Source organism: Ammodytes marinus (genome assembly GCF_949987685.1).
Source record: "Ammodytes marinus genome assembly, chromosome: 4".
In the NCBI taxonomy this organism is placed as follows: Eukaryota; Metazoa; Chordata; class Actinopteri; order Uranoscopiformes; family Ammodytidae; genus Ammodytes; species Ammodytes marinus.
The window spans coordinates 15703356-15817994 of NC_137233.1; the positions used below are offsets into that span (position 1 = coordinate 15703356).

Below are 114639 nucleotides of genomic sequence, written 5' to 3' on the forward strand. Positions count from 1 at the left end.
TCATGATGCTATCTTTATGTTGAACTTGTTACCCTATTCACCTGATTTGCATGAGGATACAAGTCAAAAAATTAAATAGAAATTAAAACATTGCATTGGAGTGTTGGAAAGTCAGGTTCTCTTTTGCTATCACCAGATCCACTGCAGGTTGTTATGCAAAATAAATGTGATGGTATGACTGAAGTTCAGGCCCTTTGGAAGAGTGTTGGTTTCCTGCCAGTAGCAACAAGACACTCACATTAAACTTGAATTATCTTGACTCTCACAGCTGGGTTTGAACAGAAGCATTTCTTTAAAAGCTTTTCTTTGAAATTATTATGATGGTGAATTTAGGTTTTCAATCGTACTATCAATCTCTTATGAAACTGCTCCAAATCCTTAAAAGCGCAGAGATATTTCAAATTGATAACTTTCCCTCTCCCATCTCATCTTCTTGCATGTATGTAGAATATATATCTGTTACTTCTTGATGTGCCTTAATGTCTTTCTAAGCTGAATAAACCATTAACTGGGTTCTCTTAAAAAAATGCATGGCCAAAAAGCTGGAAACAGGTGTGTTTTCTTTTTTTCTTAGCTTTTGAAGAGTTGACATTTTTCAACAAGGCAGCTATGAGGAGCTCACTATTTACTAGTTTAGTATGTCTATTAGGCCTTCAGTGGGAATGTGAAATGAATATAAATTATTTCACCATGCATGAAGTGTTTTTCATGACTTTTGAATGCTTTGTTAATTACAACATGTTGCAAACTCACAGATAACTTTGTATAGGGAGGGAGGCCCCTATTCCAACAGACCCTTTCAGATCAGGGATACAGTGCATGCATTCTTGGCTTTAATGTGTTTATTTTCCCAATTTTGACTACAGACTTAGACAGGAAGAAGGCCAATTTAAGATATGTCTATCTCTGAATGAACAGCACTTGAAAGGTTAGGGAGCACTTCTGCTCCCCTGCTCTTGTACCCTTTAATGACAAACTCAAAATATATGAGTGCTAAATCTGAACAAACTATGCAGTTAAATGGAATTTAGATAAACCACCAGTGGGAACAGAGATAGTAAAAACTCTTTGATGTTCTGGTCCATTTAGAGTCTCTCTGAACTGATAACTACTGTACATGTCACTCCCATTCATCTGTGTTCACTCTGGGGGAAGTCCAAAGTTAAACACCATTGTGTTGCTTTGGAAGTGAAGTGCTCTGCTTATGCATTCCCAGAGATATTCTGTGAGGTGGAAGAATGACCTTTAGAAGTATAATTAGTAGACAATTGGTGTTGAAATATTGTGCCAGAAAAACTGATTTCAAACATGACAGGGTTAATGGGCAAATAAATCTTGGACAAAGATGATGCTCTACTCGTTGTGTTACTGAGCACTTGGCACACTATAAATTATTATATATTATAAATTAACCAACGACCCAATGTACTGCTTGTGGGGAATGCACGAGAGAATTAAAGCAGGATTATGATTGATACTGAAATAATAATGAAATAAAATAAACACGAAGTGTGTCTTTACTTTCACGTGGTGCAGCAGGATCCCATGCAGACCACATCTGGACAAAGAAGAAGGGAGACCAGCACACAATGTAGGCAAGGACCACCACAAATGTCATCTTCACGGTTCGGATCTTTGCTTTAGAAATGAGCCTCACGCTGCTCACGCGAGAGAGGGGATGAGCATTTTTGGAGTGCTTTTGAGATAGCACCAGGAACTGCTCCCTCCTGGTTTTTAAATTGTAATTCTGCCATATTTTAAAACATATCAAGCCATAGCAGATGCTTAAAATCGCCACTGGGAATATGTAAATGCTGAGAGTCATCCACGTGATGTACGCTTTGGCCCCCCACGGCTGTACAAAGTCGCCCCAACAGTCATACACACCGTTCCCGACTTCCTTCAAGGAAAATATGTACACTTGAGGAGCGCTGAATATCATACTGAGTATCCAAGAGGCGATCACACAGAAGCGATCCTTTTTCTTGCGCACGGAGCGAAGTGGCGTGCAGATCGCTAGGCACCTGTCGACGGACATCAGGACGAGCATGTAGGTAGACGCAAACATACCCACGACCTGGAGGTATTTGACCAGTCGGCACAGCAAATCCGGCCCGTAGAAGCGAAACGTGATATCCCAAATGAGTTGCGGTAAGACCTGGAAGATTGCAACGACGAGGTCTGCGATGCTCAGGTGCTTCATGAAGTAAAGCATGCGAGACTGGCTGTGCTTGGTGGAGTGGATCGCCCACAGGACGCACAGGTTGCCGGTGAGAGCGAGCAACAGCACCAGGACCAGGACGGCGACTTCCACTTTGGCAACTTCTTCGTTTCGTTTCAGAGGATTCACCGTGGTGTTTCCCAAGTGGCTGTCATTTCCACGACTTGAGTTGCTCCAGGAGAAGTTGTGCGCCCAGCTGATCTGCTCGCGAAACGGGTCCTCCATCGTGCGTAAAAGCGGCGCCACTATGGCGCAGCCACCGGTCACATCACAAACCAGATCCAGGACTGCTGTCCGCTGTGTGCCAGCCCACCCCGTTGAAGTTGTTTTTTGTTTTTTGTGAGTAGTTGGTCTCAGGTTAAATTACAGTTTGTTCCAAATGTCTGCGCTCTCATCTGCAGAGAAACGAAATGTAGCACTTTTATTGAAAACTGAACAAAATCAAATTAATGAAAAGTAAGACAAAATAACCATATTAAGTGATTTATTTCTGCTGAAGCTTACCTTTAAAGTGTTCCTCCGTGCAATTATTCTGGGACCTCGGAGCACCTCATTCCTCATTACTCTCTGCGCCCAGTTCCAATCTCTCTGTCTACCCAATGTAAGTAGCCCCCTCCCTTCCTCTTAGTTTTCCTCTGAAGGGAAACTGTTGTGGTGAGTATGAGCAGCCTTCACAGTGTTAACTCTTTCTCCCCCTCTCTCCTTGCCTGTTCCTGTACATTGCATTTAGACTTCTGACTTTGTTAGGGTGCTTTCTAAAATCAAGTTAGCCAAATGTCTATTAACAACATTGTGTAATGCAGTGAGTCAATGCTTTTAGCATCTACATGATGTGAATGTATCCCTTATTATACCCAGGAGGAAAATTACACTAAAATCGTACAGAGAGTAAGAGTGTCACTTGTTTTCCAAAGTCACCAAATATGGAGAAATGCGTTATCTGGAGCTGGAACACAGTGCTTTGTTTAAATATAGCTACATCTAAGACCATTACGCTGTGCTTTAAGAAAAAAAAAGTGTGCCAAGTCAGTGAGTGAGTTAGTCAATGTAGTTACAAATCAAACAAGCAAAATGTGGACGTACTGTATGTGAGTGATTGCAAATCTTGTTTGTGTCCAAGCAGAAGCAAATCAACCAATGTAAATAGAAACTAAATCCCCCATGCCTTATAAATTCCCTAAACTGCTCCCTGAAGGTGATGACCGAAGTATTTCTACAGTTAACTGAATGCAAACGCTAAATGGCCTCCCATTGGACGTGGGATTGGACAAGGACAGCAGGGAATATTACTGGAGCACAGAGAGATTGAGTTTGGAGATAGAGTCAACACTGAAGACGTCAACAGAGCTGTCAGAAGACTATCACAGGAAAAAGATAAGAACTATAGGCCTACAAAATACAGTTTACCAATGTACATGAATTGCAGTATGTAGGATTTTGTGAAATGTTAAAAGTGAAAGTTTATCTTAAGTGAGAACATATTTTTCATCACCTATACCGAATTGAAGCAAAATATAATGAAATTGACCAAAACCCATATCTTGTTGAAGGAAAGCCTTTATTTATTAATTTATTTCCAGATTAAAGGAACCATTTGATTTTATTACGTTTGGAAAATGTACCATTACTTGACCTTAAATGCCTTCAAAACATGAAAAACAAAACATGAAATTGCATGTTTCTGTTTCTGAAAGGGACATATGTTTTACTAAAATTAATAGTCTGTAATGAGGAACTGTCAGCCTATCATCCATCATTTTGGCTGAAAAACTTGTGTTTTTCAGCCAAAAAGGGGCAGGTCACTTTGGCTTTTGCTTGGGAAAATTTATTTTGGATCTGAACCATAACATGAACATGTGAAAGTCACATGTACAGTTTGAAAACATTTGTTCCGTTTGATTTGTTTGACAGACCCGATTGAACTCTTGCAGGTGCTGTATTGTCAGGCATAGCCCTCATAAGAGATGGATTGTTGTATACAGTCTAGATACAATCTGAACAGAAATGTTGGCAGATAAGTGGGTCTCTCTTTATTTCCAAAATATCCGGTCATATGACACATAGTACAAGTCTGTGTTTTTGAGCACGGAAAATGATTAATCACAAGTTGTCCTACACAATAAAGTGTTGCAAAAAAAAATAAAAAATGTAAGTTGAATAGAAGAGTTGTGCTGCTTAAATCAATCAATCCATCATAGACCAACCAGCTGTATTGTCAGTCATGGCTTTCAACTGTATACATAGCGATTATATGCTTTTGCAACACTTATTTTGTGAACATGTGAAAATAATATAAACTACTAAAAAAAACAAAAAACAGACGTGGCATGTTGTAAAAGGTTGTTCACTAGAAATGATATCTAGTTCCTTCTAGGATCATTACCTGGGTGGAGAATATACTGTATATGCAAATTTGGCTACATCTAACTAATTCTGTGTACATTTGGATCTCTTTAAAAACCAAAAATCTAGATGTTGGATAAAACCAGAGTTAAAATCTTTATTTAAATTGTACAATATATTAGTGTCCAAACTTTTAACAGAACATCTTTTTGGTACAGCCTTTTTTCATTTTATGAATAAAAAATGCATTTTCATAATGTTTCAAAATGTTCATAACAGGAAAAATGTCTCAACATGTGAACAAATCCTTCCGTATGAACTTCGGAACATTGCTAAGAATGATTATTGAAAGTTAAGTTTGTGTTAGTGCTTCACAAGTTGAGATTTCTATCTATCCACTATAAATCTATCAACTATCAAACCAACATTACCTTTTACAACATTCCATGCCTGTACAATCACTTTGCCCCCTGCGTATTAAAATGAAATTGCACATGATTTTTTAATATATTCCCTCAAAATTGTTAATTTATTTAGTCAAGTGTCAGGGGCAATTGCTGTTTCCAAAGTTACCCGCTGTGGTCAAGGTGGCGCTCCTCTGCTCCAAGAGGAACATGTTGCGATGGCTTGGCCGCTGATGCAGAAGCCTTCCAGGTGATTCAAGAGGGAGGAGATTGTGGAACAAACCCAGGACATGTGACACAAAAGATTCAACAAGTGATCAACAAGTGTATTAAGGGGATGTAATAGTCTCACACAGTCCTCTTTTCAGTAAATAGAGGAGAAAGAAGATCATTGTTATGACATGTTGGGGCAAAGTCCAGGACGGGCTCATCCCTACATTCCCAAAACCTGATGGTCCCACAGCCCTATGTTCCTGAAATTGTCGATTAGGTTCAGGCATCATAGCTGGGTGGTTAGGATGAGGGTAAGGGGACAGGGAGAGGTTAGAATAGGAGTGACACTGACACACGCAAGGTTAGGGTAAGGCTTAGGGCAAACAGACATACACATATTCTCTATTATATACCGTTATTAGGACAACAACATGCACCCGTCAAGGACATACAGTATGCCATTCGGTTGACATGGATTATTTCCCGGCATCGATATAATGGATGTGAACTGCTTGACCTGTCATATGCAAATTTTAATTGACAAAAAAGTTTCAACATTTCAGAAAAACATATTAGTCAGTTGATCAATTATACTGTATAACATTGAAAAGCCACCATCAAAGCATGAGTGTGTGTGTGTGGGTATTTGATACGATTTGATTGACAGTAACCTGTCGCCACATTCTGATTCAAATAGTGCAACATCTTGATTGGTGTATGTGCATACGGTGGCATAGACCTTTCTCCTAAATTAACTCGGATAAAGACACAAAACAGAAATCTCTCATGTGAACTAACCAGAAAGGATCTAACTGACACTAAACTTGTCAATGACCCTGAGGTCAATCATCGATGTATTCAGAGAACTAATAGTGAAAGTAATCCTGCCTAGGAGTGAGCGACTTTGTGAAATATCTACAAAAGCTGCAAGAAAAGTGATAATTCAGGTAGAAGCCAACCCAAACATAACATCTAGGAATTTTCAGCGCTCTCTTGCTGTATCTGGGCCACATGTGCATTCTTTCACAATATGAAGAAAACTCAATAAACATGGCTTTCATGGGAGGGTTGCTAGAAAGAGGCATCTGGTCTCAAAACAGAACAAAGCTGCCCATCTCAACTTTGCCAGAGAGCATCTGCAGAACCCTGAAGCTTCCTGGTAGTCCACTCCTTGACCCGTCCAAAACTGAACTTTGGTTTGGTCACAATCAAAACTGTTACGTCTGGTCAAAAGTCAACACTGCATACGACCAAAGACACTTACTTTTAACGCTAAGCATTGCAGTAGGAATGGTTAGATCTCGGCTTGCTTTTTGTCTAGAGAATCATGAATTCTGAAGAATAATGTAAAATCCTGGCAAATAACCCCAAGCCCCCACTAGTTAAGTAAAAGCTTGGCTGGAAATGGATCATTCAAACGGTAATGATCCGACACATTCCAGCAAAACAACCAAAGAATGACAGAGTTAAAAGATTTGTATTTGGATCGGCCCCGGTCAAAGTCCCGACCTAGTCCAATGGAAATGCTGTGGCGGGACCTGAAGCACTGAGTTCACGCTAGACGCCCGTCAAACCTCACATGACCTGGCTGCGTTGTGCAAGGAGTGGGCAAAAATCCCCCAGAGCAGATGTGAGAGACTGATTAGTCACTAAATAAACTGTTTGGTTGAGGTTATTGCTGCTTAAGCTGGTGAAATTAACGGAAGGGGTTCACATATTTTTGCACTCGTCAGATCAGCGTTTTTCTTCAATTTACCTCTCTAGTTAAATACAAATGACATGAGTTCATTACTTGAATAGCAATTGGGGTATAGATGAACATTTCATATATTCTAGTTATTTTGGTATTTTCAGTATTTCTTTTTTCAAAAAAACTGAAAAGCCATGGCCCCAAGCAGCAACTTAGTTTGTTTATGCCCAAGGCTAGCTCTGCATGTATCGACCCAAAAGGCCCAGCAAAGGTTTTATCATTCACTCAAACGTGTCTGAAAACATCACTGAATGTATCATGGCTGTTAAACATACATATAGTACAATACAATATTAGGTGAAATAAATAAATGGATTAGTAAATAGTATCCTAATAAGCCCTCTCTTAAAAATGTAACCGTCCTCAACATGATATGGCCAGTCATTTGTGTTCGAGAATCAGTCATTTTTATTTGGGAAATACTGTAATGCTTCTTAAAACACTGGCAGAAACAGGTGATAGTAATAATCAAGATTTGTCAGACATAATTTCGAATTTGCAATCAATCTGTTATTTAAGGACAATGTATTCCTCAATGTTTTCCCATGAAACAACTGAATAGCTAAGTAATTGAAAGTATTTTTTTAACATCGTTGTGACTCGTGACTAATTTGTTTTGCATCTTAGGGATAGGGATTGCCATAGAAATTGAATTATCGGCAAGCAATCTTTACAGATATCTTTATATTATAAACCAATTAATTCTCCCTAAAGTCTACAAATTTTTGGGCAAAGACATAAGAGACTAGTGACTCCTACTGGTTGGATGAGGACTCTGTTCATAGGCTGTGAGTGTAATGATAACAATCTGAGAGGAGACAAACACTCTCCTGAGGGCAACAGAGGGGTTTCTTCCAACAGGGACTTAACTGAATATATTGAGACAGAAATAACCCAAAGTCGATCTGTTATAATAGTTTAAATGTTATACTCAAAGCATGAACAGAATAACACACAGGAAAAAAACATGACTAGATACATTTGGTTGGTTATGAAATTCTTTCCCACATGGTTATTTGAAAAAGAACCAAACCGGAGCGTGACGCAATGGACGCAACACAAAAAGAGACCCTGAAGCTTTGTCACGACCCCCATCAGAAAGAAGAACTCCACTCCAGAAACCCATTGAAGTTTATTGAAGATAATCCGATGGGCAACAATGGTGGATGTTGTTTAATACTGCACAATAACAAAATATCTGTAACATACACATTCTTTAAAAACCTGCCAGAGCTCCATTACTAAAATGATGTAGGCTATATACAACCTAACCTCTGACGTAAATCTATATATACTCAGATATCTGATTTCAATAGCATTTATTACCAAACACCACATGAACTGGTTAGTGGAAAGCCTTACGACATCAGCTTGCAATGTATTTAGAGTACTTTTTTGTTACAATGCCATCCTATAGCAGCATAGATACATTACATAAGCTCAAAAGCACAAATACAGTACGATGTAGAAAACCATATGGTGAAAATATTTCCCTCACATACCTTGACATAAAACAGATGAGTGTCACAATGAAGGGGCTCCAGCACGGAGACTGGCATGTAAACAGACAAAGAAAGGATCCAGTGTTACAATCACACAATCATAACCACACACACAAAATACTTGTCTGACACTGATTCACGCACACATCTACATTCCTAATCAGTTCATCAGTTTTATTTAAAAATCAAGTTGGCATGTCGTGACAGTGGTGATGTAAGTGGAGGCATCCTGCTGTGGGAATGCATGAGCACACAAGGGTCACCACAATACAAGGATAACAAGCCAGCGTGTTGGTGCAGCTGCCCTGTGGTTTCTGTGCACTCACACAGGTATAAACCAGCAGTCACTCTCTGGTTGCTAACCTGAAGCATGTGTGCGCTAGTTGAAGGGGTCATAAAATCACATGCAGAACTAAATCATGTTAGCGTGACTAACACAAGGTTTTCGTGAACACTGCCGACAAAACAAACGCCATCTCTTTTTCCACTTAAATGTGCCAGTTGTGTGTATGACATGTTTAAAAAGGGTTTTACAGTAGTTAGCATTTTCTCTGAAATGTGTTTTGTGAATAATAATGTGCCAGTGATGGAAATATATATATTTGTTCGTCATGCACAAACAAAAAAAGTATTTAAAAACAACATGATATAATAAGCGTTCAAAATATATATTTCCTATGATTTACACCTGTACTTACTGGTTGCAATAGCAACACCTTTTGATAAGCACAGGTGTTGATCGTTTTGTTAATAGGAACACCAGGGAACAATCAAGTGTCTTATCTTATTAGTGACATCATTGAACTTGAATGGCATTAAAAGTTTTCCAGCTCAGAGATTCTTCATAAAACTTTTCATACATTTTTTTGGTAACACTTTACAATAAGGGTACATTAATTAATGGTTAGTTAATGCGTAATAAGGGTTAACTAACCATTAGTTAACTGTTAGCTAATGTGTCTAGTAAGCATTTACTAATGGTGTTCATGTTAACTAAGGTATTAATTAATACATTATTTAATGTTTATAAATATCCTATATTAACCTTAGTTAATACATTAATTAAGCATGAACCAAACGTTTATTGATATAATATAACATGAACACCATTAGTAAATGCTTACTACACACAATAATTAACAGTTAACTAATGGTTAGTTAACCCCTATTAAGCATTAACTAACCATTAATTAATGTACCCTTATTGTAAAGTGTTACAGTTATTTTTTTTATTATGTTGGCGGTCAAAAAAGTGGAAGGGGACCAAACTCTAAATGCCAAACTAAATTTCATCAATAAACATTGAAACAAATTAAATTACACTAAACCAATTTGAGTTAAATTGAATCCATTACATGACATTGGGTCACATTAAACATTATATTAAATTGCATATGTGTAACAGTAAACTATATTATGTCCCATCATATTAGATTACATTACTTCAATAACATTGAAGGAAATAAATGTTTTAAATAATATATAGCTTAGTAGTAATAGTAATAGCAAATTGAATTAAACATTTTAAAACAAATTTAATTAGAAGAAATTATTGGCTCAAATATCAGTTAAGCAAAACAACAACAAAAACAAAAAAATTAAAAATGTAATTAAAATTAATATGTGAAATAAAAAATAAAAAATAAAAAATAAATAAGAATTACATTAAATCCAATCCATTACTGCTAAATCCGCATCCACACTATAAGCTATAAATGCTGCTTAGAAAAAGCATGTCAAACATTTCATATTTCACAAATGTTCTAACAAGAAATATTTTTTTTTAGCAAATTGGATTCGCTGTAATTCCAGAGCAAGGTTTCATCCTGTACTGTTTATCTCTTTGAATTCTGCAGTGATTCTGTAGAGGTGGTAATCTGTCAAAGTGATCTTTGATAAAAAAAAATTCCATTTGTTTTTATGGAATCTTTGAAACTTTGAGTTTGAAATTGCATTCAGTGTGACTATTCTTGCAGAGCTATTAACAAAGTGTATTTAAAAAAATCAATCATCAAAATTGTGCATTAATTATTCAGAAAGAGAAAAATAATAAACTCTTTGTTTCAGACCCAACAGATTCAACAACTACTCCAGCATTTGGACAACATTTAAAGTAACAGCAATAAAAGCCAAGTCCACGCAGATGCAGACTGCAGTGTGCATCATTGGCTTTGGGCACTATATTCTTAAAGGATAACATACTGCTTGCATCATCTGTTACATCTGTAAACAGTCAATCATTGACTGCAGATGATTTGCATGCTACCGTTTGGGGATGTGCATTTTCTAAACGTGTGCCTTGTCTGTTAGCTCTAAAGTCTGTGGGAAAAATGACAGGCCCAATGATTCCTTTACAAGGTAAATTCAATGGAATGAGGCTTTGAGACCTGCAGGCATTCCTCAAATGTTTGGATGGTTTACAAAAAAAACTTTAGTTTTCTGTGTCATTTAACCATAACCAAGATGTAGCCCCAAATCATGTCATTTGTTCATTACGGTTGAATTTGACTTGACATAGGTTTATACCCGGCCTGAGGTCATTCGTTTCAAGCTTGTGTCTTGTCAAACTGAGTTGGAGGGAGACTGAATTGGCCACTGTTTAATTAAATGTAAAGCATCTGTGTGAAATAGATATCAAACACTGTGATTTTGATCAAATTTGAGTTTTTTTAATGAATTTACAACATTTGTTTAGTAACAGAAATAGAACAGTACCTGTGCTTAGGTCCCTTACCTAAAATGGCAATGACTTTCTTCCCATTGACACACACACACACTCTTCATTCCGACCAAAGTACTGCAGAAAAAAAACAAAAAAAAACAGCCCTCTCATATGTGGCCAGTCCAGCCAAAAATCACAGGGGCCAATTCAACTTTTGCCACTATGCAACATGATTTTGGATTCTTTTCACACTCATTTCACAGTTGAGAAAGTTTTGCCTTCTGTCACAAGTTCATACTTTTGTATAAAAAAAATAAGATGTATAAACTTGGGCTTTGCTCAAGGCCCATACGTCTATATTATTAATTGCTATTACTGTAATTAGAACTAGAGACATCGCTTCAAAAAGAAATTGACTCGAACGAATATATGTCAAAATGAAATGAATTGATATACGATAGACATTGAGTCTACAGAGTTTACTTCATGCCCATAACATTATACCAGATGGGAATGAGAAAGGAGGGGAGGGGAGGCAGAGCAACACTCCACCATGAAATATGGTATCCTATTAAACCAATGCGGTATAGGGTTTTACATTGCATGCAACATGGTTTAGGGCAGCCAATACTATCAACTGCACGAGTGAGTCTGTCATTTGGTTACTCTTCTAAATAAAACTCAAGCAGATTGAATGGAACGAAGGAATAACACATTTTTGATTTACTACCACAAATAAAAGTGTTTATTTCTGAAGTGTTTTACTTGCTTATGATTATTATGGCTTCTCATTGAGTGCATTTGATTACCGGTATGTACAGTAATAATTGAAATATGACTTATTTAGTTTTGCGACAGCATACTTTGTCACATTGAGCAGTGTACTGTATATTGCTTGGCTGCTTATTTAGTTTCAGTCGTATTCGTGTATTGTACCAATGAAAGAAGATATTGCATTTACAGATCAAACACGAAGCATGCAAAACTAAAACAAGATGGAGACCTTTTCTGAACTCTTAACGAAACCCACAAGCAAGAAGTGATTAGACAAGGAGGATTTTCCTTTTTTAATGGAGCTCTTAGAGCTATCAACTGAGCTGAAAGGAATTTGAAGGAGTCAGCAAGCTTGGTCGACAAAATAGACCTGCAATGCACGTTATTCTTCCCAATTTACAGGGTAATTGTTTGTACTACAATTTATCTGCACCAAAACAAACCAAAAGGTCTCAGTAAGGGAATAAGTCTGGGAAGTGGGAAGAATTTATTCCATAACTTTGCATCTTTTTCCCTTGTACCAGCTGCTATGCATTGTAATGGACGGATTATAATATATATATATATATCAAAAAAAGTTACACTGTTAAATGGCAAATACTGTCTGATAAATGTTTTATCAGTCTAATTTCACCTGGTCCTATTATATCCCCAAATGTTTTCCTTGGACTCAGACCATGAATAGAATGAAAACAGAGGCTGTTGGTTGACCCAGGCCAAGACAAGAGTATATGAAAACACTTAAAATAAATCAATGGCATATGTCATATGATGTGATGACAGCACATGTACTGTGGTGGGTTGATAAGCAAACCTGCAAGCAGTGAAAGTGTCTGTAATCGGAACATTTATGTTTTCTTAACCTTTTCGAAGCCTTATTTTCCCCTTTAAATATTCCATGTATAGCTTTTAGCAATACAAAAAAAACACATTTTCCATATCTGACAACATTACATATTTTGTATCTGCCTGTTCCAACTATTCAATGAGTAAACTATTTAAAGCCAAGACACAGTGTTCTTGTATTACTGCACCATTACTTTAAATGGAAATAAGCCTTTAACTCTTCCCATGTATTATTAAATGTTGGGATGCTGACTGTGATTTAAAATGATTCACCAAGACACAGATTCACCAATATGTGTTCTGCTTCTAGTACATCAGTGAGATATTTATCAGATCGTGAGCCTGATATAAAATCCTGGTGGATCTATGGCAACCTCTTCAACATTCTGGGCTGATTACATTTTAAGAGGAAAATTAAATTTACAGCTCATATTTTGGGAGCAAGTGGTTCATCTTCAGTCAAATCTCAAAGCCTGTGCCATATGGTGTACATTACTTGCTCATTTTTATCCTCTCTCTATGAGAGGCTGTTTCAAATAGGCCTAAGGCTTATCATCCGTCTTAGTTAGCAATCATCATTCACTCTTTCAATTCAAGCAAGGTGAAATGTTAGGCTGTAAGGTGGTAAATATGCAAAAAGTTAGAATTTTCAAGCGTTAAGTGATAAGATTGAAACCAATATTCTTATCCGTATGCTAAATATAAAGAACCACCAGATGAGTAGCTATCTTAGCAGAAACTCGTTGGCCCACCTAAGAAGTTGTTCCATGGCATTACTTCCCATGAAATCGCAAGTTTCCTCTTTACACAGATCAAACAAATGAGATACGACGAGTTAATTGTAGGCGGATTAGGTTATCTTCTCACAAGCAAGGGCAAATGTTAAAGGCAGGTAGGAAAGGCATTTGTCGTCGCCCTTATGTTTTTGTCAGCAGAACATTGACAAGCAATGCAAAAGCTGGGATTTCATTCAATTTTGATTATAAGTTTTCTCATCAGCTCTTGTTTTGATTCACTGCCTCTAACTTATCACTACATCACTCATGACTGGAGGAAATGAGAGTTAGTCACAGGCTGTTGTAATGTTTATAGTAAAAAATAAAAACAAAGATAGCAGCACACACAGAGGAAATTACAGTTCATGTATTGACTGCAAAGGCCACAGTTTATTTGAATAGTCTTCTAAGTGACTCTCTTTTTTCTGGTTCATTTAAATGTGTGTTCCCTATTCAGTGACAGCGGTAAATGCATTTTGATAAATTTCCTATTTAATAACACATATTTTGACAGTTATGTTTAGGGTTCAAATGATCATATAACAACAATAAATCAAAGACACATTACCACCAGGCCCGTGCCTTCTCACATGTCAACACAAATGCTAAGAAAAACAAAACATCCACTTACCAGCTGGCTTGCGATGAAAGGTGGGTGACAGCTGATGTGTGCTTGTGTTTCTCTTACCCGCAAAAGTTATATCAGAGTAGGATGTTTTGTTTAGATAGGGTTTTATTCGCCAATAATGGACATTTTCACCAATGACATCTAGACAAATTTATTTAGAAATGATTTGCCAATGTGAAGAAAATATCCTTTTTTTGGGGCGTAGAAAAGTCAAGCAAAGCACAACTCATAGATGAATGACTCTGGCCCGCCGCAGCACAGCGCTCCATCAGCAGCACGTCTTGAGAGAGAGTTGAAACCTTCATATCTGCCAAGCTTAGGGAGAGAGCCATGTTTTCTTAACATTGATTTACAACTCATTTTTTACAAGACTTTTAAACCACAAGAAAATCCCCGATGTAGTAGGCCTACCAACTTGATTGATGCAATAAAACACGATGAAGATATTAAGTCATTTATTCCTGCTTTGCCTGAGGTCAACAATACCACACAGGGGTAAAGCATCTGTGATGAGTTCTGCTAAACAGTCATTTAGTCACAGAATGGACTTAAAAAGTGTCTGTGAAATTTTTCCAGGTATGCCATGACTGCACTATAACAAAAACTGATGTTAGTGCGAAATGTGTCCAAACTTTAGAGACTTTGCAACAAAGAGAGCACACATTGAAACATGTTTTCTTCTTGTATGTCAAACAGACTTCATAGTGGCTCTGCCCCATTAGGTGGCTTCTAAGAGAGATTTAAACATACTGAACTTACTTACTGTTTCCAATTCGACGTGCTTTTCAGAACACCTTTTTTAAATGTGAACATGTTTCATACATAACGGTTTAGCCTTATTGTTTGCAAGTACAAACCATTCGATCCAACAATTTGCCCCTGATCTAACTTCATTACTCTGATCAAAGCAAAAGCCTTCTTTGAGTTACATAACCGCCTTTTGTTAACATGCAATCCCTCCACCAAAAAAGAAAATCACAAGATATTTTTAGTTCCTGTGTCGTGTATATCATAGTCCCTTCCCAGCAGATCCCTGCAGACTGGTGGTGATTTCAAGTAAACAAAATATAATCAGCTTTTCCAGTTCTGCCTCTTTGGATCCGAACAAATTTGGCCACTAAACAGCATCCCGAAGCTCTTGCTTTGGCTAATCACAACCACACTACAGATCAAAGAGCTCTGTATATTTCAATGTTGGTATGAAAAGTGCCAAATAGAAAAATGAATCCTGCCATGTATCATTATTTTCATCATTAAACATGGTTTTCAGAGGGCTTAGGTGCTGCCTGGGTTCTTCACTGGGGGCTAGTGGTGGTGGTGGTTATAAATTGAGAAGATAACTGAGGATTTTGAGTCTTCAGGTATTGCCAGCCTTTAAAGCCTTTTTGTAAATACTTTATAAGGTGTATATAGTCCTCACTTTAGATAAGGTAATACACAAATACTTTACTGATAATTAGTAACTACCTGAGTTAATCATGAATGTCAGTATTAATGCGTGTTTATAAAACATCTATTAACACACTCACTAACTAGTGTGCATGTCAAAATCAGTGTATGAATGCATAATGTATAAACAATAAAATGGTTTCTGTGTGAGAAGGAGACAGGTTGTACATCCTGTAAAAAATATAGGTGTCCAAGTCATGACAATATGTTGAAGTTGATTCGCTGTATCACATGCCAAAACATCTCCAAACAACATAACAGGAGCTTTAGTTGTTACATAAGACGAGTCAAATGATATGTTCAGAACATTTCGGGGGATAATCTGGAACGTGTTTGTAGTTTATTCTGTTTCTGTTGGAGAAGTTTATATTGTTGGATTTGTACGAAGGAGCAGAGGAAAAAAGAGAAACTCTTTTAACATTTTTCAGCATTTCGACAGATTCCAAATATTTACATACTGGATTGGACAAACAGTTTATCAAGGATTACAGCCGTATGGTTATTAAACTGTAACTGATGCTTCAGATTTAGAAATTTCTGATCCGTCAATTGGATGGTTGTCCGTTTCCTTTTTATCGATGTGGTCTGACATAACCTGTATCCACCATCATGTCCAGCAATTCCTAAAGAAAAGCATCTTAATGTCTTTTTTGGGGGGGGGGGGGGGGGGTGCAGAGGTCATCACTGTATATATGATGAAAACATTAACTGGACCACTTGAGGTGCTTTAGTGCAGCTTTAGAAAACTAAACATGAAAGAAGACTTATGTGCATTTTATGTTTCAATGATGACATTTAATCATGGGAAGGACAAACAAACAGTTGCAAAATCTATCAATATGTCAGCTGTAAAAAGGTGAAAAACACTTTCCAAATGGTTTAATGAGAAAAACACAGAATTGTGTGTATATATATATCTATATATAGATATATATATATATATATATATATATATATATATATATATATATATATATATATATATATATATATATATATATGTATGTTCCTTTTTGAGTTTGTTCAAACAGATTCACTAGGGTTTCACAGTCTTAGGCCTATTATTGTGAACTTTTCCAACATAGAGAGATCTATATTTTCATCTGATATCCAGAGATCCAAATGAAAACACCATTAAGCAATTTTGAGTCTACTAAATGCTAACTTTAACACACTAACATGCTGGCAGTAACCACCCGACCCTGACATGGTGATGTTTGTAAGGTGTAAAGTTTAACGTCTTCATAGTTTAGTGTTAGCACCCACATATGCATAGCACTTACACTTGCTAATTAGCACTAAACACAAAGTAGCCAACGGGTTAATGAGGTATTTGGTCATGAACGGCTAATCTAAACATGAACATGATGGTGGTGGCACTGGAAAAAAGGTTGAACCCCGAAGTCATTGGAATTCATCATCAGGCAAATATCATGGCAATCAATCCAAAAGTTGAGACAGGTGAGTGGCCAAGTGTGAGGGCAACTTCTGTGAACAACCAATTGAAGTGTCTTACATCATGCATATCATTGTTTTCAACATGTAAGCTATCAAACTTTAAGTATGAAGGAAAACAACATATTACACATCTGAGAAATTCAAATTAAATTGTTTCATGGAGTTATTTTCTTTGAGCAAAGGCCTACTCAAGCAAAGTCAAGAGTGGTGAGTGCACAGTGGTTGCGTGTGTGCATGTCGTAACTCAGATTTAGTACTTCATCCCTCAGTGCTTTTTGTTATACCCATGAGACTTTGTCAGTTTGATGCCACTGTCACTGTGACTGCCTACTTCTTGTCCACAGGAAGAGCAAAGGCCAAGCAAACAAACAATCCCCTGCTACAGTATTTCATGTGTAACACACAGCATCGCAAATGTGGGAAAGAAACCTTACATCTGTATCTCATATTGAACAGAGACAGATGATACCCATGAAATCGATACTGGGGAGCTCTCTGCAGTGTAATGTATTAACTATTGGCTTCAAGCTATTCATGGGATTTAGGAAACTCTAGCCATATCAAATCTTAATCTGTGAGGCTCCTGGCCATTTACATAATAGACCCACTTGAGGGACATACATTCCAGTTATGTCTAACAGATGGAGGTGAGTGAGTTCTCATGCAGTGAGATAATCCCAGTTTCAAAATGTGTCAAAACACTGTCTATGCTAAGAGCGAAGATAATTGAATGTGTTGACAGGTTAAGTCCGATTTCTACTGACTGCATGCACGCTTATGTGATAACGGTGTGTCTGTGAAGAGTTCAAAAGGGAAGTATCACTTTAACACCATTAAAACACTTCTGATCTCTACCCCACACCTCAACAGTGGCAGAACAAGTAGGCTATCCAAGCCAAGTGAAAGTGAACCAAAACAGTAAAGATGTTGGCTCTATCAGCAAAACAATGGGACTGAAAGACCCCCAAAGTGTTATTCTTCTTTGGGTTCAACATGATGATTCCCTAAGGAGTTGGTGTGGACCAACTAGAGTGGAGATTTGCCAGGTGGCCAACTTCAAATGAATGATAGAGCTGCTCCGTAACTGCTGGATGTGTAAATGACTCTTAATAGTGGCTAACTGCAGGACAATAACGTATTAATGAACCTTTGAACCACCTGTGCCCTGTACATGTGAACACACAGAGAATCAGTTCTCAGTTTCTCATGCAAAAGCCAATGTTAAAAAAAAAATCTTCAAAAGTTTACATTTTACTTTGAGAATTTTATTTGTATCCAAACCTATCTCCCTCTCACAGATTACCTGCATTTTTCCAAAAGCGCATTAGTTCCGCCAGTGATGGATCCTGAGTCGTACTGAATGAGAAATGAATCGCTGTGACCTTGCCAGGAGAAGTTTGGCATTTTGATGCCTGCCTCCGGTCATCAGTTATTTATCTAACTGTTTTCAATCTTACAGGCCAAAATTCTTGTCTTCTGAGAGACTTAGTTGATCAGACCCCTACAGCCCCTACAGTTACCTCAGCACCTGTCAGTAATACCTAGCAGAGCCACGGGGCAGAGGGGGTCCAGGGGTTAGTCCCCCCCAACATGTCCATCTGATTAGAAACAGGCACATGAATGTTTGCATCTCTCCAACAGTAGAGGAGCCATAGGCTGCTTGGTAGGGCTCGTCACATTCAGATTTATTTTCCAATGTGTCCTTGGCACGAATTTCAAACACCAGCAGCATTCTACAACTACTCAATATTTTACCACTCACAACTTGACGTCTGGCAGTTGTAATTTGCTTTTGAGATTCGTTCAAATTCTTTTCTTGCTGGTAGTTCAGTAATAGTACTCAAAAAAGGAAACTGATTTTGTTGTATGTGCCTTGGTCCCTCTGAGCACCCAGCTGCCCTCATAATGTCCCTCTTTTTTTATTCAATTAGATGAAAGAAGGCCAGGGTTTTACCACCATTACCCTCGCGCTGCTCTCTCCCATTTGACAAGTCCTCAGCTATGAGGACAAGTTCTGTCCTCATAGCTGTTTGGACAAGTCTCAGTGTTCAGAACACAATGTCTTCTTCTCTGTACCTTTCTGCTGCAGCTAATTTAAAATCAAAGCATCACTTAGAAATTTGACTGAGGTGGTTGTGTTATGAAAGCAGAACAAAGGCAATCATCTACCACGTGTCACAAAAGCTCTGTTTGAATGTAAATGACTGTGGTGGGATATATACATTGGTTAAATGGATTTTTGATGTATTTGCTGCTGCATGTCTTTTATTTGTTTTAGCATTTGTACCATACTCACTTAATGTAAGCACATACAGTAGTAATAAAGGGACCCCCCCCACACACACACACACACACACACACACATAGCTCAATAACACATTTCTGTTTAAAGTGTACACAAACAGTAATGTAAAAACAACAATTCATGTTTTTTAGGGCTGATACTGTATGTTATTACTTGCCAGTTTCCTGCGGCCTCTAGTTTTTATGCTAGACCCATCTTATGAACAAGGAACAAGGCATATTCATTTTATTACAAAATGTTTTAAAGTACATCAAAGCCAAATTTGATCATGTTGAACTGAAGGCCTTTTGTTTTAATACTCCGTGAAACGAAAAGAGATTTGATTACATTGAAATGTTTCAACATGACACATCTGCATCCTAATAAATATTTTTCCCTAACCAATTGCTTCAGGCTGAAACTTTTGTCTGTCCTTATGCTTTTATTCCTAATTTTTTTTTTTTTTTTAAATCTTATTTTTCCATCTTGTCTCGGCCTGGTTTTAATTCATTTTCATGCTTCAAGGCTGTTTAATTAAATCACTTCCGCTCAGAGTCTTGACTTTTTCCCATCCATCATTGTACCACAACACAGTTTATTTTGCTGGCATGCCTGATTGAATTAAAATGAAACAAACAGACAAACAACAGATGAAGACTGTCAGCACCAACAGCAGCTTTGTGTAAAAGTGGACCAAGTCAGCCAGTTAACAGAGATGAAAGGAAGCATACAGAACTCAGGCATGTTCCTGCAGGGAGTGTATACCTGGAGAGCACAAAGACAAGGTAACAAGGCAAATGTTGGCAGCTGTTCCTGACTATGAATATCATGCCGTGTGAATGTGTAACTCTGACCACCCATACATTATGAAATACAGCCTTGACAAGGGAATAAAGCGTTATATATACTCCATAAAAAGCCTGCATTCCACTTTCAGGTCACCCCAACCTTTATTCAGAATAAATAAAAAATATAAGATGTGATACTCACAGAGGTTAGCCAGTACACACTAAATCTTAATTAAAGTAAATGAAAGGGGTCATCAAGGTAAATTAATGCTGAAGTTCTTTTTTCTTTCTTTTTTTGTGAATTATCTTTTACACAAAGATTGCGGCATATTGACGGAATAACATCACTCCAATATGCCGGCTTTGCTTGCTTCTGTGTTATTCACACAGAATCAAGCAACGCCGGCCTGCTGGCACATCAGTAGCCCCTTTTACACAGCGTTCCGGAATGAAAGAGGTGCTTGTAAACAGCGTCAGGTGTGACGTAAACATTTAGCGCCGCGCCGGTCAGCTGCTTTACAACAACAACACTGGCCGGTGAATTGAGAGGAGAAGTGCTGAAGCTTGCAGTAAGTGGGCCGTATTTTACTTTCCCCACGATGTGCCGGTTGATCTCGCGACGCGCTGAGTCCAACATCTCTAGGACTGTTAACCAAACTGACAAAAATCACTCCGCTGCTCACTGCTTCACCTCTGTGTCTGTGTCTGTGTGTGTGTGTGTGTTTGTGTGACAGGTTGGCTGTGAGCGAATCTCTTTGTAAGGGCAGCGATCTGCCAATCAGACATACACATTCACATACACACAGTGTGTGAAGTCACGTTACTGTAGACAGAAATAAAGTGTGGATATACGCTCAGACTTAGGATAATAATAGCGGTGGCGATTCCGTCGCAGCCTAGCTTAGCCTAGCCTAGCTTTCCCATTGTACAACTTCCCCTGGGCAGAAATAGACTCATACACTCTGCAAAATGAAGCGTGGGGGTTTGGATTGAGCAGCGGACTTTATGACCAGCTAGATTATACACCGTTCCTTTTATTTGGTGATTTTTACGGGACATCAGGCCGCCGTGGTTAATGTTAAACACACGTCCTTCAACTGCTAACATGGTCACATGTTTAGAACGTAGGCTATGGAACGTCAAACGCACCCCTGTTCCGCAACAACAAGCTGTCCGCATTTAAACAGAGAGGCAGAACTGATTGTGTCGGGAATCTTACTACCCCCCGAGGTAGTAAAATTCCCGGAACAATCTCTCGCACCTTTCTTCCCTCGTTCCGCAACGGTCGCATTTATACAGCAGGGCGGAGGGCCGAAATTCCGGCATATTCCTGGCTTTCACTGGCTGTGTAAAAGGGGCTATAGACACAGTTCCAAAGTTTCCCAACCTCTAAAACCAGCTTGTGGAGAGATTAAATAGGATCACGAAACAATGGACTGTTTATAGCAGTTTGAAGAAAGTATTACCTAACATTTAAGAGCAGTGGCACACCGGCAAAAACTAAATATTTTGGGATTAAAATCTGCGTCATCCGCTGTTTCTTGTCTCGTGTTATAACGTCCTTTCAGTTTAATCCTGATATGCAGCTGCCTGGCAGAGACAGACAGCACAGAGGATTGACAGTATTTGACAGTGCAATTTGTCAATTCTATACGTTATGATTGATGTAAAAGTTTGCACTGACGGAATTTGATTTGATTTTATATTTATTTTGTCCATGGATGTCTTCCAACAAAACTCATTTCAACATTCTCACATGTACAATCCATAAAACCATGACGAAAAGGGGGCAGGGTGAAGAATATCTTAAATGAATTCATTAATAAATCACGTTACATGCTTGGCCTGTGGTCAGAAATTAGATAAGCTCAGTTGAAACTGAACGCTCTAAAGAAAACCTAATGGTGTGGAAGATGGGAACTGGAGACCGGCCGGCAGTGTGAGGGAGGTGTAAGAGAACAGGATTGGAGCAATATAAAAAGTGTGTCAGGAGGACTTTTGGTTTCTTTTGTCCACATCCTTCAATGTATCTTTAATTTTTAATAAGCGTTCGAAAACAGCTCTGAATGTTGTCACTTGGCAGCACATACATAAGAGAAAAACAACAACAAATCAATTGAATTACTTTTCATCCCGTGTGTGTGTGTGTGTGTGTGTGTGTGTGTGTGTGTGTGTGTGTGTGTGAATCACTTTATCCTGTCAGGTTGATGTTTTTACCAATGCACAGATCAAACAGAAACATGGACTTAATCACATTTAAGAGACTGAGATGACTCTGGGGTATTTGCACTAGTGAGAGAACCAACTTGGACTATAAGCAAGAATCCAAACTGAACATGGATTGGCTCATTTTCTTACAGAAAGATTAGACACAACAGCAAACAATACAATTACTTTGGAGCTGTACAAGGCTGCTCAGCCATATGTTTTCTTGAACAATCACATTCTGTCTAAGTTACTTACTTATTGTACAGGAAAAAGGTTCCCTTTGCCAAGTTCTACTTCAGTTAACTTGGGTCAGATAAGATGTTTTAAGTTATGAAAAGCAAACAATTTCATACAGTATGTATGAATATGATATAAATTACCATCTGTTTAGTGAAGGGTATTATACAACTGAACTCAAGATATTACTAGGGGAGAATGGGGTAATCTGAGCCACTTTTTACATTTGCTCCCCTCTAAGCGAGCTAAAATGATTTATCACTCAAATTTACACATTTCCCATTAATTCAGGATGTTTCCTAGAAATGGGCATTAGCAGAATTTTTTCAAGTGAAAATATGATTGTTTTAAAAAAAGTTGTCACTTACTTTTTCCACTCTGAAACTACCATAACAACACATATTGTAACAGTAAGAATCCTGAAAGCTAGCCACACATTCCAGAACTAATGTCGGACTAGTAAAAGAATGATGGGGTTTGGTCAATTAAGCAAAGCAAATTTTCTAAACACTTGAAAGTAACTCTGAACAAAATCAAATACAACATATTATAATTCAAAAGGTTTTAATAAGATTCAAATGAAAGATAGAACCAGTTAGATTAGATCACAGTCTGGGGGTCAGAACACAGGACCCTTAGGGCCAGCTAGTGTCTGGGGGTCAAAGCATAGGAAAATCAGAACCAGCGAGAACAGCCTGGGACTCAGAACACAGGAGAAGACCCAACTGGATTATAACATCAGCCTGTCATACTCTACAACTAGGCCTATTCTACATTCCAGCCCTGAAGGTTACAGGGAAAGATGAGAAGGTGCTCTTTCCGTGTGATTGCCCCAGGTCGTCTTCCTGGTGTATTTCCTTGGCATGATGGCTTTTCTACAATGTGTATGACATTAAAATAAAACATATGTCATGTTATATTACACTAAAATATGTGTAAGACTAAACTTAACTTGTGCCTCATGGTGGGGGAAAGTGAGACAGTGCCTCACTTTCCCCCACAGCATTTGGCTCACTTTCCCCCACCACCACAATTTGAGAAAAAACTACCTCTCTTAGCATTTCAGGCTAATCTTTAGCTAATATCATCACATGGTTTTTATATGTTGGTAGTTCATCAACACGTATGATAGAAGTTTTTCTACGTGAATACATTTGCTTTGGCACAACAGTTGATTAAGTTGACAGCAAGAAAATTTACTTTTACATGCAAAATACCTATTTTGGTGAAAAAAACATGCTTACCACAGCACCATGAGGTCCTCTCTTTCAGGGCCATGGGGAAATGAGAGGGGCTTGAAAACATATATCTCACATGACCACAAATGTTTTCCGTTGCCTAGATACAGGGGGTGGCTCACATTACCCGATGCCTCAGATTACCCCGTTCTCCCCTATATAAGATGAATAAACAAATTGCCTCTCTAAGCCTGTTTTTTCATATTGTGAAACTTATTTACTGAATGTTACGACCAAAGACATGTGTACGTAATGTGGAACTGGGAGCCAGTTCAGTGCACATCACAGTGTTAAGTCACAGCTGTTTGTTGACTTTGGATAAAGATCTGGTCAATTAATTAAATGAGCACAATGAGCTGTGTTGAATCGGACAGTTTTACCGACTGATCTAACAAAGTCCAATAGATCAGGCTAGCGGCTACTGAAATGCTGCCGCGAGCCTTTGTCAAACAAATGCTACAATAAAACACGCCCACCTCCGACTAACACACAAACAGACCTGGACAAACCACCAACAGATTTGTTAAAAACGGAGGAAATGAGCCGGCATTTGGCAGCGTTTACAAATTACATGGCTAAATATCATATGGGAATATTTTTGCTTTATCCTGTGCAAAGGACAAATTAAATCTCATTACTTGTGTGATTATCTAGGACAGTGGTTCCCAGCCTGAAGAATCCCAAGATAAATATGAGGGGTCATGAGAAAACCAGTTTATTTTTCAGACTTTTCTCCCATATTTTTTATGATATATCATTAGAGAGTTTATTAGAAGGATAAAGCCCCTGAGATGAATCATCTCATTTTGTAGGGGTCCTTAACACAAATACACAGAAAATACAAAATACATTTACACAAAGCTCTCCCAAGCCTAACTTCTATGACACCAACTGACAGCCCCCCCTCACCCATCCACAAACAGTATGTTGCTCCATATGAGATCAAATATAGTTTTAAATAAGGAGGGCAGTTAAAGAAAATGGATTTAAAAATAAACTGCAGCCAGTTAAGTTGCCTTCTAGACTAAGGTGTTAACCTCATACATCAGCCAATAATGGATTCTATAAGGACATCTTAAAACGCCCCGACAGAGACTGTTATAAAGTACATTAAGAGGGCAATTTTTTTTCTGAGGTATTACATCGTATTATTGACTTCGCAAACCTCTAATAATTATTGAAATGAGTCTATAACTCAACTCATAGTATCATGAGCCCAACGTAAACCTTGATTTGTATAAAAGAGGGTATTGCCATATTTTTTATATTCATAATATATTGCATTACCACTTATCTATGATCTGAGGAACGAGAGAAATTTCTCCCGACTCTGCATTCTCAGAGAGGTTATAATGTACTTTAGGTATTTTTATTTTGCAAAACCTCTCTAAAAAGTCATTGTATGCTTCCTGCCAAGCACAAAACAAGTTCAACAACATACAAAGTGGACCCAAACGCAACTCAACATGTTGCTCAGTGTCTGCTAGGTGTATTAAAGCACAAATGTTTGCTAACAATTTTGCCATATCAATTTTGAAAGTATGTAATGTCAGCGGTGTGGTTTGAGGTTTGTCACTGCTGCCCCCAAGTCGCCATAAAATCTGTGAAATTGCAGGTTTTTGGGGTCTTTTATTTATACTAGTCTGCTATTTTATTTGATATCAAGCAACCAGTGATGGAAAGCTGGGGCCTGTTTTAGCAGAAGATCATGTCAACAGCCAAAGAGACACCCAGCCTCCGTACGTACTGATACCACGCCAGATGCAAAGATAAATGGGAAATTAAAAAAGCCCCAAATGCATGACAATGCGTGTATTGGAACTTGTATGTTTCAGGCTAGAGGTCACTACGCTAAACTGCTTATCATAACAAGAAATGTAACACAAGAGTTGCCACAATAAACAAGCACGTTTTCTTTTTTTACTCATACGCACATTGCAACGCATCCTAATACCCTGGGAATGAAGTGTTGCATTGTTTGGAAATACGTAGAGGATTGATACCACAATCCCAGACCTTGTGTTTGCTGTAACTCTGGTGGCCTTAATAATCATATCACAGTGTTAATGAAAAGGCCTTTTGAACTAGGGAGCCACAGCCGGAAAGCATGGGTGTTAGTCCACGGGTGGTCCGTTCCCTCTTGGCAGCCAGTCAGGCCTTGGGCAAGGTCATAATCTGATTATCTTCCCACTTTAATCTCAATAAACACACCTAAATGAATTAAACCAGGCTGTGAGTGCAGGCTATGGAAAACACAGCAAGGGAGAGAAGAGCATGTCTATATTTTTTATGTATGTGTCTTCTTTAAAAATAAATCTAAAACCATGTATTTTAGCTGTAGATAGTGTTCCGTGCTATAATAATCATCCAGTGATCCGTTATTTCAGCTCAGGGTTTCTCTCAGATTATTGAATTAATCCAAATGAACTAGTGAGGTGAAGGTGGAGGGGTTTACACACATGCGTCCACCAGCTTCACGGATAAATAAGAAACACACGCAAGCAAGAACTTGTTCAAAGAACAGTTGCTGAGGTGCTCTGGACATGTTGTTTATACTTTATTTTCTCAACACTGCCAATCACATTGGTTCAAGATGTCAGGAGATATAAACAAGCTGCTCCAACAGTCGTGTGAAAAAGTGTCAGTGTGACGTTTGAGCAGATTTTCAAACAGTCTTTGTTCTTTTTGACTTCACTGCATTTGTTTGACAGCTAAGGCTCCTTCTTAGTTTTCAAATGAATATTTTATCACAAAATTATGATTGGCCTTTTTAAGAACAGTGCATCGCCAATTAAAAATTGTATTACCAATCTAATAATTTGTATATCACCCATAAACACAATCTTTCTGCAAAACAAGTAGCCTACTTTTACCTTTGATGCTACAAGTTTATATAACTGTTAAAATGTCTGTTCGTTTACTAATTAGGATTTGTGTTTTATTTGTAATTGAATATTTAAATGTAATGTTAACATAGTCCTACTATCACTAACATTAAGAATGTGACCACTACTGGAATACATGCAGTGGTCTGAAATATCCTAGTGGCTCTAAAGTGTTAAAAACTGCAATTTTTTAAATGCAATTTCAAAACCCAACCAAAATACGGAGACACTATGAGTCAGCACTTTTCTCTGTTTCAGGGTGTCAATGGCTCCATCTACAGGGCATGAGTGGTAACTGAATGTGCTGTTAAGTACAAAAGAGATGCAAGCAATAGGTATAAAGGTGCATATGTGGAGTGATGAAAGAAGAACTAAGATCTTTCACATAAAGAAAAAAATCTAAAAATACTACAATACAAATTAAAGTGTTTAAGCCGTCAGATAAAAACAAACATTCCTCTGAACTGAAGTGCCCTAAACGTATGAAGTAGCATAAGATATAAATATTATAATAAGTAAAATAAAAGTATGTATGTGCAGTACTTAAGTATATTACAAGAGCATAAGTAAAAGTTACTTTCCAACCTTGGATTACTTTATTATTATGAACCGGGTGCCAGGTATTAATTCAGGTGGAGTTCGGGGCCACCTTACAAGGCTTCTTTCTACGCCATCAACAAAACACTTAATAGTTAGGCTGTGACCCTGAATAAAGGATGGTAAATCTATGCTCATTAGATTGTTAAGTGTTACCTAATCAAGTTGGTTAACAGGATGAGCATACACTATTCTCACCAGTAGATGGTGCTGCAAATTCACTTTTGTCAGCACATGTATGGGTAAGCCAAGCTGTGTTAAGCCAGAAAAGTATTGAGTGTATACTGTATGTAGTGAAACGGTTGCATATTTGTATTTAAACCTATAATAAAAATAATAATGCAGGGTCACTATTCCCTTTATAGACACAAATGTTGTGTGCTTTTTTGATAAATATCCGGCACACTGGCCACCACTCATCTCCACATAGCAATTTACAGTTTTATTGAACATTCCGAGACAAAGTAAACAAGACGCCTCTGTGAATTTTCATTGATTTATTGTTTTGTTAATGTTTGTGCAAGGATAAGAGTTACAAAAAATCTACAGCCTAGACATGATAATATATCCTGTTCCTATCATACAAGGTTATTTGTACAAGTATCCTTTAAGAGTATATATATATATTCAATCCGACGTACCTATTAGACTTTAAAGATATATTGATCATCCTTATAAGACAGAGGACAAACACCACCAACAGTAAACAAGTTCCCCTAAACACCCACACAGCCTGAGGGGACCATGTGCCATCTAGACATTATGTAAGCCTCGATCGTACGGATGTGCTATATCATGTTTCTAGTACAACTTCATCAAAATGAAAACACAAGACCTACAAAGTCGGCACAGTTCCCTGTAGTGTCTAAAAGTGCATTAGCCACTTGAATTGTAGGAGAACGTTGTTACTTGTTTATTGAGGTAACAAAGCTAACCTTTTTATATAGAGAGATGACTATATTATAAGAACATTGTATCGATTTTCATCTTTATTTCATTTGTATTAGTTATATGGGTGTCATGTGTATAAGGTCCACAATAATTGTCAATGTTTCCTATGTAGCTGTAGCCCTGTGTCCTGGTCCACTTCTGCTGTCTGCTGACCTTCTCTGAGATTAATAGAATGAAGGAAAAATATAGTTTTGACTGAGCCATTACTGACATGCAGTCAACACTATGCATTTAGCAAATCTTTAGAGTCTCAGTGGGGTGTTAACAGTCCTGGTTGGCTGCAGAGGAAATGCAACAAGGAGAGTCCCATCTTGTTTTGAATTGTGCTGCTGCTGTTGTACTGCTTCCAGCTAACCTGGCCCAACCCAGGACAAATGACCTTGGATGCTGTCAGCATCATGCTGCCATTGCAGGATATCAGCAGCATTATTTGATCTGATGACCAATACGTTGTGCTTTCAGTTCTCCGACCAATCCCAACGAAAAAACCAAAACACCAACGGCTTCCTCTTCTTCTTTGGGGAAAAATGTATAGAGCATTTCATTTTTTCATGTTTTGAGAAAAAACTAAATAGTTTGTAGAGAAATGTGCCAATCCCATTAAAAGCTGTTGTTGATTACAGCCCTTTCTCCTTGGCATCCATGGGTTGGATTGGTGCTTGGGTGAGGTAAAAAATTATGTCCGCAACAAGTTATTTTCAAATAGTGTCCCCAAAACAGATGTAATTTTCTCCGAGACAGATTTTAGCAACCATCATAAGAACGCCAACTTAATGCCATTCTACCCTGGTTTTACCATTTAGCTATGGGCGGTGTCTGAAATCCCTCCCTCTCCCACATCTCCCCATGTACTAGACACTTGGTAGTTAAATCTATGTCGAAGAATATATTGAGATTTCTGACACTCATGAATCCATGATGTTACGTCATTTCTTACACATGTAGAATCAAACAACTGTCATTTTTGCAAAATGCTTGTCGGCAGCAAAGCGTTCACATGCATACATGCTCACAACTTTTTCATTCCCTTGTTGGATTTTTAACAACTTCACATGTAAACAACGTTCCCAAGGTGCCGGACAGTTAATATAGGGTTACACAGTGAACAGAGAGCGATTTCAGACACAGGCTGTTGTCGAAAGTCTTGCTCTTGTTGGTAGATGATGGGACTCTCTTAGGAAACTTCTCTGTCAATGTAAATGGTGGCCAAGACAATTTTTTAATACACTACATACTCTACATTGACCAAGTGGTGAAATATTCCCTTAAGTGTTCCCTCATAATGGAACATGAAACCAGATACAAAGTCCAAGCTCACAGCAACATCGTAACCTAATAACACAAGCCGTTTCATTGTCAGATTTCCGTACACAGAAGTATTTTTCCAGTGTGTTCTTTTTTATTTTTCTTATCCAGCATGTGGCTATTCAGCATGGTAGCACATTCTATAAAATTCCTCTTATAGATTTAAATCCTATTTCTGTGTAATATTGTAAATGCAGTATATCAACCTGTCTATACCGACCAGTCAATGTGTGGGGCACAAGGGTTGTCAGAAACCACCAGCAGCAGCAGCCGTCCTAACACTGTACAAGATTAGTGGTAAATATTCATCGTAGGCCTACAGACCACGTGTGGATGTGATGCTAATGTTCTTCCACCACCTTGACTTGAGACTATGCTACATGTTACCTTGTCTGTCTGAGGAGGAGGAGGAGGTTGAGGGTGAAGGGGAGGGAGGTTTGGAAAAGACCCTGTCGGTGGGTGTGATGCCCGGGCTGCCCAGACCAGAGGAACCGGAGCTGCTGGAGCGCAGTTGTCCCTGTCCTATCACCGGGGCGGGCCGGACGGGCCTGACGGGCGGGGGCCTCAGCGGGGCACTGGGCCGACGTGATGCCGGTTTAAAAGTGCTCATGACGGTCTCGGAGGAGGAGCTGCTGCTGCTGCGTCGCTGCACTGCGTCAGGATCCCGGATCACCATGGTGTGGAGGGGGCTGCCGGGAGGATCCTGGGCTCCTCCACTGTGGTGTTTGAGGGGCTCCAACGTGTCCAGAACAACATCGGGGGCGTGCTTGGCTACGTTCTGTCGCTCTAGCTCACGTAACTCGTGGAGAGCCGTGTTCATCGTTTTCTCTATGTCCTGGACAAAACATGAGCAGAAGGGGAAATAATTGTGTTCGACATTTAGATTTTATTAATATCAACCATCAGACAAAGGATTAAAACCTCCTATGAGGAACTTGTTTCTGAAACAGACTAATGGAGAGTAGTTATTATTAATGCCTTTGCACAGGTCCGATTTTTTCCTGGGAACTTACACAACTATTTACGGCAGGCAGACCAGAAAAGCTTGTGTTTATGAACGGTACTACATCAAAGTTTAATCTGCTTCACCATCGTCATATTACCATTATCAATCGTACATAGTTACATATAAATACATAACCTCATTACGTTGCACCCTGCTGTGTCTCGATCTCTCTTTCACACAAAACACTATCGCTTTTGTCCAAAGGTACCGATAGTATTAACAGAAACGGAATGATCCTTGTAGCTACTTTAAGTAAAAACAAGTGCCACTAGGGATGGGGGAGAAGTCCATCTCACAATCTAAATCCTTATTTTTGATAGGTTTATTGTTTGAAACCATTTTTTTTGAGTCACCAGAACTTCTACTGTGCTTGTCTATTTTCAAGAAATAGGCTACAATAAAACTCACCTCAGCCAGGGCTTCAGCCTCCAGGGCTTTGTGATCTCCTAAACTTGCATGGCGAGTGGTGCTGGGTGAGGATCGTTGGGAGTGGCTGTCGGCGAAGGCCTTCCTGTCAGGGTGATTGATGTGGCCGGCACTGCCAAATGTGGCCAGGCGGCGTTTCTCTGGACTGTCCGACTGGGTTCTGCTAACAGATATCTTGTGTGGGCTGCAGGGCCGGGGCAGAACCCTAGGAGGCAGGTCTGCAGCGCGGCTGGGACTGTGACCATCAGCGCCGTTCCTGTGGCGTGGAACTGCGGCTCCATCCGATCGCACCCTCACCCTAGGAAAAAAATCACAGTTTGAATAGTTTACCGGTTTTAATTTCTTCAACACTTGTATTTAAAATATAAAAGATCAAACTTTTCACTCATAAAAAGCTGCAACGAATTATGTCTACACCAGGCACTGTACACACTGTTTTTCTTGCGCGTGTGTGCTTGTGCCTTCTTCTCACTAAAAATAGTATGCATCCCACAGAGTTTAAACTAACCCCACCTTCCCAGTGCTGCTCCGTAGCGGTGCTCAGGTGTGTGTTCGCAAGGAGATTGGCGGTCATTTCTGGATGAGGCTCTTTCGTCGCGGTGTAGTCCACTGCTGGCTGCACTGTCAGTCCTCTGAATGCTATCTGAGAATGCATCATCCCTGATACAGACAGACAGAAGAGAACAATCTACATTAATGACCTCACCCGTCAGGAAATTGTAAACCTGGCCAGGCTGCGTTAAGAGATGGAACTTAACATTTACATTTCCTTTTCCACAAAAACAACATCGAAATCTAAAATGTCTTCAATATTGTGAGCCTTAATACTTTTACAGTCCATAGTTATTTTATCATATGAGCTTGACCACTTACAAAATACTCCTTACAGCTCTATTGCAAATTGCTGTTTGGGGGGCATTTGTTTTGTTTCCTTTGCAACTACAGTAGTTGTGTCAAGAAAACAAGAAAAACACAAAGGTAAACTTAAGCATGTTATTCATACTGATCCTTATGAAGGCATAAATGATAAAAGTCCAAGACTTTTGAAAAAGCCAACATAGCATGGGAATAATAGAAACTTGCGTTTTGGGAGAATAGAGCAACATAATTAAGATGCTGGAGGCTTTTTCTGATGCTGTAAAAATCCTTTACTGGGCTTCCCAGATTAAATGTATCTTACTCACATATCTTGAACCACAATGTACTGATGTGGAATCAGCCCATCCACGCCATTATGTCGACCCTCCCACCAGTCCTCAGACGCTCGCATGTAGAGTAACAGAGAGGCTCCTTTCTTGAACGATAGCTCTCTTGGACTTCGGCCCACATAGTCAAACTTGGCTATGGCCTCTATCTGCTCCAACTCTTCAACACCAACAAAAAAAAGTACAATATAGAAATGGGGCAGAATCTAATTTAAGACTTGTGCCTATATCAGCTGTTACATGTGGGACTGCAGTGTGTGTGTTTAATGACTCACCTTCATCACTAGTGTTGGGTCCTGTACCATTGTCTACATCGTCAAGAGCTCCTGGCTCACTGTGGGGGCTTTCACTGAATGGAGGAATATCAAATAGTTAGAAACGCACAGAAAAAGTCAGTTCCCCAGTCCCCAAACCATATAGATGTTTTCATGAATTAAAGACAAATAAAATGTCTAACTTAATTTGATTTTAGTGTTTCTCAGTTGACACAAATAGAATGTAAACACAAAAACAAAAACTATTTCAGAGAGGCAGATTGTGCTATATGTACAAATTGATGCATATTGTCTAAGCATTTACGTTTGGTAAAAAAAAAAATCCTTTTCTGTTAAAGGTGAAGTAAGCGGTTTATTTATGTGAATATAAGTGTTAAATCGCTCTTTATTCATACAGTGATCACTTACATAATGTGCGCGTTTCATAAAGCCGATCTCTCAGTCAGCTGCTCTGCATGTAATCGGCAAATAAACTTATTGGAGGATCCCAATTTTTTTTGCCAATCACAAGAGAGAATGCTACAAACCGAGACCCGTCTCACTCATGGTCTCACTGCCGGTGCACGCCAGAGCAACTGATGGGTGAATGTTTATGCGCCTACAATGGCGGAGCAGGTAAAAATCCTTCCCAATGTCTGTTTTGATGGTTTTTATCATGTTTTATCACACTTATCTGATCAGAGATGATGCTAGATAACTCGCTGCTTGAAGACCGCAGTGCATTAATGTGGTGACGTAGGGACGAGCGAGGGGACTGCTAACTGCAGTAACTGACAGGAAGTTAGCTAAAAGAACCATTTTGCTTACAGCACCTTTAAGTTGTTAACTGAGAAATAACAGCGCTTTAATGGCTGCATATAAACAGAGCTTTTATCCAAAGTGCTTTACAAACTGCCTCTCATTCCCCCATTCAAACACATCAAACTGCCAACCTATATGATAAGTGGGTTATAGTCGCTCTACCTCCTGAGCCACATCCACAGCCCCATTAACTATACACACTGACACATGTTGGGACACTTCTTCTTGCAAACTTACCAGTATTCTTCCCCACCGGCCATGCACTTCTCATACACCGGTCCCTCTAACTCACGCAGGCTGGGGAAGATGACCTCATGGTGGATGATGACGGTCTTAATGATCTCATTAACATGCGCCTGGCAGGAGACGGGGTCCTGCTCATCTGGTATGGGCATCAACGTGGGGCCAAAGCAAATAGCCAGGTTGTAGGGGTCCATCATGTTCTCATCACTGTACTGAGAAACACTGGAAAGAGAGGAGAAGCAAATTAACTGCAGTATCACTGACGTTATGAGGGTCAACGAGTGGATTATTTTGTGGTGACGTGCACTCACTGATTTAGAAATGCAAACAGGTATCTCATGACCACGATCACCGGCCGCTGAAGAGTCACAATGATCTGCTGGAGGTGGTGAGCTCGTTCTGCACCGGAGTCAAGCTCTGAAATTATGAAAAAATGTACATGAAAGAAACACAGACAAACAAGCTACAGTATACCCTTGATAGAAATTTTCAGATTTAAAAAAAATGAAAAATCCTAGGAATATTTCTCACTGGTTGTGGATATGAGGTCGAGGAAACGCTCTTTAGGGAACAGTGGGTTTTCCAGCCCTCTGAAGTAGAGCTTAAGAACTCCGGCCACAGAGTTGATGTCATGGTCATCCTGATCATCCACCAGCGGATCCTCTCCTGCAGAAATACATTCAGTCATTTACGGCTATTAGTGTTAACCTAACATGGCATTGATGCATTTTTTTTTTTTTTTACATGTATCAGAGATTAATATAAACTATGAGAGTGCAATTATGTTTCCTCATTTGTTATAACGCCAAGACACTGTCTCTTATGTATTATGCATCTTAAAATGGTTTACATATCCATTATGGGAATTAAAATGCAACACAAAGCCTCTTTATTTGCACTTTAGAGGCCCGTGGGAGAGACTGTGGAGTCTGAGGTGGACAAAACGCAATTTAAAATCAATCAAGAGAAGATGGCCAACAATCGCACTAGGACTCACCTCTTTCAAATGCATTTTTAATATCATTGACTTCGACCTGGGAACCTGGAACTCGAAATATGCCTTGCTGCTGAATACCTGTGGAAGGATAGGAGTAGTTGGTGTGAAATGGAAAAGGATATATTTACAAATGGTAGCAATGCAAATCTCATGGATATGTACAGCAGCTTTTGAGCCAGAAAGTACATACACAAAAATAAATGAAAGAAAATATATGAAAAAGAAAACATAAATGATAGTTTAGGCTATGTACTTAATGTTTATGTGTGGCAAAAAATTCTGCAAAAACAGTGTGAGACTGGATATCAAAAGACCGTTATGACCGTTATATATTTCCTTTTGTATTGTGTCCAGCCTTTTTCATTATATTGACAGTGACACACATGTCAGCCAGTGCTTAATTATTCATGTGAATAAAGCTGGACAGATGTAGCAGCCACAACATTTGTAGTTGTAAAAATCCACAGCACTGCAAACTCTGTCCCAATAATTCCTGAGCAATTAAAAATGAATACCTCCAGGGGTTTGGACTTTGTTTGGCCCCAATAACTATTGGTGAGTTGATAATGAAGTCCCTAATGCCTCCAGTTGAAACACGGGTGAGGTTCCTCAAAAAGTTTCTTCTTGATAGAAAAAGGCTTTTTGACTAATGACCCTTTTTCCGTCTGGGATATTCCAATTAAAAAATATGGTGGATAGTAAATCTTGTTTAAAAAATGCTTTCAAGCGCACGGCACAACTACTGACCTGAACAAATGAAGCTTTTTCATTATGTGACAGACAGTGTGTAAGAAAGCACTGGATACAGTGTGCCCAGTCATTTTGTTGAACAACAACAGGTACCTACCATATAGGTTGATGTATCGAATGCAGCTCTCAGCCACCACTGGTATAGGCTGGCCTGAATCCTACCAGACAGATTGAAATGATCATTATTGGAAGCACATAAACAGAAAATAATTGAAAGCAAATGGTCATGCCAGAAGGGTGTTATCATCAGAGGCGTACAAAGGCAGCCTCTCGAATGAATTAACTTCACAGAGTTAACAGAACGGTGTTAATTATTTCACCTTTTTTTTTAATTAATTTATGTAAAAAGTACATTTCAAAAAAATAAGCAGAACAAAATGGTGGCATGTTACCATTACTACAGTATACAGTTTATTCAAATGAATGCCAACAGCACAGAGGCACAGAAGTGTGGGTTAGCATTAGCATAGTAGTGAACATAGTGTGATGAATACCGCCCTGCTATAAGACAGAATACCTGACTTCTGGCACGGACATTCCGTCGTCCCCTGGGGCAGAGAGCAGTAAGGCACGTAGACAAGAGGAAGAGAGGCAACAACAACAACAACAACCACAACAGGTTAGTGAGAGAGACAGATTTTTGACCAGGGACAGAAGAAGAGTAGGGCCTGGTTTGAGAGAAGAGCCGAAGCATCAGTGCCTTGTGGGGTGAGAGACATGAGGACATGACTCGGCAGGGGAGTGTGTGAGTGTGTGGGAGGGAGGGAAGGTGTGGGAGGGTGCGACCCCAAGAGAAGGGGGTTGGGGGCTGCAAACATTAAAGCAAAAAAAGTGAAAGGCTTAAATAAATCCAGCACTAACTCACAAATAATTTTCCTCACCCATCAATTTTTCAAATTTTCAATACTGTCTCGATAAATCGATTGGGTTATTTGCTCTGTAACAAATATAATCTGGATCAAGGGAATGTTTAGCTTGCTTGACAAATTAATTTGACGTTAATTCCCTTTTTTTAAATTAAATGTTTCTTCCAACTGGACTTCACAGCATCCTGATGTCTATCTCTACTGCTGAGATACACACTGTCTGATTAGTTAGATTTTGCATTAGAGTGGATGTGGCCATGTGTTTATTTGCATAGCCTATCATCACTGGTGCATGGCCAACTGACTTTCATGAAGCCAAATTAATTCAGTGTCTGGAGGCTGGGGGCTCACAGGGGAAACACTGAAAAAAAAGGCAACCCTGCATCAGTGGAGTGCTTGCCAAATCAAACCATCTCTAGAACCTGTTTGATTGGGTTTTCACCTCACCCCGTCTCTCCTGAATTGCAAGACTGTGAAAACAAGGCAATGAGCAAGAGGAAAGTCAGTGCATGAGTGAGCCAACATTTGGGTAAAAGAGTGGGCAAAGTCAAGAGAACCCCCCGCCCAAGGACTGCTAGCGAAACAGCTGAGCTCATGGTAGGACAAGTAGCAAAGATGGGCTAATACCTGAATGAAGGCCTCCATATTGCCGTTAAACAGCTTACGGTTAAAAATGGAGCGAGGTCTAGACTTCCGCATTCTCTGGGGTTTAGGGGGAAGAGTGGGGGGCCTGGGGAGATGGTGGGAGGGGGGGGGGGTGTATGGTTGGTACATGGTAAGTATGGATAACAATGCAATCGTTAAAACATTTTTTCTAAAATGCATTTGTTCTCATGTCTTCATCACAATTATAAGCACTTCCAGAAAAAAACATAACAATGTCTAAAACTTAAGGAACAATTTCGAAATATGCTTTTTTTTTAGGACATCTGTACAGTAAAACAGAAGCTGACTCAGTTAGCTTAGCTTACGCTTAGCACAAAGACTGAAACCCAGCTTGAAACAGCTAAACTTTTGACTACTTTGTGACTATTTCGCAAAAGGTGGAAAAATAACATGTTGTGAATTTGACCAGCTATTTCAGGCTAGTTTTTCCCCCCATGCTTTTGATGTTAATGTTGAACTAAGCTAATGGTCTGCTGGATGCTTCGTATTTAGCGTAAAGTCATGGCAGTAGTTTTGATCTTCTCATCAAACTATGCAAGAAAGCAGATAATCGTGTATCCAAAATTTGACAAACTATTCATTTGATTTGACCCCCGACAGAATGGCAAGAGGCAAGCACTTTATCAAAGTCAGTGATAATGACGAGAGCAAATTAACCAACACAACACTTTGATGAAGATATGTCTCTATTTAATGAAATGTGCCATACATTTAACTAGGTAAAAGTCAAACCCTTGAATTCAATTAATCATGAGTCTGCCTGCCTTGTCAATATTTGTTTGTTTTCTACTCACTGTTATAAATAGAACAAGGGCAGGACATTATTTATCTCAAAGAGATTGCATTCCTTAGTCTTAACATATTTGAACAGAAAGAACAACTCTGAGCACCGCCTTCACTAATTAGGATCAAACCCTTTGTTCAACCAATAAGAGGGAAGTTGAGGTTAACTTGTATTCCCACACTGTGGACTCATTGCTGCCAAATCCAGGGACACAGGAAGGATTTTACAAATTGTCGCCTACTTTATTCATCCTTTTTGTCACTAGACATCTTACCTTGTTGTTCCATATTCAGCCCTTTCCCCTAAAAGGAAAGACAAAAAATGGCAGAGAAAGAGACTAAATTAGTATACGCTAGGTTTACAATCACAGGAGTTTGCTGTACGGTTGAGTGCTGGCCAGCTATACAGTGCTGGCAGATGGAGACGGAATGGGATGTTATGAGAAAAACGGCCGCCTATTCAGCCAGGCTCAATAGGGTGAGCGCCATGGCTGCATTTGACTCACCGCCAGGCAGCGGTCATTCAGCGGTCGCCCTAGAAACGGCACAAGAGCCCCAGAAGGGGATGGCCTGTCTACTGGCTCTGCAGAGGGAAAGCGTAACCAGGGGCAACTAGAGTGGGAGGTTGTACAGGGAGCTGAGATGTGTACAGTCAGTGTGATGATTTTCTGATATCTGCGCCACACAGTCGCTCTCACACACACACACACACTTCTCACTGTACGCAAACACACTAATGCCTCACTTTGATCAGTCAATCGGAAATCTTTGTTCAAGGATTCACGTCACGTGATAAGCAACAGCTTCCAGCACATTCCTCCTGTATGTCAAACGCTTGTAATTCCAACCCTTAAGCAGACGTTTGAATGAGTCTGAAGTAGAAAGACAATGACATTATTCGTTCTTATGGCTGTTTCTGTTGTATGTTGATTTCGTGCACCATCAGACCACATAAAATTCCTTGTATGTGTGAACATACCTGGTAATATACTTTACGGATTCTGATTAAATATACAAACACAATTTGGCAAGAATTAACCTTCAAGTACAATACTACTACCGTACTGTATTCTTTAACATGTGATCTGCTTTGGATGAGCATGGACAGAGTTAAGAATTCATTTATATTCTCCAACCGTTTAAACCGTTGTTTAAACCACGATCAGTGCATGAGAAATAAAACCTTTACGGTGATGAGAGATTGAAGAAGAGAGAAGAAGTGGAGAATGAATCTCATTTTCTTTTACACTGTCCCTTCTATGCCGAACTAGAAGTACCTTTTGTAAATGTTTGCTCAAAACCCTGAAATATTTTGGAGTAATGATGATGTAATGTTTATAAATTGGCCTTTTTTGTTACTAAAGCCTGGATGAAACGTCAGGATGGTTTATATCGTTAATGTTAGTATTGTTTAGCATCTATTTTTGGTTTTTGGTCTGTCTGTGTTTTATAATGGTGTCTTGTAAGCCCTTGTGGGCTGGGCATGCTAATGCATGACACAATAATAAAATATTCAAATCAAATCAAATCATGAAGAAAACCTGTCTTTAAACCACGAACAGTGCACAGTGAAATGTTTCTGGCAAATTGTCTGCCTGTATTTGTTCTTTGTTTGTATTATCTCTTAAATCAATTTATAATGTCTAATCTTGATGTGTGTTATGCCCCTGTAAAGCACTTTGATTGCCTTGAGTCTAAATTGTGTGTATATATATATATATATATATATATATACACTTGCCTTGCCTTGCCTTACCTTCATAGTGCAACTCGTTTTTTTCTGGCTGAAATTGTGTATGTGCTTTCAGCTTGAGCACAAAATACTTCCTTTATATCTTGTTGTTGCATCTCTTTTTTCCCCTCTTGTTTATTGTCTAAAATCAGTGTTTTTCTCGTGAAAATGCATCATATGCAGTTCTGTATGTATGCAACAGTTGTAAGTTTGACTTTGTTTGTCCACCACAGCCCCAAAAAACGGTTATGACCTACCGAACAAAATATAACCAAAGGCAGATGCTTGGAAGGTTTTGAACACATTGACATGGGATGTAAATCCTAAATTACACTTTTTGGCTCAGGTTAATGCGCTCAATGATAGCGAATCAATGATACAAACATTAATATGGGATGGAACGTAAAAGAATAACCCCCCAACTACAAACAACAATGAAACACAAGTAGTCTCACCTTCTCCTAGAGTCTGCTTCAGAAGATCATGCTTGGCTTGTAGTTTGATAATGAGATTGCTGCCATTTAAGTACTCCTTGTATTTCTGCAGAGAAAAAAAAAAATTTTAAATGAAAAAAAGCGACAAGACTATAGTGCATTAGTGTGCAGTGTATGTGGACCACGGGCGCTCATTTGAGAACTCACAGTGAAGTAGAAGCCCTCGGTCTCATGCTGATTGCCTCGTCTCTTGGTGATGTTTGCCTTGCTCATGTAGGAGTCGGAGGAAGCCGATTTGACCGACTCTGTTGATTGGCTGTGCTGAAAGGCCTCTGAAACATCAAAGTCCTCCACCGTGAGCATGTCCTGAAGGGTCTGCATGGTGGCGTCAAGAGTCTTCCTGACCTGGCACACGCAGCATAGACACACAACTGAAACTTTAATTTCAACAATATCCACAAATACAATGAATTTGTTACATAATTATATAATTATTACATAATTATAATTAAAACTGAGGTCACTAGTCAAGGAGTAATATATAATTGTATACTCTAATAGCTGTTATTTACAGTTACTGCATGATTTCCATTATATTTGACTTCATCTACATTGCACTTTAAAAGTCCAGCAGTTTTTTGTGACCTCTAAATTGTATTTTTATCTATGTTGTATTTTTTGTCTTGAATGTATTTTTTTTGTTTGCACCGTGGCCTGAGAGAAACACCATTTCATTCACATTTACTTTGAATGACAGATAAACACCTTGAACCACACATGAAAACAACGCAAACAATATTGTAATTAAACCCAATGTACATATTTCAAAATACAGTACAAGCTTAGCTATGTGGCGTCAACAAGCCAGCACCATTCTAAGGCTATTACCTCCGAGGGCCATTTTTACAGCACTTTGACTGACACACTGTAAACAGCAGAGTGATTAGCTTCCTAGCATGAAGCATCGTGACATGAAAGATTAACTATGTTCCTTTCAAGTGAGGCAGACAGGAAGCCAGTGTGCATATCATATTCACAACAGACAGCCACTGACACATACACACACCCAGGTAACTACAGGCCAGCAGGCCAGAGAGCATTCTGGGATGTGTCCCCAGTGGAGACAGGAGAGATTTGAAAACAGTTTTTTTTTCAGGTTACAGAGATAACCTGCAGGAGTAGTAACGGCAGCTGAAGATTGATATTTAAAGGACAGATAAAAAACATGTAATGACCTCATTGGTTGGTTACATTACATTACATGTTGGATCATAGAAAGCTCAAATCTATAAAAAAACCTTTTCATAAAGGCCCACTGCCTATTCACATTCTGTCGTGTCACAGACCATCAAACATATAGAGTAGCAGATATGCATCTTGAAGACATCTTCCTGCCACACGTGGTAACACTTGATTGATGGTTTGAATGATAAGACATTCATTTCCTGCCAGTATTTTCCATCAGCCTCTGCATTTCTGAGTTTCACTCACTGACTCAGACAATAACAAAACCTTCTAAGCAGCAAAGTAACATACAACAAATACTCTCCAGCTTACAAGGTTTTGTTTTTATGTTTTACACCAACATCACCAGATGTTTCATGACTTAACCAATCCTCTCATTTTTAACAGCAGATCTCGTGTTTGCTTGGGTATATGCAGACATGATGTTTGTATAGTGTATAGTCCTACTTATGTCAATTACATTTGAATATTATTTGTATTTATGTTTAAAAGCAAGTCAAGCTAAAATTCTCCTGCATTTATTGGGTGTTTCTCAATTGCTTTGGCAATGTTACATTTGTTTTCCATGCCTATAACACCGAGCCTGTGTCGTGTTAAAATGCATGTTTCTGTGACTTGTGTGCTCTCTCTCACCTCTTCATTTTCTATCTTCAGCGTTGCTAGGCGAGACTGCAGCTGGTGGTGGCGCATCAAGAGCTCTGTCTGCACAGGCTGCTGTGCACTCACCTGACACACCTGGGAATTGAGACAGAAATAACTTTACCAGCAGGATTGCACTTCTTTCTACACCAAGCACTAAGATCTACAAACAACGTAGCAACAAAGTAACCCTTCTTACAGCCCTATCCTGTAGTGACCCACCTCATCCCCCATGTGTGGCTGACAGTCAAAGCGCGCTGGAGGACAGAAGATCTGGCTGTGCGTGTCCATAAACCTTAGCTTGTCCCCTCTTATGTCCATGGCATCTACTGCTCCCTCTAGCAGGTCCAGACCCTCATGACGAGAAGTCTCCAGACTATACTCCGCAGACAGGTAGGTTCTCAAGGTGCGTGCCAGGCTTGCATGGTAACCTAAGTCGCAGCACTGTGACCAAGAAGGAAAAACAGATAGTATTTTAAACCAATAAAAAAGCTTACAGAAGAAGCACTGAGGCTAAAAAGTGCCATTCTGGACTCTGTTAGTAATTGACTTACATCTATCATGTCTGAGACATCATGGATATAGTATTTGGCCACCAGGGCATTGGTAGCTGCCAGATTGAGGAGATAGTCGTTCCGAGCCTTTGTGCATTTCAGCTTGTTTTCAGAGTACTTGGCTTGTCTCTGGAGAGAGAGAGAGAGAGAGAGGAAGAGACAGTCCCATCAATGCAGGATGTAAAACCAATTCCTAATGTACTCAACTAGTGCATTACTACATCAATTTGATTTAATCTCGTATAATATGTCAATGTATGTAATAGAATACAGGGAAGGGCTCCTTGTAGCTTTAACTTTCTAGTGTCATTTGTGCAAATAGCAAATGGTGACATTCAAGAAGATCACCAGAAATCCATTTGCAGATCGTTTGCACTCGAGCGTAGTAGGCACAGTGCCTATGATGGACACACTGGACAGCACTTATAACATAATGTATCAAACGATTCAAGAAAAAGACGGACCTTCTCCTTCATTTTCTCTATCTTCTTGACAGAGCTCCGTCGCTGTGGACGTTCATCCAGACCATAGCGAAGGAGGCTGGAGCCGATGTCGTTGGCTTTGCCGATGTGCTTCTCTTCCTGTTTCTCTGCCTCCTTCAGCTTGCTCTCGGCACTGAGGCTCTCTGTGTGGTACATGTGGTACGTCTTCATCACCTGGAACAATATGCATCAAGTATTAAAACTCTACTCCATAGCGCATCATTGTCAAACCAGTGAGTACTTGCTGAAAAGGATTGGACTATGAGGAGGAAAAGACATGTGTGAGCAGAATCCCAGCCTGAAACCTTCAAATCTGTCACATTTGACTTAAAACGCAGTGTGATTTCCAACACGAATCTTACTCACATATGCTGTCTGATTTTTGTTGTTTTTCAATTCAATTAAAACAAAACTTTACTTTTGAACTCAATGGCCCATTCTAGGCAAGCTAGTTGGAAAACAAACAAACCACAAATAATTCATTCACACACAATAAACAATCAAAAAGTATGCAATTATTCCAAGTATGGCTAGGTAAGGTTAAGCAGTAGCCAATGCATAGCTGGCCAATTGAGTTTTACAATCTAGCAATTAAAAAGACATTCATGATTGAATTAGCTTAAGGTAGTCATATCTTATATGTTTTATTGAAGACTTGCAATCGATTCTTGTCCTTTTGACAAACAGGTGTGATAAAAAAGTTACAATTCTTTTAATAAAATATTCTCCCATCTACTCCAAATGATATAAAGTTGTTAAATAAAAATGTGCAGGTTATTCATTTTATAACCTCATAATCATGATATGGTTAACTTAAAGACAATAAATGTTCCCCAGTCCCAAGAGTACATTTCACATGAACTCATGTAACCCTTATATATTTCCATCCACTAGTAAACATTAGGGAGTGTTGCATACTCATCCTGCTCATGGGAGCGTCACATTTGACTGATCTGGAGGTTTTAGTGTGTGTAGAGTTTGTCTGTCGTTTTTTTGCAATTGTCTTCACCACAGCATAGTAAATGGCTGAAAAAGAGCCTAGAAATGTATTTTACTACAACCATGGTTCAAAGACACTGTTACAAATCTAAACTCCAGTCGTTAGTTTGCTTTGGAACAGCAATCTATTCTATTCTATTTCATCCTTTTATAAAGAAATATCATATTTAATTCTTATATGTTAAAACTTAGCGCTCTCGCGTCTTGTGTCTTCGATCCTCTTTTCCCACTTACATGATTTTTCTTTATACATTTTGTAAAGCACTGTTAGATGAGTCCGAGGACTGGGAAGAACATCATTGAATGCTTCGGGCATTGTTTTGCATATTATCAATAAAGAAAAAAAAATCATGTTTCGTGATGTCGTTACAGAGATCACAAGTCAACGTTTTCAGCGGACGTAACTCTGAATCAAGTAACAACACAATTAATCAACATCTGCTCCTTCATCACTCGCCCTCAAGTTCTGGTTTCCTAGCAACCCTGGCTGAAGCGGACGTGCAAAGGACAGCGAGATCGATCAGTAGGGGAGGCAGGAGGATTGAGAGTGATAAAGAGCAACGTTTCCTGCTACCCCGAGAAACTACAAGATTTACAGGCAGCCGGTCGATAGTAGGGACCAGCAGGTGGACAAAGACAAATCTCCACCTCATTTTTCATTTAACTTCGTGACTGATTATATAAACTCATTAAACAAATTTAGCTTGAAGCTATATACATTTTCTAGGAATACTGCAAGCCCTTTCTGCTGTGTGTGGGAGCTGCAGACAGGCATTTAATAATGCATGAATCCGAGAGAGAGAGGAAAAATCAATATCAGTAAAGCAGTAAAGTGCAGTATAATGTTACATGTGAAAGTATTTCTCGTGCGGCTTATATCATGCTTCAAACACTTTTTCGTGATTCGCTGCACATTCACTTGTCCGAAAACATGCCTTTGGAATGAGTGCAAGTAGTCGTAAATAATCACTGAAATTGTACCCCATTTTTTCTTTTTTTTTAAACTATTAATGGAAACAAACACACACCTTCACACACAGTCATTTGCAAAACTCAAAAGACCATAGCAGCCCCGAGCAGCTTTCTGTTTGACTTCACTCCCTGCTCTTTTGGAAGGGAATCAGACCTACAAATACTCCGCTTGAAAGCATCATGAAGAACTGCTTAACTTTGCAGCAATCAATTAAACAGTGCCATGATAAATGTGTCTTAACAAAGAGACCTAGCATTGCCGAAAGTTGTTTTCACATTTTCTTTGATTGATTACCATAAGTATTCACCAAACATTCTACACCTATTGCAGATGATAAAGTGTGCTGCAAGTTGCCAAAGGTGGATTTTCACACATCAATAACAAATGAAGTAGAATGATAAATTAAGCATAATGTGAGCATACACTCATGGGTACCTTAAAATACAGTAAGTGCAGTTGAGACATGTTTTTTCTTAACTTTTTCTGGGAATCAATTCTATATAAAGTAATGGCACTGCGTGTCCCACATACAACATCACTGCATCAGCTAATTTTCATCAGATGAATATAAGAGGCACGCATCAGCAGGGAACACAGCTGTTTTTGATTTTCCACTCTACCACCACACAGTCCATGTTTCATCTCATGTGTGCACGCATGATGTGTTTCCACATGGGGTCTTTGAGCGTTCTGTATGTACAACACAAATAAGGCAACAATAGAAGTTGTGACAACTGTTACCAATGCACAGACGGAGGACCTGTGTTTAAATGTAACATTAGCCGAAAATATTACAGCAGCTCAAGTTTGCTGTGAGCACAATGCACCTCTGCAGCACAGACCGCTGAGTCTGCTTGAAGCACAGTCAGGGGCAAGAACACCCACCACTTTTTTTTTTTTAACTGATTCATGGTGGGAGAAGGAATGCACATTTTTCTCCCTTCACAACCTCAGGAGAAAGAAGAAATGACCTGTTAGAGGGTGCACTGCTGATAAGGCATATCTACAGTGTGCAATGTCAGGCCAGCTGCTTCACAGGTGGAAGGTTCAGGCAAAAAAAAAATAAAAATAAAAGATCTGTCTTAGGATTGATGAGCCGGGCAGCTAACATAGGGGAAAGGTAGAACAGGCGGGCTGGTATTATAATAGACAAAGAAAGGTCAGGCAAGGAAAGGGGCTAAGATATTTGTTGGACTCACTGTGTAGAGCTCATTGGTGACTTTCACCAACTCCTCATGCATCTGCACGCCGATGTCTTTGCTCTATAAAATGGAGAAACACAGGTACGTTTCAAAGGTGAGAATAATGGTACATTTAAAAAAAATACAAACGGTATACAAAAATGTGAGATTAATAACTATTTAATAGAATGTCCTTCCTACTATTGAAAGCCTTGTGGCTGTGTGCTAGTTATATTTTGTATGTCAGGGATGTCAGCAGGCGTTGAATAGCTGACTTTACTCTGCACCAGATAATACTATAATACAATTCATTGGGAGTAGGGGCGAAAAGTGATGAGGTGTGAAGAACATGAAAATAAAATAAAAATCTCTAATAGGGAGCAAACTTAGCATTATTTTAAGAATTAAAATAAACAGGATGAATGGGGGAAGTTAAAAACCAGAAGTAAAGTTAAGTGTAACCGTTGACACTTGATACTCTTAACATTAGCCAGGCTGTACTGTAAGGCTAAAGTAGTGCTATTGTAGGTAGGTATGACCTCGGCGATGATGTAAATAGTCTACTGTGCAGCAAAATAATGGCCATTATCTGAAATTTAATTTGACTATGCGAATGGAATGAACCCAGTGTGTGTGTGTGTGTGTGTGTGTGTGTGTGTGTGTGTGTGTGTGTGTGTGTGTGTGTGTGTGTGTGTGTGTGTGTGTGTGTGTGTGTGTGCGTGTGTGTGTGTGTGTGTCCTGAATGCAGTTAAACACATTTTTACATATTTTTTTTGTGTGTGGCGTCAGGTCCCCCAGCTGTGGACATCAGTCATGAGATCAGAGCAGATAGGTTTCTGTGTTCTCAGTGACTGTGTGCGTTGGTAACGGTCAGGGTTTACGTGTCATGCCCTCATCCTTTCAATTCCAGAGTCTGACCTTTTTGAAAAGTCTGATGACATCCTCGCCCACGTGCGCCAGACGAACAATGACGTTGTTGTTGTAGATGTCGCTGAGAGTGGCATGGTCTCTGCTCTCTCGTCTGGTCTGATCCAAGACCAAATACCAGCAGTTCACCGCAGACAAGAGATTCTGGTCCTTTCTGAAAAGGCCAAGGAAAAAGACTCATTTCAAGACCAAATTCTGCAATATTCAGTCTATATGTACCACTAAAACACTTGGTAGGCACCACGTGGTTTGAAATTAAAACGGTTGGGGGAGGTAGAAGACTTGTCTCTCAGACCACACAAATATTTTACAGTGGACCTATTGGTACCAGTTCTGGGGCTTAACATATTAGAGGTCAAAAGGCTGCTTGTGTGCGTGCATGCACGCACACAAGCACACAAACACACACACAATCACACACACACACACACACACACACACACACACACACACACACACAGCTGACTGCACTTGCCTACAAGCTCGGGGGAGCATGTGAGCTCAATTATCCTCACACCGAAGAGTTTTTATCGTCTTTTGTCTTCAGAGAGCATTTAACTGTTTTTCCCGACTTCTAAGAATTGCAGACTACAATTTAAAATATGCTTTATCACATTAGGCCACTTCTTATACGCAGCATGCTTACATCAAAAGCTGTATGTAAAAAACTAATAGCTCACCTATGCTGGGATACCATCCAAATCCAACTTTTTATTTCTCCTTTAATGACTGGTTCAATAACAAGTGGGATGTTAAAATGAACGATTTTAACAGTTCAAAATAATCCTGATAGCTGATTTGCACCCACCAAAGCTTTTAGTATCACACACGTAGTCAACAGCTATATAACGACTAATACACTGTTGAAGATTGTAGAGCAAAGCTGCCATGATTATTAATAATTAGATTCTCTAAAACTACTACAACAAATAGTTTCTTTGCATTGAAAAAAATACTTAAATAATGTCTAATGGATGATTACAAATTCCAAGTTATTTTTTCCGACTCTGCAAGTCTTCTGATGGAAAACTAAGCCACAGTAGCATCTCAGATCGTAGCCTAGGAGTCAGAAATGCAGCAGTTCATTTTTGACTTTAATCTCCATTTTGAAGATCATATTGAGTATTCCCTGACTTGTTGTCCATTATCTCTCCTTCCAAACTTTAATCAGTTCTATCTTTGAAGGCAGCGATGGAGTTGTGCTTTAATTTCCTGTTTCGGTGAGCTCACTCTAATCTTCAAGCTTATACTAGTTTCCGTCTTAAAGAGGAGCATTCTGTTGGGTTTGCGCATATTTTTAACTACACGATAAATGTTTAACTTTTCAGAAGTTAAAACAGTCCAGATGAGATCTTAACTAGCCCTGTAAGTGACATGTTTAGTGTTGTTCATTTTATTTTATTTTAAATAACTCTTCTTAGGCCTCTCATGCTTAGTTAGCGCTGACGTTATTACGGTTTAGTTCATGACTCCATCCTCATGTCTGGATGACTGATGTTGCAAAAGTAGTACTAGTACCAGAACAGAAAAAGTTCTGTCTACGGCAAGTTAAAAGAGAAATGAACTCGTGACTGTAAAGGTGATCCAGAGTGCTGGGGCTTCTTCTTTTCTGCTTATTTTTCTTTCATCATCCAACCCTTTCATAAAAAAACATGAATAAGCTATCCCCATAGGCCCTCCTTTCAAGCACAGCAGGTGTTTGATCCTGTACATGAAGCCAGAAACCTGACTGTAACTGTTTTGCTTTTGGCTGCTCTTGAATACGGATAAGTAGACAGTAGGATTCAGGACATACTGTAGAGGAGTTGATGCTGAGCAGTTCATGGAAGATGACAGGAGGAGGTTTCCTACCCTACAGCTTACAAAAAGTTCAAGAATACCCATTTCACTACAAGGTATTTGCCTCATAAAGTAGAATGCACCAAAAAGCTGAACTATACAGTCAACTGACTTTACGAAACCATGCATCTATTAAAGCTGTTATAGTGTGTAACTTTTTTGTGTAAATTAATTTTGGTTTCATTCAAGCCATCGCCAAACGAGTGGACACAAACTCGATAGTGCATATCAGCTCCACAAAACTCTCTATGTGTTTCTCAGTATGGAAGCGTTTACGAACTGGTGTCGCACCCGGACACTGGCGCAGGAGCTCAGAACAATTCTTATAAAGGTTCAAGTGTTGATTTTACAGCTTAGAAAAAAACCTGGATGTACAGCAAAAGGAAAAAAAATCCATGCGCGATCACCGAAGGCTTTCCTCATGTAGATGTGCTGACGGTGTTGTTGTAATTACTGTTGCATATTGGATATAAATTGTCTTTTCAAAAGGGTAATCATGTTCTCTTATAGTCCACGATATTAAAAAAAAAGTCTCTGAAGATGTTCCTTGACCATCTAATCTCCTGCCAGCCACGTTATTAGATCTGACACCAGAAATTAAAATCTTAAAATCTGAGGATCACGGATAAAAAAGTCAGGAACAGCTCGCTGCTTTTTGCTGTAAATAAAAAAAGGATTAAATTAATAAACGCGTGCCATAGAGTGTAGAGCCAGCTCTGGGAAAAAAAAGATCAAGAACAGAAGACCGTATGGGATTATCAATGCTTAGAGACTTATTCGGCTCATTGTAGTGTAGTGCGTGTATGAATCTAGCCTTTGACAGAGAGACATAATGATGACCATTTCATGTGACGGGCGAGAATCTGGGACAGCCGGGGCGCAGAGAGAAGTCATGCAATGCCAGTCACTGTCTGGGGTCTCCCTTGGAGGGGACGCTCCATTTGTCAATGTCCCAGTGACGGGAGCTCTCCACCACGATTACGCTTTACGTCCAATTGGCCGGAGAGACTGAAAGAGAGTCAGAGAGAACTCTCCTGAATAAACCAACGCTTTTGTCACGCATGACTGACACAGCCGGGTCACATGGAAGGGTGTGCAACTGCCTACGAATCAATAATACAGTCTCCTAATTTTTCTCATAATTCAAAACTACAGCTATACTCTTGGTATTTAAAAAGAGTACATTAAAAAAGATTTTAATTTGACAAAGTGATATTAACTCAACATCAGGAGCAGCATACATTATGCAGCCTTAATTGGTCCATTTACAATGTGAAGGGCACATTTTTACACTCAAGATGTTAAATGACCGCAATTTCGGATCCTTCCTTTCATTTAGTGCCACAGTATCAAAACATCCCCACATGAACACAAGCAGCGTATACGGTTATAAAAGGATCTAAAAGTCACAAGGAGCTGAAGGCTGCAGTTAGCAATCGAAGCAGATATTCCTCAAACGTGCTGCAGGGTATTTTTGTTTTTCATGACCACAGTTCTCCCTTTACACAAACATTTAAGACAGTTTAAGCCAGTCTGAGGGAAGAAGCCAACATCTATTTTTTTCTTTCTTCAGACTAATTAACTAACTGGGACTCTCATATGTATTTTTTGTGTCCATTGAGTACATATGTGTATTTGGGTAGCTGTGTGGAGATGAATGGAAATGAAATGATAGCGAGATACAAAAGACAGAGGGGGTTTAGGTTGGGGGGAGTGGAGTCTGACCTAGTTGGGAGAAAAAAAACACCCAGCAGCCTGAGGCCACAGGCTTTCCTTGGCCCTGGCTTCATTTCAGGCCATTCATTCTTCTACTTTCCCTCCACTCCTTATTTGCTACTTATCTGTCCTCTTGTCTTCATCTTTCTTTTTTTCATCTACCTCAATGATAAGTGGGAAATATGTAGCAGCAGCAGTTATTTATCACATTAGTTATATACACATGTTCCTGTTCTTAAAGCAGACAGACAGACAGTGGGCGAGAGACACTCACTTGAAGTGCTGATGCTCTCGGGAGGTGCGTATCTTGGCGGAGTAGCGCTCGGCCAGCTTGTCCAGGCCTCTGGAGTACTCCAGCTGGAGCTCGGCCTTTCGACGGAAGAAGTCCTGCAGGTCCTGAAGCAGCTGCAGCCGCGACTCAGACTGCTGCTCCAGACAACGGAACTGCTCCACCAACTGGTTACGGATCTCTGCATAGCAAAGAGAGAGAGAGAAAGAGAGAGAGAGAGCAACTTCTGATGAAATACAGATATACAGGGTGAGTGCATGATGGCTGGGCCTCACTTATGCCTTCCAAACAGGTCGGTTTTTTAGGTCATTTTTTAAGTAGACTGAGCACAGCACAGGATGTAGAATAATACATAAAATACAAATACGTATTAGGAGATGTTAGCCCACAAGCACTAATACAATACTTAAGTCATCATAATTGGATAAAACTAGATGTCAAAGTTCATTAGTCGTGTGGTGTGGGGGTGTACGTGTGTGTGTGTGTGTGTGTGTGTGTGTGTGTGTGTGTGTGTGTGTGTGTGTGTGTGTGTGTGTGTGTGTGTGTGTGTGTGTGTGTGTGTGTGTGTGTGTGTGTGTGTGTGTGTGCTGGGAGGGAGTGAGGGAGGGGGTGTGGGGGTGTCTAAATGCTGGGGTAGCAAACATGCGTATGAGATGCAGGCCTGATGATTGCAGCAGACAGCACGGAAAATATAAAATAGGTCAGCTTCTCAAAATGCATTGTGCTGAGCGAGCCTTCAGAGAAGTTTGTCTCTTGAAAAAAAAATGCAGGCATTCTTACAATTTCAAGATTACTGCGGTTTTTCTGAGGTCTGGAAACCCGCTGCTCCTATGATTAGTCTGAGAATGAGGGGGAAATATATTTTGGTCTACATTTTGAAAAATATGGTTGATGTGGTATTTAAAAAATATTGAAAATTCTATAGTTTCAAATGTTTACTGCTATATACTTCATAACAAATCATTGTGATCAATATTTTACTTTGGGAAAATAATGTATTTCCTGTGTGTAGCACACTTGGAACACTATATGTTGAGGTTCACAATGTTTTCCTAGTGTTAGGTAAACTTAACAATGATTACATTTACCCTATGCTAAACAAGGTGTTACTGATATAGTTGATTCATCCATGTTTTTGAAATATAGCCAGGAATGAGTATGCACAGACTTCCTGCGGGGCAGCTCATATTGGTAGTTGCCTGCTCCTACACACCTCCGGGATTACAGGTGATAAAAACGTCCACTGAAGTTATAACATGGCTTTTACTGTCTTACATTAACACTAAAAAGGAATACAAATTACATTTTATGTCATCCATATGCTGTTTATTGCAAGGCTGCCATAAATTCAGTGGCTATAAGTGGCTGTTGAATCTGTGGCTGCAGACAAACCATTAAGTATATTAGAGCCTGGGGCGGAGTGATTCGTTTGGCATCCCTAGAAGGATATTTTCTGGAATCCCGTGTATCACCATGTTGCAAATGTGCATTCAAATCTTGAAATAAAAGAATCAATCTGACGCTGGAAGCAATAAACTGATCCATATATGAGACCATACCGTTCATATGTGCAACAACATAAACAGCATTAACTAATTGAGTTCAGTTTTTAAATTAAATTTTGGACTTGAACTTTTATAGCAATTACAGCATAAGATCATATCACCATGACAGCAATTACTGCAAAGCCTTTTCAAAATCCCAAACATTATGACAGTGTTTTCACATAGAGCTAGAGCAGTTAGTGCAGATACAACAGGCTGATTAAAATACTGGAGAGCTCTCCTCTGTGGATCATACACACCCTCACACACACAGAGTGAATGTACAAAGCTTGTCTCTCTTGGAGACAATACAAAGCAGTTGAGCAGCATTGAGCTGGCTGAGGAATCCATTATGACTGACTGTTTTAACCATGCACATGATTGCTGTACACAGATAGAATGCCTGTAAAAATGTATAAATGGAAAAGATGGCCCAGCAGAAGAAAAGAACCCTTTTGTTCACTACTAAATGCTGTTTCTGTATCTAGAATAAAGAATTTCAGTTCCAAATTGCCTCCCCCATCGTCTGTGAGTTTGTGAGCGAAAATGTGAATGAAAGCGCATGAACAAGACATACAGAGTAAATATCATGTAGTCCCTTGCTGTTTGGAAATGCACCCCTCTCGGTCCCCATAGTTGCCCAGTTGCCTGGTAACATGACTCTAGAGCTCTAGAGGCATCTCAAAAGAGAGCAGGCCAGTTCCCCCGTTCTGACATTCGCAGCAGTCAGTCTGTTTAGCATAATGGCCAAGTACAAGGGAAACTTTCTCTGATTTGAACTCCTCAGTAAGCCGCCTGTGCTGATGAATGAGGCAGCGATCATATTCAAAAATAGAAAGAAATGTCACCATGATGTACTCTAGTGCTCAAATAGACAGCTGAACAACACGATCGGCTGGCCCGTGTGACTTTAATCATTTTCAATCACACGGTGACGGAGTAAAAGAATGAGCTGAAAGTATAATAAGCACATCGTCATAACTGCAGAGTTTTTTATCAGCGAGACACCAAATCAACTCATGATATTTGCATTTGCTCTCCTGTGAGCGGGTTATTTTTAGATCTTAAACCGTGGGACTGAGCAATAGTGCACTACATTCGATGAATGATTCAAGCGTTTCCAAAGTAATGTAGAATTAGAAAGGAGGCTGGCAAAGGAGTTCAAGTGAATAATATAACAAGCCTCAGAAGCAAAATGCAGGATCTTCTCTGTCCTCTTATTGATGACACAAGATTAAAGATGTCCGTCTGACAGAAATGCCAGTCATATGCTACACAAGGTTCTCTACCATGTTGCCATAAGACGTGATATGTTCCATCTTCGAAGGCTTTTACAAGATTTCACTGATAGGAATTTAGCTATTTGTGATGTCTATTTTCCTCCAAACCCCCATTGCTAACAGTCTGGTATGTTTTGGCAACTTTAACAAGCATTTGGAGCATAAATGAATTGCCTCCAGGAGCTTGAAACAGAGGAAAATTAAGAATAAAAATGTCTCTTTGCCGTCACCAATCTGGTTGTGATTGAGCATTGGATTGTGGCGCACAATATTATGACTTAATGATCATGTTGTATAGTAAGTAAGAATGCAGAATCCCCTTCAACAGGAACATCATTCACATGGCCCGCATTGTTTACTCATGTGTTATTACTGTGTGTACGCTAATGCCTTAGAAAGGGAAAGTACCCTCCTGAGCTCAGCTGTGATCAGGCCGTGACCTCTTCTTTTTTTCACGCTGCAGATTCAAAACAACAAACCGTGTCCACCGGCCAAGTTCAAACACAGTATGTTTGTAGTGGCTACATGAGTGGAAACTATCAAGGTTGCCAGATCCGGGGCGGCCGCAACACAGAGCACCAAATATCACTTGGTGGGGGAGCCCTTGTCACCGCTGCAGCCCTGCTCAAATTAGCCTAGCGCTGCTATCGCAATAGCCAGTAGCAGTCTCCAGGGTTGTGTGTCTGCAGTTAGCCATGCGTGGCTAGTCACATGTGGCCTAAACCAGACTGACACGTTGATATAATTTGGTACAAATCAAGGCTGCGTTCTGTGAACACTTGTCCTCTGAACGCAGTAATGACTATGATACGCTTTTTCGGTGTAGTTTGCTTGGGTTCGTTCTTCTTCCCCTCTCTCGTCGTACACATATCTCTAACAAGTTAAAGACATTGCTATTAATCTGACCACAGGACAGGAAGATCCAGCACAGAGTGGGCAGAATTCCAACTTCTTGCATTTCTTAACTGTGGTACTGTATCTGTCAACACAGCGACTGTGTGTCATGCATGACACGGGGTAACAAAGTTGTTGCACTGACATTTGAAGACAGTAGCAGTCTTAGCATTCTTTCTTTATGATGAATACACACACACACAGTGGGGTGTGTCTTTCTGCTTCTCGTGGAATGTATGTTGAATCTCTGCAGTGAATATGTTGGCAGTCTGGATGCCGTATATGTTGGATGGTTACCAATCCTTACATACACATAAGCAAATTAAATCTCTAAAGCAACAATGTAACACACTGGTATAAATGTTACAAATATCACAGGCGTTTTTAGCTTGTTTTAGGAAGAGATATCCAAGCAATTGCTAACTCGATGTTGCTCAAATCCCACATCAACACATGTTGCCTAAGCAACAACAAATCTTCCAATGGACTGTTAACAATGTACCCCTACTAAAGAAATGTGTGCCCCAAGAGTAAAGAGGCCAGGCTCCAAACAGATCGAGTGGCATTAAAAATAATGTGGCCTAAGGCTGGTATAGTATAGTGGGATGGATGATAAAGGTTACAGACTCATTTCAGCGTGTTTTGGTTTAAGGGTCAGCGGGAAGCCTAGAGACAGACTCAGGCAGGTCAACTACACCCTTTAGAAAGAAAAGGGTTCAACTGTTAGACTGATACCTGCATTAAGGAAGACACATGATGTATTTGTCACAAAGAAAAGAAACATGATTTTAACTGCTGGTAATAACACAGTGATTACTCATGTTATGGTACAGAGTAATAGTCACTTGTCCATGAGTGACTATTCAGTCACCAGTAAATCAGGTAGGGCATTTGACAATATTGGGAAATACACACCCAGATCTGTAAAGCCCCGAGCTAAAAACACACAGCCGTACACCTGAAATGACTGTTCTGATGTGAGAGGAGATGTGAGGGAGATGTGGCAAGCTGAAGAAATACAGCAAAGTGCATTAGGTTTAGAGTCGTTGATTGAACTGCTGTGCAGTCAGCGACTCAGCATTATTAGAGTCCAGTGTCAGTGTCTGAGTAAAGCCCTCCACAGCTCCGAACCGATCTAAGCCCAGTTTGCAAATGAGCTTAAGATGTCAGCTTAAAAGCTTTTCCTGAAACTGAGATGAGAGACACAAGAGCTGCGATGGCTTCCTCACAGACGCAAAGCTCGCGTGGGGACCAGAGAGAGGGAGAGTGAAGAAGTCAAACAAATAAACAGACAAAGAGAATGACAGCAGGACAGAGAGAAAGTAAACCACACCTTTGTCTGCAATGCTAATCATGCTCTTCATTCCAGACAAATGCTGATGAGCTTCTGAAATTTCCGCTCGAGGAATGTTTAACAGACGTCAGGCCTAAATCAATTCAATGAATGGAAAATTTGACTTGGTGAAATACGTTCACACATGCATAGATCTGCTAAATGCTTAATCAATTCCAGTATTGGCTTCACTGGTATCCCTGTTTCACCAGTTACAAAATGCATTCATTGATTTATATTCAACTAGTGTGTGTGTGTGTGTGTGTGTGTGTGTGTGTGTGTGTGTGTGTGTGTGTGTGTGTGTGTGTGTGTGTGTGTGTGTGTGTGTGTGTGTGTGCGCGCTAGAGACACTAATGAGATTTAAAGAGCCAAACATATGGTGTTTTGTTTCTTGTTTGTATTCATGTGCATTTGGGTGCAATATAAAACTAACATGAAATTCTTGTCTCTGGCCACATCATGCACACGGTAAAATGTGTAGCTAATAAGAGTTGACAGTTATATTAGCTTAGCATAAACACTGGGAACAGTGGGAAACGGCTAGCTTGGCTCTGTCAAAAAGTTGAAGAAAAAAAACGTGCCTATACAGCACCTCTTAAACTCACTCATTAACATGTTATATCTTGCACTTTATATGGGTGGAGTTGATCTCATTTATCTTTCTATTTGTTTTACTCAACGACCTGTAAAACACTTTGAAATAAGTGTATTCATTCTACTATGGACACATTTAAATCTAGCATTTTTGCTAAAATCTGGCATTTTTACAGCTGTAAATGTTACAGCTGTTCATGAATATGCACTGTCCCTAATAAATAAACAAACATCAAACATCAAACATTTGAATTTGACATTAACTATTGGCAAGAAAGTGAAACTCTTCAGTTTAAACTATTCCTTTAACCAAACCAAAATTGTCTGGTTGTCGTACAGTAAATGGTTCCTGCATGATTGTCATTGCCATTTGTAGCAAATCATGTACATGTACAGTGTGCCATATACATACATTAAGTCTGCTAGAGTATGGTCGGCAACTGGAACGAGAACCACCTTGACCACCACCTTCTTGCATTGTCCGTTCACAATGGAGGTTTGGAGTTCTATTTTCTCTGCACAAGTCAACTATGTTGTTTGGGTTCTAAGAGCACTGCAATCCCGTTAGGTAGTTTTGAACCAAAAGGGCTGATCTCTTCTGTTATTGCATCATCTGACTACTAATGGAAGGATACCTTTGGTTGGCCGGTGTCAAAAAAAAATATCTAGTTGTCCACACTAGTATTCATATATAAGATATTCTAGGAAAAAGCCTATACTTTGTATGTCTATGTGAATAAAAACTGACACATAACACACTGAGTTAAACCACAACAACGATGCACAAAAGTGTTAATGCTCACACGTCTTGAGGTTGACGCTAAAAAGCTGAGAAGACAACCCACCCATATACATCCTGCACTGTCTGAACCCATGCACTCTTCTCTCTATGGGTGGTTGATTCAGTCACATATTTGGCGGCAGACAGTAAAATGCTTTCACGGTACATAATTCATACAGACGGTATCCATTATTTATGGACTTTCTGAACTGTTTGCTGTGTGTTTGCTGTACCTCTCCCTCAGATACTACGCTTGGTCCTGGAGTGTTAGGAAACTAATCACTCCCCATTTTGTCTTTTGAAAACTATTAGATCACGCAAAAATCAATGAATGTGATTTTGAATCTTTCTTTTTGTGGGATGAAGTTGTAATTTGTAACCAGATGTCTCCAGGTATCCTGTATAGGACCTGCTGTGAATGACCTCCAGTCTATTGGAAAGATTGTCCAAGGTGATTTGGTGCATTCCCGTGTTGGGTGTGCACTGTGCAGCATTAAGGACAGTCTGACACAAATGCCAGCAGCACTTTGAAAGAAATCTTCAAGCTCCAGTAGCTTGCATTGGTCACACATGCAGGGCTAGCATGTTATGGAGCACACACAGTCATCTTCTGTGCATAGGAACCGGTTTGCGACAAGGTGTAGTAGGCTATATCTCAATTACTGATTCAAGTAATTGCCTAATCCCAAATGCTCAGAGATAACGGTTGACTTAAAAAGAACATGAATGAATCCATGAGATATTTTACAAAGCCATACGTTAAAATAAATAAATTACTGTCATCTGTAACTATACATTGTGTTGCAGCCTATAGAGCAGTGGTGTCAAACATACGGCCCGCGGGCCGGATCCGGCCCGCGAGATGATTTAATCCGGCCCGCGACTTGTAGAGCACACATTTATGAGCATTTCAAAAAAAAAAGTAAGTCTCTAGCCCATTCCTGTGAGGAGATATGAATTTTTAAAGAAATAACCAAAATGCTCACTCCAGCCGCTAGGGGGCAGCCAAAATAAAAAAAGCACATTTTAGCAACGTGGGAAATGGTAAATGGCAATCTTGCTTCACCGCTATTAATGTTTCCTCCAGTGCTTTATGGCAAAGTAAAAACCAAAAAAAAAAAAAAAACTACTTTTATTTTTAGTGCTGAACAATTAATGTACTAGCAAGCGCGATGTGTCTGCGGCTCTGCGCGCGCAAAACGAGCAGGAGCATGCTAGTGTAGGCCTACAAGATTTATTTCCTAATTTTCCATGCTGCTTTATTTTGATGTTTATGGGAAAAACAAATTCCAAAACAACCAATAACCTCTGTATTTAAAAATAAATCAAAACAGTAGAAGTTGCACTTTTATTAAATCTTATTGTGTACTGTCTGCATGTTTGCACAAAATGTGTCCCTGTACATATAGTAAACAAAATTGGACAACTGTAAGGTCAGTGCCTGTTGTATTTGTGTATTCAAATAAACAGTTGTTTATTTCATTAGTGCGTATTGGCATCTTTGAGCAAAATACCCCCAAAATTTTTGCTGCGGCGCTCTGCGCCGCACCTCCTATTCCCATGGCCAGCAGCAACCTTTACTAAGACATTTCCTGGGGGGTACAGAGATCCCTTGTGATCCGTGATAATGTAGGTTACAAATGGGCTGAGTGATAAAGCATATTACTGAAAAACAAAGCTAGAGATTTGGAGTTGACATATGTATGTTATTTTGCCATTATTTTACTGGTCCGGCCCACTTGAGATCAGATAGGCTGTATGTGGCCCTCGAACCAAAATGAGTTTGACACCCCTGCTATAGAGGCTACAGCACTGCACACCAAAGAGCCCTGTGAAGCTTTGAGGTTAAGTTACGCAATAGTGCCTTCACACACAGAATAATAAATACGGCCAGGCCTGCGCGTTACTAACCTTTCACTTGGGTCTCATATTCAGCAATAATCTCTTTGTCCTTCTTGACTTTCGCCTGAGATGACATTTTGGGGCAGAGCGGATTGTGCAATCCTCCGGCAGGAATCCACTTATCGGTTGCCACAATGCAGCGTTTCTGCCCGCCGTGCGCAGTCTCTCTCCAGATAGTTGAGCAACAATCAGATGCGTATCATCGCCCACTGGACACACACAACTTCGGAGATCAAACGCACTTGGGGCTCTGCGAGGTTTGCCGCTGCGCTGCGTCCAAGGCGACGTCGAGCTAAGAAGAAGAAGAGTGCATACTGATCCTGCTGTGCCTGACCACTCCTCTTCACCAGTGCTCTTCAAGAGGGGAAAAAATACGTTTCATGTACATTTGATTAATCAAGCCTGGAGGAGCAGCTATATGGCAGCGAAGGCGATTACAGCAAGGAGACCCTTCTCTGCACAACACTGCTCAGTCTGCCCCCTTTTTTTCCCCTCCTCTCTCTCTCTCTCTCTCTCTCTCCCTCCCTTTATCTGCAAGTTCAATGCTGCTGCAGAAAAAGGCTGAATGGATGTGAAAGTCAATCTGAGACTCCTCCCACAGCCCCCTCCCTTCTTCACCACTTTTCTTCTCATAGATGGTTTAAGACTTCTTGTGCTGATATATGCACACTCGCTCCTATGCACTAACATAGGCTACATTTTGTTAAACTGAGTCCATGGTTAGGAGTTGATAGCTATGTTTTCAGGACATTATCAGACTGACGCTGACTGCAGAACACATTTATTTTGATATTTAAATCCATTTTTTATTTTTTACCTTTATTTTACCAGGCAAGAATTGCTTGGGATCAAATTACCTCTTTTTTTCCAAGAAGGCCACCATATGTGTACATAACACATTGTTTATACGTCCAGTTGTCCTAACATTTTGATTTTACATAGGACATGAGGCTGTTTAAAAGTGGATGAAATATAATAGCATCTTCATACAGAAATTCAAATAATAAATGCAACCACTGAAAGATGCAGAACTGAAAGGCTGTTATAGCCAAAAGTGATGCAGATAACAGATTCCGATTGTGTTGTCCTACCAATAGTCCCTTAGTTGTACTATCATGTAGGCCTACAACTAAGGTCATCACATCTTCACATTTGAGAAAACTTTAATCAGCAAATATTTGGGATTGTTGCTGAAAACATGACTAAAAGGATTCATTGATTATCAAAATAGTTGAAGGTTATTACGAATTTTTAGATCCTATTATCCCATTGCTATGTAGTCTGCATGCTAGCATTAAAATGTCAATCAGTTAAATATTACGACCAACATTCTGATTATTTACAACTGGGAATGAGACAAAGTTTGATAACACAAAAGGTTATATTTGAGCGGTATACAAACTGAACCCATTCCACTGTTTCAACATTTTGATAAGATAGATGATGGATCGTCTCTCCGCAGAAAAGTCAGAAAAGGCTTATCCTGCTCTTTAACTGTCAGTGCTCTTCACATTAGCATTGTTTTCTGACAATTACCAGGACTAGACGTCATTCCTGTGATTTCTCACTGATTGCTACATCTTGGTGCTTACTGCTAAAGTGTGTTCTTGTGTCAAAGTGATGTTAACTGAGATTATTAGAACAGGGATAACTGGACTTCACCGTGTCGATAGATTTCATTTCGAACTGTGTCCAGAGAGCCTGGTATCTCCTCCCTTTGCACCCAATTCTCATGAAATCTGTGGTCTACATTCAGCCTGTGGCAGCTGCTAAAGCTGGGAGAGAGCCCATTAGGAAACTGTAGGGGAACCGTTCACTTCTCACCAAGCCCTGGCCTCGGAGTGAGCCTGATAAAAGTCGGGATGGGTTTGAAAGTAATGTGGAAAAGCTGTGTCTAACTAGGCCACAGAGAGTTTAACACAATTCACTTGTAGGTCTTTAAAGGGAGGAACGAACACCACCTAGAAAAGATTAGGTTCCTTCGACGCTATTAAAGATTCCCCATGGTGTAAATGACAGAATTACAGCAGTCTTTATGCTGTAGTTTCTTTTATTGTTAGACCTTCTGTTCACTCTGTCATAATTTAAGCAGATGACTATGAAAGTCACCCGTTTATTTTTTAATCAGAAACCCAAATGTTATTTAGTTTATGGTTTATGGTTTATACAATTTACACTGCAGGTTTACCAAATTGGATAACATCAGGCTATTAATCTGTACTTTGTAAATCAGGGGGATATTTCAGATATTTTAAAAAGTCAAAATTATAAATACAGCAAGTCAATTTGAAAATACAAAATCTATTCTATTTGTTTTAGACGATTCTAAGATTTGCAGTGTTAGTAACTTATGGAGTTCAAGACTTCATGGTTGAGTTCCGGACTGAATAGATGAGGGCACTTTATTGGCCCTATGTTTGACCCCTTGGACTGGACTTTTGGCACATTTTAAGTAAAATATTCATGTGTTTAACCACCCAGGCATACTGAATAGGACTTTGAGTGTTATGTCTATATCTATAATTAAGACAAGAGGGTTAGTAAAAACAAATGCTAATAAAGTAAGTTAGGTTTCAAAAGAGACCTTGTGTATGGGGTGGAAATCCCCAGATATAAGAAGTGGAAAGTCTTGATTTACATGAATGTACATGTTGTTTACATGTAAACCATGCTGTTGTATGTGCCATATGATGTTTCTTAATACCAGAGGTCATACGTAATTTGTTTTTTGGTGAACACAGCAACCTTTTATGAAATGGCTTGAAGGTCATTAACATAATTACACCATTATCCTGAGACCCTGTCCCTACATTGGCTGGTAGTACTGTGGGTCACCTCCCTTCCCTTGGGATGTCTTAAGCCTACCAAGTTCAGACTACAATGGGAAGCATTAGGCAGTGCATATGGGCTATCCCTTTTTGCAGGTCTTACATGACATTTGAAGGACAGCTGTCTGTCTGATAGGATATTGTTTGTGAAATCACTCACAGCGCTGCTGCAAAATGATTAAGGCACATTCAACCAATCAATATCCTTTATCTAACCAAGTAGAATTCTTTGAGATTAAAATCTCTTTTTCAAGCATTATAGGCGACAATCCATCCATTCAAAGCCACTGCAGTTTCATATAAATGACACGGTCCAGTCATAACTGTTTTATAGTTTCACATTGCCAGATGAGATGATCCATGTTTACTCCATGAGATGTCTTCCTTCAGCAAAACTATGCAAACGGTAACACTTTAAAATGAGGTACACAAAATTGTAGTACCCACTACATAGAAATGTGTTACTTACTACATAGGTTTTTTTAGTGTTACCTACTACATAGGTTTTTTTTTGTGTTACCTAACATACGTTTTTGTGCTACCAAACGCGTGTTTTTTTTGTGCTACCTAACACACGTTTTGTTTGTGCTACCTAACATGCTTTTTTTGAGCTACCTATGTAGACGTATGTGCTAGGTAGCACACAAAAAAAACCTATGTAGTAGATACCACAAAAATAAAATGTAGAAGGTAACACATAGCTATGTAGTAGGTACTACAATGTTGTGTACCTTATTGTAAAGTGTTACCAAACAGATCAACTTCTTACTATTTCTTTCAAATTGAGTAGGCCAAATTGTAGGCTACAACCAGATGTATTTGCTATTCATTTTTAGGCCGCCAGTTGGTTGTGTGTGTCTGTATTTTGTTCATGGGCATCTGACAATAGCATTGGCCCTTTCACAAATTAAAGGGACCCATTCATTCCCATAGCTTTGTGTTCATTAGGCTACAATTAACATATTTTATTGTGTTTATAGAATATTGTTCAATATTTCGTTAAATAGTGAATGAATGAAATATTGAACAGGCCTACATTCAAGCGAGTCAGAATTGTGATAGACTATTTTGTTTAGCTTGTAAGCTACAATGTATTGTGTAATGGTAGCGTTAGGCAACCTGAAACGTTTGTTTATATTTTGGTATTTTGGTGCAATTTGCAGCATAAATGTTAGAAGTAGGAACTGAAGTTGTAGGGTAGTTGTTTCTAGTCCAGATAGCGACGAGCACCCAAAATGCTAAAACTAGCTTTAAAAGACTACTGTGATTTTAAAACCTTCAACATATTAAATTAATGCCCCTGAAATATGTTCTCACTTAACGTGTCGTGTTTTTGACACTGTCTTCTTTACCAACAGAACATGGTCGTTGTGAACTATTGAAAGGATTTCATTTGGATTTTAGTGTTAGCTCTAATGGTTTGGGCTTTTAAACAGAATACTAAACTTCAAGATACAATTTTCTTTCCTACACGATCTTTCATGGTTTTGGGATGGGACTGTGAAGCGTCATTATGCTCATTCAAAGTAACTACTACTGCTCTTCTCTTCAGAGTCCACTGCTGAAGTTGTCTGCAGCAGATGCATGGTGATCGAGGCTTCTGTAAGTGCATGACTACCCTCTGCTGGCACAGTGTGTACAGGTGAAACTCGAAAAATTAGAATATCGTGCAAAAGTTCATTTATTTCAGTAATTCAACCTAAATGGTGAAACTAATATATTATATAGACTCATTACATTCAAAGTGAGATATGTCAAGCCTTTATTTGTTATAATTGTGATCATTATGGCTTACAGCTTATGAAAACCCCAAATTCAAAATCTCAGAAAATTAGAATATTACATAAAATCAATAAAAAAAGGATTTTAAATACAGAAATGTCGGCCCTCTAGAAAGTATAATCATGCATATGTGCTAAGTACTTGGTTTGGGCCCCTTTTGCACACATTATTGCCTAAATGCAGTGTGGCATGGATGCAATCAGTCTGTGGCACTGCTGAGGTGTTATGGAAGCCCAGGTTGCTTTGATGTGGCCTTCAGCTCGTCTGTATTGTTGGGTCTGGTGTGTATCATCTTCCTCTTGACAATAGTCCATAGTTTCTCTATTGGGTTCAGTTCAGGAGAGTTGTCTGGCCACTCAACACAGTAATACCATGGTCAGTCAACCAGTTACTTGTGGTTTTGGCACTGTTGTCAAGAGGAAGATGATACACACCAGACCCAACAATACAGACGAGCTGAAGGCCACATCAAAGCAACCTGGGCTTCCATAACACCTCAGCAGTGCCACAGGCTGATAGCATCCATGCCACGCCGCATTTAGGCAATAATTCATGCAAAAGGGGCCCAAACCAAGTACTATGCATAGTATATGCATGATTATACTTTCTAGAGGGCCGACATTTCTGTATTTAAAATCCTTTTTTTATTGATTTTATGTAATATTCTAATTTTCTGAGATTTTGAATTTGGGGTTTTTATAAACTGTAAGCCATAATAATCACAATTATAAAAAATAAAGGCTTCACATATCTCACTTTGCATGTAATGAGTCTGTATAAGATATTATGTACACCTTTAAAGTTGAATTACTGAAATAAATGAACTTTTGCATGATATTCTAATTTTTCGAGTTTCACCTGTATATGTAGCCGCTGCCTAACCCTACACCACATCAGTCTGAATAATAGATAGATAGATAGATAGATAGATAGATAGATAGATAGATAGATAGATAGATAGATAGATAGATAGATAGATAGATAGATAGATAGATAGATAGATAGATAGATAGATAGATAGATAGATAGATAGATAGATAGATAGATAGATAGATAGATAGATAGATAGATAGATAGATAGATAGATAGATAGATAGATAGATAGATAGATAGATAGATAGATAGATAGATAGATAGATAGATAAGCCATTAATTAATTTCATTAGTGAGAATATTAATAGAATCACACTTCAAATGAGGATGGACTTAAAACTCAGACTAGTGACAGCTTGGAATTAGCACTTCGGAATTAAGTTAAATTAAGCACTGGTTTCATCGTTGCAGACGGCGTCATCATCAGTAGATACTTCCAGTCACTGCCTGTGCCTGGAAGTCATCGTGAAGGAGGGTACAAATAATACATTTCACAATGTCAGAGAAAAATTTCACATCAACGAAACACTCAGGACTTGACAGTTTATGACACCCGCTGGGAAATATGCCCTGACATCACCCCTGGCTTGTTGAATGAAACAATGAGTGCCTTCACCTCAATGTAGTCACTGCTATGAAATGTTCTGTTCAGGTGGCTTGTCTTTGCAATGTGTGAGGTATAAAATATGTTGTTCACCGGTCTTCTATGAGCTGTTTTAACGGGAACCCCGGCATGAAATAGCCCATCCGCATTTTGAAAGTGTGCTGTTGGTGTGACCTACTCAGAGTATGACTTTCTTTGTGTGGTGGCTGCCACTGTAGACGAGTATTGTGTAACAGTTTATGTAAAGAAGCCACACCTTTTCCACCCCTACAGGTTCAAATATAAGTGAGTTGCCAGCAGCTATGGAGTAAATTCTCTGCGGGACAGGACAAGAATCAGTCTTTACAGGAAACATGTTATGGACAATCCTCTTACTACTTAGTGGACTGCTTGTATTAGTTCTCTCTCGTAAAAGGTAAAGCTACCCGTTTTAATATTTTGATATGCAGATGTTAAATTCTGAACAACAGTGCATTTCATAGATTGTTTAATAGATTGAATTTGAAGGTCTGGAACATACTGCAACTAGCAAATGTGTGTAAATGTTATACTTTGATTTAGAAACTGTAAGTACATTTTATATAAATTGAAAGACATATATTAATAATATCTGACTGATCCTCGTAGCTCACACACACTGTAGCCCGCTTGGCTTTTCAACAACACGTTAACTCTAAACCTGTTGGTCAGGATTCGACAAAGAGTGAAAAGGTAGATTATCCAAGTCAATCATATTGTTGTAACTTTTTCTTTGTACGTGGCAGACGGAAAAATGAGCCACCTCTGGACAAAGGTTTGATGCCGTGGCTGGGGCATGCCCTTGAGTTTGGAAAAGATGCTGCAAAGTTTTTGGCCCGGATGAAAGCGAAACATGGGGATATCTTCACAGTAAGTTCAGATAATGACTGTGTGGTAGGAAGCTATTTTTGAGATTGTAACTTGGAAGTCTGTCAACTGATCTAATATTGAATTTTATGATCTGATTTATGCATGTGCGGTGGTAGCATGTCAATTTGTCTTGCACGTTTATTTTAATCTGAATGTACCAAAAATCACTACTGCAAAGGCCACTCCATCATTTTTCCAATGTAGAACAAATATTACTTTACTGAATAAGCCCTTTAGCAAAAAGTTACAAATTAAAAACCAAAAGAAGGAATTTTAGGATACCATAACAATGAATGTGTGAACAAACTAAAATAAAGGCCTTTTTCAGGTCCGTGTTGCTGGTTTTTACGTAACGGTGGTGTTGGACCCAAACTCATTCGATGCCTTGCTGAATGACACAGTCTGCTTGGACTTGACCCGCAGCAGGAACCAGCTCATGAAGAGAATCTTCAACTTGCAGCTGCCGAACATCGAACCCACAGCAGAGAGGAAATGGATGGAGCAGTAAGTTAAACAAATACTTGGGTCACTTGGGTGTGTGGCCAATCTCAATATATTATATATTATTTCTTCAGGCATTTTCAAGGTCTTAGTCTCTCTAAGCTCAGCAGTTCCCTGAACACTCACCTGAAGAACCTTCTGCTGAGCGACCAGAAAGACAGTGGCCCTTCGGAGTGGACTGAGGACGGTCTATTTAGCCTCTGTTACAGCCTACTCTTCAGGTAACACACACAGCTTTTTAACCTAGCCACATACGTATGTATCTAGGTGCCAGGAGTGTTTTGTTTACTCTACTGCTGTGTTCTCAGGGCTGGCTATCTTACCATGTTTGAGGGGGGAGACAATGCTTCTGCAGTCTACAAAGAGTTCCGCAAGTTTGACGATCTTTTCAGCAAACTGGCTCGCTGCACGCTCAAACGAGGTAAGCGCCACTGTGGCTATAATTATAATAAGATGATTTGACTTTTCTGGTTTTCTTATCTAAACAGCACATTAGGGCATGTTTGAATTTGTCCCGGTTCTGTTCCCAACAGGGGAAAGCAAGACTGTCAACTCCTCCCGGGAGCGACTGTGGGAGCTGCTGTCTACTCCCCCCTGGCTCAGCGCAGGGTCTGACTCCAGCTCCTGGAAGCAGAGCTACCACCACTTCCTACGGAGGGAGGGAGTAGACGCAGAAATGCAGAAAAGAGCTTTACTCCTGCAGCTGTGGACTACACAGGTGAGACATGAGACAGTTAAATATCCGGCTTCCTCCTGCACAAACACACACGCGCACGTACACACACACACACACACACACACACACACACACACACACACACACACACACACACAAACACACACACACTTGGCAACACAACCAAAACATACAATCTTCCCACACCCTGACTGGCATGCTCAAATTCCAACACGGTGCTCATGCTGCCAACAATGCAGAATTCAGAGGCAATGGATTCCTCTCTGTCAGTTACTCACAGCTACCTGCCTCGACCTGTAACAGAGCAGAGCCGAGTTGGAGTTGACCAGTTTGGATCATTCAAATAAGTTTCCCTGGAACCTTATCTTGTTTGAGGTTTGGTAATGACATGAGAATACCGTGTGTGCAATGGAACAACTGTGTCAGTCAGTTGAAGTTGCTTCCTCTTTTTCTCAGTTTCAGGCGCCCACATTGTGTGAATTGAGCTCTGTGAGTCAATTCGCAAAACTGCTGAATAGAGCTCAGCTCCACTGGAGATTGTTGCTCAACCTGTTTGCGTGGATGTAAGAGGTTGTTTAAGTACAAGATATCATTTGTTTATCTAGTTTCATTTGGCTACAGTGTACAAGAATAACAACAACAGCACTAGGGCTGAATAGAGAACTTTGGCCTCACCCGTACACACCATAGATTCTAGAAAGTATATAAAACGTACAGACATGTTCACAACAACATGTTGTCTTTGCTCTGTGCTGCCAGCTGGGGGAGATAGTGAGCTGCTTCAGTGTTTTTATGGCTGGTCTCATATGCTACATTTTAGCTCTAATAGCTTCAGCCCTGGAACAGTGATTGTCCACCCAGTAACACCAGTGGACAGTACTAAAGCGGCCGGAGAGTATAACCTTTTGCCAGGCCACACGAGCGCTTTCAGACGCTCTGCTGGTTTGGGATAGGCTGCAAAATCCCTCCAGCATGTTTGTTTGTGCTTCATCATGTCTGCTGGGATTCTGGATACACACAGTCTCAGTCTGGGAAAAAACTGGAGCAACACTGCAGAGAATACAGGGATTAGATGGGAGTACAGTGAGACGTGCCAGAGTGAATATGGCTTGTAACGTGTGTTACCATGCAGGCACACTGAGGTATTTCATAATGCAATGCAATGATTTCACTAAAGCCACCTACCAATAAACTGTAGGTCCTGCAACTACTGCTTCTGTCCTATTGACTGAAACATATATAGACTCAAATGGATGTATTACTTTCCATTTAGGGGAGATAACAGCAAGTCACTGGCTGTTACTACATTAGTGTTGAATGAGTCTCGCATTCCTGGCTTTTCCTAGCATGCAGTTGTCAGTGAATCAAGTTATACCAAAGAGGAATGAACACTTTTTAGAATTATTCTTATTTGAAGATTGCCAAGGGTTAAATACGTTGGTTGAAACCGCTCTCATGTTTATATGTTAAATACGTATGTAGCTAAGGCCAGCAACCAATTAGCTTTTAGTTAGAAACAGGAAACTGCAAGCCTGGCTCCATCCCAAAACAACAAAAACACCTACCAGAAACTCCAAAGCTTGCTTATTAACACGCTATATCTCAGGTTGTAATATCCATCTTCACGTCTAAATCTCTAAGCATATTTCCTTAAATGCCAATATGTTCCTTAAAAAACAAAACACCCTGCTGCTGTTAAAGGTAACCGGACATACTGTATGCATTCTTCTCTGAGGCATCTGACCCGGTGATCTGAGGATCTCAGAGGGCAGAGACAGACACTGTGCTGCACCTTTAGTCACTTTTGGGCAATTGCCCTGGCTGTCAATAGAGAGCTGACCTGAGATGTGCAGAAGTAAGCATAACAGCTCCCCTAACCCATAGCAATTACTGCCTGACAGGCTCAGGTGTCTCTCCCCGACAGCAGTCTCTACAAAGTGTTGAATGACTCACTGGCTTCTCTCCTCATGTCGGTCTTATTTCAGACAGCATCACAGAGCACTGAGAGTTGAAATGTTAGGTGAAATGTTGCTAAAAATACATTCCTAATCAGAATAATACAAAATGTGCATTGCATTGTGTGTAGTTTTCTTTGTAGAGAAGCTTATGTAAAGGACTAAGTTGGGGTTGGGTGTTCCTTTCAGTGTAATGCTGGACCTGCTGCCTTTTGGCTCCTCGGCTACCTGCTCACTCACCCTGAGGCTATGGAGGCGGTTAAGTCCGAGATCAGAGGCCTAAATCCTCAGGACACTTCCCTACAACATCCCCCGGTCAACCCACTGGAAGACCACAGCACACCTGTGTTTGGTACGTCACAGCTCTCCTCACTCATTCACTTGAGCTCTTCCAACTTAGGGTTCAGCCACGCTGATGATAATGAAACGAAGGCTCATCCGACTTGTTGGAAATAAAAAAAATGAGTGCAATGTACTTAAATAATGATTGTTTGTTTTTATATGATTATATCTGTGCAAATGATTGAACCTTCTACAAATGACGCCTGAAGGCACTGCCGATTTAAAGGTGGAGTCAGCGATTCCGGAGAACTTTTTTTTATCAAAATCTGTAAATAATTCCTCAAGATCCGCTAACCTGCTCTCCGTGTGCTCGCTGAAAATGAATCCAGTGTTAATACACAGCCTACAGTCTGTAAACTGGTATATAAACAAGGGGTATGTAAACAAAGGGAGCCCACCATAGCCCGTTTACAGAGGCATGCTGTGTATAAACACTTGATTTTTGATTTGAATGATTTTTTTCAATCCAATCAGCGCACACACAGTACAGACAGGTGATGGATCGTGAGGAGATATTTATTGATTTAAAGAAGAAAAAAAGATTTTGACAACAATCCAGAATGGCTGACACCTTTAACTCATGCTGAACCTCCCTCTGACCTCTGCTATCCTTTCTGTTCTGCAGACAGCGTTCTGACTGAGACCCTGCGCCTCACTGCTGCAGTGATGATCAGCAGAGAGGTGGTAAAGGACAAGACCCTGCACATGGCCAACGGACAGGAGTACCACCTCAGACGGGGAGACAGAGTGTGTATGTTCCCCTTCCTCAGCCCTCAAATGGACCCCCAGCTACACCAACAACCAGAGGTGCTTTTGTGTGCAGACCCATAGCATTACTAGCACAGACATGTCTTTGCTTAAAGTGGCTACGAGGAACTTTCAGTTTGTGTTAAGTCTAGCGATTCTTTGGACAAAAGCGGGAGTGTTTTTACGACGCCAGCTGTTGTTCCTGGGTCAGCGTACCGAGACAAAGGCATTAATAAAAAACTATATACATGTTTTTTTCTTTGCACAGATGGTGTCGTTTGCTGTTACATGTCATTTCTGATCATCAGAGGGAAAATCAGACTGTTTCAAAAATATTTTAAAGTTCCTTGTAGCTGCTTTAATGAGTGCATGAGATTGTGTGGGGATACGGAGCCTCCCCAGTCCTGATGAATGTATTTGTACACCGCAAGTGTGATATTTTAAGCTTTATTATACAGCATAAATAAATCTTGAGGAGGCAGAATTACTCTGTGTTATTTAAATCACAGACAGACTACATCCTTTGGGATGAGCCGCTAAATGCCTGCAAATTAAACATCGAAGAGTTGACTAGCAACTTCAATTCCCATTGTTCATTCTATTTTTCGTCTCAGATGGGTAGAGGTGATAATTACACTTTTTGTAATGGAAGATATGGAGCAGGAGACTTGTGATCGAGGCTATTTGCATGCACATCAAACACAGGCCGTCATACTCTTTTTTTTTGTTTCTCCCTTCCTAACAGATTTTCAAGTATGATCGCTTCCTAAACGAAGACATGACAGTGAAGGATACATTCTATAAGGATGGAAAACTGCTGAAGTACTACACCATGCCCTGGGGTGCAGGGAAAAATATTTGCGTCGGGAAAGAGTTTGCTGTTAAAGCCATTAAACAGTGAGTGTTTTCTTATTTTTGGAAGTATAGTCTTTCCATGATGTATATTAAGTAAACTTACTAAGTTTACTTAATATACTTTCGTGATTAAAACATTTCCTGTAATTTAGTGATGATAACCGGGCAAGACCAGCGAGAACAGTCTCCGTATAGTATTCCCCTTATTAATTGTTTCAGTCCTGCTTTCATGTCTTCCATCATCATTAGCAACAAGCTCTGATATAATAATTGCTCATCCTCTATAATGAACTGTATGGAAGACGCTAAGGGCAATAGAGCAGTTTGGGATGTGTGTATTTGTCTGACATCATATCCAGTTACAAAGGTTAAAGGTCAATCCTTGTAATCCACAACACACAAACCGGGGGGAGGCATGTTGCATGATATTGATTTGGAGACAGGGAAGACATGTTATTTCAAGGCTGTTTATTTCAGATTGTCTGCTTGTGATTTTCACCGTTTCTTGATTTGACTGGATGATGTGAAACGTGCATTGTTTGTATGGATATCATCTAATAAGTCATGTTTATCCTTGGGTGGGTTGTTGCTTGTTGTAAACTTGCTTTGTTCCTTTTTGTGTCTGTAGATTTGTGTTCTTACTCTTGACACTTCTGGATCTGGAGATGTGCGACCCAGAGGCTAAACTGCCACCAGTTAATCCCAGCCGCTATGGCTTTGGGATGCTCCAGCCAGACGGAGATATGCAGGTCCGATACAGAATAAAGAGGACCAAGCATGAAATGTGACTTGGTCCATTTGCTCAACTGTTAAACATTGTTGTGTGATAGAAAAAACTTTTGTTGTATGTACTGTAGCACTATTTATTCTATTTTTTATTTACTTGATTATATAAATGTGTGCGTGTGTATTTGTAATTTGTGTTTTCAATAAATAAATAAAAATTAAATAATTTAATCTGAATCTGTAATATACTCCCTTGATAAGTTGTCCCTATATGACTTCACTATGCAGAATGATTGCAGAATGATTTATCAGCTAAGTTTAACACTATAGAAATCTGTTTTCAAATTATGGTAATGCTATAATGACCACAAACAAAGAACAAAAGATTTGGTCAAAAGTATCAAAAGATGAAACCCATTCATAATTTCAGGCCCCTAGATGCTCCTTATACAACAATGTATCTGTCTAAAAATGAGCCAGGAGCCAACTTTTTTTGCTAATAATTTGCTAATTATTTTGTACCATAGTTTTACATGGATACAGAACAATACAATGAACACTACATTGAGGGTAAATTAACCTACACATATAGCAGCAGCAGGTAACTCATTTTCTCTCAACATGTGCCAGCATTGATTATCGCTCATGTTATTGGCTCGGCGCTTTCAGATCATGTGACCCAATCGTTTTCCTACATTTAACCATCTTTTTATATAGCACTATCGCTCTATCGTGCAGTGTAGGCTATAGCCCGGCCATAAACACAACAGCACAGTGCTCTGAAGAAGTGTGTTTAGTGATAGAACCAGGCGTCAGGGCGCGGTGGTGTAATTAGTGATACGTGAAAGAGAGCGCTGATGGCTACCATGGATCCACCTTCGGGAAGATGCGGCGCCTCCCCGCACAGCTGGCCGGGAAACACACAGTAGTCTTTTCCGAATGGGCTCCCGGCATAGCCTACTTGTTGATCTCCGGGCGAAACAGTGACGCGATATGCGGAGGGGTATTGGGAGCAGATCGTGCTGAAGATATCTGCCATGTCGGGGGAGGCGAGGGAAATGGATTGGGTTAGACCCTGGAAAATAGTAAACCAATAACGGCGCCTCCTTTTTTCCTCTTTTTTTCTTAATGCTACTCCTTCATCTCCGTTTTTGCCAGCGGACTGATTGTGCACAGTGCGGTACGTGCTCGTTTGATTCAGTGCAGGATGACAACAACTCACTACGGTATTTGTTAAGCTTTATATATTTCATTTCATACTATGCAACCTGTCAAAATACGATTATCTGTGGGAGATAGGACAGTTCTGCACTAAAATAGCACCAATATGGATCAGGTAGCATTTGAAAAAAAAAACAGAAATGCTCAACGATGGAGGATTTGCATTCACAACATTGCAGCTGCAGCTGATTAACCATCACACTGATGTTGTGTCTCATTCTCAATTCCGCGACACGCAAAGCCTGGTCGCAGGGTCTGCGCTGGAAAATATGCTGTGTTTAATGCTAAATTTTTGATCGAAGCCTTAAGACTTGAACGAACAATAGAGGCTCCTTCAAAGGAACGTCTTTTTTACTGCTTCTTCGCAGCTTAGGCTACTGCATGTCCAAAAGCTGATGTCATGTAACAACGTCTTGGCTTCATCCTATTGCTTTTTATTTGGTATATGCTTTGCATTGTATGTCGACATAACCTCAAGACTGAATTGTGTTTATGCAATATTTAAAAAAAACTTTGTGACAGTGACAGTAATCATAGATCACAGGTGTTGCTTTCCTTGCTCCAATCATCGCTCAGACGTAAACAAAATGAACAACGTTAAAACCAATTGCTGGAAGAGAAGATGTAGCCTAGGTTATATCTTGTTTGCTCAGTGTCAGCCAACCTCCTCCCCCTAAAAGTGAGCTCGCTGTGATTCAGGGAGTGAACGGCGCTTCTTCCTGGTGTTTCAGCACCATTAGAGTGGACAGCGCTCACTTTGTACACCACGCATCCTCGTGGCGTCCCGCGTTCCCACCCACCCAGGGGAGGATCTAGAAAATGTTACATGGGGTGGCGAAGGGGGGGCAAGAGGTCTTGGCAGGGGGGCATGGGAGGACGGTAGCGGGAATCCCCATATATTATATTGATCATCATTTCTGATAAAATAAGACATTTGTAGCCTATGTCTTAAGCCTACATAGCTTACTCTATACAACACATTGCTACAACAGAAAACAGGCAGTCATTGAAACATGTTATTTTGAGTGACATGACATATCATTCTAGTCTAGTGGAATTTATATGGAAGGAGAATAACAATATAGTAGTTTAGGCTGGGACTGCAGTCAGACCCTCTGCCTACCTTTAATCTTCCTGCTGATCACTACCTGCCTCTGTCCCTCTGTCTGAATATAAAACCTGCTCTTCATCCCTCACATTTATTTCTTCTTTTCCTCCACTTATTTATTCATGTCTTTAACATGTGATAGCCTAATATAACCTGGTTTAATTTGTGCAGCTCGTTTGCTGTGATATGTGAGCGTTTTTAGTAGGCTACGTTTGGCTATTCAAACAAAAATTATCGATCTCTTATAGCACTGTCAGTGTCACTGTAGTAACTCAATGCCTCAGAAACGGCAACTCTCTCTCTCTCTCTCTCGCTCTCTCGTTCGCTCGCTCGCTCTCTCTCTCGAAACGGCGATCCACTGTTAAATTGTATGGATCCGAACATGCAAGTTTTTTTTTAATATTTTTATCAAGCTCTTGCCTGTAGCCTACTACAATAGGCCTACAAATTAATAAAAGGGCAATAAGCTCCTACAAGTCACAAGCGAGTGATTTCCCTTTTGGCCAACGATGAATGGATGTGCTCTTATCGATGAATTAGCTACTTTTACATTGCATTACATTCATTACAAATTTAACTTTAAGTTAAATTGGTGTGTTTAAAATTCACAAGGGTAAACTAACTTCACCTTAAGATGCTCGGAGCAGGTCAGTTACTCTTCATGGCACAGCAGCGCGCTGACTCGCTGTGTGTGACAAACTGTGTGATCGCTGATATGCGCATATGATGCAGGGCCGTGGCTAAGTATTTGAGGGGCAGGGCATAAGATTAGATTTAAAATAATTTAGGCTACTTTTGTTCAATGTATTGTTTGTTTCAATTATTTGAGTGGCTTGTTGACATAGTGGCGGTTTGTTCTTACAAGTAAATTTTTGAGAATACAAAAGTTAGGGGGGCAGCTGGGGGGGCAAGGCTCTTCAGTGGGGGGGCCGCTGCCCCCCCTTGCCCCCCTGTAGAACCGCCCCTGCACCCACCACACACAGCACTGCATGGGCGTCACACCGAGCGGGAGCAACAGTCACCCAAATTGACAGGCGAAGAAAAAAAATACTGCGTCCTAAAAGACAAACACATATAACACACCAGGAGATCATAACCCCCCCCCCTCTCTCTCTCTCTCTCTCTCTCTCTCTCTCTCTCTCTCTCTCTCTCTCTCTCTCTCTCTCTCTCTCTCTCTCTCTCTCTCTCTCTGAGCTGTGAGCAGCGGATGTGAGACACTAAAAATAAGTAGTTTTTGTCATTAAGACAAATTCCTGATCATAATATTGTATCTCACGCCATAAATATGTCTCCAAAGCAATCAGCCACTGCAAGTTGCTTTTAAAGTTTTTGGTTTGATATATTCAAGAAGTCTTTCCATAAACTGATGAGAGAACGAGATGATCTGTAGCTTTTAGTCATGGTTCCCAAGTATTTTTATTAACACTAAATAGAAATGTATCATTCCGGAGACGGCCATTAAGTGTGAGTCATCTCTCAGTAACCCACTTCCGAGGTTATGTTAATTGTGGATTTCATGAGACAATTCAGATCATTTGATTCAATAGATGATGTGATACCAAGAACTGTTGAGTAGACGTCCATTCAATGTATCTGTCCTACATTGCTCTGCCCAGGAGCCCTTTAACCAATGGTTTCCTCTTCTTCAGGACCCTGCAGTTTGCCGGGTTACTAGCTGAGTAGTTTGAGTTAGTGGTTTTAGTGAAATGTCGTGGGGAATTGATACAATATTAATTTAAGCCTGCCTTCAATTTTTTCCTTAAATGTGACCTCCTAAATACTGTTTGTGAGACATAATTATAAATGGAATTCAAATAAGATAATACGATAAACTGTGAAATAATATTGGGTAATACTGAAATATCCGAAGATAACAATACAATGATATATTTCTTAATTCCCTGCCCTTAACATTAGGTGAAAACTTTAATTTAACTGTTAACTCCAATAAGGTGTGAGTCATAGGAAGAATCAACATTTGAGGGAAGGTTTATTGTTGAGTCAGGGCCGGATTTTTAAAACAGTCAACAATCATGATTACAATTGTTGGTAGGACCAAGTTTGAAAAAAAAGAGAAAAAAAGCTTGAGATGGGTTGTTTAGCTCATCACAGATGACACTGATTTTGTCCTCTTTAATTGTTTCATTTGAAGGATTTTTAGAGTTCTGAGGATGTGAAAGCATTTAATATAGCACAAGAAAAATTTAAAAAGTGAAAACATTTTGTTTAAGAAAAGTGACTTCTTTTTCATTTTGACACCAGATCTATCTTATGATTCCGGTCCCAACAGTTCCAAAACAAAGAAGTTCGGAGTCTGATGGTTGATGCTTTGACATTTGGAGCTAACCTTAGAATATTAACAATTTTTTTTGTTTGTTTTTTGAACCCTTTAGATACAATAATGGAAGAAAACATGACCAAGTCTAGTCCATAGCCCTGGGTGTGTGCCTCTTTCCTCGAACCTAAAATCATCATGGAGACATCCTTGGCAGAGTTGAATAAAGCCGCCTCCCGCTCCACATCGTCGCTGCCACCTGAACCGGTGGACATCCTTCGCAGCAAGTCATGTTTCCGCAGAGTCAGGCTGAATGTCGGGGGTCTCCCACATGAAGTCCTGTGGCGAACGTTAGATAGGCTACCACGAACGCGCTTGGGAAAGTTAAGAGATTGCAACAGCCATGAATCTCTCATGGAAGTGTGCGATGACTACAACCTGGAGGAGAACGAGTACTTTTTCGACCGACATCCGGGGGCGTTCACGTCAATCCTGAACTTCTACCGCACGGGCAAGCTGCACATGATGGAAGAGATGTGCGCCCTGTCGTTCAGTCAAGAGCTGGACTACTGGAGCATTGACGAGATCTACCTGGAGTCCTGTTGCCAGGCCAGGTACCACCAGAAAAAGGAGCAAATGAACGAAGAGCTGAAAAGAGAGGCCGACAACATGAAAGACATGGAGGGAGAAGAATTTGACAACACTTGCTGTGCCGAAAAACGCAAGAAGCTCTGGGACCTCCTGGAAAAGCCCGGCTCATCTGTCGCAGCAAAGGTAACTGTCACTGGATGTTGGGTGTGAGAGATGAGTGTGTGATTGGTTGGCTCTATGTGTCAATCATGCCCCTTGCATGATGATGATTTGGACAGGCCTACCTACACTCAGACATAGAAAGACACTTACATTATGTAACATGTAAGATGTCTTTATTGACAGGTATGTCATACAACAATTATATAGATTTGGTACAGATGTTCAGGGTCAAAGAATATATAGCCTAGTGTGATCCCCTGACCTTTACAATAGCACCACCTTAAAGGTAGACACGAGTGGTTTTGAGTGAGCGGTCATGACAACTATTGAATGGATTGTCATGAGACTTGGTACTGTATATACAGTCATGTCCCTCTCAGTATTCATTGTAATCATATTGTTCCCTTAACATTGCCATCAGCGCCACCACACCACATCAGGTGATTTTTTTGTTGTTGTGAAATTTATAAATGCACTCACGTGTAATGTTTCCTGTTGAGTAACATGGCAACCGCACAGTTGATTTCCATTAGAGGAAATGGAAGAAGCAAAACAAACGCGTTGAAGCCGGGAAAATGCACCGTGGACTTTTCACATTTCAAAAGACATCTACGGTTGGACAAAATGGGTCAATCAGGACCCCTCCATGTGTTATGCTCTGGTGTTTACTTGATTAAGATTTTTTCAAGGTTCGATACAAAGTATTTTAGAGTGGAAATTAAAGGGAAAAAGCCTGTGGATGTGTTTTGTCAGTGTGGGATGTGTGAGCTATTGTCTGCCATTTCAGTTATTCAAGAACTGAACAAAGCTGTGACAGTAAGAAAACTGCTTGGTAACAGTAAAATGAGTTGTTAACAATCTTAAAAACAAGATTCATCTGTGTCTCCTGTAATACTCTTATTATTTATCTATATCGTTTACCCGCTATTGAAATATTTAATATCTGTTCACTGTTCAATATCTTCACTGCAAAACCATCATACACACGCACGCATGCATGCACATATACAAAAACACACACACACACACACACACACACACACACACACACACACACACACACACACACACACACACACACACACACATACAAGTATTTTTGATGCCCTTTTGCATTCAGTACTTTGTTGGTCTGTGATAACCCCACCACACATTATCCAATTACATTTGAGAAATCCTGCAGGAGTCTGAGATATTGAATTATGTTGTTATGTCGCACTTACACACTGAAGTCAGAAATTATTTGCACTGTTTGAATCATCCGGATGAATAAATGCTGGAGCTGTTTTTGATCAATGGAAGATGGCTGGGACATGTCACTACCTGACGGCAAGAGGAAAAACACAGCATTGGGTAGTTGCTATCCGTGGCTCATTTAGTCAGTTTAGAAAGCAGTCAGACCATACACAAGCAATGTATTAGGAAAGAGTGAAGGCAAATGAAAGCTGACAACACAGAAGCTATTAAAATTAAAACCCTAGGTGGTTGTGTGTTCATTTTAGGCCCTATTTGGTTGGTTGAAAATGTAAACCTAACATTTGACTGTTGAATGCAATGCCTGTAGTCATAATTAGATGTTGAGGTCCCCAGTGTACTGCACATTTTTTCTTTCTTATCTGAGGCCAATTGTCAGAGAGCGTTGTCAGGTGTACTCACGTTTAGTCTGTGCAAATAGCCTTTCAGAGCGCCACACCTGCAACCGCAACCTGGGAGAGCACAGCAGTGGTAAACATGAGCTGCCTTTGATCACTTCTAGATTGGATTGGAGGCATCAAAGAGGACACTGTCTCCGCCCAACAGAGATTAATGGGAGCAGAATGCGTTGTTTGGGAAATTGAAATTAAACTATTAGAAGTTTTTGCCCGCTAATGCTCTGTGGTGAGGACTTGTGAGATGAGTGCCTGTGAGTCTGTCAGTGAAACCTCTTTTTCATAGGAATCAAAAGGATGTAAAAATCAATGTCTAGTGTGTTAGAGATAAGCAAGTACTGTAGCCTACAAAAAGGAGATGACCACTCTTGGCCGACCATACCGCCGCTGGCTCCATTATCGCACCCTGATATCTGCAATTTCTCAAAATATCACTGGAGAACTGATTTGAAGTACTTAAACAAGAAGGGTGCTGCAAATGACATAGCAAGGCTTTCGTGTTTATTGTTTCCTGCAAATCTATATCTCTGCATCTATAACTCCGCCAATTGTTGAGAGGGGGCAATGCTTACCAGTAAAAAAAAGAAGTGGTCCTCATCTCCTCATTCACTGACATTATAAGGCTTAGGCAGAAAAGAAGAGAGACCTTGAAGCAACAAGAAGTAGAGTTTATCAGTTGCTAATTAGCTTAAAAGGGCATGGTCAAACCACAGCCCAAACTGCTAAAAGCATTGATAGGGCTTGACGTATTGTTTTAGTGCTTTTTTATTAGGCTGTAACAAATTGCGGGCTTGTCGAGTGGTCAGGCTTCGACCACAGACTGCCCCAGTGTTGGCTCATCAGCTTTGCTATCCTTTCATGGGTCAGAGATGGAAATGTATGTGTAAAAGCCCATTAACAGATGGTGAATGATAGAGCTGAGCAAAAAACAAAACGTTACCAAGCAACAAAAGTATACTGAACATTATGGTAGGTTTATTTGTGTTTCTGTGTGTGTAATTGAACCCCTAGTACCAAGTGACTGTGTTTCAATGTTGGTTACAGAGCAGCAAGGAAGAGAGTAGTAGCTGCAAAGGTTCAAGATCTGTTGTTGCCGCTTGTATAATTTGTGCCCTGTCGTCCTTCCTGTCTCTCTCTTTTCCCCTCACTGGCTCATATCGTTGCTTCCTTCCCTTCTTAAGGCTTCTCCCACTATACTTCCGACTAAATGTCAGGGAAATGTCACATTCATTATTCTCCAGGCCCAATTTGAAGCATCCTTCTCTCTGTTAACATTCTTTTTAATGCACAGCATTGTGTGTCTCTCACTCAAATCGCATTTGAGGCACTGTAAAATCCCTTATTTACAAAGTTCATTTAAACTGTAGTGAAGTGTTGCGTTTATATTTTTGTTCAAGGAATCACATTTCATGTGATTTATTTTCTCTCTTTTAAGAATTCAGTTTGATACTTAGTGGATAAATGGAAACCAGTATCAATGAGGCCAGTGGATTAGGCTTCAACCAATTTACAGAAGAAACCAAAGCTGAACATGTGAGTTGCTGTCAATTTTTGTCCTCCATACATCCAATGGATAATTACCACTTCCTTCAGTGGGTATTCTGCATCAAAACGCAGGCCACAAATTCCAATAAAACTCCTCTCATGTCACAGGATGACATATAAATGCGGTTTGGCAATATCATAAATCAGTTTATAGCAGAATTCAAGGCACGAAGCAACCAGACTAGAATTGATCACTATTTTTGACAGCTGGGAAGTCATAGCCAGTCAAGTGGATGATGATGTATTGGAAGTCATAGAAAAAACAGACTTGAATGCTATGCCCGAATTGAGGGGTTTGATCATCCAGAGACTTCATTTCTAGGCTGAATATCTCATGAAAGCACAAAACATCCTTGTCCCATTTTAGAGGATGTCATAAATGTGTCTTTCTTTCACACAAATCCCGTAAATCATTTTGCGCAGAGGTTGGTGCATTCAGGCAGTCCTCCTAGGCCAGACAGCCTCATTTTGGGAAGAGGTGCAGGTTGAGCCTGGCCTTTGTATCTTTGTGAAGATTCAATCCCTTACTTATTTTATATGTTTAGAGTCAGGTTGCCTTAGCATTCAACGCAACCTTTTAATGTGTTTTGACAGGTAAACAGGTACACTTAGTGTTGCTTGTGAAGGATTTATCAACAAGAACTTTGGTATGTGTTAAGAGCACAATTCAAATCTGTTTAATTCTTATCTCAATATCAGACTCCTCTGTATGTTAGTTTAATTTAGGTGGTCCCCAAGGGTCCTTTCCTGGCACACTATTGTGTTCAGTTGACATGCCTTTTCCGTATCAGGTGATACAAATATGACTCAGTTATATACAGTATATATTTTTTGATGCTCTTTTTCCCCTCTCAAATGTAGTACATTTTAAAATTTTGGTTAAAAAAAAAGTCCTAATTACTTTACTTATCCCCATCTAGGCCACGTTGATGCCGTTACACTTATATCAGTCCCAGCTCCCTCCACAATCTTATTCAATAAGGGGTATTATGAATGAATAATGATCAGGTAAGGGCTTAAAGAGTCGTTGAAATTAATCAAATAAGACAATACATCTAGTTGATAACAAAAACAGCACACTAAATATATTACATTTCATACACAACTAATCCACAAAACATTATCTGTTATGGAATCTATATAAATGTGGCCATGGTGATGTAAGAGAGAAACAAAATTGCATATTCATATGAAGAGTTTAATATGCATTCGCAGACTAAAAAAAAATCCTCATAACAGTTGAATGGTACTCTGTTGAATAATTCAACCCCTTTGTCATATTTGATCTTATCATCCAATATTTAAAAAAGTGGGATCTCTGTTTCGGTAGCGCTGCTGAAGTTTGTCTTCTTAAGTTGTTGACATCGTAATTTTTTTCTGGGGTTCCTTTCCTATGTCATTTTTGTAAAGCTATGTCAGTCTCTAAGCCAGCATGGGGGGGGGGGGGGGGGGTGTGGCCTATTTGTTCGGAGTACCTAAGTGCCCTATCATGATCTTATAATGCAGAGAGATGGCTCACTTCCCTATTCTGCATCCTCATGGCAAACTTATTTGCAAGTCACAGCTAAACTGTTTGGAATGCCAATGTTTGGTAACACTTTACAATAAGGGTACATTGATTAACTGTTAGTTAATGTTTAGTTAAAGCTATTAACAGTTAGTTAATGTGTAGTTAAATCGTATTAAGTATTAAATAACTGTTACTTCTTAATTCTTAACAGTTAGTTAAGCATCAAATACGCTTACTTAAATAATGCTTAGTTAAAGCTAGAGTTGATAATTTTTTCACTGTAATATTTGGCAAAACTGTCATAATAGCCATTCAGCTATATGTAGGTGAAGTGGTCTGAAAATATTTTTTCATCACTTTGCTCCCCCCTGCCTCTGTGTGCTGCCCCCAAAAATTGCCACCGCTCATGTTAATATTGACCAATCGAGCGAGGCTCAGATTCTCCGTTCTTATTGGCTGTGGGACTGTCCGTTCACTTGGCAACGACGTTGATGCATCAGTTGCGTGAGCGTTCACGACCCTAGCAGTCTGACACTACTGTTTGGCCCTACTACAGCGGACAGCGAATAGCAATGTCTTCACCAACAAACTATCTATACTATACTATCTATGCAACGAACCCTCAATTTACCATTCCCCATTCCCCGGATACCAACAACCAACACGGTGGGAGGACAGTGTGTACACAGAGGCTGAGAAACACAGAGGAGGAAATGTATTTGCTGGCGGCTGTTGCTGTATGAAGCCGCTCGGGTTTAGAAGACGTGTGGAAAGTGAGCCAGGAGAATGGGCTTCCTGGTTAATTCAGTGAATATGTGCAGCTGTGCTTTAGCCGACAAACCAAGTTAGCACCGGTCGGATAGCATTAGTTAACTCACCCGGTTGTGTGCAGCCACCACCTCCATATAATGAATTGAAACATAACGGCTAAGTCCGGGGAACTTTCACGAAAAGTACAGCGTAGCACCGGTGTTTATCTACGCCAGCCACGGTCCCGTCACAGCCAGGTAGGGTAATGTAGGCTACTTGCCTTTATTTTGTACTGCCGTGCACACAATGCTGCTGTAAATGTGTTTGGTATGGTGCTCCCTTGCTGTTTGTGTGAATGTGCAATGCTGTTTTAAGGCTATTTGTTCCATTCAGTTGCTGTTAATTTGTCTTTTGGCACAATTGTTGGCCGTGTTGTTGTTGTATTTGGGCGGACATGATCGCTGTTGTGTCGGGTCGGGTCTGATCGCAGCCATGGTTGATTAAGGGAATAAATATATGGGTGGGGGCTGCGTAGGGGCGTTGGGCGCTTTGAACCATTTTTGACACAAAATGATGAAGCGCCAGATTAGGAGCAACATGAATGCGCATAGCTGTCATTCGGAGGGAGGAGCTACAGCAGGTAGAGCATTGGGAAAACAGCCGTTGGAATCCCAACGGCTGAAACTCTCAACTGCAGCTAAGCATTAACTAAGCATAACAGTTAGATAATGCTTAGGTAATGCTTTTTATGCATTACCTAAGGAGTTATTAACAGCTAGTTAATGCTTGGTTAATCTATATTCAGCATTAACTAAGGATTAACTAACTTTTAATTAATGTACCCTTGTTGTAAAGTTTAACCCAAAATGTTGTTTATGCCATGATAGGGGCATCCAGAAAATGTCTCACATGTGCAGAAGATTGAATCATCTTTATGGGAGAAAAAGTTAGTTGAAGAATGTATTTGTTGCATTGCACGTCTTTATCCAATACACTTAAGCAGTGAAAAGTACTGGCAGTGTGAGCACTGGTCAATAGCTCGGTCGGTTGGTGTTAGTCTAAAGCAAAAGCAAAATCTAAATAAACAAACAAACAAACAAAAATGCACTTGTCTCCATGCTCTATTCTTTAAGGGTTTGCACGTTGGAGGAGAAACACTCAGTGAAGTGCAGATGTCCACTAAAGACTGATAATCCCCCACTAGCTGTAACTGCCACATTCAACAATCTGCTGGGTAGATTACAATACATTGGCAGAAGTTCGGCCCAGTGGTAACAGTAAGGGAAAGGTGATGGGGTTCTTGGGATGGGATTGTTGGCAGCTTCCTTGTGCATATTTGAGCTGATGGTGGCAGTACAGAGATGCGGTTCTCCAAAATTCATGTTTTTTTTTACTGAGGAGACGAATGCTCATGCTAAAATCCACGCTGATTCAGTCACAGATAAACCAACAAACAAACAGGGGAGGTGATTAAATAACCCCATTGCCGGCAGTAAGCACAGGCCATACAACCAAGCATAGAAAGATCATGCCAAAATGAAGATGATGATCCCTGCACGTCATATTTGCTTTTCACCATTTATTTGATTGATATATATTTGAATTGTTCATTAATGTTGGACAGCAGTCCTGGAAATACTTTGGGACTATTTAGTAGCTGTTTTATCATTGTGCTGCATATTTTATATCATGGAATGCATATCTATTTTGTAAAATGTAGGGTTCTATAGTGGCTGAGTCATGTTGAGTATTTTAAAAGTCATGTAAAAGATAGTTCAGGATTTGTAGAGTCATCTCAACTTTTGAGGCGTGCACAGGAAACATCTTTGGTATGTTTTTGCTGCTGCAGTAGATTGGCAATTTACTCTATTTTCTGTTTCCGAATTTATTTTGTTCTTTCTGATGTTTTTGTTTGGTGATTACAATTCATCAGAGTATTACAAATTGCAGAACTGTGGCCAGCAGAGCGTGGAAATAGACATCTTTTTATAAATCTTTTTTTTGTTACTGACAAACAGAATACACCTTCTTTCCAGACATGGCAAATTGTGCAGTGGATGACAATACAGAGGAAGTGTTCAGGAATTTGGGTTTGCCACTTCAAAGCTGGACAGGTCTTTTGTTCATTTCATTTGTAGTTGAGCTGTTCTTCGTGAGCACTAAGCAAAAGACAGTTCAGTGTACCCAACAGGAGGGAGCCTGAGGAGAAGATACTGTAAGGAGAAGGGGAACAAGAGATAAATCAAGAGATCTGGCGAGCTGGAGGACTGTAAAGAAAGAGAAAAAATACTGTGAGCCATGGAGGCTGAATCTGAGCCAGAAACACTGAAAATGAAGAATTAGGTTCATGACTCAGGGGCAAATATAATCTAACAGTTGGTGGTAGTTGAATATTCACAGTTCTTTCGCCTACGGGGAAGAACCCTTCAGATTCTAGTCTGTCAGCGTATGACGTAGCATTGCACAACAACAACAACAAAAGAAATATTAAAGGAATCAAAAGGCATCATATAATTGTGCCTGTCAGGCCTCACATAACAGCAACAACTATTTATTATTTTTTTATTATTACTATTTCCAAAAAGAAACCATTTCTTCAATTATTAAGGTAAACATTAGATAATGCAGTTGGAACCTTCACATCGCACACATGAAAAAATGAATTGATGAAAAAGATATATATTCTTGCTGTGATATCAAAACTATAACTGGGATCATTTTGGTATTCCACAGGCTAAAGTGTCCAGACCACTGATTGGATATAATTCTGCCATTTAAGCACATTAAAGGTATTCAGTTTGTATGGTCCGCATATCTGGAACAAACTCCCAGAAAACTTAAGATCTGCTGCAACTCTCAGCTCTTTAAAATCAAATCTGAAGACTTTTCTGTTTCCCTTTTAAAGCGGCAACGAGTAACTTTTAAATATCTTTTAAACAGCCTCATGTTTCCTCTCATAATCATAAATTACCTTTAACAGCAAACGAGACCATCAGTGCAAAGAAAGACGTTTTTATATAGTTTTTATTCCTGCATTTGATCTGGTCGTACACCCAGTCCGATTTTCGGTTCACGCGTGCATGCTCTATGGTCACATATCCGTATTGGTCACAGATTTCAGTGTGGCGCAGTTACGCGATTTGAGAAGCCTATCCCTCCAGGTGAGGGAAGGGGAGCGGGAGCCTTGTTTGAGACAGTTGTTTGTCGTCATAATGGGCTGAACCATAAAAGAAAAAAAGAAAATGCAATGAAGAAAAGCGAAAAGGGAGAGTGATAGTCGGGCGGGAGGGCGTTGCCAAGCAACGTATACACAATTTCACGCAGCGAACCTAGACTGCAGCATGGACTGCAGTGTTTACTCCTAAATGAATGAGCGGTAGCCTACTAAAACAAAGTTTACTTTGCCTCACCAGCATCATCAGATGACCATTATTCATCTGAAATAGTCATTATTTACAACATAAACACATTACCTCATCGTGATACTAACTAACTGCCATCTCTCGTTCATTCGCTTTGTGTGGGGACACGGACTCGTTCAGCTCCGTGAGAGGTGACAATGCATCAACTCATTGCAATCAGGTGTGTTTAGCACTTACTGGCATTAGTTGATGCTGTGTCACCCATAGACTCACGGAGCCGAAAAGAGTCCGGTGCCCTCACACTTTGCTTTCAACACACGGACACGCACCATATTGCTTCCTGATTATTTGAATCTGCACGCCCTGCACGCTGCCTGCACGAGCTAGAAAACAGCTTCACGACAGCTGGCGTCGTAATAATACTACCGCTTTTGTTCAAAGGTGTCGCCAACGTGCCGACTTACTCGTAGTGGCTTTAACCTGCAATTTTTATTTTATTTATATGTTTTATTTCTACTCATATTTTTCATTCGCTTCTCTAATGTGTATTCTATACTTGATGTATTTTAATCTTGATGTATTTCATGCACTTTGAAGGGCCTTGTGTCTGAATTGTGCTATATAAATAAACTTGCCTTGCCTTGCCTTACTCAAATGTACAAGAAACATTACATTTATATTATTTTTTTAGTTTGAGAACTTTGAAAATGACAAAAAATGTACATATACTTTCACTTTAACATTGTGGATCATTCCAATAACATGATACTCTCTAGACTATTTTCCTGATTTAAACTCCTAGCCAGTCTAAAGCAGTTGAACCTGGATAACCTGAGCACTTTGTGCTATGGGGAGAGTCTTTGATAATTACTTTGAGTAGACTGTATTCTTAAGAACAAAGCTTACGTAAATGCGGGACAATCACCCACATACCCACAGGCTAAAAGAACAAAAGCTTGTGGTAAGTATTTTGTTATATGCTATGAGAACAGGGCACAAACGTTCAGCATCAAAGACACAGCACAATAGACATGTTCTGCCAAAAAAGTCATTCTGGGACATGGAAACCATGTATATTTAAAATAATCATAAATTATTAAGCATCTTGAAAGCAATTTGAACATGGACCAAGAAGGTGTATGATACATTTTGCTCCATATTTGGCACAGCAAAATGTATCAAAAGAAAACAACTGGATTTGAACTGTGTATTATCAACATGACACCGTACACACTATGTGTTTCTTGTCCTAACCTTGATGAAAAAGGCAGACATTGGCAGTGTAGTAGTTGTATATTTTATTGAAGTGGAGGTAGTTTGAGTCCTACAGTTGGGGTGAAATAGAGGTTGTGCTGTCTTGTGAGAGGCTGTCTCACTCACAGACTTAAAGTATGCTCCTTAAGTCAGAGCTATTGAAAACTGAAATGCTGTGTTAGTTTTCCTGAATCAGCGCTAACCCTCAGGTTGAGTGCTCATCAACAGCTCAGCTGTCACAACACTGCTAAATCATACGAGAGCATATGACGTGGTGTACTGTAAGTCACTGGTGCTGTTTGAGCTATGATGAAAAGACTAAAGAATCTGAGCAATGTTGGTCCGTCTTTCTGACAATCTGAAGGGAACCACCTGAATTTTACAACTCAGGGAAGGTTAGCGTGACAGCAATATGTTTCTCCTCTGTATCAATGATTGTGATGTACGCACAGGGCAGATCAAGAACAGAGGATGTTAAAGGGACAGGGCCCAAATTCATAAAAAGCTATTTTTTTAATAGATATATATGTCTAAAATGACTACCAGTAAACAAATATAGCAATGTAATGTAATTTAAATCAAACTCATGACTCATGTAAGGTTTGCTCAAACACCACTGCTGTTAAGTTAATTAATGATTCATGCAATCAAGTGTAAATTCTCCTCACATGGTAACCAGCCCAAATTGTGCTTAGCCCTCCGTAAACATTTCCAGCTGCTGAATAGTTCAATAGACTCTACGTCCAAATAGTGTCAATCTATTTCTAATGGCTTCAATATCAATATAAACATGAATCGTATCGTTACATTCAGCTTGGCCACATACCTGATGTCTGCCTCAAAGTAACTCTTCACGATTACTTTTGAGTGTGTATATATGGGTGTGCGTGCAATTTCACATGTATGCATTTTATTTTAATCTGTGCTCGCCTCCTGGGTGCACCAATCCCCGGACATTGATTCAATCAATCTGTTTGGCAGGGCACGGTGTGCACAAACAGGAATCAATCTAATGATTAAGGGGGAAAACAACTGAAAAGGAACTTTTTCTCTAATAGGCCAAACGGCAGATGCCCAAGCCCCCTTTGAGGTCTATGTCAAGGGCAGACAAATTGTAAATTAGCACAATGCTACAGAGAACAATTGACAAACAATTATCCCTGGAAGGTATGCATGCTGTTTTGCCATACCTGTAAGTGAGTCACCACAATGAAGGCTGAGAAACTAAGATGTTCTGCAAATGTTAGTTTCACTACAGCAGATGTTAAGAAGTAGGAGTGTCAATAATAACATTTCCTCCAGACTAACTTAGATTCAGACCTGTTTATAAAATGTCAAATGAGCAACAAGTGCAGTAGCAAGTGTTTGCATCATTTCACACCAGAGGGAGGGAGGCATCATAGCAGAGCCAGACATTGTTAAGATGGATATACTGAATACAGCCTATATCAGAGGGTGTGTGTTGAATATCCTGTAGGTTGCATCAAGTAGACTTGGAGATCAGCACAACATGAGCTGCCTGCCTGAACTATCTCACAAAAAATATTCCCACAGTATATTGTATAATGTTTTTTTGCTGCCAACTGGTATAAGCATAGAAGCTGAGGCGCACGTCATTACCTTTCATACCTGCCCGATACAATTCATGTACGTGTGATTTGTACATTTAGTTTCTTTTCCATTTCTTACACACACAACTCAGTGGCCCTGAGGTGTCTGCCAGGAGTTGCCCTGCAGGGAGGCCATGTCACCATTACTGTGATATGCAGCCCCCCCTGCACTGCATACACAATCCTCAACATCCATATGTGTGCACAGTATGTCTATTAATCTTTGGTCCAGACGTTGCTCCACTTGTTGTAGCTTGTGACACTGGAGGACTTCACTCCACTTTGCACTGTGTGGTTGTGTGGTAATGTAAATGAATGACTTTGAGAGAAGTGTGAAGGCCAGAGGCAGAAATAGAATCCACTAAGGTGAAGGAGAAACCCTCATCAACGCAATGGCCCAGTTGTGAGAGTAGGAGAGCACTTGTCTACTGCCGCACAAAGCCTTTCACCTTGATGAACAAGGTGGCCTGGCCTGGGACTTCATCACGCAAACCCAAATGCAGGCAAACACACTCTCACATACACCACACCCGCACACACATATCCTCACACTTCCAGTATTTTTTTTTCACACTACATTCTTTTATTTATTTTCTGTCACCAAGTATTAGTAATGCTTGTTCTAAATTTGTCCACCGAATAATAATGATCCAATCAAAGCTAAGCGTCCATTACTAGGCAAGCGAGCACGGCTTTGGAGTTCCCAACATGCTGAGGCAGTATGCATAGAGTTGTGTAGCACAAATGGTAGCCTTAAGCCTTTTTTTATTATGAATTTTAAAAAACAGTGTGTTTGTCTACTGTAATGTGAGCTGCAAAGATTTGCATATTAAGCTTATGAGTTACTTCCAAGGCTAAGGAGCTGCATTCTTTGTTGGGTTTAAAGCTTTCAATAAAATAAAATAAACTATTTACAATATCAAAGTGTCGAATCTCCACCATGTGCGGAAGCTGGGCCTAGAGATGATACAGACAGACAGTTCACAGCTAATGGGGTAACGTTAGCAAATTTGACCTATACTCCTATTGGATATGGGGAAGTTTTCAGTCCAGCAACCTTAACCATTTGACACCAGAAGCCTTTTTAATGTTAACAAATTTAACCATCCTGTTGGAAAAAGTGAAAAAAATGTTTTGCCTCTGCCTTGCTTGTCCAGATATGTATTCTAGACTGAACAAGGCTATCTTAGTTGTACAAGTCAACAAAATGATTATATATTTTCCCTTGTCATACTTACAGGTTTTACACTGCAACACAGTAATGTTTCAATGTTTACGTTATTGTAATAGCCTATCTTCTTCATCAATCACCTAGTAGGCCAACAATGCCATGAGTCCATAATTAGTCTTTTAGCAGGTTACCATATATGTAGCCAAAGGGTTCATTTAAAGCAGGGTTTCTCAACGGGGGCGGTACCGCCCCCTGGGGGGCGTTCGTACAACCTAGGGGGGCGCTGGGACCAGGCTGGGACACGAGAGCTTTTTTTTTTTTTTTTTTTTTTTTTTTTTTTAATAAATATATTTTAAACTTTCTTAAAAATCTTATAAATCTTTTGACTGCAAAAATAGGTTACCTGAAATAAACAGCCTATTTTAACTTTTCATGTTTCTAACCCCTCGACCTCTTTTTAACTATTCTCTCCAATGTTCAGCCTTAGAAAAGAGAAGGCTCTGCAGACAGCCAATCAGAGGTCTTTGAGTCAGAACAACCAGCCAATCAAAGCCTTAGCGGCAGAGGAATCAGCCAATGACGTTTATACAATCAGTATAATGCCGTTTACTGATATTGCTAATGCTAGCACAGCGAGATTCAAACTTAAACTAACTATTGTCTCTGAGGTGGAGAAAACAGAGTAATCAGCCAAAGCATGGAGTTAACTAACACACAAGCAGAACCATGTTAAAGACACAACCCTCATATGTTGGAGAGGGACGATATACTAAACGCTGTGCACCGCGAGAGGCTCACTGAAGCCTTGTACAGCAGCCCTATGACAGCAGCAAAGCACAGCTATGTCATGAGCGCTAGTTCGCGGGATAACAGTTCAACAACCAATGAAAACGTACACAACTCATTGTAACATATTCAACTTTAATAACATAACATAAACAAACATGGCGGATAGCAAGAAAAAGTGCCGGCAGTACAATGCCAATTACATTAGTTATGGATTTATCCCGTCACCGATGAACACCACTTTACCAATGTGCCTGCTCTGCGATCAGGTGTTCTCTAATGAGGCCATGAAACCCTCGCGACTACAGGAACATTTAGTGAAAAAACATCCCGAAAAATCAGCTAAGGATCCATCGTACTTTAAGTCTCTGAGGGATCAACATTCAAGACGGCCCACCATCAACTCTCTGTTCACCCGGAATGTTAATCAAAGCGAAAGCGGGTTGGTGGCGTCCTACAACATCGCTTTATTAATTGCTAAGTCTGGCTTACCGTTCACTGTGGGTGAGTCTTTGGTAATTCCGGCAATAAAAGAAGCAATATCGACAGTCATGGAGCGGGATGCTGCGCCAGTCATCAAAGCCATCCCGCTCAGTAACGATACTGTTGCCCGGCGCATACGGGAGATGTCGCTCGACACTGAGCAGCAGCTGTGTGCCACCCTGCGTGCGTGTCCCTTCAGCATCCAGTTAGATGAGACAACAACTGCCGACAACAATGCCCTCTTAATGGGCTATGTTCGGTACATGTCTGGGGGGGATCTCAAGTAGGCCTTTCACACCAAAATGAACCAAGAGTCAGTTCCAGGCTGGTGTTGGGGTCAGTTCAAAACTGGTTACAGCCTTATCCCAGTTATGAACCGGTTGGTTTCACATCGACCGGAGACAGCCATGGAGCCGGCAAGAGAGCAACGTCATGACGTCACTGTAAACGTGTGTGTACGTCACCCGACGCCGCTGCTCTTGTGGCTAACGCTAAAGCTACCGCTAGCTTTAAGCACAACAACAGCGGCGAATACGTCTTATTTTTACACTTGTTGGCTCTCGCTTTGCTTTCTTAAGCAAACAGGACCCATACAGCGTATTCTCGCCGGTCAATTTGATCGCTACGTTCGGTAATTATGTTATGTTTACGTCTCGTAGTAGCGGTGTTTTTAAATATGGCGGGCATGAGGTTTGAGTTGCTCTGGTTGGTCAGGATAATCCCTCCCCCAACCGTTCGCGCAAGCAGTTCTTATCAAACCCTGCTCAATCCTGGGGTATGAGTTCTCCCGGTTTTTACGGCCCGGAGCAGGCTCTCTGGCGGTGTGAAACCAAAACACTGGCTCTAACTCCGAACAAGCCCAGAACTAGCTCCGATTTTGCGGCGGTGTGAAAGGCCTAAAGGAGGACTTCTTGTTTGGGCAGTATCTCACCACCGACACACGCGGACAGAGCATCTTCACCGCCCTGGCCGAGTTCCTGCAAGAGAGGGCCATCCCGATGGAGAACATCATCGCCTGTGCCACGGACGGAGCGCCGGCTATGGTCGGCAGGTACCGCGGCTTTGCGACTCTGCTGAAGACACAGGTGCCTACCGTGCTTACCGTGCACTGTGTACTGCACCGTCACAACTTGGTGGCAAAGCACATATCCGACTCGCTCCATCAGTCCCTTAATGTAGCGGTCAAAGCGATAAACAAAATAAAATCCCATGCGCTTAATGACCGGCTCTTCAGGCAACTTTGTGGAGAGAACGACGAGTCTTTTCAGCGCCTCCTATTCCACACAGAGGTGCGCTGGCTCTCCAAGGGGAACTGTTTGGCCAGGCTGTGTGAGCTGTTCCCCACTGTCCTCCAATTCCTGGAGAAGACCGACGACACTTTGAAAGTCCAGCTATGGGGCTGCCGCCACGACGTCTTCTATCTTTCCGACTTCTTTGGGAAGATGAACGAAGTGTCGCTGAAGCTCCAGGGAAATGGTGTGACGCTAATCCATTCAAAGGCCGCCATACGCACTCTCCTCGCGAAGCTGGAGCTGTATGGACACAATTTGAGCAGGCGTCAGTTCAACAACTTCCCACTGTTGGCTAAGGTAGGCTAATAATTATTTATACAATCTGATTGGCCGAAACGTTTAACTAGCCTACATGTGTCACTCCGCTCTACAGGTGTTCCTTTTGCTGTCGCTGATTAGCCTACTGTTAACAAATAAATGTAGTAGGCCTACTGTTGTATAAAAGCAATAGCCTATAACACCGGAGGTCGTGCTGAATATCAGCTGTGATTATTTTCGGCATTCGGCCCGCTGCCTTGTAGCATGTGATATTGCTTAATTATTAGTCTGCCATTGTCATCAATAAAATAACTTAGGCCCTACTGTAATTACTTACATTCAGGTGTTGGATGAACTGACCGATGACCATCTGGTGGTGTACGCGGACCACTTGAAGGCCGTCAAGGCTGATATGGAGGTCCGCTTCAGCGATCTGGACCAGTTGGCCGTTCCCGATTGGGTGATGGAGCCGCTCCAACACGACGCAGCCAGCAGCGAGGAGGCCATCCAAGAGAGCCTCATTGACCTCCAGAATGACGCTGAGGCGATGGCCACGTTTCGCACCTCTGGTTGGCGAGCATTGTGGATAGCACACGGACAGCGTTTCCCTCTGTTGTGGGAGAGAGTCCACCTTCTCCTCCTCGCTTTCCCCACGTCCTATCTCGTTGAGCAGGGATTCAGCCAAGCACTGCACATGCAGTCAAAATATCGCAACCGTCTCAACCTGGTCAGCTCTGGTGCGCTTCGATTGAAATTGACGTCTCAGTGTCCCAACGTCAAGGCGCTGGCAGCGGGCCACCAACCGCAGGGCTCTCACTAATTTATTATCCAGCTGCTCTGAGCGTCTTCACAAAATGACCGTTGCATTTTACATCCCCAACTTAAATAGGCCTAATTAGGCCTCGTGCACGTTCTGTTTCGTGATTGCATGGTAGAACAGTTAACGGTTATTCACCTCATAATTAATACAATGTGCATGCTGTTCACGTGATGTGCACCTGTTTTTTTCCTTTATAAAATGACACATGTTGTTACCTACGTTCAATGTTTTTATTGATTAAAAAGAAAAAATAGATTACAACCAATGCTGATAGTGTTTTTTCTTTTTATGCAACCAGCCACCTGACAGTGGGTTAAATCTGCCTATCATAGAACAGGCTCATATTGGGATTTTTTTTTAATAATTCTTATAAGAAACCAAAACAGCACAGAAAATATGTTTTATTGTTGATAGAGGATGTAGCCAAAACATATTCTTAATTGTGTGTGTGTGTTTGTGTTTTTTTTTTTTTTTTTGGGGGGGGGGGGGGCGCTAGAGTATCTCGGTAAGGTTAGGGGGGCGTTTGCTCAAAAAAGGTTGAGAACCACTGATTTAAAGGGTAACTGCACCCCCTGTTTGAGCCTATATGGTCTAGATGCAGCCGCTGCCGCCTACCAGTGCAGCTCGGCCAAACATGCCAAAAACGCCCATATCTGCCAAACACGCCCATATCGGCCAAAAACGCCTACAGCTTGTTGCTATGGTTGCTCTGCACTAAGCTGTGTGACGTTCTTCCTGTTCCGTTCTGTTGGTTAATATCACGCTAGCCAGCTAGCTGCTCTTGCTGCCGTCGATGTTGAGACCATTTCACCAGCAAAATGTTTAAAACAGGACATTACAGCACAGTTAAAAACAAGAGAATCAGCATCCGCAACATTAAACATGAATACTAAGTGCTCATAGTACAGGAGTTACGTCTCCAGCGAGAGTATGGATTACAACAGTCAGCTGGGACTGAAACAGACACCCCCCTGCTCTTCTATATCAGGTAAGTCAATACAAATGTTTTATTCGCCTACTTCGTTACCTAATGTTATGTTTGTGTTATTCAAAGGATTTTGTTGGTTAGAAAATAGCTTAACGTTACAGACCAAATAGCTTCTTTATAAGTCTTATCTGAATGATAATTAGTATATGATAAAAATGATTAACATGTGTTTGTTTGTATATATTAAATTAGACTGGCATCTGGTCAGCATATGAGGTAACAGGTTAGGTGTTACTGTTAACATTATTTTGGTGGCAATGTATAATTTATTTGACTATGTTAATTAATGACTAACATGATTTTTATGTGATGTGTCTTTTGTGAATAGATTTGCAAGCTACGAACACCTGATGACATTTTGGAGCTTTGCATCAACAAAATGGTCTGGGTCTCCATAGCCAAATCAGCTGCCTAAAGAACTTAAGTTGTCACACCTGCACGTCCTTCAAGTTCAATGGTGCTTTGTTGGTAGTTACATACTTTATAATACATAAACAAGATGTCATTGTATTTGTGTAGACTTAAAGGCTAAACTAGCGACTCAGTCCCCTCAAATACATCAGTGTAATTAAGTGACTGTTTTTCTCTATTTTTAGGTGCACATGAACTTTGTACAACATTTTGTCAAAATCAATGAATATCTCCTCACAATATGCTACCTGTCCGTACTGTCTGAGCGCTGAACAAAAATCTGATGTTGATACACAGCCTACATGCTGTGTTTTCGCACATCATTCTTTTTAGTTTTAGTTTTATGTTTCTGTGTACCTTGTGTTAATGTGTATGCTTTACTGCACTGCTGTGTGTCGGCCATGACCCCCTTGAAAAATACCTTTCAGTCAGAAGAAATGGATTAAGGGCAGTTATATTTGTTTGATTGCAATGAGCCTCATGAGAGACTCTGCTTCTGTTCCACATAGCGAGTCTCAGAGCTATACATCTGAACATATTTAGTGGGCTTTTTCAAAAAGCTCCAGCTCTTCCATACGTGCAGTAATCACAATTAAACAGTACTTGCTGGGTTGCCAAGGTGGTTGTCCGCAGGTTTGGGGGCTGCCTTTATTTAATATATTGTGTATTTTCTGATAACGAAGGTTTTTTTTGTCCCAGAGAGCCTGCAATTCATATCAAATCAAAGATGTCACTGACCAATGGGTCTGCCATATTCAGTGTCAAAAACTTCTTGTCTGTTTTTGCTACACTTTGCATTTGATGATTTCCCACAAAGTGCAATGTTTCAACATATTTTTAAAACAAAACTCATTTTCATATCATTGTTGAGAAAATATATTCATAATTGTTTTGTCTGTAAATAAACTATTTGAATATTTTTGTCATTGAAGTCCATCATTTAAGAACCTGGGAAAGTGTCTGACTACACAACAACAAAAGCAGAGCAGTTCATCAAAATAATATTTATTTTTTAAGATACTTAGACACTTTACAAAAAAAGTGCATTATGCACATACAATCAGTATGGAAAAGCATGTGAGATGTAATATTAATAATACTTATATAAATATATAGCCTATATATAACATTATAATTTAATAATACTTCAGTCTCTTATAATATTATTAGCGACTGAAGGCTATTTACTTTTTATACAGTCACATAACTGTTAAATCTAAACTTTCACGAAGCATCTCAGTCCTGGGTAAAGGAAAGCATATATTGGATCACAAATCATTGCATATTCTTTACTGCCCAATGATCTTACCTTATTTAAATTACTGTGTGGAGGTCTGGGGGACCACTTACAAAAGCTCACTGCTTTGCTTATTTGTGAAATCATTTGAACATATTTTTTATTGTATTTTCATGCTTTTAATTTGTCTTTTTTTGATATGTCTGAAATAAAATTGAATCAAACAATTGCATAGAAAACCGACGTGATAATGTTAAGTCTAGCAGTAATCATACATGCTCACAGTTTCAATAAGCACTACTCATAAAAGAGGGGTACTACAACTGCTAATAGGGATGCTAAAGGAACACTAGAGCAGAGAGGTGTGTATCTCCTGCTCTGTCCGCAGCTACGAGGGACTGCTGCGCGAGGACTCTGCCGCCTGTCGGTGCTCTAGGAAGGGGGACAGGCAGGGGAGGCACCCGCTGATCGTTGATTAGAGTAAAGAGCGATACTTGAGCGAAAAAGTCACCAATAACACCAGAAAAAGTAGCTAGATTTGTCTCTGGTCGCTTTTTTGAAGAAAACGTCGCCAGAGGTGTCTGAAAAGTCGGTAAATATAGCGACAACATCGCTAAGTAAGCAACAATGGGACTGAGCTGCGGGCTTGAATTAGTTCTGTAGCGTTACGCATGCGCACGAGCTGTAGGCGTTTTTGGCCGATATGGGCGTTTTTGGCAGATATGGGCGTGTTTGGCATGTTTGGCCGAGCTGCACTGGTAGGCGGAAGCGGCTGCATCTAGACCCTTCTCGTTTGAGCTACTGCACGATTTTGAAAAATGCTTTCAGACCATGGATTCTGAATTCCGTTTGAGAACCATTGTTTTTAAACATTCCGACATCAGCCGGCCGACTTTCGGGAGGGAGGGGGCTAGCTGCTAGTAGCTGTCACTCAGGAAGATCTGAATGACATGACTTCATTGAAATATCGAGTGACACAAAGTCTAACGGCACTATCGCTACACAGTGAGCTCATATGCCACAGATGGGTCGTCTGAGGTGGAGGACGTTCTTATTCTAAATTGTTGGCGGGTGTTTCTATCGTAGTGAGACCGAGTAGCGCAAGTGAGCTAGCGGCAGTCTGTGTGTGTCTGTGTGTGAGCGAGGAGAGCGAGCGAGCGGTAGCGTGTGTCAATCAAGTGAAGTAATGAACAAGTCCGGGTCCGTGTGTGTGTGTGTGTGTGTGTGTTATACAGTGTGAGATAATGCAGACACTGCCGATAGAAGTGAAGTGTGTTAACCCCCGAAATAACATCCTTGGAGGGACAGTATAACAGTAGTAGCTCATGGATCAGCCATGGACCTGTGAAGAGCGTGACCGGCTTTGCGGCGACGTGATGACGTACATTAAGTCAACATGTACGTCATTTTTCGAACCCAAAGGAAAAAGTTTTTTTCAAATCTTAGTAAAGTTCTAAAATGATTTACAATACAAAACATTTCTTAAATTGCCGATATTTAACATATTGCAATTTTTTTCAATATCAACACCAGCATATAAGTGTTCCTTAACAACATAGTGATTTAATTCAGCTTCTATCTCAAAAAACAAGTTACACTTTAAGACCCATTTTACATGATGGTGGTTGTAAAATGAGTCATTTGGAAACCGTAACCAGACAAAGCTAAAGTTTGCCTAATTAACTGGTAACCAGCTGATCAAATCCAGCTGAATAATTCATAAAAATGAAAAATCATTGTTACTTACTACTTAGAATGGTGAGTGTTAAATATTTTACCGTTATCATTATAAACTGTATTTGTGCTACGTTTGAACAACACAGAAGGCTTGACAGGCATAGCAACAGTTACTAAGTGGGGGTGGTTCTGATTGACTCATTATCTTCTTGCACATTTATATGTACATACTACAGCAGAGCCTCCTGTACATGCTGCAGTAATTGAATTACACATAGTACATAATGTATCAGCCTTGTTGAATGTGTGTGTGCTCACATGTTCTGACCAAGCCCCAACCTCAGAGATTTTTACCAGCATCCAATAAGGAAGTGACCACAACTGTAGTAACCAGGAAGTGCCACTGGGGGCTGGGTGCAGAAGACAGCCATTTCTCATTGACTCCAATGTTAAACATGCCGTTTTCACAGCATTATTAAACCTACTTACAGCCTGGGCCACGAAACCATTTTAGTCTGTATGTTTAGGTCATATCTCCATGACAACACTGAGGGGGGTGACTTTTTTTGGCCCACGCTAGTTTTTATTCTTTTGGAGGTTAAAATGTATTGGCGCGATCTCTTGAGTGACAGCTCTCCGCCCGTTGTCCCTCACTTTGCCTCGGAGGTATACGTCAGCTATCTCCCTCCCCCTCACAAAATGGCGACGCGCACAAACCAGGATTATTGGATACCGTGTGAATAACTGAGGTCAACCCGGATGCTACATCCATATTATTTACTATATGGTAGAGTCTATGGTTCTGTCAGGTAGTTCCATTTAGGTTGGATATAGAATCATTTCAAAACCACTACATGATGGGCTTCTTCAAGTACGAAAACCATATGCTTATAGTTGCCCAATTACCAACACTTCAAGGATTTGCATGTTAATCTGAACTCTCAGGGGGATTAACAGCACTGAATCTGAATGGCCACTGATCTGAGCTCTCACAAACTGTGTAAAATTGTCTCAGTGCAATGTTACGCTGTTTCTAAGTAGGTAAGCAAGGGTTTGAATCCGGGATTAAGAGTAATCTTGCTTTGTATTGCTCTTGCTCTATGAGCAGGACATGACATTCACATTATTCAGTCTATCAGTTTCAATTCCTCTTTCCATTTCTCCCTTTTATTTCCCTTTCAATGCCGTCACCAAAATGTTTTAAAGTTCACTGTCACTATCACCATGGCAACTGTCCTTTATGTGATGCTGAGACTTGCAGCTGCCTTCTATTCAGGCATCATTGTTGATTGACTATGTATGTGTGTGTGTGTGCGTGTGCGTGTGTGTGCGTGTGTGTGTGTGTGTGTGTGTGTGTATAGACGAGTTCTGTGTGTCTTTCTCTGTCGGCATCTCCGTTTGCGTTTCAAATCAATCCTTCTCTTATGTTTACATTTTCCTTTTGTGCTGCCTGCAGCAGGGTATGATGTTCTATGATTTCTGGAATCATACATTCATTATTTGACGATATACTGTTGAAGCAATTTCATTGTACAGTATGTTCTATGTTTCTACTGAGCAATGCACAAGTTATTGTGATGCATGCTTTGCAAATTTAAGACTGTCCACCATTGTTAAGGGCTAGTTATGTTGTGAAGTGGGTGAACTACTATGTAGATAAGATTTTAAAATGCATAACATTTAATGGACAGCAGAACACCTCACCTCTATATAGCTTCTCTATGATGCTTATTCTTCAATCCAGAAATGCTACGACACAACACAGACTAAGCTGTCTAAGAAATCTGAGTTACAATTCCTGATGAAAACAGACTTTTTTGGTGTGCCAGACCAGACCCTATACTGTTTCCTATTTATACAGCCACCATGGACCAGCCAGAGTTTAAATATAGATGCTGAGTCTGGATTCTCTTCTTCAAATGAAATGCATGAATAATTGAGAGGGTGAGGAGATGAGGTGGGATGCATTCAGGAGATGGATGGTCCAGGGATAGATATCAAACCTACATTAGTAGTTTACTGAATGGGGTTGTGATGCACTTTGTGCATGCAAGCGCTGCAGGGGTTTTGGAAAAGAAAAAAGGCTTGTTCCAGAGGTGTTCTATGACCTCAAAGTACATATCGGTTTACATAAGGAAAGATATTATTGAATTTACATATTTATCCAATCTGATGACAATTGTGTTACCAACGCAATATTGCAAATATATGGAATATAGCCTACTGAAGATGAAAGTCAAAGGGTTTGTAATTTAAGGTACATTCATTTAATATAATGTGGTGGTCTGGTAAACACACAAATAAAAAAAACATTGATGTCTTCTGCAGGGGTATCATGCCCCTAAATAAGGCTTATACAAGAAGGATAGAAGTATTGCCTTAACTTCTCAGAAGCGAGGTTAGGATCACCGTTCACCAGTAAGAATCTACAGGCCTGTGCATTTTTTCAGAAGCGTGAGCTGGCAGTAGCTCCCTTTAAGAGCCACAAGATACAACTTATTCTTTTTGGCAATTCGTGGGAGGTTAAGATAAATGAGGCTCTGCTGTTCAAGTTACAAGCAGTCGAGAAGTAGGGTGGGGAGAGTACAGCTGAGCCACTGTGTGTGTGTGTGTGTGTGTGTGTGTGTGTGTGTGTGTGTGTGTGTGTGTGTGTGTGTGTGTGTGTGTGTGTGTGTGTGTGTGTGTGTGTGTGTGTGTGTGCATTTCAAGCTATCGTGCTGGGGTAAATGTGGAAGAAACAGTCTCCTCCCGTCTCCATGGAAACCCCATCTCTTTCACAGGCAGAGAGGCAGAGCTCTTGCACATTCAGAATCGGGGATGTGAATTATTCCACATTATTTATCGTATTATCAATCTTAAACTATCGATCGCCGACATTCTCTTAATGAAAATGAAGATCAATACTGAGGTTGGGTGATGCATGCTAATCATATGATATGACAGCAAAAGTGTGGCATACTATTCAAACAAGAAGATGGGGTTCTGGCAGTTGTTATGACTATAGGGACTCAGTGAAAAAGAAAAACCAGACAGAACAGGGGCTGCAGCAGTACACAGATGGTCAAAAGCACAATGAGCTTTGAATAAGGTACACATCTGGGATAGGAGGAAGAAGGGAGGGAGACTCTGTCAGACACGCTTTTCACAAGCAGGTCCACGTAGCCACCTCCTGTCGAGCTTCAAGGGGGTTGTCATGGTGACAGTGGCTGGCAGTCGAGGCTGGGAGTGTGTGTGTGCATGGTTTCCTGGTGGCCTCGGATGTGGCTCGGGGTATGATGGGAAAGCAAGTGAGCTAGTCAGGGGATCTTAGTGATCAAGAAAGACCCGGATTGACTGGGCCTAAAATAAATGCGCCTTTATCGAAATTTTCAATCCACATTGATTTAAGCATTACATTAAGTGAAGGACTGAGTATTATGTGGCATTATTAGGAAGGTCTAATGTGTTTCAATGGTTGAGCGCTGGCAGACTTGGCAATAATGTTGAGACTCACAGGAACAGGATATTCCACTAAGCACAACGGTGGGTCCGTTGCTCCTGTTGCTGCTAATGAGAAAGGTGCCAGCTGGAGCGCCGGGAGTCTGGGAGCTTCTGGTCTGTCCCCTGGGATGCCACCAAACTTAAAACAGTCTGAGGAGATTCTAACCTGAACTGCACCTCACCAGCCGTGGCTAAACAAAGAAGATCAAGACCACCATCAAGATCATTATGTGACTATCAAAAGAAGAAAATAAAACAGTCTCCCTCACACAAATTAAATATTGATCTTGTAAGTGGTAAATTGAACCCTGGCAAAGTTCACGAATCACGACACTCAAGGGTTCACTCAAGGGTTTTGAAACTTTTGATGTGTCTCAGTTTCTCTAGTTTATGACCAGTAGCTTGTCGTAGCTAAGCTAACATTAGCTAGAGCAAACTTTCGATAGATATTGCTGTTATTCTATATCACTGATGTTGAATAACTCTTTTTGACTCTTCTGTCGCTTTGAAGCTTCACTAATCGGAATACTTTTACTTTTAATACTGACCATGAATCGAATCACTATGTCTAACTTAATGGGAAAAGTTTTAAGTAGTTAACCCACAGAACATTAGCATCTGACTCTGCAGTTCCCCTAAACTCTGCAGAGCGTTTTAGCATCTTTCAAACTACAGTTTTGGTTTTATAGCCTACAACTTTGCTATTTAGTTCATTTCACTGCCCTTATTAGATTTTATTTTCCTGCCACAGCAAACATTTGTTTTTCCAAATAAACACTGATAGACAGATTTATGCTACCAAACTGCAGAGAGACATAGGCCTACTTAATGATATGGTGATCATCATCATCATAGTGAGCCAAAATATTCCCCACCGGGCTCGGTGAAGACTAAATCCAAGCAAAAAAGTAGAGTGAATATTTGATAGTTGTGAGGCCACAAATTAGCCTGGCTCCGCCCGCCTACCTACTTCCGGTCAAATTTTTCCTTCAGTTCCCTTCAGTAGTCAGTCTGGAAAATTTCCGGTCGTCCAATCAGCGAACAGAGCAAGTGGCTGAGAACGATGACGTCGAAGTCGCGCTCCAGTTTCAGTTGAATGCTGCGTTCCTTTATACTCGCAACTCGGAAATTTCCGACTTGGTAGTTCCGAGTTCCGACCTGTCTGTGTTCCAGTGCATCTGCTTGGGAAAGTATGGACGCCTACAACCTTTCTCATCCAAATAACTAAACATTAGGCTCTGGCAAGTTACCACTGGCAGGTACCGGTAGATTCATAGACACCCGCCTCCAAGTGAGTGAACGTTTGCCAATTACAGCAGTTCCAGACCTTCTGTACAAATGAAATGAAGTACGATGGTCTGGTTGGACCAGGCTAGCCACAAACATGGCTCTCAAATAAATGCTTATATGCAACTTTTTGTTAGCATGTTAACAATGACAACTTCATATGGTGATAATATGTCAGTGTTGTGTGTACAGGTCGTTTCACTGGCCCCAAGTGGCCAACTGTACCACTAATCGCAACTCCAATAATATCCTTCAGTTATTTGCTCACATGCACTGTACATACAGCAATGTACTGATAAACATCTGACTAATAATATATGTTTAAATCTATTGACTGTAAGTGTTTATTAAAAAAATAAATGTTAAGGTACCATCCTTGAACTTCAGTGAACTGTTGGATGAGTGCTGGATATAACGAAGATAATCACAGCTGGGACATAGCCAACATAAAAGCAGGCCATCAAATCTGAATCAAAACTGGTGTTGTACAACTACAAGAGTTTTTCTTTTCTCTCAGCCTCTCTCTTATTTTGGTGTATATAGGCTATATTGTGTGAGCCAATTTTCGAAGGCTTTTTTCATCTTCCGTATCAAACATTTCTCTCCCTCATACTCAGAGGAGAATGTCAGGGCTGTGTGTGTGCGTGTGTGTGTGTGTGTGTGCGTGTGCGTGTGCGTGCGTGTGCGTGTGTGTGTGTGTGTGTGTGTGTGTGTGGTGTATTGAGGGCGACATTCACACCAATTGTGTCCCAGATATATTTTCCTGTAGCCTAATGAGAGCTGGTGTCACCTTGTCCTCCAAAAGAGGGGGGGTCTGTACTGACTCTTGTGTATGCTGATCCACAAGAGACGAGAGACACAAGACAGCATGATCTGGCTTTGTTATGAGTCACGGTGGGATTTCCTGTCAATTTGTTCTCTCTCTCTCTCTTTCGCTCTCTCTGTCTCCATCTCTTGCGTACTGTACATGTTGTATTTTCCTCTCCCCCAGATATAAATATATCTCTCTCCCTTTATCTTTTCTTCCCTTTAGTAGGCCACCAAGAATAATTTGATGGGAGTCACTGTCATTTTTGTGTCCAAATAATTTAGTTGCCACATCATAGTGAAATTGCTTGACATAAAGGACATAAGTAGGGGGGTGTGGTCTTTGGGTTCATTGAGAGTCTATGAATAGCCTGTAATTGTGTTGATGCCTTCACAATAATGTCTGGAGCTCCATTCAACCTGTTCCTTGACATGTGTTTGTTTGAGCTCTCTTATTATGTGCACTGAAATGGTTTATCTGAGATTCACTGTGCAATAATTTGACGAAATTAGCGCCCGTGACACTGAACAACACATAATGGAAAGAGATAAAGGCGAGCCAGGCAGGGTGAGAGAGTGCACAGTGTATAGAGGCAGGGGCAACAGGGACACGGGCCATAGGGAAATGTGAGTTTCCTATGGAACTTGACCTCATAACCATAATGTTATGCAGCACCAGTGTTCCTTCATTAGTGACCTTTTTATAGCAGTTAGACGTAATAGGATTACCTCTGCCCTTTTTTGTCCTACTCATCTGTAGTTACAATCTCCCAAAGCGTCACATTTTTTAATTGGTTGGCAGTGTGTCTCCCATCTTTTTTCTGACCCATTACAATTCTGTCTTGTCTGGTACTCCTAAGTGAACGTTGAGAGGTTGTTTTTGCAACCAGCGCTTATCATCTCTACGTTCATTCTGAGGTCGCCGCACCTCGGTGCTCCTGAAGTGTTACATTCAAATAGGTTTCTTCCAGGGCAGGAGGAGAGGAGCACAGAGGAAAGAAAATAAACAGATAGGGTCATTATTCCAGTCTGCCATGACACTATGGCAACAGTGTCCTCCTGCTCTGATTGGTTGTAGATAAGGTTTCCTCTCCAGCCATCACTTTTACTCCCGGGAGTGGACTCCGAATTACACAACAACAACCGTTGCAAACCATTCCCCCATTTTTTTTCCGCTGCTGTGCTTTCAGATTCAGATTCAGAAAACGTTATTGTCTGTCGTAACAGAAAATCGTCTATGACGTGGCTCGACATACAAACACGATAATGTAATGATAGGCATTCATACAACAACATTGATTTCTGAGAGCACACACAGTGTGTATAGATCTTAAAACAAGTATAAATATTAAAAACTTTAAAAATAACAAGATAAAAGCTGTGGATATGTGCAAAGTGTAAAGTGAAAGTGCGTCAGGGTTCATTTGTCCATTGTTCATTGTTTGTTTAGGCTGTTTATGGCAATGGGTATGAATGAGTTTTTGTGTATGTTTTTCCTTGATAGGGGTACTCTATACCGGCGGCCTAATGGCAGAAGTTGGAAGAACTTGTGCAGGGAGTGGGTGGGATCCTGTGAAATGAGGTTGGCTTTCGTTTTAACTGCCTGGCTGTGGAGTACTGATAATTGAATTTGAGTTTTGCCTGTTATTTTGCTTCCTTGATTGATGATCCGGGAAAGCTTTGATTTGTTTTTGACAGAGGTGAGGGTGAACCAGGATGTGATGTTGAACGTGAGTACAGATTCTATGAGTGATTTATAGACAGCTGTTAAAATGTCCTGTCTGACATCAAAGCTCCTGAATTTCCTCTGGACAATAGGGAAACCCTGCATCATGTGCTCTACTCTGGCCTTTAATCTGTTTGTTTACACAAGTGATGAGTGCTGAACCAGTAGATCCAGTTCATGGATTTTCAGGAGGAAATCCTTATTTTGCACTGTTTTACACTTTCAAATGTGAGTTAAAGAGATGAACTCTTAAATGTTTATGAAACTCTTATTTCTTCTGATGATCATAAATGAACAGCAAACAAGACCATCAGCAGAAAGAATGTTTTTTTTATATAGTTATTATTAATGCCTTTGCAAGGGTAAGATTCCCTGCGTAATCAGACAAAACGACATACGGCAAACAGACTGGATCAACTCGTGTTTTCCAAATGGTACTAAATCAAAGTTTATTTTGCTTCACCATAGTCATAATTACCATTATTAATCTTAATAGTTATATATAAATAAATGACCTCATCACGATGCATCTGCAGTCTCTCTTTCACTCACTTTCTAAACAAATGTACGCACCGCCGGTACGCACTTACAAAGATCTTTAGGACCTCAGCGCTTGTGTCATAAAAACAATACCACTTTTGTCAATAAGAGATCGCTTAATTCAACAAAAACGGAAAGTTCCTTATATACCTTTAAAATTTGGAATGTGTATATATGATTTTATTCAGGACACATGAAGATCCATAGTACAATGTATTAAGGATATATATTTATACACAGACCAAATGGTAGAATAAAATAAACCAAAAAATGTATACTTTTATCTTGTCTCCTATTGGATTAACCTCAGACCTCTTTTCAGCCATATTCATTCTGTTTCTTCCGTAGTTCTAAAAGAAAAGTAGGAGGTCTTACCAGGTCTGTCGATAATGAGTAGTGACAGAAATGTTTCGAGAAAGGCATATTTTTTCACTGAATTTGTGTTTGTTTGTTTGTTTTTTAAGTTGAACATTTTAAATTCTGTCACCGGTCTTGGAGTGTCACCAATAATATCTCTGGGTGATCAAAACTTGTGCAAATAAAGCAAGAATATATGCATGCTTACACACCCCTTATTCAAGAGAATTGTGTATAAAATTGGATTTAGCCTTTGGTCTGTAATGACATAAATTCATTTAATTCATTGTGGGATTTAAAGAGTTTCCACTATAACAGGCACAACAGCAGCATTATCAGTTCATAAATCAGATGAAATACACCCGTACACATAACAATGAATCTGGTCACTATCACAAATGTATTTTATCTGCTGTGTGGTTTAATTTACAGGCAGAATAGCATTACAACATTTCCTCTAGTTTTAGGAGTATTCACTTATTCAGAATAAACAAGCTCAACTTTAAAAAAAATGTAGTTCAAAGGAAATGTAGTTTTGTTTACACTATTAATGCTGGGAGCTGTCATGGTGCTAAAAGAGCTGTCTTACACCACATACTTGCTTGTTAGCATGATTGGTGGAGTGGGCTAATGGGTGTGTCTATGTGTCAGTTTGCTGTCTTCTAACATACTTCCCAGTGTTCTGTACTGTGCAATGTGAATCAGGCATCATTTAATGCAGTACATTCCGGAGAAATCCTGATCCTTTGTGGCTACTGCATTTTCAGTTTTCGGTTGGTGGTGTCACAGCAGGGGATGCAAGTGACAAGCAGAGATGGCCTCCCCTCTTAATTAGGAGTGACCATAAGAGGGCGAAACCTGTGTGAAATATTACAAGGATACGGTTTTGTAACCTTAGTTCTGCATTCACAGTTGGCTTGACTGTCTGAGTAACTTCATCCACAATTCAGTTCAGAGGAAGTCTAATGGCACTCCCAACAGTATCAGCTGTATTTTGTTTTTGCTGCTAATGAGTAAATGTTGAAGTACTATCTGTATCTATTCTAAACTTTCATCCACCTAAAATTAAGTGTTTTTCCTTTATTTATGAAACAGCTGAAAAAAATGTAAGACAATGGAGAAGATGTTCAACATATCACATATACTGTATTCTGTGATGCCTTTTCTTTTGTTCATTGGTTGCTAAACATTATTTTCCACTCATGCAAACTCACTCATGTGGACAGGCTTGATAAGTGAGTCATGAATAAATAAGTGTTCAAATCCAATCCATTAGTTCTCAGCCAAACACAAATTCAGTCAGGCATATATTGAAGGTTTGTTTAGACAAGGTTGTTGGAATTCACCTATAGTCATCCCTTTCGTACTATACAAATCCTTTGCTGGGCATTTATTTTATTTTGTGGAGGGTGTAATTGTCTAATCAAAATAAGGTTTGTATGCATATCTAAAATATTTGATTGTAGAATAACTTATATAAGTAACTCTGTGATTCTGATATGTGTCATACTACTACTTATAATACTATTGTAAATGTGTCTTTCAGATCCTGGCCATCATTTCCATCCTCTTCATTGTGCTATCCACCATTGCCTTGTCTCTGAACACCCTTCCAGAGCTGCAGGACACTGATGAGTTTGGCCAGTCCACAGACAACCCACAACTGGCCCATGTTGAAGCTGTATGTATTGCTTGGTTTACCATGGAGTATCTGCTGCGCTTCCTCTCCTCCCCCAGCAAGTGGAAGTTTTTTAAAGGTCCTCTGAATGTCATTGACCTGTTGGCGATCTTGCCCTACTACGTCACCATCTTCCTGACAGAATCCAACAAGAGTGTACTACAATTTCAGAATGTCCGCCGTGTGGTTCAAATTTTTCGAATCATGCGTATCTTACGTATCCTGAAGCTTGCTCGTCACTCCACAGGTCTCCAGTCTCTGGGCTTTACTCTTAAGAGGAGTTACAATGAGCTCGGCCTGCTCATTCTTTTCCTGGCCATGGGCATCATGATTTTCTCTAGTCTAGTGTTCTTCGCTGAGAAAGATGAGGAGGATACAAAGTTTAAAAGCATTCCAGCTTCTTTCTGGTGGGCTACTATTACCATGACCACCGTAGGCTATGGAGATATCTACCCAAAAACTCTACTAGGAAAGATTGTGGGGGGTTTATGCTGCATAGCTGGGGTACTGGTGATTGCCCTACCTATCCCCATTATTGTAAATAACTTCTCAGAATTCTACAAGGAGCAGAAGAGGCAGGAAAAGGCACTTAAACGAAGGGAGGCCCTAGAGAGGGCAAAGAGAAATGGTAGCATTGTCTCAATGAACTTGAAAGAGGCATTTGCTCGTAGTGCAGAACTGATGGATGTGGTTGTAGAGAAGGGTGAGAGGCCTCATGACAACCACCTCTCTCCAAGCCGTTGGAAATGGAACCCCAAGGGCGGTGCATCAGAGACAAGCTCCAACCGTTCCTTCAATGCCCAGGAGTTAGGCTCTCCAAACAAGGCCGGAGTCACCAGTCCCGAGAGGCTAAATGTTCAGAAGCTAGAGGAGATGTACAACCAAATGGCCAAGACACAATCCCAGCCAAACCTCAATGCTAAAGACAGGGGCTCTAGAGTTGGCACACAGAGGGATGAGATAGAGCTAGGGGCCATCCAAGATCACAGGCCATCAGTAGGAACAAGAGAAGGAGTTGGGGACATGAAAAGTTTGTCAAGTATTGACAGCTACATCAGTTGTGCTACAGACTTCCAGGAGAATCCACGCTTTTCCCATAGTCCAGCAATGGAGCTTGGTGTTCAGGAGAATAATCGATTCTCCCATAGTCCTGCTACAGCTTTATCCCAGCGAGGCAGTGCAAAAACAGGCCAGCAAACCATAGGGGAGCGCGAGCCCATGCTGACTCCAATGTCTGTTACAAAGCCGTCATGCTCAGAAAATGCACGGAGATTCTTCTTTTCTGGCAACTCCTCAAAAGGCCTTATCCACAAAGGAAATTGTCGAAGTGATGGGGAGTCAGGTCAATCCCCACTCTCAGACAGCTCAGTCCTTTCAGACCGCTCTCTATTAAGCCCTGACGTTTCTGTCTACACCACTGCTAGCAGTAGAACCCCTCCGAAGTCCCCAGACAGTACTACCTTGGCCCATACTGTCTTCACTTTCCATGACTCCTCCATCAGCAAATACATTGACGCTGATACAGATGATGATGAACACCTCCGCGACATCTCGGACACCAGTCCCACAGAACGTCTTATAGCTGGCTCAAGCCCCAAAAGAAGCATCAACATCAATTACCAGAAAGGTACCAACCATTTAGAAGCAGCACAAAAAAAGATTGGCCAGAACTGTCTGTTCCCCATTGAAGGGTTTCGTGGGGTAGCTCACGAGAACCATGTGGGCCCTGAGATGGTACGTAGACCAAAGGTTGAGAGGGCGCGTCAAAATGCTTTGGATAAAAGCCTCTGAGGTACAAGTGGAGCAGAAATAAACTGGAAGCAGGGAACAAACATAAACTGGAAACACAAACCAGATTGTTTGTGATGGTGACAATGGACAGATTAAAAACACTATAAACCAGAGACAAAGGAAGAGGGAGAGGCAAACGGGTCTCACCAAAATATTTTAAATTACAAATTACCTGAGCATGCCACTGGGCACCAAGCTCAGGATGCACATGTGTTGTGAATACTCTGGGAGAAAAACACTTCTAAATTGGAGAATGTCACTGCCCCTCCTTCAACTCATTCCTATCAATGGTATTCAACACCCACAAAACAAAAGAGCAGCTAGCTGTTCTTTTCAGAGAGTTGTCAGAGAAATACAGATGGGGTTTTAACTAGGGATGGGCACGAGTATTCAAGTACCGAGTACTCATTGTTGACGCTACTATTTGAGTAACGGTTCACTACTCGCGCCCAACTATTGTTTACAACTGTAAACAGTGGAAACCGACAACAGGCATCACATCATTTGCTAGTCCCATTAGCACACGCTGTTGTGATGATAGCACAGCGGATATAAGCCTGCTAATAGCGAAAATGGTGATGGGATGTATGCTTCCATCAAGTTTTGGTGTAAGGTGAAGGCTTCCGCGAGCTGTAGGTGTATGTTGAGCCGGAGTAAGAGCCACCATCACTGTGTACTCCTAGCTTAGATTTATTCTTAGCCGACAGTGTGCAATTTTACATCTGGTTTAGGTATTTCCAAATAAGAGTCCTGCATGCAGCAGTGCAATTAAACATTATACATTACAACCATCACTTGTAATTTAATTCATATTGTGGATTTGAAGAGCTCTGTCCTACAGAAACACATTACTGATTAGCAGCTCCAGCACACCACGGGAAACATAGCGGACTATGTCCTGAGACTTAACATTGGTCCCGCTTGCATTTCCAGTCGGACACGGACCTCACTTTTTTTTTAAATAAAATAATGTTTTTCCAGAGTCCTCGAGTACTCGTCGATAGGGTAATCTCGAATATTGAAATTACTGAAAATGCCCATCCCTAGTTTTAACTGGTGTAATCACCTGAAAGATGGTTTCTGTGGCAGGGGGTTATTTCTATATTGTCCAAGGTGGGGGTTACTGAGTCCCAGTTCATTTTGTAGTCTTGGAGATATAGGAGAGGACCTAGAAGCCTATAAACTACTTAACTGTGCCCTCCATTCCCAAAACTGGCCTTAGTCATTTACATTTGTAGGGGTGTGCATGGCTGCATATGTGTGTGTGTGTGTGTGTGTGTGTGTGTGTGTGTGTGTGTGTGTGTGTGTGTGTGTGTGTGTGTGTGTGTGTGTGTGTGTGTGTGTGTGTGTGTGCATGTGTTTGAGTGAGTGTGAATATTGGCGGGTGATCATGTATACACATTTTCGAGATTGTCTCACCTAATTTATTTTTATATAGATAAGAATAACATGTGATATGCTAGTCTGCCGTGCCATAATCGTATGTTAGGAGTAATCCTGTAAAAGGTTCAATATCCTGGCACAGCGGCTGCAGTTTACGGAGGCTCCAGCCCATTATCCATCATAATGGAAGCCTGAGTGCTCTTTCTTGAACAGTATTTTGCTATCCCCCTATGTTCTCATGTCATGGTAATAGTGGTTGATACTTTCAAATCTTGACCAGTGAATCTTGTCTTAGCCCTGAGTATCATTTTTTAAGGATGGTAGTGGACCAATCATTTTTGATATGGGCTAACATAATTGCCCAAAATAATAAGCTTGATAGCTGCATAAAGCGCACATGTATGAAGCATGCTTGCGCCCAACAGGTCAACTTACAAAAACATGACACTTTTAAAAATGGAATATATGAAAATCCTCTAACATAGTTTTTGTGTTTATAGATAACTGACATAAAGTTTAGATTTCAGTACCAGTTAAGCATGCATCCGCTTTTCTTTGAAATCAATGCATGAGCACACAGTCCCACTAAAGATACATGCAGGTATGGTAGTGCAAGGTTCAGGATAAAAAGATACACTTAGTTTACATGGTGACAGCAGTTGTTCTCGAAGGATGGCAGTTGCTCAGCAAAGGCGGGAAGATGTGGTCGCATGTAATATATATTCAACACATATAAGACAGGGCACTCACACACATTCAGGCATGTACCCATCAAGTGACAGGTATGCCCAGAAGTCACTCCTCACTCTTCATATCTATGATTACTGTGTAAAGCAAAGTTATGATGTAAGGACCTTGTACATTGTTATGTTTATGTCTAAAAACCTCTGTAGCAGCCCATAAATACAACAATTCCCCATAATGCATTCTCTACTATCTGTTTATACTGCAACATAGCAGATATATGGTCTTACAGAACACATAAGTGTCACTTCCCTCTGTTGAAAACAACATATTACAAGAATGACCATTTGCCTAATTGCCTCACACAGAATATATATTGACAAAAGTGGTGCATCTCCCGAAAGAAGAAAACAATTATGCCTTTCATCATAATTCAAACCTTGATAAAGGGAATTAAATTGTATGTTAATATCGACCTTAAGAAATTCCAAGAGCTATTTGTTTTACTTAATTATCACAATATTCCCCAGTGTAAATGATATGAGTGAAGAATAAACTCACTGCCGACTAAAACAATTCTCAAAGAAAACTGCCCATGTGTTACAGGTTCCATACAGAATAACAAATGAGGGCATTGCTCTGTTATAAATGCAGGTGTTCAGTAAGATTTGGTTAAAAAATTCAACAGAAGCTGACATACATGTTTTGGTGTTGTGGTTGAGAGTCAAATCACAAACCCTAATTTCATTTCCTGTTTTAATCACAGAGTTGAACCATTTCATATTGCTCTTCCATTGTGAGAGGAGCAGAGGTGTGAAAGGAATAGCAATGACTCAGAGAAGCAGAGAGAACAGTGTGTGTCGCGTGCATGCTGTATAGCCAGGGCACTAGAGCAGTGTGCCTGCTGCTAAATGGACAAGAATTAACTGTTTCGGATATGAATGTATGTTGGGGGAATCCTGCTTTTGTTTTTCTCGTCATCTATCTGCAGTTCTGACACATATTGTAATACCAATAGGAATGTAATCTTATGAGAATTTAAGAATATTTTATCAGACATTTATTCTTTGAATTGCAGCTTTGTTTTCAGCTGTAAAAAGAGGGATGGGAAGAGAATTTTATGAATGGTTTGAGCTGGTGACACGTTCTTTTAATGCAGCCATAATGTCAGCTCCTAAATGCACAATGTATTACTTTTTAAGTCTTGAAGTGGGAATTTTAGTTTGTAATCCTTTGTTGCACATAAACTAAAGTATCCATAATATAAGAAGCTCTCAAAAAAGAAAAGGGATCATACTTAAAAGGGTTTTATATTATAAACGTAGGTAGGTATCATCTGCAAAGAGGTGTTCCCTAATAAATGCTTATATTTTTCGACAGAGAAAAGGTTATATTGCAAAACAATTGACTGCAGGTATTTGACATTTTCCAGATTGGCCTCTGATGTTCAGAATTATTCCTGTTTTTTGATTATCCCTGATTTACTTTTCATGTATATTTATCTTTTACTTCAAATTCAAGGCACATGTATGCCAAACATTTTAACATATTTTACCCCAGTCAGACATGTCTTTCTGACTGCATCTAATTATACAAATGTTTAGGTTTTCTATATGACGGTAGTCAGGGACCATTTTTCACTGAAATCTCTCAACAATGATGACAATCAATATCCCAAATAGGCAGCAAGCACTATTGTATTCAACTGAGATTAATTATGGGCAAATATAACACAAATGCGAATCCATGTGCATACATACACTACAAATAGTGAAATCCTGATACTGCTAATGAGGATTTAGCTTGAATAAGCTTTTAGTCGAGGAAGTGCAAATACACATTAAATATGATGTGGCTATTTGATACTGTGAGGCCATGACAAAATACAATTATTTATTTATTTTACAATCATCCTTGTTTTTTATTTACTTTAGACACTTCACTCCCCTCCGTCTCCAAAGGACCATTCAATTGAACAGAATCTAATAGTATAAAAGAGCTTTTTATTTCACTGAGGATCCCTGTGGATAATTTTGATGTGAATCAGAGGACTAGATAATGCTTATGAAGAAAACCATAATGAAGTGACTTATTTTATTTCTAATTTATTAAAACAAATTAAGAGGAAGAGCACAGGTTATCATATGTTTCATAATCCGTACTGTACAGAAAATGCATTTAGGTAAAGCCTAAAATAGAATTAAGTTGTCACACTTGCTGCTCAATTTATCTGCTAAGAGTTTCTAGTCTGTTTCATTTTTATTAGAACCCCACACTGGGCCTTTTTCAAGGACATGTGGTAGTTTCCAAAACCCAGTGAGAACCATTGCTTTAGCAAGTAGCCCGACTTCACAAACTCTGAATCGAACACTGTATTACAGGGTTGGGGTCGATTCATGATGCCTTGATGGATTAAAACACACCACACATAACAACAATAACAGTATTAAAGCATGATATAAATTAAAACCTAGTACAAATTTAAAACATAAACTATATTTTTCTACATTTTAAGCTCTCAGTGGAATTGACCCCAACCTTGCCTAAGCCATCAGTCTTTGTAAAGTACACTGTTTCCAGGGTATTGAAAAAAAAGAAGAAATTTGAATGACCTTAGCCAGCTCTTATACAATGTTGTTTGTAGGTCCACAGACTGTCTGTTTTGTAAAAAAAAGAAGAAGAAGAAGAAAAAAAGAAAGAAAAGAAAAGAAAAACAAATTTTTACCTGTTGACTTTCTATGCTGTTGTTTCTGTATTAATGTTCTATTGTTCAGTGCATGTTGTAACTTTGGCGTTAGTGACTGGTTGTCATTCATGCAGAGCCAGTACTTGTCATGTAAAAAAAGAAAATGTCTCAATGTCCCAAGGTATTTCTATTTATTAAGAAAAGCAACATTTCCCTTGGATGACTGAAAATGAAATAAATCAAATCACTTTACATTTTAAATAGGATTTGATGACTTTTATTTTACTTAATTATTATTAATTTACAGTTTTAAAAGCAAACCAAAATGGGAATACATACTATGAAAGTTTGTTTTGTGCAGTTTGTTTAAAGGATTAAGTAAGCGAT

The 114639-nt window shown here is 40.1% G+C and overlaps 4 protein-coding genes across 5 annotated transcripts in view; 2 read left to right on the forward strand and 2 right to left on the reverse strand.

Moving 5' to 3' along the window:
• oxtrb (oxytocin receptor b) overlaps positions 1–2812 on the reverse strand; it is a 5382-nt gene extending 2570 nt beyond the window's left edge. Inside the window, exons 1-2 of the mRNA XM_080026849.1 lie at positions 2726–2812; positions 1522–2616 (exon numbers count right to left, since the gene is read on the reverse strand). Of these exons, the coding sequence (XP_079882975.1) occupies positions 1522–2446 (925 nt within the window). The 5' untranslated portion in view covers positions 2447–2616; positions 2726–2812. The remainder of the gene's footprint in view (positions 1–1521; positions 2617–2725) is intronic.
• Positions 2813–27761: 24949 nt separating this feature from the next.
• On the reverse strand, positions 27762–59381 carry LOC307249900 (SLIT-ROBO Rho GTPase-activating protein 3-like). Of its 2 annotated transcripts, none has more exons than XM_080026796.1 (22): positions 58885–59381; positions 50533–50728; positions 46695–46857; positions 45795–45857; positions 42606–42797; positions 42142–42270; positions 41810–42031; positions 41582–41683; positions 39911–40108; positions 39725–39809; positions 37813–37840; positions 35740–35770; positions 35320–35380; positions 34473–34550; positions 34007–34141; positions 33787–33892; positions 33470–33697; positions 32432–32505; positions 32136–32316; positions 31465–31611; positions 30934–31249; positions 27762–30354 (listed from the first exon to the last, which is right to left on the reverse strand). In XM_080026796.1, exons 1-22 carry the CDS (start codon positions 58949–58951, stop codon positions 29896–29898), a joined length of 3261 nt encoding a protein of 1086 aa, XP_079882922.1. In that variant the 5' UTR covers positions 58952–59381; the 3' UTR covers positions 27762–29895. The 2 variants fall into 2 exon arrangements, with proteins under 2 accessions (XP_079882922.1, XP_079882921.1); XM_080026795.1 differs by lacking the exon at positions 35740–35770 and adding an exon at positions 36716–36818.
• A 5868-nt stretch (positions 59382–65249) lies between these two features.
• On the forward strand, positions 65250–71904 carry ptgis (prostaglandin I2 (prostacyclin) synthase). The gene is made up of 10 exons (XM_080025812.1): positions 65250–65377; positions 65727–65850; positions 66179–66354; positions 66426–66572; positions 66660–66772; positions 66885–67069; positions 69193–69355; positions 69971–70152; positions 70838–70989; positions 71576–71904. The coding sequence occupies exons 1-10, from the start codon at positions 65316–65318 to the stop codon at positions 71733–71735; spliced, it is 1464 nt and encodes a 487-aa protein (XP_079881938.1). The 5' UTR covers positions 65250–65315; the 3' UTR covers positions 71736–71904.
• Positions 71905–76469: 4565 nt separating this feature from the next.
• Positions 76470–109499, forward strand: kcnb1 (potassium voltage-gated channel, Shab-related subfamily, member 1; the record flags this gene model as incomplete). The annotated part of the gene is made up of 2 exons (XM_080025415.1): positions 76470–77051; positions 107577–109499. The coding sequence occupies exons 1-2, from the start codon at positions 76476–76478 to the stop codon at positions 109497–109499; spliced, it is 2499 nt and encodes an 832-aa protein (XP_079881541.1). The 5' UTR covers positions 76470–76475.
• Between the last annotated feature and the right edge of the window lie 5140 nt (positions 109500–114639).

What these genes read in the sequence shown, in the direction of transcription:
- LOC307249900 (XM_080026795.1), bottom strand. Translation starts at nt 58,951, where the DNA reads ATGTCATCTCAGGCGAAAGTCAAGAAGGACAAAGAGATTATTGCTGAA. An exon ending in TACATTGTGGTTCAAGATAT is followed by an intron (nt 31,612 to 32,135) that starts GTGAGTAAGATA and finishes TGTCTGTATCAG; the next exon opens with GGATGATGCATTCTCAGATA. An exon ending in AGGCTGAAGCCCTGGCTGAG is followed by an intron (nt 30,355 to 30,933) that starts GTGAGTTTTATT and finishes TGTTTTGTCCAG; the next exon opens with GACATAGAGAAAACGATGAA.
- ptgis (XM_080025812.1), top strand. Translation starts at nt 65,316, where the DNA reads ATGTTATGGACAATCCTCTTACTACTTAGTGGACTGCTTGTATTAGTT. An exon ending in TCGCTGCACGCTCAAACGAG is followed by an intron (nt 66,773 to 66,884) that starts GTAAGCGCCACT and finishes TGTTCCCAACAG; the next exon opens with GGGAAAGCAAGACTGTCAAC. An exon ending in AGCTACACCAACAACCAGAG is followed by an intron (nt 70,153 to 70,837) that starts GTGCTTTTGTGT and finishes CCTTCCTAACAG; the next exon opens with ATTTTCAAGTATGATCGCTT.